The 115,231-nt window shown below is 33.3% G+C and overlaps 12 protein-coding genes across 12 annotated transcripts; 9 read left to right on the forward strand and 3 right to left on the reverse strand.

Annotated features, from left to right (window-relative positions):
• The first annotated feature begins 220 nt into the window (after positions 1-220).
• LOC108220138 (uncharacterized) lies at positions 221-10,937 on the forward strand. The gene is made up of 10 exons (XM_017393856.2): positions 221-354; positions 714-828; positions 1,314-1,381; positions 4,805-4,882; positions 5,739-5,803; positions 8,374-8,440; positions 8,530-8,712; positions 9,214-9,270; positions 9,394-9,489; positions 10,593-10,937. Exons 1-10 carry the CDS (start codon positions 331-333, stop codon positions 10,725-10,727), a joined length of 888 nt encoding a protein of 295 aa, XP_017249345.1. The 5' UTR covers positions 221-330; the 3' UTR covers positions 10,728-10,937.
• A 2,057-nt stretch (positions 10,938-12,994) lies between these two features.
• LOC108196759 (putative proline-rich receptor-like protein kinase PERK6) lies at positions 12,995-16,778 on the forward strand. The gene is made up of 9 exons (XM_017364196.2): positions 12,995-13,075; positions 13,323-13,775; positions 14,304-14,843; positions 14,955-15,041; positions 15,156-15,226; positions 15,334-15,410; positions 15,514-15,658; positions 15,735-15,896; positions 16,100-16,778. Exons 2-9 carry the CDS (start codon positions 13,394-13,396, stop codon positions 16,355-16,357), a joined length of 1,722 nt encoding a protein of 573 aa, XP_017219685.1. The 5' UTR covers positions 12,995-13,075; positions 13,323-13,393; the 3' UTR covers positions 16,358-16,778.
• A 1,611-nt stretch (positions 16,779-18,389) lies between these two features.
• Positions 18,390-24,981, forward strand: LOC108204071 (coatomer subunit gamma-2). The gene is made up of 18 exons (XM_017373362.2): positions 18,390-18,584; positions 18,712-18,809; positions 18,887-18,937; positions 19,124-19,237; positions 19,329-19,529; positions 19,617-19,718; positions 20,084-20,191; positions 20,272-20,505; positions 20,600-20,850; positions 20,968-21,139; positions 21,247-21,402; positions 21,488-21,538; positions 22,445-22,585; positions 22,671-22,850; positions 22,938-23,069; positions 23,145-23,318; positions 23,840-24,079; positions 24,422-24,981. Exons 1-18 carry the CDS (start codon positions 18,542-18,544, stop codon positions 24,614-24,616), a joined length of 2,643 nt encoding a protein of 880 aa, XP_017228851.1. The 5' UTR covers positions 18,390-18,541; the 3' UTR covers positions 24,617-24,981.
• Positions 24,982-25,378: 397 nt separating this feature from the next.
• Positions 25,379-26,339, reverse strand: LOC108204076 (transcription termination factor MTEF1, chloroplastic). Its single transcript, XM_017373370.2, has one exon. It carries the CDS (start codon positions 26,228-26,230, stop codon positions 25,391-25,393), a length of 840 nt encoding a protein of 279 aa, XP_017228859.1. The 5' UTR covers positions 26,231-26,339; the 3' UTR covers positions 25,379-25,390.
• Positions 26,340-28,792: 2,453 nt separating this feature from the next.
• On the forward strand, positions 28,793-36,726 carry LOC108193874 (ribosomal RNA small subunit methyltransferase). Its single transcript, XM_017360747.2, has 2 exons — positions 28,793-29,191; positions 35,894-36,726. The coding sequence occupies exons 1-2, from the start codon at positions 28,877-28,879 to the stop codon at positions 36,638-36,640; spliced, it is 1,062 nt and encodes a 353-aa protein (XP_017216236.1). The 5' UTR covers positions 28,793-28,876; the 3' UTR covers positions 36,641-36,726.
• An 813-nt stretch (positions 36,727-37,539) lies between these two features.
• On the forward strand, positions 37,540-45,633 carry LOC108227187 (protein DETOXIFICATION 46, chloroplastic). Its single transcript, XM_017402566.2, has 14 exons — positions 37,540-38,094; positions 38,186-38,280; positions 39,453-39,561; positions 39,697-39,752; positions 41,315-41,370; positions 41,697-41,835; positions 41,961-42,098; positions 42,179-42,247; positions 42,341-42,451; positions 42,692-42,820; positions 43,857-43,934; positions 44,398-44,469; positions 44,722-44,784; positions 45,317-45,633. The coding sequence occupies exons 1-14, from the start codon at positions 37,668-37,670 to the stop codon at positions 45,422-45,424; spliced, it is 1,650 nt and encodes a 549-aa protein (XP_017258055.1). The 5' UTR covers positions 37,540-37,667; the 3' UTR covers positions 45,425-45,633.
• A 2,185-nt stretch (positions 45,634-47,818) lies between these two features.
• On the reverse strand, positions 47,819-51,001 carry LOC108223403 (squalene synthase 8). The gene is made up of 12 exons (XM_017397657.1): positions 50,771-51,001; positions 50,595-50,637; positions 50,424-50,513; positions 50,252-50,327; positions 49,910-49,979; positions 49,676-49,828; positions 49,495-49,599; positions 48,781-48,927; positions 48,624-48,702; positions 48,448-48,536; positions 48,266-48,357; positions 47,819-47,891 (listed from the first exon to the last, which is right to left on the reverse strand). The coding sequence occupies exons 1-12, from the start codon at positions 50,999-51,001 to the stop codon at positions 47,819-47,821; spliced, it is 1,248 nt and encodes a 415-aa protein (XP_017253146.1).
• Positions 51,002-63,970: 12,969 nt separating this feature from the next.
• On the forward strand, positions 63,971-65,401 carry LOC108197882 (B-box zinc finger protein 20). Its single transcript, XM_017365624.2, has 3 exons — positions 63,971-64,261; positions 64,493-64,903; positions 65,000-65,401. The coding sequence occupies exons 1-3, from the start codon at positions 64,076-64,078 to the stop codon at positions 65,264-65,266; spliced, it is 864 nt and encodes a 287-aa protein (XP_017221113.1). The 5' UTR covers positions 63,971-64,075; the 3' UTR covers positions 65,267-65,401.
• Positions 65,402-66,104: 703 nt separating this feature from the next.
• Positions 66,105-78,101, reverse strand: LOC108204845 (kinesin-like protein KIN-7D, mitochondrial). Its single transcript, XM_017374486.2, has 24 exons — positions 77,699-78,101; positions 77,492-77,589; positions 77,018-77,107; positions 76,726-76,778; positions 76,379-76,444; positions 76,018-76,071; positions 75,516-75,575; positions 74,415-74,493; positions 74,232-74,299; positions 73,372-73,428; positions 73,176-73,280; positions 72,872-72,976; positions 72,520-72,627; positions 72,295-72,426; positions 71,917-72,093; positions 70,436-70,576; positions 70,022-70,141; positions 69,872-69,922; positions 69,620-69,667; positions 69,155-69,301; positions 67,380-68,117; positions 66,810-66,939; positions 66,608-66,720; positions 66,105-66,454 (listed from the first exon to the last, which is right to left on the reverse strand). Exons 1-23 carry the CDS (start codon positions 78,013-78,015, stop codon positions 66,635-66,637), a joined length of 3,030 nt encoding a protein of 1,009 aa, XP_017229975.1. The 5' UTR covers positions 78,016-78,101; the 3' UTR covers positions 66,105-66,454; positions 66,608-66,634.
• A 6,419-nt stretch (positions 78,102-84,520) lies between these two features.
• On the forward strand, positions 84,521-85,636 carry LOC108208088 (uncharacterized). The gene has a single exon (XM_017378573.2). The coding sequence runs from the start codon at positions 84,677-84,679 to the stop codon at positions 85,433-85,435; it is 759 nt and encodes a 252-aa protein (XP_017234062.1). The 5' UTR covers positions 84,521-84,676; the 3' UTR covers positions 85,436-85,636.
• A 15,055-nt stretch (positions 85,637-100,691) lies between these two features.
• On the forward strand, positions 100,692-102,091 carry LOC108198662 (protein SHI RELATED SEQUENCE 7). The gene is made up of 2 exons (XM_064086806.1): positions 100,692-101,345; positions 101,462-102,091. Exons 1-2 carry the CDS (start codon positions 100,972-100,974, stop codon positions 101,763-101,765), a joined length of 678 nt encoding a protein of 225 aa, XP_063942876.1. The 5' UTR covers positions 100,692-100,971; the 3' UTR covers positions 101,766-102,091.
• Positions 102,092-108,315: 6,224 nt separating this feature from the next.
• Positions 108,316-114,155, forward strand: LOC108204533 (DNA replication licensing factor MCM4). Its single transcript, XM_017374024.2, has 18 exons — positions 108,316-108,419; positions 108,503-109,153; positions 109,237-109,365; positions 109,461-109,542; positions 110,204-110,336; positions 110,449-110,520; positions 110,607-110,732; positions 110,815-110,928; positions 111,118-111,330; positions 111,417-111,515; positions 111,672-111,832; positions 112,124-112,220; positions 112,315-112,476; positions 112,867-112,947; positions 113,024-113,102; positions 113,465-113,601; positions 113,685-113,738; positions 113,824-114,155. The coding sequence occupies exons 1-18, from the start codon at positions 108,383-108,385 to the stop codon at positions 113,896-113,898; spliced, it is 2,502 nt and encodes an 833-aa protein (XP_017229513.1). The 5' UTR covers positions 108,316-108,382; the 3' UTR covers positions 113,899-114,155.
• Positions 114,156-115,231: the final 1,076 nt, after the last annotated feature.

Here is a 115,231-nt window from a genome sequence, read left to right on the forward strand (position 1 = left end):
AGATATAAACACATATCAGATCACCATTATATTGCAGACTAACACTATATTTTAATAATACTAAAAAAATAACATAGTGTTAATAATCAAATCCGAACCTAACGTTAGTGACAAAAAAAGGTCCGAACCTAACATTAGTGACAAAAAAGAAAAAAATTATAGTTCAGTGGTAGGTTTCTAAACAAATACTTAATAAGTTAGGTGGCAAAAAAATCTATTTTCCCGATATATATTCTTAAAAAATCTGCACAGGGAAGTAACTTTGGCAACGAGGTCATTTGACACCCAGCCAGATCAATATACAGTCAGTGACGGAGAAGGAAAAACTTGATGTCGGCGAGCGACGGAATGGAGGTTTGTTCTTTCATCACTCTTTCTTTCTATCTGCTTTTTGAAGATGCTACATAAACGTAGAATATATTTCTAATCGAAATTCACAGCTTGCATTTGCATTTGATATATTCATTTTGGCAACCCTAACTCAAACTCACACTAATTAATATCTATCGAATTTCGTGGTAAATTAATAGCTGAAGCTTCAATTCAATTTATTCACATAGGACCTCTCTGATTGACCTACTCAATACATATCTTTTGCTCTGTGTTTGATACCTGGGAATTTCATTTGCTTTGGATGTGAAGCACTGGGAATGTAATGTGCACTTTCCGTTCGTAATTCATCACCATTCTTGCTTTACTTATTGTCGTTTCAGGGCTCCGCCGAGGTGAAACGTAAAAATCCCAAGCCGAAGCGGACCTTTAAGTCAGAAAAGGAGTTCCTAGAGTTTACTTTAAAGTATCAGCAAGTTATTGCTGAAAGAGATTCCGGTACATCATTTTATCACCAACCATGGTGCCTTTTTTTTTAATCTTCCAGTCTCTTGGTATTAAACTAGTAATGTATAATTTGCACATCACTAGTGCTAATCTGTGTTTGTTGTTTTTTTAACTGTGGATGGTAATTGCAAAACATGGACGAACTGATTATATATAATATACATTTTGTTACTCGTTATAAGACTACCCATGCATCTATCAACAGGAACATGATGTTGATATATTAGAAGTCCACAACGTTTTTTCTTTGTTTACAGTTGAATCATTCCCTGTATATCATAGGTTATTAAATCGTACGTGTTATGTAGTTGAAGAGTACACAAGCTTCATGTTAGCACGTTCTAGACTTTAAGACAGGAATTGTATAATATGTTTAAGATATGAACTTTAAGTATTGACGAGTGTATGATAACAGGCATTTTGCTGTTAATTTGACAACATGAGAAATTTAACATACTTATGATTATTTTTTTCAGCTATATCAGTTCGAGATAAGCTTGAGTCATTGTGTCGGGAATTACAACGTCAAAACAAAATATTAATGGTAAGCATCTTCTTTGATCTATCTAAGAAATGTTACATATATAGACACTGATTCGGGTGAAAACAATTTAAATGTGAGAATAATGAAAACAATTGTTATGCACTTTCCAAAAACTGCAGAACAATTGTTTTACAGATATTTCACATTTTCAATGTTGTATTGTTCTATAACAGAACAAGTGTTATCAATGTTTTCACGCTAAAACGTGTTCACCATAGAGCGCGACCCTATATATATATATGTCAGTTTAGGTTTCTTCGTCATACTTTTAGTTGCTTGTATTATGCTCTTATAGCAATGGAACAACGCAAAACTAGTTATCATCATCTAGTATCCTCTATACTCTCTTATTGGTTCACCCAAGAAAGATGTTTTACAAATATATACAGATATCAGCTTAGGCTTCTTCTTACTACTTATAGTTGTATCAGTTGTGCTTGTATTGCAATGCGACTTTAGTCCTTTTTATCACTGTCACCCAACAAAAGGAATACATGTTGTTAATAGATTTGAAAATAAATATTCAAACAGCTATCAATATTGACCGTTACGATCATTTCTGCATCTGTCTTCCAACCAAAAGTATTTTCTGACAGCTCACCTGAAAATAATCAAAAGAAAACAACAAAGAAAAAAACAAGCCTCACAATTGTTGTATCTTTAAAAAATAATATTATATAAAATACAAGGTAAACTCTAAACAAAGGGGATTGTTACATTTGTCATTGTGTCCTTTGGGTTTTGTTACATCAGTATCGTTCTTCCTTTTTGTTTGTTGATCTTATGCGTATGATAACTCCATATCGGTTCAACATATTTGAATATATGTTTCTGTATATATCAATGTATGAACAGATATAGTAATAGGAATTCCATGACCGAATGAGCATTGACTCGCCACTATTTATGCTGCAGATTGTTTTTTTAGGATACAAGGGTCTCTAGCTTTAGACTGAAAACATGTTTACTACTACACACATTTCAAAAAAGTCATGTGTGAATATTTTTAAAATTAATTTGTGGAATTTCCTTACAATTGCATAGCCCAAGTTGATGGATGTTATCTACAGCCAACTGGATTCCTGAATTTGCATTGTTCACTTCACCACAACTCTTGTATTTGCAGCTAGAAAGATGAACAGACATAAATTACGAGAGGCTTATCTATATAGGACTCACTTGTGAGTTGTTATTCTTGTTTAAGTCGTCTCCTCTGTACTCTAGTAAGAGTTTTATATGCGTAAACCATCTATTATTTCATAATATTTTGCAAATTCTAGAATTTTGAAGCTTAGACAAACATTTTCCTATATTGATAGATGATTATATAGATGCAAAGACAATAGGAGGCGGTAAATATTTGACTAAGATTTATACTAAAACGAAGCTTTTTGATGGCATGCTTGCTAATTCAGATACCATGACACTATTTTCATGATGTTTAAAAGAAAAAGAATTTTATCAAAGACAATGATGTTCAGAATAAAGATGAGCTTGTTGGTGATCAAATTAAAGGCGACTACATCTTTAAGGGTGAATGTCACTGTTTTTAAGAGTGAATGTGGCTTCCAATCCCCACATATATTGAGTTCACTGTTTTTAACTTCATCAATAAAGTCAAGGATGCAAGTAATGTCTTTTGGTGGCCTCCAGATGCTCATAACTACCTTATCGGAGCCCTGTTTGGACTACTACTTTTTCTTTACTGAAAAACTTGCAGTTGAGTTTTTATAAATAAGGTTTATGATGCAGAAGCAGAATAAAGCTAGTCAAAAATTGCTAAATATTGTTTATAATAGCCATCAATTGTAATTATGTTATTAATATTAGTAAATTAAATATTCTAGACATAAAATATATAATAGTGGTTATCTTTTAGAAATCAAGATAATTGTAAAAATTTTTAATCCACAAGTTTTTTTAATTTACAACGAGGAGCTCACTTCTAAAAGCGTACTGTTTTTTTTCTATTTATAAATCAAAAAATTAATTGTTAACATTTAAACAAATAAGGTGTCTCAAAACAATAATACCAATATGAAAAAATTTAGCAAGACATAATTTTGTTTCTCTATATTTAAAATTTTCAAATAATCTTTATCATGCCCATGCGTAGCGGGCAACTATTACTAGTGTTAATAAAGTTAGGTTTCACTCCTGTCTGAGGAAATTTAATCGTTTAAATTTTAATTAAATCTTAATATATATGAATTGATAACCTTGATAAAAAATATGAACATTTATCGTGCTTCCACTGGTTCTCTGTTAATATAGATTCCATTCGTAGCTCTTTTTCATTTTACCCTTTATACTACATTAGTACTACTGATTCAGTACATGTTAGTATGTTACTGTCTAATCATGGATAAAGTTACTAAATCCTGTAGGCAGTATTGGGAGCTTGTTGCATTGTTTAAAATATTTCGTTCCTGGACTGCAGAAACCAGATAAAGCTTGTTTATTTCAAGTAAGAAGTGCATTTATGGAATTCTAAGGATGATAATTAAAGTTTAGTAACACGTGAGAAATAAAAAAACAAATATGCTGTCATGTCTTGCTGTTATCTCATGGCATTAATCATCCTATATAGCATCAGCATGTTTTTTACCTAATCGATAAGGATAATTGAATTGTTGTAAGATGTTTTGATGATCAGTCATGGTGGATATTACTAATCTAATTGGCATGGTGTTAATCTTATAAAACGTGATTCTATAGTTGCGTATTCCATATTGTTCTATCATCCAGCCCGTTTAAAGTTCCGTCTTGTGGTGACTGCTTACATATGTTCCAGCCCTAAAAGAACCCCTGTGCTCATTTTTAAATGATTTTTTTTAAAGAAATGCTATTATTTTTCATTATTTGCTAATAGGGGTCATGTTCAAGAGAGAACCATTAGAGAGAGAACCATAGAACCCTTACCTTATAAGGCAGGGTTCTGCAGCAGAACTTAAGTATTTTTATTTTTTTTTTGAACTGAGAACTTAAGTATTAGTTAGGGTTCTGCAGCAGAACTTCACATGCAAAAAATGTCAATGTCTTTGTATTATATTTTAAAATTATTTTTGAACACACACAATGATGAAAAAACATGAAAAAAACATGTATTGAGATTTAGATCCTAAAAATCTATTTAAAATTTAGGGTTCTGCAGCAGAACCTTAGTGGTTCTATGGTTCTATTTTAAGGATTGGTTCTCTCTTGAGCACAACCCTTGCTAATAGATATAGTATCTTTAATATAATTTTATCCAATTTTCTTATGACAAGAAACCATGGCGGACACTTAAAAAAATTATATTTTCTGCAATATGTCAACATCACGAAGATCCTAAAATTTTCCTGTACAATTAGAACGTGAAATGTTCAAGAGTGTTCTTATTGCATACCTGAAAATACTAATTTGTTGCTTACTAATTTGCAGGATGAATGCAAACGAGTGTCAACGGAAGGTCAAAGCTTAAGATTAGATATGTCAACCAAGTTTCAAGATGCAATTAAGGTTGGTGTAAAATTTTCTGTTTTCATAACAACCTACTTATGTCTACAATTCTTGTTAGATCATATGTTTAGTATATACTTTGATTTCATTTTCTAGAAGAAATTGTGAGTATGCATGAATACATGATTATCTGACATTATTTTGGATAGTATGATGCTCAAGTCTCATCATCTTCAGGTTGAAAATGGTCTTTTAGCATGGTGTTAGTTTTCACTTGTCACTGACGTAGTAGAATAGAGACTAGAGTTAGCTTTCATTACAGTCTTAAGATGCATCATATACACTTATATATGAAGGTAATAGATGACCTATTCCCAGCATTGTAGCCTTGTGAATACCCCCATTTTGTGGTAACAATAGTGGAGGGTTAGAACTTTGTTGAATGGAAGCTAATGAAGCCGAACTTATGTACTCAGAATCTATCCATATGTTTCTATTAATTATAGATGCACAGATAATGACCTAATGCTGTAAAGTTGTAGATACAATTGAATGTGAAATGATATGGACATTCCAATATAGTATACAATAATTTATCACTGATTCGCGGCTCGCCACTTTAAGGACTGCTACTTTACTTCTGATATACTTTTGCAAAAGATGATGTATGTTTCTTGTGATGAATTTACATGCTGAATTGACTAAATTTGAAAAATACAAGAATCATTTAACTATATTATATTCAAAACCTTTTCTGCAGAGTTTTTCAAAGGATGTTTCTTATATTTACTTACATTTGTTATGTACTTTCCCTGTCTATATTTGTATCTCCTTGCATCCAGAGATTTTTGTCAGCCTGCCTGTGGGACTTTGTGATTCCTTTAAAATGAAATTTATTCCCTAAATTTTGTGGCAGGAAATAGGCCATAAGCTGGAAGAGCAAAAAGATGAATCGCTGACTCAGCTCAAGGAAAATGAGATGTAAGTATAACATTTTCTAAATGTTTAGTCTTATGCATGCTGCAGTACTTGGAAGTTAGAAGTTTAAATCATAGATACTTTTTGATTAGAAGATTTCATGATATCTTAAGAATTTGGTCCAGTCTAAAACTCATTTCCAGTGACACTTAAGCTAAACAAACAAGGTAGAGGGGTCCACTGGAATCTTGTGCTACCATGACTTGTACTTCTTACTGGTTTCATTTGCATTCCTATTATCACTGCTGTAATCATTGCACACTTAGATGAATGGAATTGCACCACAGGTCAACAATCTTTTGTAATAGCTGTCTAGATAGAATGGCATTTGCTGTATAATTCTTGTTCTTTTGTATTCTAACAAGTGGACTAATCGGATGCGAAAGACTGACCCTTCCTTACCTTGTGAAAGCAATCTAGGTTATGTACAAATTAATGGTATAGGTATTGCAACATACACCCAAGAGTTTAGCACCTCTTTCTTCCACCTTTCCTCATGATAGTGTGGCCAAGATGGTTGGCGGAGAATCTGAGTTTTGCTGAAGGGTTGCTGCAGCTGAATATGTTTTCATTGATAATTTAGTGTTATATACGTGTAATGTCTGATTGCCTTTGTTGCCTTCCTGCTAAAGAAGATGAAGATATCAGAAATCATCAATATTCTCATATCTTTCAGTGGCCTTGCTCCATTACTTCCATTTTTGTATAAGAATGTATGAAGATCTAATATACTTTTTGAATGGCCTTAATTATGATTGGTAAATAAACTTCCAAGTGTGCTCATTGTTCGTATAAATCTTTACGTCAGAAACTTAAATGTGAAGCTTTCAGATCATTTTCTTCAGTCCCCCGAATTTATTATATGATATAGGAATGTAAAAAGCAAAAAAAAAAAACAGCTAATAATTTCTAATTGCTATGTTTTTTTCCGTGTCTTGTCTTTGCGAGAGAAGCATGATTCTTCTTGAAGACGTGTTTTTGTGATTCATGATAAGAGTTAGTGTCCTTTGAATATTGCATCAGAAATACAGAGTTTGACAAAATTGTATATACTTATTATAAGTAAAAATTTAGTTTACCATCCGTAAGTTGATCATGGTATATTGCATCCTGTACCTAATTTTCCATATTTAGATTCAAAATTTTAGACTTCAGTTGTGTCATATATGTATATATCCTGTAGAGATTTGTGGATCAGCTTTAAGTGCCTCTCTGCTAAAAGTTGCAAATATCATGTATTTTATTAAATATTTAAGTAATGATTATGTGGATCTTAATTCCAAGGACTGAGTAATAAATATACTTTGTGTATAAAGTGCCTGCATTTGTTTAGTTCTGTTTCATGCAAGATTATCCTTTGCTTTTGGCTTGATCTAATCTGACACCGGCTCTGTATAAACTTCTGCTTCTACTTCTTCATGAACTTAAATATGCCAGAGTTCTTTTATTAATATTAAGTAGCTTCTTACCAGTGCAAAGCACGGGCATGCTCTAGAGGTGTATAAAATATCGTTAATATAAGGAGTTCTTAATATGTTTGTATGTATTGATCATACGATATATACGTTAGCAAATATTTTAATATGCGCATGCCTTAGCCCTTAGGTGATAGGTCATTCCCAAGTAGATATGAACTTATTATTTGTGCTATTAATGACCTGTTGATTATTGACAGGTTATACTACTATTAATCATTTAAGATATATTTATTTAATACTTTTAGTTAATAATCTTAAAAACAAATTTAAATGCAGTTAGTTTTTTTCTTATCATCCCTCATGTGTAAAATGTGCATAGACATCTGGCGCTATGAAAGAGGTATTACTTTTTATTTGCACAACTTATAGGAAGCACATTTTCAAATAATTGATACAGACCTTTTGTATTAGTTACTTAATCTGGTATAATATTATGACATGTCAGGACATATACTTTTAACATTTATCAGTATAGTTTTATAAAGTAATTGTATTCTATAGTACACCGTAAAATTTGTATTGTAATTAGGTATTAGGTTATAAAATAAATATACACTAAAAAAATTTCAAAAATAATTATAAGATATTAATACATAATGTAATAATAAGGAAGAAGGTTAGATTGAATATACATTAACAAACATGACATAGGGTTTGGTCCCTAAGAAGCGATTGATGCAAACATCTTGTAGCAGTTTTTCATTGCTAGAACCCTAAATTTTTTATGTGAATGCAAGGGGTTACGTCATCTACCAGCGCGTTAATTACTTATTCTAGTGTTTTTGCCTTCTAAATAAAAAACCGCTAGAAGATCGTTACAAACAATTGATGGGTAGGGACCATCATCTGCCGTTTGACATATTAGTAATTAATAATTAAAGAGGAGGTTAAATTAATATGATGGGGTTCGATGGTCATTTAATATAAACAAATTTGCTCATCCAACCCCTTACTGTTGTATTACATATACACTAGATGAAATCAACCTACTATAAAACCTGTATTGATCTATAACAATTTTTGAGTTAAATGTGGTTATGTTTATAATCATTATAATTCTTTTGAATGATATGAGATATGTGCATAATCTTGCAGGTTAAAAGTCAAGTTGAAGCATCTTGCTGATCAGTATGCTCTTACTGAACAACAATATACACAGAAGGCAAGTTTCCTTGTTACTTAGGTTCCAAATTTCTCACTTCTGCTACAGGTCTTTGTTTCATTCTCATAGTCTGGCGCTTGACTGTTCAGTTGAAGCAAAAATCGTTAGAACTTCAGATTGCTGATATAAAAGTTCAGCAGCATGAAGGGAAACTGGTTCATGAACAATCTCAGATTAAATTGTATGCTGAGCAAGTGTCAGAATTATTGGCCACCGAAAAGAATTTGAGGTTGCAGTTGGCAGCTGATGGAGAAAAATTTCAGCAGTTCCAGGTTATAAATTCTGGCTACCCCTATTTTTCTCCTTACACGACATGTCAACGTCATGGTCCATGTGTTAATTTCTGTGTCAGAAATTTGAATGAAGTTAACTGTAGTGACCTACTTGTCTCTTGATATCATTAATTCATTTTAGTGAGTCAAGTGAGACCCTGTGGGGATCGATGACCTCCTTGATATTATTGAAAGATTTCAGTGTCAAGTATGATAATTTACCCGTTTTAAAAAAATGTGACATCACAACTTTGAATTAATTTTTACTCATCAAACTCAAAACTTCTTAGCAATAAAAATACTTACGTTGTCTGCCCCTATTTTCTTGCAAATAGTTCCAGTCATTACGCGTCGATTGTGTCAGTTTACACGGTCGTAGATTTTATGTAGTTGATGAAACAGTAAAATCATGACTGCTGACATAGCTTGGCAATAAAAATCTTCACGCCTTATACATACATCTCTTCTTATTGGATCTCATATACTACCTATACTTTACAGGAAGCTTTGACGAAAAGCAATGAGGTCTTTGAAACATTTAAGAAAGAGATTAAGAAGGTATATGACGTTCTTGCAAGGATTTGATACCTACTTTTTGTCCCAAGGGTTTTCCCATGTTTTAAAAATATTAATATGCTGAAGCTGAGCGACTAATTTTTCTTCTCTCTTGAATCTGGCTAGATGGAAAAAACCGTAAATGAGTTTAAAAAGGAAAATGCATTCCTGAAGAGCAAATGTGATAAGTCTGATGTTACACTTATAGAGCTGGTCGAAGAGGTAGTCTCTAGCATTTTGTACTGTCTCTGTATATGTATATATGTATTCTCAATCCCTGCTTACCTTGTTTACTATTTCTGAAATATCATTACCAGCATAGTCTGAACTCCACCAAGACTTTTGTCTCAAGAGCAATCTCATGCTTCTGATTTTGTAGACTGTTCTCCATAATATGGATTTTAGAACTTTTTAGGGTTCTCCCTACACCTGAATACCTGATAATCGCGTCGTCTGTACTTTAGCTTGGTATAAAGTCGTATTTCTTATGTCCAACACAAATTATAATTTTTTAGCATTAACACAAAATTTTGTTGTGAACACAATAAGACACGAAAGTTAGGAACCCGAACAAAGTTTTCATATCATCTTTTGTCGTGTAGAAAATTGGAGGGTCTAGTTCTGCTTTAATGTTTTGGTATTCCTAGTAAACCTTGAAGTCGAGAAGATAGATACTAAAGCTAATTAACTAATATGAAACATTAAAAATATTTATTGGGCTTCCAAAGCCTTTTAGAGTGTGCCCATGTGTTTTTTGGGCTACTTAATTGGCTTTCCTGATGGAGGACAAGAACAAAAATACAATAAAAGATAGGTAATATAGATTAACCAAAGAAAATTCACGCTTGATCCAACCGCAAAAGAAACAGTGACCCTAGGATTTCTTAACCGCAAAACAGAGCAATTTGCATGGATCCCAACCCGTAACAAGAGAGAACAATTCTCATTTTTCAATATCAAAGTCTTCTAAAATGATATATTACATCTCATTATATATAGAGGTAAGTACCTAAACTGAGGGACCAAGTAAATTCGTAATAAAAAAGGAAACAAACACCTAAACTCTGATGGTGTGGCCCACAAATTAATGGAAGCATACTGAACCATGTAATATGATTACAGTTTTTTGTGAACAAGGAAGCTTATAAACTTTCCAATTAGTATATGTTGTAATAATAATTCTCAGTGTGCAAGAGTCACCAGAAATGGTAACAGTAATTCTCTCTTATATTTTACAACTGATAAGAACATTTTTTTTTCATGCTTATCATATATGCCTTCAGAAGCAGATTACAATAAATTTTATTCACTTGTCATTTGAGCAGCGCGAGTACTTGAAGAAACAGTTAGAGAAAACCAAGAATCAGAAAGAGAAGCTTGAATCTTTATGTCGGTCTCTTCAAGCAGAAAGAAAGCAAACCCCGTCTGCAGAAAACAGCTTGGAGCCTGTTCAGGATTGATTATATTCCAGTTTGCATTTAGACAGATACAACTATGATGCTGTGAGTGATGGTAAAACAACTATCACGGATCTTACCTAGTGGGTGGGCGAAGTTGACAAGTAGTGTCTGTCTTCATATAACATAGTGAAAGGAATATTTTGACTCAGATTGTGTTGTAAGAATATAATTCAAATGTATCGATTTTAACTGTATGATTTTAATTGTGAAGTGTTGGACTTCTCTTAGAGCATCTCTAATAGGGTTGACTAAAATTGGTTGGAAAAATTGGAACTGTAGGATATTGTGTAAAATTTGTTGACCCTGCAAGACATTGTGCTTTGATGGTATTGACTATATTGGTTGACTATATTTTAAAAAATAGTACTCCCTCCGTCCCATATTACGTGACCTTGTTTGATTTTCACGCAGATTAAGAAAAAAGTAGCGAAAGAGAGTAAGTTTAGTTGAAAAGTGGATAAAGTGGTGGGACCTATCAATATTTTAATAGATAGTGGAGGAAAGTAGTGAGTGTAATAGTGTTTGTTTGATAAAAAAAGAGTATAAAATAGAGAGGTAATGGGTGTAATAGTGAAAAATAGTGTTCAAAAATAGTAAGCATGATAGGATCATTCTTTTTGGGACGTCCCAAAAGGAAATGAGATCACATAAAATGAGACAGAGAGAGTATGTTATTGATATTTTAGATGGTTACAAATAGAAAATATGACTTCAATATGGTAATAAATGATGTAAAATCTTCTTACAGATTTCATATTGGTAGAGGTTTGACAAATAGAATTAACATCAGGAGGTTGACTATATTTATAGACAAGGGAAATGTATCATTGGAGTTAAGTTTTTTTTTTTTTATACATAATTTCTATATTTTTTTATGTTGGAGAATGGAGATGCTTTTATAGTTTTTGGTTATTAAAATAGCAGATATGATTATAATATTATCAGTATTTCAGGTATGAGAATAGCCTCTCCACTCCTATGTGTAGATTTCCTTAAATAAAATTTGCAGTAAACTTTTCTCTGGTTGCAGCATTGAATGAATGACATTCTTGAAGTTTCTCAACACATTATAGACAAAAAGGTTGAATGCACAGTGATATGAGCAAAACTATAATGCTCACTGATATATACTAAATAGAATTGTAAGCAAATAAGCTGACCAGAAACTTGAATTTCTTTTAAAGAAAGCCGAGTCCAGCTTTCTTTCCTTTTTTTTTTTTCTTTCTATTTGCCAGCTTTCTAATAGAATGAGAATTTATGTTTAGAGCAACTCAAAACAGACAAGTTGAACATGAGCTTGTTTGAAAAAACAATTCCAGTCGAGATGTTTGTGAATATTCGAGCAGGGTTGGAGATGGCAGGCTTCTGGCTGTATCATATAATTTAAATGATATATAAATGTACCGGAAAGCTGGACCCTTCAGCATTTCTTTTCATACAAGTTAACCCTTCATTAGCTGGAGGAAATCTACATTCTATAAGTAGCTAGATTTCCTTCTGTGAAACACATCAAGTGGCAAGTAATATAGTTAGAGTTGTCATAAGAAAACTCCAAAACATGCAGTGAATATCAGCTAATTGTCTTGGTATGCGAATGAGTTGTCGCTTCATTTATCTTGTCATTGTGACTAATAATACTTTAGCATCTGTGCAGATTGCAAAAACTTCATACACAAGGCCTAGTACGGGAGGTTACTGGCATGTTCTGAGCGGAGAGGCAATGCCAATGTTTCAAGACCTTATAGGTACGAGGAATTCTGCTAATTACACTCTCTATACTAGAAAGAGTGAAGCAAACGTTGCTGAGGACATTGTGCATGAGATGAGAGTGATCCGATACCATATGTTACCATATACATTATACCCTGGTGATTATTATTTGAAAGGAAAGAACTCAAACGTTTGACGAGTCTGATTTTAAACCAGATACTAATATGGCATGGTGATTCCCAATTGAAAGGAAAGATATGTGAGATAAGAATGATATGGGTTTCCAGGTCTTTGTTTCTTTTGTCTTTACCTAGCTTCTTAGGAACAAGCTTGTATGATAAGAAAAAAAAGAATGAAATGGTGTAATTGTGTGGTTCTTTTTTTATTTTAATTAGCATAATTTTTTTTATATACTCCAACAAAAACAGGATCTGATAGGAGACCTTAATTCATCAGATTTGCTAAAAGTATAATTAGGAGGCTAAAAACAAACCTCAGTATGCTAAATATAGAATGTACAAAATTTAGGTCCCCTGTTTGTAGCTTTAGGTTTCTTTGTTGGAAACTATTCCCATGCACTATCATTTTTAATCTTCCTCCTTTGAGAGTCCTCCCTGTCCCTGCCCCTTCTCCTACAGGTATCCCCACCATCCTCGACGATTTTTGTTGTCTCTGTCCATCTTTTTTCTTGTTTATTCTACCTGACATGTATGTCGCGTGGCTTTTTTGGTTATTTGATTTGTTGATCGGAGGAAATATAATGATTGAGCTAATTATTTGTTTTTCAAATGGATGTGTTGATAATATGTGATATAGATATTCATGTGCATTCTTACAGATGATTTCTTTCTGCATTTGCTGATTATTTGTTATTGAATTTTTTAGCAGCAGGGGTCTTCGTTTGGAGGAGTGGCGGGGTCTGCTGAAACGTTTCAGTAGACCATATTGCTCTGAAAATGTCTTCAGGTTCTAGCTCGTCGGCTCCACCATCGAAAAAGGGCTCTTCATCATCATCGTCGCCTTCACCGCCAAAAGGAAGTAACAACAACGGGAATAAAAAGTCCCCATCAACACCTTCATCCTCCAACAGAAATTCATACAGTCCATCAGCTTCATCACGTTCAAATTCACCTTCAGGAAAATCCAATGCGAAAGCACTTGCACACAAGTCCAAATCATCTGGTGACAATGACACTGCAAAAAAAGCCATCATGGGAGGAGTTATTGGAGGAGCAGCATTGTTGCTCCTATTTACCATAGCATGCATTTGTTGTTGCTGTAGAAAGAAGAAGAAGAGAAAGGCTGATTACTACGGAGACAATTTCAATAGAAACCAAAGTAATACTTTAGGAAATTTGTTTTCGTGTGTGCCTGCTTTATTTCCATTCTTTTCATGCCATAGCAAAAAAAAGAAAACAGTCAAATAATTTATTTTGCTAATTACCAGAATAGTAAATTTAGAATTCCTAATCAAACCTGCTGCTCTTTCTAATCTTGTTCTTGAATCATATTGAAAATTGAATCATACGGGAAAGAGGAATCTATCTTCAGGCTTTCTTGGCCTTTTGTGATGTTTTTACAAATAGGATATAAAAGTTATGAGTTACTGTCTTCAGAAGGTTTAATACTTTAGATTGTCTGATCTACACTCTTATGTTTTTATCGTTGTTTGAAAATCCATGCAAGCTACAGCGTCAAAAAGTTTGAAGTTCTTAGCATAAGTTATCTTTGAAATGCAACTCAATTCTTGTTGTGTCAATGCTCTGCTCTATTCTGCTGCATAAAAATTGTTTTCTGGAGTGTTGCGTGTGTATTATGTTTGTTGTTTTTGCCATTCTATTAAACTTTTCACTCATACATGTGAAGGTAATGGCTACTACAACAGTGGTCCACCACCTGCAAACTGGACGAATCCTCAATCTTCTGAATATCATCTTAAAATGCCTCAGAGTGGTGCAGTTAGTTCTGAATATGGCTGGAGAGGTCCTCCTCCTCCACCACCTATGGGACACAGTAGTGATATGAGCTCAGCTGCTTACTCTGGTCCAATGCAGCCTCCCATGCGACCTCCCCACCCAGCAGTAGCCCTGGGATTCAACCAGAGCACATTTACATATGATGACCTAGCAGCTGCCACTAATGGATTTTCCCAGTCTAATATGATTGGACAGGGTGGTTTTGGTTATGTTCACAAAGGAGTATTACCAAATGGCAAGGAAGTTGCTGTAAAAAGTCTCAAAGCTAATAGTGGCCAAGGGGAAAATGAATTTCAAGCTGAGGTAGAAATTATTAGCCGTGTTCATCACAGGCACCTTGTCTCTTTGGTTGGCTATTGTATTGCAGGATCTCAGAGGATGTTGGTTTATGAATTTATTGCAAACAATACCCTTGAGCACCACCTTCATGGTACACTTTTTTTTGTGGAACTTAATTTGAAGTAGACACAAGTACTTAACTTTTTTGTAATTTGATTGTCTTTTTGATGGCTTATTCATAAGAATTCTGTCAAATATGCAGGGAAAGGCGTTCCGGTCATGGATTGGGCTTCAAGAATCCGAGTCGCTCTTGGATCAGCCAAAGGGTTTGCATATCTTCACGAAGATTGTGAGTCATAATTGTTCCTCACACTCTCTGCATATATCTTTTCCCATATATATGCTCTAAAATTATGATGCTGAACTGTTTGTTTTCAATGAATTATCTGCCTGCCATTTCCAGGTCATCCTCGCATTATCCACAGGGACATCAAAACTGCAAATATCCTACTTGATGAACATTATGAAGCCAAGGTTTTTCACCAGATTTTTTTATTTATTTTTAATCTTTGATATGGAAACCTGATTCGGTGTTCATATGCTTCAATGAGTTCTTAATGCGGAAAATGTGACTTTTGCAGGTAGCAGATTTTGGATTGGCCAAGCTTTCGAATGAAAACAATACACATGTCTCCACGCGTATCATGGGAACATTTGGGTATATATGAGTACCATCATTAGCAGCTCTTACATAAACTAAAAGTGCAAACTAACATTTATGAGTTTAAAGTGTTAACAGTAAGTATATGTGAATGGTGCAGATACTTGGCACCTGAATATGCATCAAGTGGCAAGCTCACCGACAAATCTGATGTCTATTCTTATGGTGTTATGCTCCTTGAACTGATAAGTGGAAAGCGCCCTGTCTTAATGGATGATGACGAAAATGATACCTTGATTGACTGGGTAAGGATTAACCTAGCTAGTATATTGTTTTCGACAGAACAAGAATAAATCAATTGATATTGTTGCGGATGTGCAGGCTAGGCCTATTCTACTGCGTGCAGTAGAAGGCGGGGATTATGAGGAGCTGGTGGATCCTCGCTTGGAGGACAACTACGACGCTGATGAGATGCTACGCATGGTGGCGTGTGCTGCTGCATGCATCAGGCATTCTGCTAGAAGACGTCCAAAAATGAGCCAGGTGAAGTTAATTGAAATCACGTTTTTTTATATGTTAGAATAGAATATGTATGATCCTGGTAAGCCCAACATCTTGAGGTTTTGGGAGGATCGGTCACTTAACATGGTATCAGAGTTTAGTCTCACAGGAGAATCAGGTTTGACAGTTGACACCCTTAACATTATACTCGGGTCTAATTTCATACTAATATAAAAAACGAACAGATCGTTCGTGCACTGGAAGGCGATGTCTCGCTGGAGGATCTGCATGAAGGAGTGAAAACAGGGCATGGTCCCCTGACTGGTTATTCAAGCTCTGAGTACGACGGATACAGTGTTGATATGAAGAAATTCAAGAAGGCAGGAGGGTCGAGTCAGGAATACACTAGCAGCGAGATCGGTGACACTGGTGAGTATGGCCATTCAAGTGGCAACCCGTCGCAAGAAATGCGTCCAAACCGGAGCCAGATGAATACCCCTTGAGCTTTTTGTTTGTCATCAAATTCCAAATAGGCAACTTGTTGAACCACAAAAATTTGGTCTTTCTGAGGAGTATAGCACAGGAAATCCCGGATCAAAATATTAGCAAAGGCATTCTCTGTGCACTTTGGTATTTATGTGCTCAAGACACTTGAATATTGAAGGTGAAGGCATCTGATTGCCATGGCGAATCATTGTACACAAGTGGACTCGTAAATTTGTGGGGTTTCATGATAACCTATGCGAATTTGTATAATTCAGTACTAATATGAGATATTGTACACGTAGGTTTTGTGTTTTGGATCAATGTTTACTCTTAAGTTTTCTTATGACCGTAACCACAAAATTTAGGGTCGGGTTTTGTGTATTTAACGAATTAATTAATATATTAATTTTAAAAGATCACTATATACGTAGATTGCATTATTGTTGAGTTAAAGTATTGTGGAGAGAATTTTAGAAACATAAATATACAATTAATTATAAAAAAAATTAAACAATTTTTGAAAATCATCAAATTTTAGTGGATTATAAACACCCGATTAAATTTCACCATAATTTTAGATAACAAAAGTAAGGAGTGTACATGCGCTTGCCTACTTTTTGTTATATAACATAGTGTACAATTTATTCATTTTGTGTCCCTCATTTTTCTAAATCTTGAAATATTGTGGATTCCCGTCAATTTTGTCATCAATGATGTTAAATATGAGGATTTGTCAGTAAATTATAACTGATGGATAAAAAGCGTCATAAACTTCACTTCTTTCGTAGCAGCATCCGTCATTATATCACTTCATTTTATAAATTTCGGTCATTTGTCATCTCCATATAGCTCATATTTTCAAAAATTTATTACATCTCTTGAATCAAATGAGTTGGTTTTTGAGATATTTTGCTGATCCATCTCTTTCTCTCACAAAGAATGTCTTAATTATCCTCATAAATTTCATTATTCAAAAGTCAAAACTCGAGCGATGGTATAAATATATACAATATCAATTCTGGATGATTCTCGTGAAGAAAAGATCTCATATATCACAATTTTCACAGTAATGTCCAAAATATCAAAGTTGGGAGAAATAACCCGAAATGTCACTTATTAATGCCGGATGATTCAACATTTTGATTTTTACAAGAAAACACTGCATTGTGTTGCGTTTAGATATGAAAATCCGTTTAAAACGTAACATAATCTGACCTTTTACTGTGGAAAGTTATGTGAAATGACGTTCAGAGATTCAAAACGCTAAACGATCTGATGTTATAAATTGAAAGATGGATGAACGTCGCGCGATCTAAGATTTTGGATTATAAAGTAATATTCAAAATTATCTTCTCTAGCAGGGATATTCGTGGTCTTATCTTTGAAAAATGATAGTTTTTGATGTAATGATGTTATTTTCATGTAATAGTTTATTATATACAGTTGGTTTATTTATTTTACATGTATAATTAGGTTTTACATGTATAATTAGGTGTATGTTTATCTTCTTGCTTTTTTTTTTTTGAAAATTCTAATCTATTTATAAGCAACATTTTGGTATAAATACTAAAAAGGATCTTCAGAATTAAGTTAATAATCGAGTAACATATGTCATTCTGGTGATGTTGAGAAGTTTAGTATTATGAAAATGTTTGAAAGTATCCCCAATGAAATTGATTATAATGATCAGCTAAATTGGTTGGTTATAATGATTTGCTAAACCGTACTTGCAAAAGTAATTCCAATCATGTAAAATCCTTGAAAAAATGAGTTAACATACCAAAAATAAAAATTATATCAAGTTGCATGAATGACTATATTTGTCGCGTGTTACAATTTCATTTAACTCAAAAATTGTCAAAAAAATTTTAGTTATATATTTTTATCTTCTTCTTATAACCTCTAATATTATATTTTTTAAATTTATTTTGTAATAATTTTAAAAAAATTATATTTAACTTAATTAATTTTTTTTGAAACCAACTTAATTAAATTTAAAATAAATTTTAATACGAGACGATAAAAACATGACTACCGCGCGGTTGCGATAAGCTTGTTTTGTACAGTACGAAAACATATTGAAAAGTAATAAATCTCCGATTTGATGTTGCGAAAAACAAAACACAGAGTGGTAAAGAGAAGATAGAGCAAGCGAGAGATCGCGCAATCGGTTCGGGATTTTCCGATAAAAAGTCCTCCGAATGGCTCAAATGGTGAAGAAAGACGACGATCGCGACGAGGAAGGTACGCTGGCATTTCATTCCGCGATTGCGAATCGCTTATGATCCAGATGTGCATTGTTATGATTTGTATTTCACACGGATTTATCATTATTCACACTCAATTACGTGGATTTGTGTTTGTCTCGCAGCTGACTACTCGCCGTTCGTCGGAATTGAGAAGGGAGCAGTTCTTCAAGAAGCTAGAGTCTTTAATGACCCTCAGCTTGATCCAAGGAGATGTTCTCAAGTACTCACTCACTTCAACCAAATTTTGTAAGTATATATTTTTTTCTCAATTTATTAACGCTTTTTTTGTTATTTCAGGTTATTACGAAACTTCTCTATCTGCTCAATCAGGGGGAGTCATTCACAAAGGTTTGAATTCTTTCTTAATTTCCGGTTTTCGAGTTTTTAGAAAGGGAGGAAAGCTCCCAATTCTGGAGTGGAAGTATTTGTATTCATTTTTACTTGCTTTCGGTTTTATTAGAAACTCGGGAGCACAATGTAACTTAGGAGTAGGGTGTAAGATTGACATGACTAATGTTATGATTCAATTTACAGTTTGAAGCAACGGATGTTTTCTTTGCTGTCACTAAACTATTCCAATCGAAAGATATTGGATTACGGAGAATGGTGTATTTGATGATAAAGGAGCTCTCTCCCTGTGCAGACGAGGTTATCTATGCTTTTGCGTTTTTTGTTTCTTTGTGTAAAGGAATTAGTAATTTGGAAAGGTTGACATCTTACATTTCGTTGTGTGATGTAGGTTATTATAGTTACAAGCTGTCTGATGAAGGACATGAACAGCAAGAGTGATATGTATAGAGCAAATGCTATCCGTGTTCTCTGTCGGATCATAGATGGTACTCTTCTGACACAGATAGAGAGATACTTGAAACAAGCTATTGTGGACAAAAATCCAGTAGTTGCAAGTGCGGCCCTTGTTAGTGGAATTCATTTGCTGCAGGTTCTCTTAACTTTTTAATACTGTATGTTAAGTTCTTGCTTTTTTTTCCGCCTTGTGCTGATCAGTTTTTGTATTCTTGTTTTTTAGACGAACCCAGATATTGTGAAAAGGTGGAGTAATGAGGTACAGGAAGCTGTTCAATCAAGGGCTGCGCTTGTACAGTTTCATGCACTCGCTTTGCTCCACAAGGTACAGAAATATTGTGGCGCTATACCTCAGAAATTATGAGGGCATGCTAGTCTGAATATTCACTTGTAAATCGAAATTAAGATTAGCCATAGAACCCAAACTGGGAGATTACGCGAGTCTATTGTAAATGGTCATAGTTCTTACTTCCTGGTATCTTCTGAAGAGACAACCACATTCTTTTAATCTGCAAAGTTTTATATTGCTTTTTATGATAAAGAAGCAGACATCTTTTCCTTTTTAAGCATGGATAATATGTTTTTTGATAATTTAAAGTGTCATAACTCGTAAGTGTATATGCATTGTTCACAAACTATGTAGAAGCTTTAACTTCTTATTTTTTAATTTTTATTTTTACTTCTATGTAGATCAGGCAAAATGATCGATTGGCCGTTAGTAAGCTAGTTACAAGCCTGACAAGGGGAACTGTACGCTCACCTTTGGCCCAATGCCTACTGATTCGCTATACTAGTCAGGTCTATATCTAGCATTTATGATCTGTTTCTATTGTTTTCTGATCTTTTTTCCAAGCAGTGAGGCAAAAATTTGTGTTTAGGTCATCAGAGAATCAAGTACTAGCAACCAAACTGGAGATCGACCATTTTATGATTATCTTGAAGGTTGTCTTCGTCACAAAGCAGAAATGGTTATTTTCGAAGCTGCTAGGGCTATAACAGAGTTGAATGGTGTGAGTAGTCGGGAATTGACTCCTGCAATTACTGTTCTACAACTCTTCCTAAGCTCTTCTAAGCCCGTACTGCGATTTGCTGCTGTCCGTACTTTAAACAAGGTGATTCGTCACTTCACTTATTCATTGGTAAATAATATTTAGCCATGCCATATATAAATTATCATAAATGCTTACTTTTAAATGTTTTATACAGGTGGCTATGACCCGTCCACTTGCTGTAACAAACTGTAATATAGATATGGAAAGCCTGATTGCTGACCAGAATAGAAGCATTGCTACACTTGCCATCACCACACTGCTAAAAACAGGCAATGAATCAAGTGTTGATCGTTTGATGAAACAAATAACCAACTTCATGTCTGATATTGCTGACGAGTTCAAGATAGTTGTGGTGGAAGCTATTAGATCTCTTTGCTTAAAGTTCCCTCTTAAATACAGATCTTTGTAAGCCTGCTTTCTTCTTTTTCTTTATCCTTTTCTCCTAAATGTGTAAGCATGCTTATATTCTTAATCAATTGGTGATAAAATGAGTAACTGTAATATTTTTTTTTCAAATGTAAGGATGAATTTCTTAAGCAATATACTGAGAGAAGAAGGTGGATTTGAATACAAAAAAGCAATTGTCGACTCTATTGTGATCCTCATAAGAGACATTCCTGATGCTAAAGAAAGTGGGTTGCTTCACCTGTGTGAATTTATTGAGGATTGTGAATTTACATATTTATCTACTCAGGTTCCAAGTTTCTCCTACATTGTTGTAATTTGTTCTTTTATTATTGCAAGAAATTAACATTAAATCTGCATGCTTACGAAAATATCATTATGTGCATCTACTGATAGATTCTACACTTCCTTGGAAATGAGGGCCCAAAAACCTCTGACCCTAGCAAATACATAAGGTATATCTACAACCGAGTCATTCTTGAAAATGCAACTGTTCGGGCCAGTGCTGTTTGCACATTGGCTAAATTTGGTGCTATGGTTGACTCTTTGAAGGTATAGTGGCTTCAAATTTTTATTAGCAGCACATCTCTAACATTACACTACAAACTTAAAAGAATAATTTTGTACCATGTTGCAGCCACGCATCTTTGTTTTGTTGAGACGCTGTCTCTATGACAGCGATGATGAGGTTAGTCTCTGTACTTTCATATTCACAGTTTTGGCTTGTGATCTTGATGTTTTTAGAAATTTTGACTCTTTTCTTCTTATCAATAGTTTGAAATGGAAAGTGTGCATTAGCTTGGCACAGGGAGTGCTAGTGTCTACTGAAATAAGTTTTGAGAAGTTCACTAACAATTTATTTATGTCGTTCATAGCTGCATTGTAACAATATTATTTACAATGCCCCGAGTCCTTATTTCTTGAGAAATAAGAGAAAAAAAAAAAAGAAGCTCTTATATAAGCATTCTCTAGGCATGTTCTAGGTTTTAGTGAGAGAACTGTAAAATATGGAAAAACGGTGAGAAAGGAAACTGATTAATTTTATCCAAAAGGAAATGAATTACAACTTTATAAGCTGTTTGAGTGGCCTAGTCACTCTCACTACCTATGAAAGGCATCTCAATTTCTGACCTTACTGCTTATTCTATGTAGCGTCTTTCCTATATTCTTCTTTCAACTTCTTTCTTTTCTTTTCTCCTTAAAACTCGGAAGATGCTGTTAAAATTGTTGCTACTGGGTCAGGCTGCATAAGTTCATCACATTGGTTATAATTTATATGTGAAGTGAGATGATACAATGATGCAATTGTTATTCTTATTATAGAAATTGCTATTGTAATTTGGAACTTTGAAGTAAAATAAAAATTGTTCATGTACAATGTACTTTTCATTGTACTTGGCCAGTAAGTAATAATTTTTTTTGTCAAACTGCCAAATGCTAATTAGATAAATTTCATGTTAGTATTGTTTTTGCTTCATCTAAAATGTGGTCCAAAAATGAGGATATTATATAATTGTTAGCATCTGTGCTACTTGTCATAGTGTAAATGATCTTTTTTTCATGTCATTTTTACATCTGGTTCACTTGTTATCAGGTTCGTGATAGAGCCACACTATATCTTAACACACTTGGAGGTGATGGTGCGGTTGTTGAAACTGATAAAGATGTGAAGGAATTTCTCTTTGGGTCACTTGATATCCCGCTGGTTAACTTGGAAACAAGTTTGAAGAACTATGTGCGTGTTCTTAATGCACTCTCACTTAAATTGTTTTTTTTATTTTTTTATTTTTATAAATAGCACAATTGTTTTGTGTTTACAGGAACCTTCTGAAGAACCTTTTGATGTCAAATCTGTACCCAAGGAGGTTAAATCTAAGCCAATTGCGGAGCCCACTGGTCTGCGTGCTCCTCCTGCTGCTGCTCCTGCACCCACAGTTGACACTTATGAAAGGCTGTTATCCTCTATCCCAGAATTCTCTAGCTTCGGAAAGCCTTTTAAGGTCATTTTACAACATATAATATACATTAACTTTCCATGTTAATTTTTAATTTGGTGATTCTTATTTACCTCTCATTATAATCTGTAGTCCTCAGCACCAGTGGAGCTGACAGAAGCGGAAACGGAATATGCAGTTAATGTAGTAAAGCACATCTTTGATGGGCATGTTGTGTTCCAATACAATTGCACAAATACAATCCCTGAGCAATTGCTGGAAAATGTAAATATCTGCCGTAATCATTTAGTCAAGTTGTGACCGATTTAACGATGCTAATGTGAAGGGGTGTGTTATCAGGTTTCAGTTATTGTGGATGCTTCAGAAGCGGAAGAATTTTCAGAAGTGGCAGTGACCCCTATAAAATCCCTTCCATATGGTTCACCAGGACAGACATTTGTGGCTTTTGAAAAACCCGGAGGTGTTACTGCTGTTGGGAAATTTTTAAATGTCTTGAGATTTATCGTGAAAGAGGTACCTAAAATTCTCATGTATTAATATATGTTTTTTTTATAATTGTGTTTTTGAGTATTTGAAGGCAGCTGTTTATAATTGGCAACAATTTTATAAATGCGTCTATTATGTTTTTCATCAAGTTAAACTTGTCTCATAAATGTCGAGATTCATTTTAAAATGACAGGATGCAACGAATATGTCTGGAATTTAATGGGAATGAATGTGGTATATATTGATATTGTAGCACTAATAGTTGTAATTGTATCCACATGTCTCTGGTCTTCGCAGTGTTCATTTTTTTTCTCTAGTAAAACTATAAATGGGGTTATTCCGGTTAATATACTTTTACTGGGTATGTTTAATAAGTATTTATAGATAAGATCCTAATACAGTATAGTGTGTGTATATATTAATCATTTGGCATTATCAGGCTGATCCTTCTTCTGGTGAAGCCGTCTCTCCCTCTCTCCCTTGCCCCCCCCCCCCCCCCCCCCCTTACCTATTTCCATGTATCACATATTAATGTCTGGCATTACCAGGTTGACCCTTCTTCTGGTGAAGCCGAGGATGTTGGTGTAGAAGATGAGTACCAGTTGGAAGACCTTGAAGTTGTTGCAGCAGATTACATACTAAAAGTGGGAGTTTCAAATTTTAGAAATGCCTGGGAAAGCATGGACCCAGATACCGAGCGAGTAGACGAATATGGTCTTGGTTCCAGAGAAAGCTTGGCAGAAGCTGTTGGTGTCGTAATTAACCTTCTTGGTCTACAGCCTTGTGAGGTATGTCAGTCTATTTAAAATGTTCATAGACATAGAATCGTTCATGGAATTGCTTCTGGGAAGCAGAACCTTATTTGTGCTGCGATATCCACTTCAATTATTTTGTTGTAATATCAATGAGCCAGCTCTAAGTTCTGTACTCACATCACCCTCAAATGCTTAGAAAAACATAGAAACTGATTTTTTCAAGAGCTGATCAAACCCCCCCCCCCCACCCCCCCCCCCCCCCCCCCCGCGACAAACCAATTATATGGTTATTATTGTATGCCTTGCTGCTTTTTTTTTAACCTTTTCTGGAAGATGACTTGTGCATAATATCTTCTCATCTTCTCTCCTTTGCAGGGTACTGAAGTTGTCCCAAACAATGCTAGATCACATACATGTTTGTTATCTGGAGTCTATATTGGCAACATGAAGGTACTAGTTAGGTTGTCATTTGGAATTGATAGCCGCAAAGAGGTGGCAATGAAGCTTGCTGTTAGATCTGATGATATATCTGTCAGTGATGCTATTCATGATATAGTAGCAAGCGGTTAGCTGTTCAGTCCCATGAACTCTGTTCTATATTTTCTATTCCTAAAATGTGTTGGAAGGAACAGGCTGCATATGGATCCTTGAAATAAACCAGTCAGTTGGATTAAAAGATTTGCTTGCTAAGCTCATCTTTGCTATATGATATGTATCCTTTATGTGAAAGCCACTTGGGAGGGTACTGCTGCGAGTGCCCCGAGTATTTTAGCTAGTTTATGAATGGCATATTATCTGAACTGAGATTTTAATCTCCCAAGGACAGATTTATATATCCTTTGAGCATAGAAAATATTGTGTTGTACAAGCTCGCTCCAGAGACTAAAAGTCTACTTATTCAGTTTAAAATGCTTAAAAATAATTTGTGTTTTGTATGTTTAGTGCACAAATGCCTACTGTTTCCTCTTTACTAAATCACCTTTTTTCACAAAATAAGTATTCGTAGATCTAACTTGTTTTGTTATGTTATAATCTGCCAACTTGCTACAAATATAAATTTAGCAAAAACAAAAGAGAAACTTGCTACAAATATAATATTTTGTATTATATTTAGTAGCCAAGAAGAAGACGGGAGACTTCGGAAAAAGAGTAACTTGTTATATTACAAATTTTAGGATTTTTTTAATTAACACTCTTTTCTCTCTCTCTATTTTCAGAATGGTTGTAGTGCTTTATCTCATGGTTTTTTTTTTGTGACAAAGTGCTTCATCTCATGTTTGAAATCAAGGCATGATCCTAAGAGGTAAAAAGTCATTTAGCAAGCAAGAGCCGAAAAGAAACGCTTCATTTGTACTTCGCATAAAATCTATTATCACTCCATAACAACATTCGATTCAACTTAATCTTAACATTCCTGTCCTTCAAATGAAAATGCCTTGGGGCTATTCTCCGACTCAAACTAAAACCAAAATACTGAGGAAAATCCTTCACTTCTTCAATACTCCTCTCCATCTCCCTCACCAAAAACTCAAGCTTAGGCCTCAAATTATGCTCAATGCTGTAACCGAATATAGCCGGCAATCTAGCACACACTCTAGCCGATTCCTCGTACGAAAAGCCAACACTTTGCAAGAACATAACCTTCTCCTCAAGCTTCTCAACTCGAGTGTTCAACAGATGAGCATTCAATGTAGTTGGAAGATTCAGCTTCTCCAGGCCTAAACTTTTGAGATAGACAAGTGTTGGGACTAGACAGAACTCGACATTGGATTCAAGAAGACCAGGGCACCGGAGGACTAATGAACATGATTCTTCCAGGGATGCGCCTACGTCTGAGTATAGGAATTCAAACACGGGCTCAACCTGAGCAGGATCAAAGGTGGCGGAGAAAAGCATGGGACAGAGGAAAGCAAGTCTAGGGAAATCAGGCTCTGAGAAGCCCCTGGATTTGAGGAAATTTACGGTAGAGAGGAGATGGGCTATGGTTTCTGGAGATGGGTTTTTGTGGGGGGTGGTTTCCGGGTTGATGATGCCGATGGTTTTCAGGTACCTGAGGTTTTGCATGTGAGATGTACGGAACTTGAGGTAGGTATGAGGGTTTTTGATGGAAGTGGATTGAGAGCCATGGTTTGGAGATGGTGAAAGTGAGCAAATTATTGAGATGTTATAAGAGTGAAGAAGCATTTTTCGCTTTAGTGGCAAGTGCAGCTAAGTCTAACATAATATCTGTGGCTGCACTGCACTCGTGATAAGAGAAGATAACTTCTTGGTGTTTGGGATCGCAAACAACGGAAGGCAGACTTGAGTAAACTAACCATGAAATAGCACAATAATATCAAAATATATTAATAGATAGATGATAAGAATATATATTATTTTTACTACACATTTATAATTTATAATTTATGAAAGTATTATTACAAAAGCTAAATATGTAAAAGAAAACATTATCAATTGATCAATTTCAATACATTATCATACTTTTTATATAAAAAGTGAATACTATAATATTAAAAATTATATTATAAATATAATATCTTGATATTTATATATTATCACCTGCATTACTCACGGATTTAAGACTAAAATACTATTAAAACCAACCTGTTTGATTATACAAATTTTTATATTTGATACACATATACACATAAATCAATTTAATTCGACATATTTATTAGGGATAGACAAGGAAATCAAGTATTCAACTAATTTTTTCTTAAGATGCGTAATTTTTCAAAAGGGCATAAAAAGTGACGGGATAATATTAGAATTGTATATATACTCTCTTTATTAAAGGGATAATATAAAATTTGTCGGTATTTGTACTATGAACCTTCTTAGTTTATAATATATTTTGATATTTTAATTCATTATTTCTTTGGACTCGTTTTTAATTAGCTAATTTTAGACTCTTAGCTATTAGGAATTTATTCAACTAGTTACCAATTAGTTAAGCAAGAATTTTTTCCAGAACCCTCCCATTAAATTGAAGAGTAAACCTCAGAAAACAAACAACAAAAAGAAGAATGATAATAAAAACATGTCAATGTTTGTTCTCCATCAACTCTAGTCTCTGTAGTGCTGTTGTCGATGCTGATGTAGAGAGGATTTCTGAATATTGTGGAGAAACTGCTGCCCAGACTTGTTGTGGTGATGGTTTGGAATTGATTGATGAGCCTAAAGTAGAGGAGTTATGTTATGGAAGTGATGTTGTTGAAACATTTGATGATGCGTGGATTAATAGTATTTTTGATGAGGAGAATGAATGGGAAACTATGAATTCGCTGTTAGAAAAGGAAGATATCGGGCAGGCGTCTCTGGATTAGTGTTGGCCAGCAAAACATGATAATGGTTATTAAATTTTTCCAAACAAGTCGGCCCACACATGACGAGCTGTTTAAGGGCTTTGCTATCAACATAAGAAAAATGAAACTTCAAGCTGAAACCTTGTACGCGGTGAGTAAGAGATTTTGCTGCTGATCATAGAATAATTGCACATATCGTGAATTGTGAATCTTAAGCAGTAGAATCTGTCTACATAGAACAGCAACAATTAGTGTTTTTATGAATTATTAGTTTATTTTACTGTCATACTCGTTATTTTTTATCTAGGTACTGAATTTGGTTGTTTATTGGCTTTCATGTCTGATTTGTAAAGGAAGTCGTATATAATATTATGTAATGATAATTAACCAGAATAAACACAAAAAAATTAAAATTAATATTATGTAATTCTTTACCGTTGCACAATATAAATAAGTCATGTTCACCTTGATTAGAATGGTGGATACCAAAATGATAACATAGAAAAAAAAATTAATGTTCATATTATGTGATTTTTTATGTAATTATATAAAATTATGGACAAAAATTTAAGTGGTCGATTGACCCCTTTTGCCCTTATCGGGATCTGAAATAATTATCCTACAATCATAGAGTAAGGACTTTCGTTTCCTACAGCTAGATCCAAAGACATATTCGCAGGTAATATTTGTTACTTTTTTGTTTCAATAAGAATATTTTCTAGATTTATACATCTTTTCCTCGACAATCTTCCGGGTTATCCTGCAAAATATACATATTCACATTTCAGAACCAGGAAAGTCATTCTCAATGGTTAAGTTTGAGTTCCGATTCAAGAAATAGACAATATGAGATGCTGGGGCTACTTGTATCAGTGGTTTCCCTTCAGAATTCCGAATCAAAGTTATATTTTACCTATGAGTTTGTCTAGTGTGTGCCCATGAGTACATGCTAAGCACCAAATTTTATAAGTTTGGTGAATTTTGATTAGTGTGATTGGTGAATTTGCTGAGGGGATCCACCATTATAAAGAAGTAGTAGCCAATCAAAATCACCCAAACTTATGAATTTTAGTGCTTAACATGTGTTCATGGGCACACGCTAGAAAAACCGTTTACCTTTAAGGATGCTGATATATGCGCACCTTAAAAATTAAACTTTGATCCATGGGTATAATATTAATTTCTCTCCATTTTTTCTCAAATAAAATAACTACATTTTTTCTCAAATAAAATAATATACATATATAAAAGTATGAAATAGTAATCTATTAAAGCCCATTTATTTCGCTAAGTGTTTTTCATCCTTTTTAAAATTCCGATTTTTCATAACACTGATTCAGAAAAATAATCACCGCAAACTACATAAAATAATCATGAATTGCTTTTATTTAAAAATTATAATAAAATTTCCGTTTGATAAACTTTTTCTTGTCAGGCGTTTAATACACTTTGTATCAAAACTGAAGAATCAAGTTACTAAAACCCCCAGCTAGAAACTCAAAACCCTAGCTTAGACCCCTAAACAATGGCAGGCGGCAAATTCAAGAAAGAGAAGGGGTCGTCTTCATCATCCAGAGCTCAGCCATATCAAGGGGGCATTCAATTCCACAAATCAAAGGGTCAGCATATATTAAAAAACCCACTTTTAATAGACTCAATTGTTCAAAAATCTGGTATTAAGCCTACAGATATCATTCTTGAAATTGGTCCTGGGACTGGTAATCTCACCAAGAAGCTTCTTGAAGCTGGCAAGTCTGTTATTGCTGTTGAGCTTGATTCTCGTATGGTTCTTGAGTTGCAGAGGAGGTTTCAAGGGACCCCTTTCTCTAATCGCTTAAAGGTATCGTTGTGAATTTTATGGGTTTTGTTGAATGGGTTTTTGGGTACTGAAATGATGATTTTGTTGTTGGAAAGATTGTAGCTTTAGTTCTGATTCATATGATATTGCCATATTGGTTATATATATGTATGATTTTTGTGAATTTGTGAGAATTTAGCGCTGCTAGTTGTGGATTGGAATTCCACGGGTATGGGTTGGTGGGGGTCGATTTTACAGCAGGAGAGAGAAATATGGTTATGGTCATTGGTTAATGTAGGATCTTGTACATGAATCTACTGAATAACAGATAAAGACCAAGACGAGATGGCTCTTCGACGTGGTTTAAGTCGGAAACATCCTGACATCCTGTGATATTATAGTCTGTATTCTGTATATGGATGCAGAGGGTTAAAGTTAGGGACTGTTAAAATAGAAGTTGGACGGTATTCTTACAAAGTTGGGTAGGATGGACTGACCTTTTCCCCCACGGTTACTACCTTTCTGGCATTTAAGTTAAACTGTTGTGTTCAAGTGTCAATTCTAGTTTAGAACAGTCTAAAGCTTCTGTCTTGTCCGCATACTCTGTCTTTAGTCCCTCGTGTGTTTTTCCTAATTATAGATGACATTACATTAATATTCTCGTGTGTACTCGGTAGTTTTTTATGGAGTTTATTGCGTTTTGCACCCCGCTGGTATTCCGAAAAGTCATTTAAGGCTCATACTTTGGATAATTGCAGTATGCACCCCACTAGTTTAAAAAGCGCGGCAATTCGAACCCTTCCGTCAATAAACCGTTAAGTCTGTAGAAGACCGTTAAGTGAGGGGCATTTGACCATTCCTGAAAACAATAAAAGGACCGTTACCCCTTTATGTGTTTACATATATACATATGTAAAATTTTATTTATTTACTCTTTATTTGTCTCTCTTCTTATCTCTTCTTATCTCTTCTCTGTTTTCTTCAGATCTATCCCCTCCTTTCTTTACCTCTTCATCGATAATGGCTGAAAGATGTTTATGTGGTAATTGGTTGGTAGCAAAAACGGCTTGGACTGAATTAAATGCCGGTCGCCGGTTTGTTTCTTGTGAAAGATGTCGATTTTTCCGTTGGTTGGATGAGCCGCTTTGTGACCGTGCAAGATCAATAATCCCTGGGCTGTTGAGGAAAATTAATAAGCTCGAAGCACAGCAAAAACAAGTTCAGTGCAAGAGAATTGGTTTTGGTTTGGAACAGATCGGAGGTCATATGGTATGTTCTGAGGCAGAGAGAAGTGGTCTGGGTGAAAGGGACATGGAGTACCTAAAAGGATCTAAAGAAGAGAAGTGCAGATGCAACGTTGCACTTACTTTGTTGATTGTGACATGGATTGCAATTTTTTTGTATAGTTTCTGCAAGATGCAAGATGATGTAGAGGAGTAGGTTGGTTGGTAGTTGTAGATGTCATTTTCATTGAATTGCACTGACTTTGTAATGTATTTGTTTGAAATGAATTCTAGTAAGTTATGGATTGCAAGTTATGTTTGTTTTGTGTTTGAGAGGTTGAGGACAGATGCTACCAAAAAACAGATGAGGACAGAAGTAAAACTAGAAAACAAATTAAATTAGAAAGCAAGTATAAATGCCAACCAATCTCAATGAATGACATAGATAAAAGTAGATGCATAGCATAAATGTTTAAGATCAGATACAACCAACCAAAAAAACTTCAAGTTTGAAGCGGCCAACTACAATAAGATTTGCTCAACAACAAGAAAACATAACATGTCTCAAAAGATGATGAAAAAGAGCAATTCTCAATAGACCTTAGTTGTATCTCAACCAAAACAAAAGTATGCATAGGCTGCACTAGACCATGGGACCTTTGTTCTTCCTCAATGCTGCCTGCAATTGCTTAAGAGTTGTGAAGTTTTGACCATCTCTTTCAAAGTATTCAACTCCTGACGGGCCTGTTTGTGCCGGAGCTTTGAAAGGCTTGACAATACCTCCATGAACCAGCAGCTGTTTGCCATCTTTGAGGGGGCTGGATCTGGGAGATTTTCCAGCAAGTATCTTGAATCTAGGTGGTTTCTTCATCTCCTCCAAATCTTGGCTGGCAAACATTTCATTTTGTGCCTTTTGGAGGTCATCTAGTTTTTGTTGCAGAGTTTCTCCATTTTCTTCATCTTCCTCCCTCTTTTTCTCACTATCAAGTTTCTACATGTTTTATGACATGAACAACCACACAACTTAGATCTCATGGAAACAGTCAATACACACTAAATTGGCACCAAAAAATGAAGTTAAATGTACCTTAGCAGTGCAAGATCTGGCATTGTGTCCAAGTTCCTTGCAGTAGTTGCATCTGGTTCTTCTTTCTCTCCATTTGAAGGCATCTCCTTCTTTGTTCCCAGCAGTTTTCTGTTAGTCAAAAAAACTCATATTAGGTGCAAGCAAGATGTATATGACCTAATATAGAGAGATATGTTATTATATACCTCTTTGGGACAGGTTCTGACATTGTGCTCCCACTCACCACAATTAGAGCACCTCAGAGTAGTTCCTGTTCTCTTCATCATGTGTGGGTTATTTTCTCTAGGCTGGACCACATCATTCTTTTTCTCCCTTTTTTTCTTGGGCCTTCCAGGAGCAACTTTCTTTATTGGTGGCAAAGGGGCCTCTTGCTCAGTGTGTTCCCAAAATTGCTCCCCACTAATGGGCTCCAAAATGTGACTGTAAACCTGCAAATACCTTTCTGTACTATAGCATTCATGAATAAAATCCAAGGGGTCCAATTTCTGGAACTGAATGCAAGCCACAGCATGGAAGCAAGGAATCCCAGTGAGCTGCCACTTCCTGCATGCACATTTTTTTTGCTTCAAGTCCACCACCACCTCATGGCCTCCAACTGACATTGTGACATGGTATTTATCTCCCCCATTCCAAACAGGGACTGCTTTTGAAGCTTCTTTGATTGCCCTACATAAAAGGTGAAAATTGTCAATAAATTTCTACTATAATGAGCATTATAGAACTACATAAATCCATGCAATAATTACTTACACATTCAATTTTTTCATTGTCTTTGGGCAGAATTTTGTTTTCACTTTCTCCATTTTAGTCTTCCTTTTCTGAATCCTCACCATGGCAGACTTGTGGATATTCTTGAACATGGTTATAATTCCATTATCTCTAAATTTGTTGATGGCATTGTTAAACACTTCACAGTTGTTGTTGACAAAGACATCTGACTTGCAGATTTCTCTAAAACCAGACCTAGACCATTGAGACCTAGGCTTGGCAGCCAACCAATCATAAGCCTTTTTATTTAGCTGTCAAAATTAAGAATTGCAACAATATGAGGAGAATTTCTAGAATTTAAGAGAATTCAGCACAAAATTAGTAGAATTTGTAGAATTTAGGAGTATTTCAACAATATCATTAATCACAAATTTTCAACAATTTAGGAGCATGAATCATGGGATTTTACCTTTTTCAAATTTTCCATGTTCATGTTGAAGAAGTAGTCTGTAGTTGACCGTGCAGCCAACCACATCTGTCTACAAACTCCAAGTCCCTTAAACTCTTTTTTCATGTTGCTGTATAAGTGCATGCAACAGAATCTAATTTCAGATTGTGGGAAATGTGTCTCAACTGCATTCACCAGGCCCTACAAATACATATAGTAGAAATGAGGATCACAACAAAATTATTGGATATAAATGTAAAAGAGATAAGTTTAGTGAATTTACCTTCTGCCTATCTGAGATAAATGTGTAAGTCCCACTATTTTCTATACTCAAGTCTGCCTTTATTAATCCCAAGAACCAATCCCAACTGCTGTTGTTCTCAGCTTCCACATGTGCCCAAGCAAGTGGGTACATTCCCTCATTGGGATCTGTAGCCACTGCAGTCAACAAAATACCCCCAAAAGGCCCTTTTAGATGGCATCCATCTAAGCCAATTAGGGGCCTACAACCTTCAAGAAAACCTTCTTTCAGAGGCCCCAACATTACATAAAACCTCTTGAATCTCCTAGCATCAATGCCATTACCAGCTGGTTCTGTCATCAACTTAATTGTGGAGGTTGGCATTACCTTTTTCACTTCATTGGCATACAAATATAGCTTGCTGAATTCTTCTTCATGCCTTCCTATAATTGCTTCTTTGGCCTTTCTCATAGCTCTATAGGCCATTGTCTCAGAAATATTGCATTTCAAATCATTCACTACCTTTGAGTGAAATGCTTGCAAAGGCCAGCTAGGGTTCATTCTAATCTCATGCTCATATGTCCTGGCCAACCAAGTGGAATTGATCTGTTTCTGAATCCATGCAGGGCTACATGTATGTGTGTTGCATATTGTCTTGATTTGAATATTAGTTGATCTCTGCTGCTTTATGCCATAACACTTCCATTCACACCCCTCTGAGCATACCCACTTGATTTTGTCCGAATGATTTTTCTTCAATCTTATGCCTCTTTGCTGTGTAATTGCATGCTGCCTCACTGCTTCCCTAAATACTTGTGCACTGCTAAAAACCATGCCCATCTCAAATTGAGGATTCTCCATATCGATATTCTCATGAAATTCTGGAAATGTCGTGTCGTCCTCATCACAAGAAGAGATGGCCATCCTCTCAACATTGCTGTCATATTCACTCACTGAGCTGTAGCTATCATTTTCCTCCTCATCCTTTGCAACATTTTCCCCAGCTGCTTCCTGATTCTCCAGTTCTTCTTGCTCTTTTTGCTCTGCCTTTTTGCTCTGCCTTAATCTTTGGCTCTGCCTCAACCCTCCTCCCATGTCCTTCTGGCTACCCTCTCTCTGGCTACCATTGTCTTCATTGCTCTTCTCCCTAAGTCTCTGACTCATTCTCTGGCTCACAGTCACCTCACCCCTCTTCTTCTTCTTGTTTTGACTCTGAGTTAAATTCTCTTCAACAACATTCTCTGCACCTACATTTCCCTGACTACTCACACTCTTTTGCCTTGTCTTTCTCTTCTCTTGACTCTGGATCAACCTCTCCTCAACAGCTTTCTCTGCACCAACAATTCCATCACTACTCACACTCTTTTGCCTTGTCTTTCTCTTCTCTTGACTCTGGATCAACCTCTCCTCAACAGCTTTCTCTGCACCAACAATTCCATCACTACTCACACTCTTTTGCCTTGTTTTTCTCTTCTCTTCACTCTGGCTCATACTGTTTTGCCTTGTTTTTCTTTGACTCTGACTCTGTTTGTCTTCAACAGGTTGTTTATTTTCTTCACTTCTCTGGTTGCTCTTTCCTGCACCTTTGTTCCTCTTCACATTTTTTGGTGTCATGTCATTACCAGCTTCATCTAGCACCACTGGTGTGTCTTCAGTATTCTTAAATAACCCCCTCAACATTGAATACCTACCTCTCTTTCTAGCTCTATATGGTGGATTAGGTGGAGGCACCCTCCTCTTCTTTTTAGGCTTAGGACAGTCACTCTGACTAGAGTCCATGTTCGAACTGTCACCGTGGAAACTTAATTTTTCCCCTCCTTCCTCATCTGCACCTTCCTCAGCCACTTCATTTGCAGTTTCTTCAACTTCAACTCTAATGTCCTCTATCCTCTCTATCCTCTGATCTATAGCCAACTGAGTCCATGAAATATCCCAATTTTCACCATCTAAACCAGGCCCATTAGGGGTGGTATACAACCTAACTAACTTGTAATTACTCTGTACCAAGGTCTTAATTAGATCAAGGTCTCTTTCAGTTTCAATAGGCATGATATTAGTTGCATTGAACTCTAATTCATTGAGCAAAAACCAGAGGTCCATACTCTCAGTACTACAACCAACCTCTCCAAGCATAGCATCAATTTAAAAAAAACAAAAACCTTCCACAGAACACATGTCAAAAAAGGCAATATCACCCCCAACATATTCGGAAAATTCAGTGTTAAAGTGACCACCATATTGGAGTTTTATCGAAAAGTATGGACTCATATCTGCATACAAAAAATATTTTTTCAAGCTTTAAACAACAAGGGGACCACACTACTTTAATTAATCGAGCATATTCACATCAATGGGACCACAAACATATATAAAAACAAAACCCTAATAGCCACGAAAATACAACATGCATGATAAATATTCAACTCACTATCAATGCCGTATAAACACAACTAAAAGCAATCATTTGTGAGAGACGAAGATGGTGCTTACCAGCATAAGCCGGGATTTCATCACCCCCCTTAAATACGGCTGAACCAGCATTGTCGCTTGATTTCACATCTCCTGCATCATTTACGCTTGAACCACTCCTTAATCGCCCTCTCATTGTCGATCGTTGTTGATTTCAGCTTTACGGGGTACTGCTTAGTGGGTGTGAGTAACGGGGTTTGAGTGTGTTGGTGTAATGAAGACGAAACGGTGTTAAAGGGGGATGGGGGAATTGGAGGGAATTAGGGATTTTACCTTGTTTTATTGATTTAAATTAATTAAACATAAACTAAAGGGTGAATGGTCAAGAGTACCCTTAAATTTAAACGTTAACGGGACAAGTTGAGTCAACTTTAACAGAAACGGGTGGGAAGGGTTCGAATTGCCGCGCTTTTTAAACAAGTGGGGTGCATACTGCAATTATCCAAAGTATGAGCCTTAAATGACTTTTCGGAATACCAGCGGGGTGCAAAACGCAATAAACTCTTTTTTATGTCTTTTTGCTAGTACCTACAGTATATTTCACTTTTAAAAATGCTTACACGTGCAGATTATTCAAGGTGATGTGCTTAAGGTTGAACTTCCCTACTTTGATATTTGTGTTGCAAACATTCCTTATCAGATCTCTGCTCCTCTGACTGATAAATTATTGAAGCACCGACCAGTTTTTCGATGTGCAGTCATAATGTTTCAGAGGGAGTTTGCCATGAGGTTAGTTGCTCAGCCAGGTGACGCACTCTATTGTCGTCTCTCTGTAAACACTCAGCTTTTTGCTCGTGTTTTTCATTTACTTAAGGTTGGGAAGAATAACTTTAGGCCCCCTCCTAAAGTGGAGTCATCGGTTGTTAGGATCGAACCAAGGAAACCACTTCCTCAAATGAATTTCAAGGAATGGGATGGATTAATCAGAATTTGTTTTAATAGAAAGAACAAGACTATTGGTTCTATATTTAAACAGAAAAGTGTGTTGTCCGTTTTAGAAAAGAACTACAAAACATTGCAGGCATTAAGATTATCAGAAAATGGATCATTAGAGGATACAGAAATGCCAGTAGATGTCCCAATTTTGGCAGAGACTGGTGAAGACCTAAGTATGGAGGTTGATGACGGAGAGGATGAAGATGATGAGGAGATGGAGGTTGGAGATGTGGATCAGAAGCGATCTGATTTTAAGGATAAAGTTATTGGTGTGCTGAAGCAAGGAGGGTATGAAGAGAAAAGATCTTCCAAGCTTGCGCAAGCAGATTTCATGCATCTTCTTTCTTTGTTTAACAAGGCAGGAATTCACTTTTCATGATTTCTAACTGATGATTCAATTTTGCTTTCCTGTCACATCTTTGTTGGAACAACTTATATTCCATATTTTACAATTTTTTGGTGCAACTTATATTCCATATTTTACATGACATGGTTTTTGCAGATCGGATTAGATTAGTTTATTATATAATTTCTTTCTCTAGGAATTAGATCACTGAACTCGAAAATGTTCAGTGTTGGGCCGATCTTGTTTAGTTGAACAATGAAAGAAACTGGTATCTGTTTCAATATTTCGATGAGTATCTTTCATTCAAAAAATTTATCATCTGACCGAAAGGCACGGAAATGTCTCCGCAAGTTTAGACAATAAAACTTAATGTTCGAAATAAAACGTTTTAAGCTCTAAATCCACACTACTTCCACCTCATACGTGAAAACATAAAAATAAGAACGTTCTATTAATAATTGAATATCACTAGTAATTATTAAAATCTCAACGTCAATATAACTTTACAAAATATAAAAAGATGAAATAATAAATAACATAAGAAGAAAAAAGAAAGAAAAATATCTAACCAAAGGAGAAAGCTTTGGTTAGATACTTAAAATACTTTAAGAGTATTTGAAATTATTGTTAAATAGAAGGATTTGCATTATTTACGGTTAAATTGGATCCGTAAAATATCAAGTAAGTATTATATTATCTTGTATAATTTGTGTGATTAAAATTATTGTTAAACAAAAGGACTATTTACGATTAAATTGGATACATTATGTAAGCATAGTTGGAGTGCGATATTTAAAAAAAATTATATATTATCTCTATTTTTGATATGCTCATTCAGTTTTCAAATAAAAAATTTTGATGGTTGAAGTTGATTAAAAAGAATAATAATTAAATCTCAAATTATATATGAACCGACAAAAGAAGTTGCGCTTGCAGATCTTTAGTTGGTACAGGACAGTCGCTTCTTATTAACCTTTGTCAAAAAAAAAAGCTTCTTATTAACCGGTCTTTACTCCCTCTTTCCGGCTGTTGATGTCTGAATCCAGTCACAACTCTAAACATGAACTGTAAAACCCTAAATATATTTCAAAACCCCAATTTCAAACAATTACACAAACCTCTTTTTTGCAAACAATCATTTCACCTTAAAACAAGTGTCCCAGTTATTAGTCTAAGAAATAAAGTAGTTACAGCTTGCATAAGTCCAGGCCAAGAAATATTAGTCAGTCAAGGTTTTGAAGTTTTGAGTAAAAATGATGTGAATTTGGATTCAATTTCGCTGGTCAATGAAGAAAAACAAGAACCCACAAGAATTAATCAAGCAGAGACACAAGGGTTTGGTGAAAATGAGAGCATTTGGAAACAAATGGTGGAAATTGTCAAGTTTTCTGGGCCTGCAACTGGGCTCTGGTTGTGTGGGCCGTTGATGAGTTTGATTGATACCGTTGTCATTGGTCAGTCCAGTTCTGTCGAGCTTGCTGCTTTAGGTGATTCACTATATTTATCTTTACATTCTTCAATGGATATGAATATGATCATAATAATGTGTTGTTGATCTATATTTGTTTTGGTTATCAGGTCCTGGGACTGTACTTTGTGATTATATGAGTTACTTGTTCATGTTTCTTTCGGTGGCTACTTCCAATTTTGTTGCCACGGCTCTTGCTAAAAAGGTTTGTTCTCTTTAGGCATGTCACAAGCATATATATTTTTTCTTAGTAAAGTCGAAAGGATTCTAAGTGGTGTAATTTCAAGTCTCGTGAACTTTTATAAAACAAAAGAACGATAGTAGTTTTTAGTAGTTAGCCACCTCATAGGGTGTCTTTATTGGGTTCGTTCGCTAAAATTTGAAAAAAACTGTAGCTTCCGAATCTTGTTTGAGATGGTAAAAGTGGTTTAAAGAACAGTTTAGTTTTAGCTCAAGTAGATCCTTTGGAAATTTAGTGATGAGAGCAGTAGTGGGCTTATCAAGTCACCAGGACATTCATTACTTTTTAATAAAGGATAGAAATAGTAAAGAAAAAAAATAGATGTTCTTGATATTTTTCTCTAAAAATTAATTTGGTTCCCCCTCAACCAAATTCTTGGATCCACAAATGTTTGAGAGCAATGAAATTGATTGGATAGACGTCTGGTAAGAGAAGTCATGAATGCGGCTTGGTGTGCATTATCCTTTTTCATTTTAAGCTTTTTGTTTGCTATTGGCTTATGCTGACCTATGATCAAACTATATTAACTTAGACTGCCAAGTTTTCACTTTCAGTTGATCATTCAGTTGGTCCGATTATTTGCACATATATGTAATGATTATCATATATAGACAGTGATTAAGTGAGAACAATATATATATGTGAGAACAGTGAGAACAGTGAGAACAATTTTCCCACACTTTTAAGAAAGTGCAGAACAACTGTTTTGCAGATATTTCACATTTTCAATGTTGTATTGTTCTGCAACAAAACAATAGTGTTCTCAGTGTTCCCACGCTAAAACGTGTTCTCCATAGAGTGCGACCCATCACACACACACACACACTTTTTTTTTATTGTAAGTCTTGATGCTGAGTGCTTTTCATGTTATTCAATGGACTTATGGTAGTTTATTTAATCACAGTTTTCTAATTAAGTATATATTGTATGAGTAATATCTTGTCGGTCTTGAAGATGTCCAAGACTGCCCACGTTTCCACTTGTGCTAGTACAATGAAGCATGCTGGAATTTGTCGATAAATTTCCATTTCTAGTTGCTTTGGCTATAGTTCAGTGACTAGATGTTGTAGTCTTAAAATAGATCTTCATTATTTTTCTTAAATTGCTGATTGCTTAACTAACCAAGATCAGTGCAGGAAAAAGATGAAGTGCGGCATCAGATATCTATCTTGCTTTTTCTTGGGTTGGCTTGTGGTGTATTTATGTTTTTCTTCACAAGAATCTTGGGAGAAAGGGCATTAACTGGTACGAAGACTTCTGTAGTAATTATGGATCGGTGGAGTCTCACACCTAATGGATATCTTTGATGACACATCATCTTTTACATGTCTAATTAGCAGATACTGGCATGTGACTTACACATGTATACACATTCTGCAGCTTTCACTGGTGCAAAAAATGTGGATATCATATCTGCAGCAAACACATATGTTCAGGTTTTTGTTAAATCATAAAAAATTCTGTTATGTTCCTCTCTGGTCTTACTTCTATGGTTTCCCAGCGCTAGAAGCAGGTCGATTTTTTTTTTATATAGGGTTTACTGTAAATTATTTTTGAATTATTGACATCTAAGAAACACATAAACTCCAATAAAGCCAACTTGTCTCGACATGTATAGACTGCCCACGCATGTGCCAGTGTTTTCTGCTGATACAAGACATGTCTGTTCTTATAAACTTCACAGTTCACTTGTTTCCCGCAATAAGTATATTATTTTTCAATATGTTCTAATAAAATACATTTTGATGTAGCAAAAATTTATTTATTACTAGTGGCTCACTGGCCTCTTTGTTACAGAAATTTTCTGTCTAATGTGTCAATTTAATGATTTTGTAATCTCCCGTTTCTGTTTTGTGATTCATTTATGCCCTACAAGAAAAATTCTTATTCTCCCGTGTTATATTTATATATTCCACTTCCACTACTGTACTACTGAAAGCATGACACAGTTACACAGGAACATGCTACTCCCTCCGTCCCACTCATTTCTATACGTTTTTTTGTCCCTGCTCAGCACACACTTTAATGCTCTTATAAAATATAGTTCTATAACTTATTTTTAAAGTTTTCTTTTTTTGAATAGAAATTTAAAATAATTTTTTATTCAGAAAAAGAAAATCTTAAAAATAAGTTATAGAACTATACTTTACAGGAGCATTAAAGTGTGTGCCACGTCCCCATCCCCCAATATATACAATTCAGGGGGACTGAGGGAGTATATTGATAAAATCGTTTATTATCATTTTGACAAATATTTAGTTATAAGTTGTATTATATATTCCACTTCCACTACTCCTGTACTCCTGAAAGCATGACGCAATCACACTGGAACATGCTATATCAATAAACTTGCCTATTATTATTTTTACAAATATTTAGTTAATATCTTTATATTATATATTCCACTTCCACCACTCCTGTACTACTGAAAGCATGACACAGTCGAACAGGAACATGCTATATCAATAAACTTGTCTATGACTATTTCCACAAATATTTGATTTATAAGTTGCATCTGCAAGAACTGCGCGTTATAATATGCAATCGGGAAGACCGATGAGATTGTAAAATCTTTTTAAGTAATAACAAGATTTTATCAGGTAGTTAATGACTTCCAACATTCCCCCTGATTGGCCCACTCCCATGAGTAAACAAGCCGACAAACAAACAAATTAATTTAAAAAATTGGATGTGGGAGGATTCAAACCGAGACCCATGGTACCATGCTAATTAACCAGCTCTCGCCAAAATCTTAAGATGTTGTGTGGCCGTAATTGGATCATATAGTATATTCGAGAGATTCAAAATAAGAAACTTATCCAACATTTATGGAGATCATAGATAAAACACGCAGAAATACAGTGAGCTAGGTGTTAGAGTTTGGAGGAGATATTAATCAATCAGTTTTTACAAATCTTTATCGATTTCTTCCTTTTGCTATCTTTACTTGCTTCTAAATACAGTTCTACTTTTTTTTTTTTTGAAATTGTGTTCATAGATTCGAGGTTTAGCTTGGCCAGCTGTGCTCATTGGATGTGTTGCTCAGAGTGCAAGGTCTAAACTCATACCTCTGTTTCAGTGATATCATTATTGTGGTAGAAAATGTGCGCAATAAAGTATTTAATGTTGTATTATTTCATTGCAAGCTGTTATGTGGGACTGTATGTGTTGTTGATTTGAGCACATGAGATCCGTTAAGATAGTATTAATATAATTTACTGCAAACATTTAAAAGAATAATTACAATTCTCATAAAAATAATTAATCTCATCTGAAATAAGGTTATACCAGTGTCCTTTTTTAAATTTATAGCTTTCAGATATTGAAATATATGCAGAATCAAGGTCGGTACATTTACGTTATCATATATTTTGGTTCAGTCTTGGCATGAAAGATTCTTGGGGACCTTTAAAGGCTTTGTCAGTTGCCAGTGCTGTAAATGGGATTGGTGATGTGGTCCTATGTACATTTCTAGGCTATGGCATCGCAGGAGCAGCATGGGCAACATTGGCATCACAAGTACAGTGATAAAGCATTATATCTCAGATTTACAGTCTTTTACAATTGATGTCGACACATTCACACTTTAGACACTTCACTGCAATATTTCTCTCCTCTGATGTATTTACTTGAATATGCTTCAGGTTATTGCAGCTTTTATGATGGTTGATGCACTTAACAAGAAGGGATATAATGGTTATCTTCTCTCCATTCCATCATTCAATGATTTGAAACATATATACAGCATCGCTGCGCCGGTATTTGTCACAATGATATCAAAGGTTTGTAACAGTATTGCTTGTTCTCTTTCTGTGTCTAATAACTATGAAAGTATGAATCTAATACAGATTGAATTTCTTAGGTGACATTTTACTCGATTCTGGCGTATTCTGCTACTTCTCTGGGTATACAAACAATTGCTGCACATCAGGTCAGTTACTGTTCTGCTGTGTTTCTGTGACCTGCTTCTGCATTTTATTTGTAAGGAGTTCAAGCACACTTGACAGATTGCAAATCTTTCTAGGTCATGATCCAAATATTCTGCATGTGTGCAGTATGGGCAGAACCTCTATCTCAAACTGCTCAATCATTCATGCCTGAGCTGATATATGGAGCTAACCGGAATTTGTCAAGGGTTGGTATTATTTGCATTTTGTAAAGTCCACTTAAGTTTTCCAGGGACCAGGGTTATATGTCACAGGTGATTTACGGAGGTCAATGGAATCGGTGGTAGTGATAGTAGCAGCAGCTTTACAGCTGCTGCTGATGAGGATAATTATGCTTGCCAGTCCCATAAGGAAAATTGTTAGTCACAAAACACTTGTTGCTTAATATTTTCTTCTGTGAATTCTGATAAAATGAAGGTACCAAACAGGCACGCATGCTGTTGAAGTCTCTTTTTATTATTGGAGCACTAAGTGGAACAATATTAGGATCTGTAGGAACATCTGTTCCCTTGTTGTTTCCTAAAGCATTTTCGCCTGATGCTGAAGTGATAATGGAGGTCAGTTCATTTGCATTTCTCAGTTTTGGTAACACTTTTTATGAGGTTTGTAATTTTTTCCTGATTACCATTTTATAGTAAACTGTGTGACTGTGGCACACATGAAAATCATTAGGTTGAAGAGATATTAAACACTTAGCTAACATTATCCGACACTTGCCACTTCGCCTTCTGTCCAGAGAAAAACCCTCCGAGGTTAGGTCATCTTAGTAGGACCTACAAATTTATATAGAATAGTGTTCTGTTTCATTGACTACGTATTGTGCTCAGATAATGATCATTTTGTTGTTCAGTATATTATAAGGTTAACTGTTGAAGTCATCACTGATTTCGTTTGATAATATCAAGTAGATCACTATTCTCCACGTGGTCTCACTCGACTCACTGAAATAAATTAAGGATATCAAACAAGTCACCACCATTGACTTCCTTAAGTTTTCTTTATAGAAACCGTAATGGAGCTGATGTAGCATTGACAATGCATGTGATTTGGGCAATATGTGGCGCTGAGGTGGATATTAACCAATAAAGACAGAAAACATAAATTGTTTTGTCCATATACACGCACTTTTCTATCAAAATAAGCTACGGAAGGAGGTTTTTTTTTTTTTTTTGATATAAATTAGTGCCTTTATATGAGCTAAATGATTTTGTTTTCCGTCTTTATTGGGTCAATATGCACTATAGTGCTACGTATTGCCGACATCACACACATTATTAGTGCGATGTCAGCTCCGTTACGGTTTCTGTCAAAAAATCTGAAGGAGTCAATGGTGGTGAGATCTTAGTGAGTCGAGTGAGATCTTTTGGAGATCACTGACTCTACCTGATATTATTAAACTACTTTAGCGATGAGTTTGATAATTTATCCGTTTCTTATGTAAGTATTAATTGTTACATTATTATTTATTACTCTCTTTAGAAAATGCAGATACAAGTGACATCTTTTTTTAATATGAACTATGAAGTAGATGAACTAATAAACCTGCAAATTATTAGTCTCCTTCACCCCATTTTCATTTTTGTCTTTATGCAGATGCATAAAGTGCTTATTCCATTCTTTATTGCACTGTGTGTCACTCCTTGTACTTCTAGCCTTGAAGGGACACTATTGGTAAGTCATTCTACTTCAGAATCATCTATTTTCTACTTGATTCTTTGTTTAAGTTATTTTCTTCTGACCGATTCCGAAGCTACGAGTGCTAAATGTTTTCAAAAAAATAATCTTTTCCAGTATCCCAGGTATAATGGTTTTCTCTGACGTCATGCTTACAGAATATGTTTGTGAATCATTATTAATATATAAGTGAAACTGTAGATTTACGTTAATTCCATGTTTTTTAAACCTTAAAGTTCAAAGCATTATAATGAGCAGAAAGAAAAAGGTCAAAAGAATTTATATAGCAAAAGAAAACAGGTTCCAAGAATAGTGATTCAAATAACTCCAAGCGCAGTTTTACGTCAATACCATTCTGGTCTTTCTATTGTATGACAAAGTAGATTACCTTTAACTTTGCAAAATAGTATAGAATCCTGATAATATTTGTTCAAGCATTAGTATTGTTCTGTGTCTGCAGGCTGGGCGAGATGTGAACTATATTAGTTTGTCAATGGGTGTGATCCTTGTAGTTGCTACCATCCTTTTAATGGTATGATTTCTTTTATAATTTCTTTGCATTATGGTTATTTATTATTCTTTATTAATGTCAATTTATTCTTTTGCTGATCTATCTAAACATCATTATAAGCTTTAGCAGTGGGTAATTATAGTGATAAACGATCCTCCCACAGCCATAAAATCTTCAGAAGTCATCAATAATGCTTCCTCTCTTCTTTGTAACTATAAATACTCTAGTAAACAAAAAAAGCAAAAAACCCTAATGCCCTTGCACTGTTTGCAGGTCTTAAGTGGTAGAGGAACTGGTTTGTCAGGTTGCTGGTGGGCACTAGCAGCATTTCAATGGGTAATTTATCTTGGGTTATATATTTAAGTGCCAACCGTTCTCGCCAAAAACTATTGAGTGATTACCCGATCTCTACGAGGACTCATTTTAGCCACTAGAATCATTATATATATATCTGTGTGTGTGTGTGTGTGTGTGTGTGTGTGTGTATCACTATGTTAAAAAATAATTAACAGAAAACTTAATGGAATCTAATCGGCAGATGATGTGTGCGCCACACGGATTACAAACAAGAATTATAACCGAAGATTACAAAGAAATATAAAAGATTGTAGCAAACACATTATCTATTTGTTAACTTTTTTCATTTATATTTTTTTAAGATTTAACAGAGTGATATCTATAGTGATTATAGTGTCTTAAATGAGTCCCCGTAGAGATCAGGCAGTCACTTGATGGTTTTTGATGAGAATGGTCGACACTTTGATACAATACCCAATTCATCTTTCATCAAAATAATTCAATTACATTTTTACTTGTTAGTTCTATGAATTAACTCAATAATGTTCATTTCACTTCCATTACTTTTCAGTGCCGATTTAGTAGTGCACTAAAACGCCTCACCTCACCCAGCGGAATACTTTACGCAGACGATTTGATGCCTCGTGAATCACTTAAGCATGAAATTGCGCAGTGTTAGATCTAAATTCCAGTATCCTTGATCGGCTCATTGTGACTGAAGCATTGAAGTATAGTGTTATACTTTTGCCTTGAACCTATTACAGATTGTATAAGGTTCACCACTCTGCATCATGTAGCTTCAGCAAAGCTTATGTAGTTATGGATACAGTTGTAAAAAAAAAATTGCTCTGAAATATATATATTTCTGTGTTTTGGCATTGCTATAAACTTGGCTTCTAATTCATCTTCGACAGGAAAAAAAAAATAATCCAAGTTTCAACATTCACATTTGATAAATTTTAATCAGTTAGCCTCATTTAAATATGTGGCAGGAGACCGACAGAGTCCTAGTCAGCACTAAAGCAGGCCAGGACGACCTGATGAAATGTAGATAAGCCAAACTCTCAGTCGCTGGCATGGTTCATGGTAATGCTACGTTAAATCTTGTCCCAAATTTTTTTCCTAAATGATGCCGCAAACAAATGATTGATTTTAATTGGATAATTTATGATTTTAATTGGATAATTTATGTGCATGAGGGGTCCAAAATTGGGAACAATTATTGGGTACCTTTCCCCTATACATTGTTCCGATTATAAGTCCAGGTTTTCATTTTGAAAGACAAGACAAAACCTTGATCTTCTTTGGGTTTACTTTAAACTCTTGTTATAACTGTGGATGCTACTTTAAATTATGGATGTCGTCCACTGCATCCATAATTCCTCTTAGCGAAAAAATGCTTTAAAGCATCATGGTTGCTACAGAGAGACCGAGCCAGTTATGCCACTGAATGGGCACTCAGAGGATAGAATATTTTAGGGGCACACTTTTAATGGAGAAAGATATATGCTTTTAAATGTTGATTAGGAAGGACTTGTCAATGAATTTGCCAGCTGCTAGAAGAGCAAAGCTGCATTGAAGCATAGAGATGCACTCGACATACGCTGAATTCTCTCATATTCTGGCAAAAGTTTATAAGCAATCTTGTCGAGAACCTTTCTTTTCTTTGGATTTCTGATGAGTAAAGGATATAGATGTGTTCATTGGTAGCTCAACATGTGTTTAAAGTTTATTATGAAAACTTTCTACATGAGCTTTATCTCTATTTCAAGTACTAAACACACCAACACTGTCTAAAATATAAACAATCGGGAGTTCTTGGACGACTTGTGTTGAAGTCTTGGAGGTCCTAGACGGCTTATGTTAAAAGTCTTCGTAATCAAGATGGTCGGCACTCGGCGGTGTGTCCGTAAGTAGAGTAGCAACGGATGAATGAGTCACAGGAAAACAACTCTATTGATATGGTAAAACCGGCACAAATTTATTTTTGACACCTCCAAAGGACCACATATTAATGGTATGAGGTTGTTTTGGTTGCTTATATTCAAAACAAATCTTCTACTTCTAACATGAGAAACTTATAATAAATTTCTACTTCTGAGATCCAAAACTATTAATATGTCCATTATTGAATTCTCTGTCAACGCCAAACCAAATTAATTTCAGCTTTATAATTAGATCAAGGGTTAATTTTCAAATTAGAGCAGTTGACTCTATAGATATACAATAACAAAGCTATGTAACAAGCTTAACTCACAAATGCTCAGAAATCATAATCCCTCAGTTAGCAAATTTCCCGTTCTCATCAAATCCAAATTGACTCAAAGAAGTAGTGACACAGACACACATAGCGAGTCAGTAACATAGATACACTGATACACACAAAAATTCGAACATATAGCTGCAAAACCACAAACTCGATTCAAACCTAGACACACTCGACACAAAACTGAATCGAGTTTTTTTTTTATTGTATACCTCAATGTTTGAGTTTAAGACTTGAGATTCGCTTAGAAGCTGAGAATCAAGTGATTGACTGATGAACTTGGGAGAATCAGAGTTGACTCGATTGAAAATCTTGATAGACAATAGTTTTTTGATTGAATAATATTCATACTCATTAGGTTACAGACTTGAATGCATATAATATTTATATTATCAACAAAGTACAATATATAGAAATTCGGCTAGTCATTCGATTTTCGATTATCGATTAACCTCGATTAAATAAAAATTGAAAAATATAAGTTTGGCTATGGAAACGGGACCAAAATATAAATATTGATTAACGGAATCGAAATTATTTTGGTTACTCACAAACATTTGTAATTATCATGCGTATATTACTGATGCAAGCAACTCGAATAATTATCATATGAACTTATGAACTTGAATATCCAAGTGAATAAAAATAGAGGAAATTGAGTGAAGGCATGAAATATGAAATGTGTCCTTGATAATATTAATCAAATATAGTTTCTATGATAAGCATATTATCTTGACAAAAATTCTTGCACCAATGAAAATCTCGAACTACATCATATAGTTGGTTCGGTCAATATAGTTGGCAAACTTATTGAACTCCAGACTTGCTTGTGGTGAGGAACATTCTCATGGTCATGGCAAGACCTTTGCGATACATAATCCTGCAAGAGAATACATCATATCAATAGGTCAATACTTTGCCCCCCAATAACTCAAACATTAACTTATTCTCTTGTTAATCAATTATTATAAGAACTATAATTTACACAACAGTATTTATGATTATGTAATTAATCAATATCATATAGATATCAAAGTTTTAAAGAAATTGATTAGACAAATCATATTAACTTAAGCAATTTATGTATACTCACAGTACAAAGAGTTATATGATATCTTGAATGTTCTCGAAGATAACAGAGTTCCTGCAAAATTAAGTTAAATTGGTCAGCCATTTATAAATAATCTTGTTTTAATAAAAGTGGAAGGAAGATAACATTCATTTTTTAAAAAATATGTATATCTGGAAATTAACCTTGCTGCTAAAGTTCCAGAGCTCATGCATTTGTGCTTAATTGCTTCAAGCTTGCTTAAAATTTCTCCAGCACGGGGGTCATCGTTGTTCACCTAATATTATCATCTCAGTCGTATAAGTTGAGCACACGAATGTATATAAAAGGCAAAACTATATACGATTTGAATTTTAGAGTTATTTACCTTAGTTTCCATGAGACAAGAAACATCATAAAAAGCACCATAAACATCCCTCATTGTTTTTGTCCGATTAAATATTCTTGCTTTAAGATCTGTAAATTCATAGCAGAAAAACATCTTACAAAAATAATAAATATCAATATTTTCGATCAAAAAATTAATAACTATAATATCCTTACCAGAATTCTTTGGTTTAACGGTTTTTGTGAAGATTTGAGGGTTGTTATAACACAAAGCTAGTTCTCCAATAGAATCAAGCTGCATAATATATATAATTAATATATTAATAAATTGCTCGACCAGCATTTTTAAGTCATTTACATAGAACACACTTACTCGCGGAACTGCGTAGAACCGGAAGAACATAGGATCTTGAATTTTACGCATGAAATCAAGGCAGTCTTCTGCATGGGACAATGCGTTTAAGATCATTTCATTCAGGAATTGCACTGCCATCACTGAGTTCTCCTCTTCTTGAAAGTCCTAAAGATATAGTTTGCATAAAGGTCGTGATCAGTTACCAATACTACAAGAAACTGGACCAGGTTTGGCTAGTGTGTGTTTATGAACACATGCTAAACGGTAAATTTGATGTATTTAGTTTGTTTTGATTGGTGGTTCTTTTGTATATGCAAGGGGTTCACCATTATTAATAAGTAATGGGTTTGTCTAGTGTGTGCCCATGGGCACACACTAAGCACCAAAATCTATAATTTTGGTGGATTTTGATTGGTGTGGTTGGTGAATTTGCAGGGGGGTCCACCATTATAAAGAAGCATGAGCCAATCAAAATCCACCAAATTTATAAAATTTGGTGCTTAGTGTGTGCCCATGGGCACACACTAGAAAAACCGATAAGTAATAGCCAATCAAAATGAGTCAGATGCATAAAATTTGGTGCTTAGCATGTGCGCACGGGCACACCATAGAAAAACCGAAACTTAATTATTTATTAATGTTATGAAAAACAAATGCATAGGCACTAATTAGACAACGAATATAATTTTGGGATTAACTGAAGATATACACATGTTTTTGCACAGAACAAACCTCAATTTTGTCCACATATTTACTCCAAATCTCTCTAGCCCAGTACATCTTTCTCCTGGGGAGTTCAGTCACGTCCTCGTGATAGCTGTAAATAGTGTGCCTCTTCTGTAATAAGAACATAATAAACATAATTAATGTTACAAAATCAGAAACACAATCTCATGTAAATTCAGACAGTGACCTGATGGAGGCAAGCCATGGAATGGGAAAGAAATGTTAGTGAATCTTCATCCATATCTTCACCGATCAATGCATGAGCGAGCCTCAACGTCCCCGATATAAAAAGTCCATGCACGTATTCAGTATATTCTTCATAATCGCTCATTGTTTCAATCTGCGTACGTAACATAAATATATATCTCATTACTAATACGCATACTACTACTAGTACTAGAAGATATCTATAAATGATTACCTCCTTAGGTATAAATCTTGCCATTGCTTGGCTCATTCTCTTGGCCACTTCATATATTATCTCTTGTGAACTGCATGCAAGTTGAACAGGAATAAATACTTGCATTGTACGTGCAGGGTATACCGTATATACACAATCCCCACTAAATTTTGTTTGATTGTTTTTTTATCAGGTAATATTTGAATCAATAATATTGTTCCTCAAAGACCTTGGAGGATTATACATCAACTTATCATAAATCTTGATTATCTCATTAATATCTAGAAATTATTTTATACGTCTGCACTCGCTATGTGCTCAGCTTTACAATAGATCATAGAAAGGAAAACCCCTGGTTTATACCTGCTCTCAAGTTCCATCAAAGCGGCTTGAATGTGATGATGCCCTTTGGTGAGTTCTCGGTCTGCATTCGTACCACCTTCACGCAAAATATGAAATAATTTGAATGGTTATCTCTTCCTGCCTATAAATTGAACATTTAATTCTATATAATGTGGAAATTAACAAAACTTACATATAAATTTCCAATCATTGTCAGAAAAACAATGATGGTAATTATGCAAAGTGGGTATTTTGACCTCGTCTGGTATCCCCATATCATCCTCTGCAAAAGGGTGAAAAAGGGGTTCAAGTTTATGTGCAGGAATACCTAGATATCTCCATAAACGTGTGTGTTAGTACGTACCAATTGTGTCCAGGTTGCGGAGAAGCAGATACATAGCGCAAATCTGCACCAAAAAAACAAATTTATTGTTAGCGGTTGATGTGATAATTAACAAGCACAAAACCCTCAAACACAAACACTAAAATTAACATAAAATTAATCTGTAAAAAATTTACAAAAGTTTAAATTTTACATACCGAATCACGGAGTTTAGGTTGATTGAGTTGAAGAACCAGCTTTCCAAAACTCTTGGACACTTGTGGAAGCATTTCATGACAGTAATTCCAGTGCTCATCGCTTCTCGAAAGAGGCTTCACAGAATGTTGTGTTAATGCAGCCACCGCAGTCATGTCACGTCTCACCGGAGAATAATACAGCCTCATATGCGCAGCTGCAGGATAGTTGGTCATGATGCTCAAGCTTACCATCTTGTGTTTTGTATATGGGGTTCGCTCGAATGGAATGAGGATACTAATGCTTCTCTGCAGAGTTGTTTATATGCAGTCTGCGTGCTTGCGTTTCATTTGGTAACAGCTAATTACGAATTTTTGATACTATAGTTTTGTGCAAAACGTCTAACTATATTCTTTTGGTAAAATATTTTATAACGTTAAGGTAAATTGTACTTTAAAACCAAATCTTCGCATTTCTTTTCCGGCACAGATTTCTATTATTGGTTTTGTAGAAATTTTCCAATTTTGTTTAGTAGCAGACTCTGAGAGCATCTCCAACGGCGTTGGCTATAATCGTTGGCTAAATTGGACCTGTAAGACATTATGTAAAATTTGCTGAACCTGTAAGAAATTTTGCTTCAATGGTACTGGCTATATTAGTTGGCTATAATTTAAAAATAGTATGTTATTAATATTATAAATTGTTAAAATAGAATATATCAGTTTAATATGGTAATAAATGATGTACAATCTTCCTACATATTTTCTTACAGACCTGTAGAGGTTCGACAAATTTAGCCATCCATAGGAGGTTGGCTAAATTTATAGACAACAGGTGAGGATGGTTGGAGTTGAGTTTTTGGAGCTGTTGGCTAAATTTTTTTATTTTAGGTATGTCAGCTCATCTTTTAGCCAAGGGTTTTAGATGGTTGGAGATGCTCTTATGTGCTTTTTCACACCCGTTTCGATTAATATTCTTTTTTGATAATTTATGTTTCCTTTTCCGTATTTAGTACATTTCTTTTTAGAAATTTTTTATTCCACGGGTATTGATGATTCGAATAACACATTCTCCTCGCGCAATATTATACTCATATTTTTGATCATATAGAGTACTGGAATATATTATTCGATATAGATTATAAGAGATAATAAGAGAGATATATGTATTGTTACACTGTAAATCAATTCGAATTTTGTATGAAATTGACCCTGCTTGTGTGTACCTCCTTGAAATAAGACGAAACGCTAATTTTACGCACACATATGAATTAAGTTTTTGATATTTGTTAGGAATTTATTGAATATATGATTTGTTGTGCGAGAAATTTATTGTTCGAATATGCAGAGGAATGTAAACACAGGGAGATGCTCATACACAAATCACTCTTAGTCTAAAAAATTTAAAAACTAGTTTATTATCAAATATTTCTTTATACTTTCTAAACCTAACAATATACACTCTTAATTTGTCATTTTTTCAAAACTTATATTTTCTATCCAAATGTCACGTTGGTAATGGGACCCCACCCAAACGCCACGTCAGCATTGGGCTCCACCCAAACCGTCACGTCAGCTGCCACGTAAGCACCGGGGCCCGCCTAGATTAATGTCACGTCATCTGCCACGTCAACAAGTGTTGGCGTGGCACTTGCCGCGTCGGCAGCCCCACCACGCCAATGATGGGGCTGCTGCCACGTCGGCAGTGGGTCCCCCAGAAATTAAAAAAAATAATAAAAAAATGAAATGGAGTGCGGTTAGCAATTATGGAGTGCTCATAGCAAAAATTGAGAGGGTACTCAGTAGCTTTTAGATTTTAAGATTAATTTAATTTGTATTCGTTATATTTAACTATGGCCAAATATTTTGTTACGCGATCAAGCATGCCGGATCCCGAGCTTCAACCTATTGTCTAAAAATTTCACAACCCAAATTCTTCAGAGGAGTGGAACCCTGAATATGTGACATCATGAATACGTGATACGTCAATATTTAAGTGTTTGAGACCTATCACCATTTAACTATCTTTAAAAACTCGCATATAAGCACTTGTTGGATTAAGAATGACACACTCCATCTTGGGCATAGTTAGAGTCCGTGACTCCGTGGGACTGGAGGCTAATTTTAATATATAAATTGGTAGTTTGAAATATATATTTGAAGATTTTTGACTTATTAATAATTTGTGAGTCATTAAAAACGTAATAATAAAAATAAAAATAATTTATAAGTAGTTATGATTTTTGAATAACCTTAATAAACAAATTTAAAAATTTCCCACCCTTGATTTTAAGTTGGTTTTGATTTATTTTTGATTTTCAATCAGTTTTTAGCTTATCATACAAATAATTATTTTCCAGTTTAAAATTATAAACAACTTTAAGTCACAGTAAACGACACAGAAAAAGATTTATCTGACCGAACCTTCTCATTAATTAGTTTATTTGGACGCAATTAACACAACTGAGTGAATCTTAAATCTGCTGAACCTATCACATATATAACGACAACATTCAAGGTCATTTTGATACTTCAAAAACTAGTCCTAATTAGTTTATACATCCATTATTTTTTTAAAATACATCTACTTAGTCAAGTGAAACGATAAATGAAAAAAAATTCTCAAAGATTAATAACAATATATGTAATTTTTATTTATCAAAAAAATATAATAGCTGCACTTTTTAAAGTTGTATCAAGAACTGAAACGTCACTTCTGCTCTTCTTCAAGAATCAGTCGTATATACAAACACACAACATCTCATATTTGCACAAAAATATTTCTCAGTCTCGTGGCTTCATAAAATAACTCACAAAGACTAGAAAATCAAAAATCTTCAAATTTTGATGAAAGACCTTGGTAGAACCATGTCCCTATACTTCAAAAAGCACCTCACTTGCAATTATTGTTAAAGAAAAATTGTTGGAAGCTATTCAAAGGTTAAAGCTCATGTATTGAAACTCTCAAATTATGGAGTTAAAACTTATCCTAACATAACACCAGAGATGCATGCTTCAATCAAACGAGAAGATGAAACTGCAGAAATTAGAAGACAACAAAAGATACTACAAATGAAGCAAAAAATGCAGATGTATCTCTTACTCAAGTATAAAATTTGGCATACCAAAAAAACGCAAAGGTAATCCCATTGTTGAAGATTTTAATGTTGTTGAAAGGGATGCATTGTAGAAGGCCTTTGCTCGAGTATTTTATGCAAGTGCTTTATCATTTAATTTGAATTTTAGAAAAGTTTTATGATGCTTTTTAATAATAATGTCCCTCGATATGTCTTTTCCAGATATGAAAGATTATGCACCACATTATTAATTGACACAAGAAAAAAAATCACATCTCTCAATTATTAAAATCTATTAAAGACAGGTGGAGAAAAAAATGTGTTTTTATTTGCTCGAATGGTTGGATTGACCTTCAGAAAAAACCTCTAATCAATATCATGATTGCTACTTCAGCAGGTACTATATTTTTTTAAATCAATAGACATAAATAGTATCTGAGAAAATCAAAATTTGTTGCATCGATTTTCTTCGATGCTGATAGTTGCATATTTTTACATATTTTAAATTTTTTATTATTGCTTGTTCTCGCATTTTTGTTATTTATTTGTTGCATTTTCAGAAATTTGTAGATAAACAAAGAAATCAAAAAATCAAGAGAAAAAAGAACAAAAAAGTGCAAGAAGGGCAAAAGAGGCAATGGAAGGAACTGGGGTGCAGAATGTGGTTCAGATTGTTACTAACAAAATGCTGTTAATTATAAGGCTGTTGGAGAGATTATTGAAAGTAAATATCCGCACATCTTCTGGGCTCCTTGTGTAATTTACATTATCAATTTGGATTAAAAAATAAATGCGAGCCACTGGAGAGATCAAACCACTGTCAATATGTAAGTGGATATTAGGTATTCTTAACGATATTTGAGATATTTGGAGTTTTGTCGTTAATCACAACTTGACATTAAATATATTCAATATCCATTGATTTAACATTGCTGAACCACATTTTGCCTCACACTTTATTATGGTTGGTCGACTTAGAAAGATACGCACTACACTAGAAAAAATGATCATGGATGATAAGTGGCAGTAAATATATAGAGAAGAAAGAAATAATATTATTGACAACAAAGTGAGAGGAGTAAAAAGATGCATTGTGGATGACTTTTGGTGGATCGGTTGAACTACATTTTGGTTATTAACGAACTCATTATGAAAATGCTTAAGAGAAGATGAGAAACACAATATTATTTTACATCTTATATATGACATGTGGGATATAATGATTGAGGACGTAAAAAAGGTTGTTTATGCATATGAAGGAAATGATTTTCTTACTAGAAATTTAGAAAAATTTTAAATTATTCGAAATATATTGGTGATTAGGTGGAATAAGAGCAACACAACGTTACATTGTCTATTTGTCTAGCCATTCCCTGGTACAAAAATGCTAGTGCGAAGCTTGGCTTCGAGGGTGAAATAATGATATTATGCGAATATCTTCGCAGGACCAAGAAGTATCACCTAATAGAAATGAATGCTTTAGAAGGTTGTTCACAAACCCCACTGACTTGTAAAATGTTTTTTCTGAATTCGGAGCTTTCTCAACAGGAAGTGGATACTTTAACCAAACCCATATCATCGAAGGGAGGTTGACAGAAAACTCCATTTCCTGGTGGGCTAAATATAATACAAGAATACCATTGTTACAAGTTCTAGTTTTTAAATAACTTGAACAACCAGGTTCTTCACAATGTACCGAGCGATGCTAAAGCACATATTCGCTTATTCACATGGTGAAGAGAAACAGATTGACAACTTCGACGATCGAAGATTGACAGTCCTAACATATAAAACGAGAAAAAAAAAGAGACCGATGGAGTACCCATTTTCATTACTTGTAACAACTGTTTTGTTTGCTAATTGCTATAATATATATATATATATATATATATATATATATATATATATATATATATATATATATATATATAGAGTGAGGTTCCAGAGAAAACTCTACTATCAAGAAAACCAAGGAACCCTCTTAGATGCCGTTGATTATTAAAATAATATATACATATTATCTTTTTTAATTTCAATCAAATGATATCCAAATCTAACGTCAACAAGGGTAATCTTGGACAAAATCTTTTTCTTGACATAATTTTAAGATCAGACAAGAGCAATCAAATCTTTTAAATAAGGTAATCAACTAAAGCTGTTATATGTATATGATACAATGAATTATTTACATCTCAATAGATGCAATCAACAATCTGAGATCAAAAAATCGATTGATTATAGACAAGATTCTGAGTTGTGTTCCTTATACCGAGCTTTGAAATTCTAGTGATGGTCGGACATGCTTCTTTGTCGTTTACGTTCCTGAGTCTTTTATTCTAAAGAGGTTTGTTTTTGTTTATGTATCATTTCTTTGAAGATGTGGCGTTTTGATCATCATAATATCTAATGGTTTTTTTATGCTTTAATTATTTATCAATGTTATATGAATATACTCATAGATCATTTTATATCTTGATTCATGATTTTAATATTACTGGTGGTTCTTTTTTGGAATGCTTTATTGGGTCGCAACTTGAGATTTACATGGAGATGTATTCTGGAAACAAAATCTACCATACAATGGGTGTTAGAAAAAACGTTGCCTCAGAGATTGCTATCAGTGTTCTAAAAGATTTTTGGCTCAGAGATGATACTAACCTCTTGTGTTATCCTCATGCCAACTAAGAGACTACTAGAGTGGCTAACCTAATGATATCAGGTAGGAAGGGATGATGGGTTTGTGGCTTGATATTGAGATGGAAGGGTGATTATAATTTTCTTGCAGCAAACCAAGATAACCTCATGTCGCGAGATGGTTGTTACAGAGGAGGCATTAAGGTCACTCAAAGATCACAATTGGAATCATGTCATTTTCGCCTCTTTACTTTTCTTGCTTTGGATTATTATCTCAGCTTTATTAACATAATAACTATGTTTCCCCATGACCACATGTTATTGCAAAAGGGTCATGTATGGGAGTAAGTTGAGCGAGGATGCGAGCTTGATGAACTTATAACTTATGTAATGAAATGCACTTAAACTAATTTTCTCAGTACAAACATTTTTTCTCATGCCAATGCTATTCTCGAGCTTCACATAGAATGTCAATTTTTTATTAGAATCTTGATATTTATATGAACACCTATTGGAATCTTGTTGTTATACATTTTTGTGACTGCTGAATGTTGAAATTTTGTGTAATCTCTTAAGTATATTAAAAAAATACACTTGATATTGAAACAAAAATTCGAAATAGAATACTAGGATGAACACACAATAGATATATTGAAATTCTACTAACTACGCAATGTATTTTTTAAATACGATTCAACGAAAAATTCTGTTAAATGTTATATTAAAAAAGATACATTTGATAATGTAACACAAATTTAATAAATAGAAGGAATACACATAAAGATTTTAAAAAATACTTTCAAAAAAAAATGATGAAATAAAATTTTAATCGTAAAATACTTAATAGAATCCAATAAATATAGAGAAAGATCTCTTATTTTTGAAATAAATCATTTAAGCAATCATATTAAAAAATTGCGAAGACATATGTAGACAAAACCCTGATAAAATTCAAAAAAAGACAAAGATAAAACTCAACTTATTTTTAACAACAAGAATATTTTTAAAAAAATGGACAAAAACATTTAAAAGAATCCAGTCATGTATTTTCTTTTGAAAAATACATGTGAATCTTTTGAAATTTAAAATTTAAAATTCAAATTTAATATACACTAAATGCTCTGTCTGATTGATTGAGATATGAATGAATATAGAAAAGGAAATTAATAAATTGCATATATTATTATTTATGTTAATTAATTAATGTGCATATTTTGTAAGATGTTAATAAGAATGTTTAATAAGAATATTTTAATAGTATTCTTCGTCAAAAAAATTTATTAGATTTTACGAACATTTGGTAGGATAATAAATATTTTCTATTTAATATTTTAATTAATGTTTTACTATTTAATAAAAAAACATGATGTATTATATTTTTATTAAGATTCTATTAATCAATTCACCAAGGATGTTAGAATGTTTACGGTGAAATGTAGTATAAAACGTCAAGGTTTTGTAGAAAAATATATTGATAAGAGTTCGAGAATAATATTAAGATACTATTAACCAATTCACTAATGATGTTAAAATGTTTAGGGTGAATTTTTTAAAGAATTTCAAAATTTTATCATATTTATAGATTTCTCAAATCAAATTTGTAATTAAGTATTTCAAAGAATCTTCAATAAAACGTAATAAAATCTTTCATTAAAGGTAATAAAATTCAAAGAGTATGACAGAAAAAATGAATAATATTAATCATGGAGATTCAAGATTCTTGAAATTATCCTTTATTGTAATCTTTACATCAACTCTTTCAATCACATGTGAAACTATTCTTTGTGTCACCTTTGGATTCCTATTACAGTTCCTTAAAAATGTTTTAAAAAATATTTTATCAAAAATACAAGGTTTTGATAAATGTTATATAAGATTATAAAAAAAATTGTAAATTATATCAGATGTAATTTTTTAATGATTTATTTTTGCTAAATTTAATAATCTAAGATTCTCTAAGGCATTTTTAAAAGTGATTTTAGAATATATAAATAAAAATTAAGAGCTTAAACACTGAATAACTTATGTCAAAAATATTTAAAATATTTATGATGGATTCTTTTAGCATTAAAATTATATATTTTGAAAGAAAGATTCGTCCAAATAGTATACATAAATCTTTTTATCACATTAATCATTTACAAATTTATATAATTATAATAAGTCTCGTGTGTTATGGATATAAAATATTTTATAGAATCTCACATTAGTCATATACATAAAGAATCACAGAAAATCTTAAGAGAATCCTAAAAACATATTCAATTTAAGTTAGTGAAACAGTTAAAAGAATTTCATAAAATCTTAAATATATTTAAATGAATAAAACCCTTGAAAGAAACTTAGGAAAAAAATTATTTTAAATTAATAGAACACTTAAGAGAATCTTAGAAAATTTTAAATAATTTTAAATTAGCAAAACACTTAAGAGAATTTTGGAAAATTTTAAATATTTTTGAATTTGTAAAACACCTAAGAGAATCTTAAACAAAATTCAATTTAAATTAGTAAAGCACTTAAAAGAATCTACCAAAATCTTAGGAAAAAATTTATTTTAAATTATTAGAGCACTTAAGAGAAACCTAGAAAATCTTAAATAATTTTAAATCAGTAAAACACTTAAGAGAATCTTGGAAAATCTTAAATATTTTAAATTAGTAAAACACTTATAAAAATCTAAAAAATATTCAATTTAAATTAGTAAAACACTTAAAAGAATCTTAGTAAAATCTTAAATAGATTTAAATGAGTAAAACACTTGGAAGAATCTTAGAAAAAACTTGTTTTAAATATTCAATTTAAATTTGTAAAACACTTAAAAAAAATCTCATAAAATCTTAAATATATTTAAATGAGTAAAACACTTGAAGGAATCCTAGAAAAAATTTATTTTAAATTAATAGAGCACTTACGGGAATCTTAGGAAAATATTAAATTTATCAGTTAAAACACTTAAAAGATCGTAATAAACAAAATTATTAGATGATCCGTTATAACAATGGTAAGAGATTCGTTATCATACACAAGATAAGGCAAAATATATAAACAAGATTGTCTAAGATATTCGTTCATTTTTTTAGCAAGGTGAATTTTTTGAAATTTCAAATTCAAATTTAATACTGATTGATTGATTAAGATATGGATACTATAGAAAAGGAAATCAATTAATTACATATCTTATTAAATATACTGATTGAATGCATTAAATATATGTACTAATTGAATGCATTAAATATATGTAGAAGATTACTATAATATCCCTTATGAAGTAGATTTAATTGATTTTTTGATAAATCATAATTTATATTATGATTATAAAATCAACGGTGATTAAGTGGGTTTCTCGGTTTTCTTGATAAGCTGAGTTTTCTTAGGATCTTCCTCCTATATATATATATATATATATATATATATATAAAAGAAATATAACTCATTTTTCTTATTACAAATCATTATAATGGACATCAGTGTTGTTTAAGTGCAGTCATTATAACTAATTTAGTTTAAGCACTCCTCTGCACTGCACCCATGGAAAGACACTTATACTCTTAAATCTTGTCAAAAAAATATTTTATATACAATTAAATTTTTGAAGATTATAGCCTCTTCTCCATTCAAATGGGAAGACATAGATGGAATGCAAACTCATATCTCTACTTTCTAGTACATGGCGATGACCCATGAGCTGCACTTTTGATCCCACATTGAAGCCATACCCATGTGAGATGCAGCTAGCCTAGCATTGGAACTTAACTTTGTATAAAATGAAATCGAGTACTAAAATTCATATATTCCTTTCTTATCTTTTCATATCAATCCCGACAACTTGTGTATTATTAAACTACCAACTACCTTTCTTTCTGTACCAAGAGATCACCCGTATCTATTACATTGTCAAAAGTGCCATTTTTATATTAGATTGCCAAAAAGTGCTCTTTGTCATCTAGTGCTTCATAAGCCCACCCACCCTCTCCTAACAAGTGGTGCCATTTATTTTTTTTCAACTTTCTTGTTTTCCCATGACATAGCAACGTGCTTTGTTCGATGTGCAGCTTTAGCTTGCATTGCGCCTTTGGGGCTTATCTTACCCTCCTTGCTTCTTGTATATCTCCTTTCGGACCTTTCCTATATATTTGCCTTTTAAAATTTTAAGATGATTAGATTGCATATTTTAAACAAATAAGTAGAATATTATTAATCTCAACTTCTAATTAATACAAGAATTATAAAAGCCTGGTATCTTTCGAATCATCTTAACATTTTGCATGTAGTTTAGTTTGTACGATATAATTCTATAATTTTATTTTTAATAAACACAGAAATTATAAAATTTTATTTAGAAAAAAAAAACTTCATAAATATAAGTGTAAGTATCTTTCGAATCACATTAAATTACGTGAAAAATCAAAATGACGGTAAAAAAAGACGAAAAAATAATTTTAAATATTTTGTCAAAACTATAACAAATATACAATATATTAATTATAGTTTTGACAATATATTAAATTCTAAAATTACTCAATCATTTGCCTAATTTTTATCATTTTTCTTAAAATATTTAAACATAAATAACAAATTGAATATACACACAAGGTTGCGCTCAAGATAGAACCAATGCTTAAAATATAACCATATAACCACTAAGGTTTTGCTGAAAAACCCTATATTTTTCATAAATTTTCAGGGTTTAAATTTAAATACATGTTTTTTTACATATCGTTGTGTGTGTTCACAAGTAATTTCAAAATATAATACATAAATGAGACATTATTTTTTTCGTTCTGCTGCAGAACCCTAACTAATACTAGAAATAAGAATTTTTTATATGTGTTTCGTAAATTAAATTGTTCGAGTTTCAAAAAAGAAAATAAATAATTTTATTAAAAAAATTTAATTTTGTTGGTGGGAAAATCGTTACATTATAAAAGTTTAGTCCATTTGGAAGTCAAATAGAATTTTTAGGTAAATAACTTCAATTGAAAACTAATTTATTATCAATTTTTTTACAATATGATACCGGATTCAAGACTACAACTATTTTAAATGCTCATTAATCTTTCTATCCTTTACTTAATCTCCCTCTCAAAATTATCTTTTCTAAGGTTGTCTTTCTCTGAACATGACCCTATACACACAAGTGTTCTATATAAACAAATTATAATTTTGAAAGTAAAAAGTTGTATAGCATAATAAATAAAGCTAATTCTGCTGTGTGAGTTCAAAAGGTTCCAAATCATGTATTATTCCATTTTCAACAGTAATAAAAAGTTGATGACATTTTTATCATTACGCAGGAGAAAATATATCGCACCTAATAATAATTTATATCACAATTTTATGAACACAGACATATATATTAAAAAAAACTCTTATAAATAATTATTTTAAATATTTTCTTTCTTCTTAACCAAAATATAATATTTAATCTTTTATTTATAAAATAGTTAAAAAATAATTAATTATGAAACTATAACCATGTTAGAGAAGTAAATAACATGTAGAGGGGGAGGAGTGTGTTGCGTTTGTCAGAGAATTTTATAAGAAATCGAAATAAATGCAAATCAATCTCAGACTTCAGATCGAGGATCGAAATATTAAACTCGATCCATACCTATCGAAAATTCTACTAGGGATCAACTTCAATGTATCATATAGCTCCAAATAAAATTATAGGGCAGGACAGTGCACTTGGCGTGAAAGCAACAAGCTCTGGTCGCCCATAAACTGACACACTCATCTGTCCATATCTGTATTTTACTTTCTGTGTCCACCATTCTTTGATCTTTACTTAGCTTCAAGCTCTCGTCTCTATTTCCCTCAAACTAATTACCAGAAAGGTGCATTCTTACTGCAGTGATATATCCTGATGTCCGAGACTCTCGCATATTCAACATCATTATTTTTAAGATGGGTAAGGGATATTCAAATAAAATATCATTAATGACAACAATGCAGTGCAAAAAATAAAAAATATCTGACTAATCACAAAAAGTTAAGGCTTGTGTCCACTATTAAAAGATACCCTAATATTTAGGGTCGCGTTTGTAGATTTTGAGAGTAAAAAAGTGTAGATGTAGAGAAGAAGATTAAAGGGTTGTGTACATGATGCCATGCAGCTATGCCCTGAGTTGAAAGCCACAAGTAGAGGTGTAATTAAATAGCAGAGTACTCGACAAGAAAAAGAAATTAAGAGGCAAGTTGCAAGGTCAAGGCAAGTTGTTGATGCCCCCACTTTCCTTGTCATTACATTCAAAGATAGAAAGAGAAAGTCATGAATTGTTTCCAGAGCATTCTTTTCTGGGTATATATATTATTATGGGTATGTTTGGCCTCCCGTTTTAGATGAAAATAAGTCTTATTTAGAAAAAAAATATATATGTTTATATAATATTTCTTAGATAATGATTTAAATGATAATAATTTAGTGATGAAATTAATAAAAATAGGTGTTCTTTATTTATCAAAAAGTGCAGACGGTTTGTTTCACAGTTATTTTAACTTTTTTTTAATTTTATAAGCAGAATAATATTATTTATTATCAGTGTTCTCATGCTAAAACATGGTCGCTGTCTGGCTTAGTCTAAAAGAAATAGTGAGTTATTGCTTAAAATAAATAAGAAGATTATGGGGTGTTTGTTTCCGGCTTGAAAGCCGGGTTAGAAGCACTTATTTGTACTGTTTGTGTAAAAAGTAAAGAAGCACTTATATAAAAAGTTAGGAATGCTAGCTTTTGTTTCAGGTTTCTGCTTATTTCCCAAACACTTTAATCACTTATACGCCTTAACTTGCTTCTGACTTTTACTCCACTTTTTTATTTTAAGCAATAAGCACTTATTTTAAACTCACCCGCCCCTATATGTGATAAATGAACTTAATTTATAAGTTACTAAAAGTGTTTGGATAACTTTACATATAAGTCAATTGAGTGTTTGCTAATGTAAATTTATAAATTAAAAAATTCAGATTATTAATATACAAGAAACTTTATTAGTAATAAATAACCTTTCCGACATATTAAAATTTTAAAAAGTCAATAATAAAATGTAAATCACTAAAAAAATCAAAAAGAAGTTGGCATTACCGCAGTTTATTATGACTTAAAAAATCCAAAAAAAACACTTGTTTAGGTTTAAAAGAAGTCGATAAGCACTTAAAAAGAAGTGTTGCCAAATAGCCCCATATTTCAGAGAGCGCGATCCATATTTTTTATAATATAAATATTTAATAAATACTTAATATTTGTTATTTATAAGAATAATTTTATTTATAATTTTTTGTGATTTATTCATAGAAGAATAAGATAAGATATAAAGTAGTGTACACGAGATCTTAAATACCCTTTCATATCTTAGCTGTGATTTCCCACCTATATGCCCATATTATTTCGTCTCTTTGCCAATTCACTCCTACCAACTACTCCTATATATTTATAATTTTACATATATCAATATAAATATTTAGCTCACAGACAAAGCTAACTCACGAAGCGTGTGTGTTTCTGTGTATATATATATAGCACTACTTGAACGAGAAGTTACACAGTTGAAGTAGTTGGTAACTAATTAAAGGGAGAGAGTTGAAAAGAAAGGAGTGCTAATCCAGAGAGATATTTTATAGAATGAAGATTCAGTGTGATGTATGTGAGAAACAAGAGGCTTCTGTCTTCTGTTGTGCCGATGAAGCCGCTTTATGTGGGCCCTGTGACCGCCAAGTTCACCATGCCAACAAGCTCGCCGGAAAACATCCCCGCTTCTCGCTCATTCATCCTTCTCCCCAAGATATTCCTGTTTGCGACATCTGTCAGGTATATATACACCTTAAACATATATTTTTAGTTACGGTTCAAAATGTTAGAATACTATACGATCATGCTAAGTAACGTAGCATGGTATCAGAGTTCAGACTCACGGTAGACTCCAGTGGTTTTAGATGTTAGAATATTATACAATCCTGACAAATAAGTCATGATCATTTAACATGTCATCAGAGTTCAGACTACAGGAGTTCGGTACGAATAATCTTTATTTTTGTGCAGGAGAGGCGTGCCATGGTATTTTGCCGAGAAGATAGAGCAATCCTATGCAGAGAATGTGACGACACAATTCACAAAGCAAATGAACATACAGAAAGACACAACAGATTTCTTCTCTCCGGAGTCAAGCTTTCACCTCTGGAACCTTCATTCACATGCCAGACCTCAACTTCCTCTAACGGCTCCAGCTACAACAATATCAATGCCGCCACAAGCGAATCCATAACCGAAATCAACACGACTCCCATTTATGATGATAATTATCACATGCAAAACCATTTCCAGAGCCAAGACTATGGAATAACATCGGGTTCAACCAGCAGCATTTCTGAGTATCTGATGGAAACATTACCCGGCTGGCACATCGACGAGTTTCTCGACCCTTTATCTTCTCAATATGGTTTTTGTGATAAGGTTTGCCGGATGATCACAAATTAGACAAATGCTTGTTTTATTTGATAAGTTATAATTACTTAAAAATAAAAATATGTTTTTGTTTTATAATTGCAGGGGACTAATAATTATATGTCACCATACATTGATGATAGCCTTCAAGGGCTTCTGGGGCCAATATCGTCACAAGATGTGGTGCCTCAAGCTCCACCACTATCTGATCAAGCCCATTTTTATGAGACCCAAGAGTTCAACCTCGGCCCAGTGAAGGTTAAATCTGAAAATGAGAAGAATTCGAAGAAAGGTGGTAAAAAGTGGAGTAGAGACGGTTCGGCAGTTATTGATAAGTCTGCATCTACCAAGAAATCAAAACGTTTTTGGTAGATTCTTACAAGTTTATTCTCGTTTGACTTTGTATGTACTTTGCATGTGCTTGGGCATTTGGTTTTTTTAAGAGTTGTGAGAATCATCTGAGACGTGAAGGTCTTGTATATAGTTGACTATGGGCGGAAAGAACCATAGGAGGAGTCGGAAACAGATGCACGGCCTTTTTAACCGAATGTAAGAGCTAATGTTGCTTCGTCTTGACGTTTGTAACGCTTTGTAAGATAATTCACGAATCATGGCTTCAGTGATATATGATCACCCATTGTAATTACTGTAATTAAGATGTTAATATAATTCTAAAGTCGTCGGACAAAATTATGACTACCCATTGTAATTAAGAGGTCGGTATATTTTTAATATCGTCGGGTAAAAATGATCTGGGTGTTCTCATAATGACGCGATAAGTACGAGTCACTTTAATCAAAAATAAGTCGGGTGAATAAAAATCAGTGGAAAACGAAAATTTACGTGTTTGTCTAATTAAACGAAATGTGATTTTTATATCAGAAGCACATTCCTTCCGCGGGTTAAAAAAACAAAGCTCTTTTCCAGATATTGATCAATTTTTTAGACTACGAGATTGCTCATTGCTGGGCTGATGGGGGCTGTAAGACGTGGACTGAAATTATAAGAAAAATCACTATAAGCATATTGATAATTTTGTGAATAGCCGTGGACTTTAAATTTATACCTGAAAATTACTTTTTCTCTTGAATTTTCGATGATAATATTAGATGACAATATGACATGGTCCCTTAAATTTACCTTCCAATTTTATCAAATAAAATTATCAGAAACCATTACGTCTGTGTTCCACTAATTTGTTACTGCAAAATTTGTAAACATGGAACAGAGATATGCATCCTTTAATTACATTGTTCAACAACAAAATCCTGTACAGCAATCAAAATTGGGAAACTATAGTTACTTCACATTTCTTATAGTTTATTTCTCTTTTTTCTCCTTTTCAATAATTCTAATTCTTCCACAAGCTGCTCAATGGCTTTTATAAACAAGGTAGCTTGTTTCAACTTCCGTTCCTTTCCAACTATTTACAGTCCATTGAGAGGAAATAAAGACAGGTCTCTGTTTACCATTAAATGGTAAGATACAGGTTCAACAATAAAAGAATAGCACCCACTCCAACGCGAAGATACAACAAGCAGTTGAGAAACGAAAAAAGTCCTGCAAGGTAATGTTATTGAATATTGAGTGATAAGGAAGATGTTATCTTTGGTCTGATTCAAGTGACGAGATTATTATATATACTAAAATTCTGCAAAAACATCATCATGATCTGTAAAAGAGAAACAAAAACTAAACGTGCGTGGTGCGTACCTTCATATGAGTTTGTTTAGTACACTATCATGAAGTAAAAGCAAAAATCCTATCTGAAATCTTTGTGCGACAAAGTGGACACTCGGAACATGCGAGGGAACATGTTTTACACACTGGTCAATGCTAGCAATAGTCAATACCAAGAAATTGATGCACCAATTCACAGAGGTTATTAAATCAAAGGGATGAAGGTAGAGCTTACAACAAAAATGGCGGCAAGGAAGAAGCATAGCTGCTGTTGTCGATTCAAAACATACTTTGCACACATGAGAATTTGCATCTCCATTAGGTAGGTGCATGAGCTCTTTTTCCTTCATCTCTTGCATTCGAGCCTAAGCAAAATACATAGTAAAATGCATAGACAGTCACAAAATCTCCTTCAAAAATATTATTTTAAATCCACTCAAAAAAATGACTGATTTTATAACCAAAGAATACTTGGTATAAGTTATACTGTTGACGAACAATTCTTGTTTTGAGAGAATTATCAAGGACTAAAAAAGATTTTGTACATCCCAGGTCCTTTAGATCTGTGACATGGTAAAAGGAAATGCTAGTACTTCCTAACAAAAACATGTATAATCATTGAATCTTTAATCTATAGATCATTAGTTTTAAAAGGGTTAAATATGATTTAGCAACAAAAACAAGTTGGAATGTGAATTGCCGTATATAGGTAACAAGACGAATTTCCCAAAAGATATTTGATTTTAAAATTGGTAAAAGAAAGAGCAACATAAATGGATATTATCAACTAAGATAAGCATCTTACTTTTAAACGAGCTACAAGTGGTTCTTCCTTCGGAATGTCTTGAACTCGATTGCTATTCAAAACTTGACTCCCTTTTAGGACTAAGTTGTCACTGTCACCATCATCAAATCTGTGGCCAGCATGTTCCAATCCATTTGTGTGCTTTTCATTATTATTCAAGTCATGGATGGGCCCCCTTTCTTTCTTTAACTGAGCTACTAGGACCCACATGTTCGCTAAATCGTTTTCTAAGGACGTCTCCCTTTTTCTGGCCTCTTCAACTTTTTTTCTATATTCATCTTCAACAACTTCCTTTTCAGCCAGAGCTGCTTCAAGGGAGGCCTCCCTTTGTTTTCTGGCATGCAATTCCATTTTCAAATCATCTAGGTCAAGATTCCACGAGCCAAAGTCATCATTAAACATTCCTGAAATTTCATTTGTTGGGCCAGAAAGCCGCCCACGACGACCTGGTTTTGTGCCATCGTTATACTTGCGGTTACCACCATTTCCCGCCTGTAAACCTGGGCCTCTGGAACTTATCAAATCTCGAGCACTCAACAATTCCTTTTCCAGTTTTGCATTCAGTAATGAAAGCTTGGTGACTTCACCAGCCAAATTCTTTAGTTCAACGGCAGCAGCAGAGGCCAGTTCTTTGGCATAAGAAGCTTCTTCAGATAGCTTTTGGTTCTGCACACGTAGTCCACTGTTTTCTTCTGATGTCCGAACATGTTCTACCTTCAATTTCTCATTCTCGATCTCCTGAAAAGAGAATAATTCAAATTAATTGATGGGCAAAACTACCACATCTGCCACATTATCACTGTTTCATTATAATAAATGCATATATACTATGATAAAAATAGAAAACAAAAACTGAAAGGCAAAAATGTAATGTACTGAATTGATGGTAAACTTTCCACCCAAAAAAGATTAATATCCATTAATTACAAGAACAGGAAAATTCTTAAGAGACTATTACAGACTCTAAAAATACGCCATATTCAGAAATAAAAATGTTAATCACAACATCTTTTATAGGTGATAAATTTATGTGACTAAAGATTGCTTGATCAGTTATGGTATCAGATAAGAGCCAGGATGAGCTAAGCAATTTCTAGGCATCACACACACATATATATATAGCAGAACCTTAGTGGTTCTATGGTTCTATTTTAAGGACTGGTTCTCTCTGCGCGACCCATATATATACATACATACATGCATGCATACATACATATACATACATACATATACATATATATATATATATATATATATATATATACATATATATATATATATATATATATATATATATATATATATATATATATATATATATATATATACGAGTCAAGTTCTATGGAGTACAAAAGAAATTGGAGTATTGGAGTACAAGATTCATAAAATATAATCTAGTCATTTGAATCTTAATTTTTTTTGTTCTACAATATTTGTAAACATCCTACAACCTGCAGATTATGTTTTACAACATAAACATTGTAATCAAAAGATTGAACAGTTACTTTTATAAATCGTAGGACATTATGTTCTGCAATATTGGTAGCATCGTAACAATATTACAAGACTACATTCGTCTCCAATTTATAGTAGATCATTGATCTGATAAATATGAACAGGTCAATTTATCCATCAGCATTAAAACTTATTCTTTTGCAGTATTCATAGAAAACAAACCCTAGTCACCTTGAAAAGCATCAGTAGCCAAAACACACAATACAAAAGGTGCGGAAAAACAATAAATAAGCAAACTTTGAATATCTCTATTAATTGACCTTGAATTTGATTTTCTTCCTTAAATCATCAGCATATTCTTCAGAGCCACGCTGCTCGAAAGATAGAAATGATTTGTCATTAGCACGTGCAGACAGCTTTTGTTGCAATAGACTTATTGTTTCCTTCAGTTCCTTGTTCTCTGCACACTGGACATTACAGAAAGAATTGCAAAAATAAAAAACTATATGCAGAATACATATTATGCTCCCTCATTCCACACAAAAATAGTGCTGTATCAACTATTATTAAAGAATATTATTTAATTCATTATTGAATATATCATTGAACTAAATTTAATGGCATCATTCGGCTTCAAGAGTATAAAGGGCCTGCTGCAGAACAGAGGGGTAGAAAGTCAAGATTGATTGATTACTGCTCTGAAAGAGCAAGCAATCTTTCAGCAGTTTTTACAGATCAAATAAGTTCTGGGTTTTAATATTTCTCAATGATAATTGGGTAGTTACCTTGTTCTCCAGCTGTTCTTGGAGAATACGATTGTCTGCTGACTTTATCTGTATACCAAGACAAGAGAGACTATAAGCATCTGATAAATAGAAAACAGTTTGAGTAGACAAAGTCACTTAATTATTCAGTTTATGTTTTAAAAGTTAAAAACGTCCAAGGAAAGTTAACCCAGAATAAAGATCATAGATGCCATAAAGAAATGGGCTTATAAGAATAAACAAAAATGGAGAAAATAAGTATATGTCAGTTACCTCAAGCTCAAACCCCTTTTCATTGCACTGGGCCAATAATCTAGTCACTGTCTGTTCAAACAGAAGGTATTATATTAATGTAAAGAAGTATAATCAGATAAATTTAAGGAATCCCAAATTTGAGAACGAAGACTTAGCAATTTAATTTACCTGCTGCATATCAACCAACGATGCATTTGTACCTGAAGATTCACCACTCTCCAACATCCGTCTTTCAAACACTCTCATTTGCCTAGTTTTTTCTTTAATTTCACGTTCTAACTCTTGAATCTGGAAAGGGAAGTAGTAATAGAAAGTAAGTCCAGTATTAACATGAAAAATGAAGCAAAGGCTCCCAGAGTCCAGAGAGACCAGCACACTGTTGGCAATACATCCAGATATTGGAAGGACTAAAAGGAAAATAGGCATCAAAAAGATAATATAGCTGATACATTAATCCTGAAAGTATTTGCTGTATACTTACATTCGTGTATCAACAATATCAAACACAAATTAATCCTCGCCATAAGGTTAGAACTTACTCTACAGATATATTTATAGTTGAGCTATATAGAGAAAATTTACTTGAGGTATTGAGTTCTCCGGATCATTTGCACATTGCTCTTTCAAACGCTTCAAGGTACTAGTGCTGAATGCAATTTCGCCAGCAAGCATTTTAGCTTGCTCAACAAGTAGGTCCATCTGATCTGACATTGTCATGCCACCCTATTAACATCACAATATGCAAAGAGTGTCAGATATAAATCAGAAATTACATCACCCAAAGAAGAGTGTCAAAATTCAGTACTAAAGCACAAGATAAAAAAAAACATTTTGGTCAGGGAGCAGCTGCAATAAAATGGTCAGATGAGTGCAAATTAACTCACTAACTGACCGCCAAGAGAAAATTTCCTAGGATACATTCGACATTGGCTTTCCTGTTCAGTCTTTTAAAAAGTACGATAGGATACAAATCAAAATTAAAGTGTCATGTAAATTCTATAAGACACTCTATAACAATGAGTACAAGACTGGCTAGCTTCCTATAGGATACCTTATTCTCAAGTACAACAGTTTGGGTAATAAACAGATTTGGAATAGAGAAATATCATAAGTTCACCTACTTTACTTTACACGGTCATTTTCTAGCCTACGGGAGACAGATCATTATTCCGCTTGCCTGAAAAACTTCAGTGTTTAATTTACCAGGGTTGTTCCCAAAGGGAAAGAATGGAGAATTGTTCTCATTCTCACCAACTATGAGCGAAGAATCATCAGGTAGAGTGTCCAATTTATGGACAGAATAACAATTAAGAGTAATAAGAAACCTAAAACAGTTCCAGCTTCTAGCATAAAGGAAGAATGTAATCCCAATATTAAATATCATATAGAGAGCTTCACAATAGTGATAGTGAGTGGGGATGACTTTTGCAGGATATTAGTCAATAAAAATGCTAATGTGGTTTTGGTGTTTAAGATAATATTATTATGATTAGCTTAATTAGCGAATTTATTGTTGTGAGCTATGAACGCTCGTAAAGATATTACACGTTATAGGTAATATATTATTAATTCTCTTATAAATTTTAACCACCTTTTTGGTGTGGGTGCTTTCCATCTATGTGATTCAAAAGTGCAAAACAACTGTTTTGCAGATATTTTATTATTTAAATGTTGTATTGTTCTGCAGCAGAAGTATAGTGTTCTCAGCGTTCCCTCACTAAACCCTGTTCTCCATAGAGCGCGACCCTAGACACACACACACACACACACATATAGAAAATGAAGGGACACCACTAAAGCCAAATGATGTATGTTTACTATTTAACAACAGGCAATTGTTAGCCTTTTCTCTGTAATTCCAATCCTGTGAGAAGATTCTTTTCATATTTAGCAAAAAAAAAAAAAAGATTCTTTTCATCTTATATTTGAAGATGAAATATATGTTCTGAGACACTATCACTATTCATAAAGTACAACTATTATAGTAGCTTGATAACAAAATGCAACAGCCAACAGCTATTCCCAAAAAAAAAAAGTCAACGTCAAAAGAAAACACAGCTTACATTGTCCTCAACAGATATACTCCTCTGATCACTGGATGTATCAGCCAAATCAGGAATTGCATTTTTTGAAGAAACAAGTATAAGCTTTGTTAGCCTTTGAATTCGGCTCATCAAAGCAGCCTTAGCTTCTTCCTCCTCTTCCAATCTTGACTGCATATTCACTTGTCCTTCCTCCAACTATAAAGCAAATGATGAACATAGCATCAGAAGCAAAACTCAGGAACAAGCCTTAAGAAAAGGCAAATTTAACAATGTAGCTGGAGAAATAAACTTTAATATATATGAACCAGCTGATTTGCATAGCAACATACCATGCCAAAACCACTAGCGTCATTCCAACCAAAAAGAAAAAGGAAATAAAGAATCGAAAAAGGAAACCTTTTGTTTTAGTGTCATAATTTCCTCTGGATGGATAACACCAAGCATTCCCTTCCTAAATTGATCCAATTCTTCTTTAAGGACAGATATCTCTTTTTGGTACTTCTTGATCAAAGATTTTTCATCAATTATCTAAAGAAAAAAAAAAGTTTCAGTGAAATAGCGGGGAGAAACCATTGTACTTTATTGGTATTTGACATAACAGATGTCAGTGCGGCTGCAAACCTTATTCCGCGAGGCATTGATTTCCACACGCTTCGCCCTGCTCGCAAATTTTAATGTATTATGAGTTTCCTCCGAATTGCTTGATGCAGGAGTAATAGTGCATATAAGCTGTAAATAAAGGTCGCGTGAGACACATATACAATTTTCCCTGTCCAGATTTTGCTTCATATGAAGGGCATAAAAGGAAAGGAAATGAAGTTGAATTTAAATATCGACTAACAGACTCTGCTGAATATAAAACATAACTATAAGTATTTACAAATATATATATATATATATATATATATATAATCAAAAGCATATTATTTTAAAGTGTTATTAGCAATTAATAGTATATTCTTCTTAAACATACCGAAACATGCCCATGCCCACCAAGTGAAGATTGAAGCAAGCGAGTAAGCTTAGAATCACGATATGGAACATGAGATGCCTTTCCCTCACTCAGTTTCCCAATCACCTTCAATTTGAATTTAAATTTGATGTTAAATATACAACTGAGACAATGTTACACTGTAGCAAAATCATTCAATGCATGATACAAACTGACATGACAGAATAATTTGCAAATATTTCAACACCAGGTCTAAAACACATGTAGAAGCTCACAATAAGAGTTCGCATACAAATTCAACCAACTATAATCTTTTAAAGCTTACAGTTCCAAGAGTCAAAAGACTTTTGTTTATGTAGGAACCCTCCTTTCTCCTGAGTCCAGTGGTTTCTGTTTTTGAGCTCTCCGAACCAGCAAGATCTATCAAATTCTAAAACAAATAGATGAGAAAGATGTTAACATACAAGATAATTGAGATAATCTATTCTACTAATGGAAGAGAATAAAGACTTTAAACTTACAAGTTGAGAAAATATCACACCATCATATTCATCACCATGGGCGCTGCTCTCAATCATCTACAGAACAGGCTGAGAATTAGAGTCTGTATAAAGAATTAAGGTACAAAGAATTTGTTTTACTATAGATGATTTTGTATGCATAAAATTTAAAAAATAATCTGCATCTAATAAAAAAAAGTATACAACTGAAATTAGAGGGGTGTATTCGATTGGGATTTTAATGGATTGTTTTTAATCTATGGATTTTAATGGATTATATGTTATTTTGATTTTAAAGCATAATTTAAAATCCTAATTGAATGCCACCAGATTTTGTAGCATAATTTAAAATCCCAATTGAATACCTCAAGATTTTAACGGATTTCAAACAATCCCAATCGAATACCCTCGGATTTCATAAATGAAAAAAAAAATCCTTTAAAATCCTAATCCAATACACCCCAATAAATTAGAAATACAGATTTCTAGGTAGGCGTAAATGTTACACAATCAACAGAAGAGCTGTAACACTTACCGAGGTTTAGAATACATTTTTTGCAAGGAAAGATAAGAGGTATAATCCAAAGCAACTATCTTGTGATAAATCTTAACTTCAAGAATTTCGAAAGTCCTAAAAAAGTTGTGGTCTACATGCAGGTTCTTCATTCTTATCGATATACTAATCCATTAAGTTTAGAATGAAAAAGCACGTGTAATTATTCTCAAGGTAATATAACATAATCACCCAAAAAATTCATATAAATGTAAAAACCTAACTGTAAAGATATTTTTAAAGTCCGCACATGTAAGAACACAGTATATATTAGTACAAATTTACAATGTAATTATAAGTATATAAAATCAGAATGAGAACTGCATACCAGAGTAAATATCGTGTGACTGCGGCTACTAAATAGATTAAAATTGTTTGAGCCAACATGTCGGTGCTCTGCCATTGAATCAAATCGGGTTGAATTAGTGTATCTAGACAAAGATAAAGTACAAAAACACTTCTTTCTGAAATATATGTATCATATATGTATATAGGCAAACTCTTTTGTTACCTTCTCCAGCAGCAAGAAAAGAAAGTGCATGCCCAGGCGACAATACAACTTCTTCCTTTATACCCTCAACATAAGTACCCTATTGACATATCACACTAACACCATATTAACGACCATAGTAAACGTGAAGTCATAAATTCAAGTTAAATAGCAAAACTTCTGCAAATGGAGAATGTTGGTCATAATATAGGTCGTTTGGTTCGAGCTTTTCAGGTATCAAGTATGGGTTTTCTTCATACCCATACCTGATGTTTGGTTGATAAAAAAGTATTTTGAAACCCATAACTGAAACCCACAAGTTATGAGTTTTCAATACCCAAGTGGAGAGGTGGGTTTCATGCATGGGTATGAGGAATCAAAGTTTAATCTTTTTATTTCATCTTTATTTATACAATTACATATAATTTTTATACAAAAGTAAATCAACAGCTCAAAGATATATAAACATCTTAATTAAAATACTATTTAAAATTAATTATTTAAAAATCTTTCTAAACAAACATATTCATTCCACCACTCCACCAAACACATGATATCAAAAATGATACCTCAACCCCAAACCATACTAATTCGATTCCTGATTCCAACCCATACCACCTCTCAAACCATACAACCATAAAAAGGGAATCATGTGTGAAAAGATTACAGTACAAGCTGATTGCATGACTTGTTAACTGCAGATTTTGGTTTACAAAAAGAAATTGCGGAGTCTTTATGATTTGTGTGCGGATATACATATAACATACTGAATAGAATTTGATTGCATAGAGTCCTCTAGGTTATATCAGTTCTCCTTTTCTTCCTCTTATTGAATACTAATCATTAACACGAAAACTTACTTTATTCATATATATGGACTCATAATCCACGATGTGATGTTAACCTTGCAAAACAGTAAATACTATCTTCTATATTGTAGTGGCATGGATACCCTTTAAAGAATAAAGTTTCGTGCTTCAAAATCGGTGTATAAACATAATTGCCCAATACAATAAATGTGAGGGAAGGCTGAGAAGAAATATATGTATATAAAGAAAATTGAAGGAACATGTAAATTAATTGAATCAAAGATCAGAACTAGCAGTGGGTGATTATAAGGACCTGTGCATCTTCGCGGACACGCAAGTTTTGCCCAGTTGGATCAAGCAAGTCATTTATCACCTGAAATTTAAACAATAAGTAGGAAAACTGAATCAATACAATTATGTCAGGATGAAGACCAAAGTTTATATAGTGGATAAGCGACCCATTATTATTTATATAAGTATAATACCATGTACTTGGCACAGGCTCTATGAGATGCTTGCATGCTTATAGATGCATTTAAACTTAACCAACTATGTGAAGTGGGCTGTTTATGGGCTCAGATAAACCCGAACCGACACATAATGGTTCATAATGGGTTTTCAATTTCAGGTTTGGTTGTTATTAAAGCAGAACTGCGCCGACAAATTATCATTTCTATATGCCAAGTAGAATTCAGGTTTAGCCAAGCCACTCTTCTACAATACTTCATTGGTATTTGCTTCACGGGGCTCACATTGCAAAAAAATTAAATATGAACTTTCCACAATTATAAAATTAGAGAAATGGGACAACTGACCTCATTATAGATTTCAAGATATGATACACGAAGTAAGAACTCCCGTCCTGGTGTCTGGAGAAATAACAAAATTAGCAATCCTTGTAATTTGCAGTTAACTACAAATGAGTTATCTTATATGTGACTGAAATTGTTTTAACAAAAATAAAATGAAAAAGAGTGCTTCCACATCCATACAACATACTTATATCCACAAAATATTAATTTACTTCAACATATTTCGTACCGAATTTCAGAAACTTCAAACTTTTTTTCTAATCTAAATGATGTGTGCTTGAGTAGTACCCATGAATACTATCCACAAAAACATGCACCAAAAAGATACATATGTAGCGTGGTCTTATTTTTCAAGTATACTTACATCTTGAATCATAGTGAAGACATCCTTAATTGCCAAAGGTACTATACCTGGAGAATTCTGGTCTCCCTGTAAAGAAAAACGATATCAAAGATTAAATTTACAAATATATGTACAAAATGTGATGACAAATCATGAGTCTATCGCATTATCATAAATAACTTTTGTGTTATAGCAGTTACTTAGTCTTGCCTATATAAATTATGCTTATGTGTCAAAATAATATGAATCTTGTACCCGGAAAAAGGTCGAACCAGGAAGTAAATGCTATAAAGCTGTTTTCTATGTATCCTGTAATATTCTGTTCTTTAAGAAAAGACAATGTATCGCAGGCAAAGAATATTCCTTACATGCATCGTGTGGGTCTTCCCACTGCTTGTGACACCATAAGCAAATACAGTTCCTGTACAATCAAACATATATTACACCAAAAAACTGACATGTATATATACTTTTTAATTTATTCAGAGAAAGCTATTGTAACAAAATTAACTACATTTCCAGCTATAAACTAATGAATGAATACAGCAATAAATCGAACATATCCACAGTCACTGGTATTCTACTAGTACTTGTAGTTGATGTTTTATTCCATATTGCAACATATAAAACAAAAAGCTCGGTATAGTGTAAAGTGCTTACCATTGATACCTTCCATAGCATTTTTAATTACAGCTTTTGCGGCTACATCGTAAACATCCTGAGTAGCAGTGTTGGGTCCAAAAACTCTATCTGCCATGGCATAAATAATTATACTAATATAGAATTATGAATTCCATGTTTTGTCGAGGCTTAATGCTCTCATTATCTAAAGCTAAAACAGTATTGACATTAAAGCATCTTTCCCTAGTCTCATCATTAGTAACAGAAACTCGTCAAACTACGTATAAATATACAATAACCCATTGTTTGACAACCATAACAGGAATACACAAAAAGGAAGATTTAGGATAATTAATTATACAATGCAGCGTTGCGACTTCCACTTAGAATAACCAAAAAACTAAATTTATAATGCACGCATTAATAAATTTAATCTGAAACATTGATTAGATTAAACCTGTTTCCATCTAGCCTCATTATTAGCAAAGTAGATTAAATAGTTGAGTATTGTACCAAATGCATAAGAAGTCATCGGATTATACTCATTCCGAACAAGCTTATCGCCATCAGGATACCAGGCAATATCATCGCCTTTCTGATACTCCCGATCACTACAACCAAAAATTCAACATTCAAGCCCCGAAACATAAATCTAGGTCAGATTACACAAAAATTCAAATTTAAAAAAAAAAACAATTGAATCACAGAAATCACCAATACCTCAACGGCCGAAACCTAATCGTAACTGATATACTATCACCACCAGATCTCTCCGAATCGACTGGCTCTACGAACTCATCACTCGCCGGAAAATCAACCGGCGCATAGATTCCGAATCCTTTAGAGTAAGCAGCTGAAGTGACAGATCTGGAAGCATTATCGGAGTTATAAAACGACGTCGTTGATGAAGAAGATGAGCGCGGCATCAGCTTTCCGTTAATGAAGGAGGAGGAAGTAGACGGCGACGGCGACGACGGCTTGCGGTGGGTAAACGGCGAGCTGCTTCGTCCTCTTGATGATGAAGAAGAAGCTGCCATTAAATTTCTGTATATAATGTGAGCTAATCACATGGACTCAAGAAGATGCTAGTGTGTGTATTTTCCGGCTGTATTTGAATTTTAGTCAACATTTGTGTTTCTTGTTGAATTTTACCTCGAGTAAAAACTGCTTAATTTACCGCGGGATTTTTGAAATGCTGAGATTTGTTTAAGGTAAGGTTACATGCCGCTGTTCAAAGAGCCGTCTATTTTCCGGTCGGATCCGAGAATAAAAAATTTGTCATCTGTCCTACTAGAAAAAAAAATTATGGGCAGGCAAATCTTATTCAATAATTTTTTTTATTTGAACCAGAACTCCTTTCTACTAACTTTTCTGTGTTGATAAAATAAGCAAACGATCAGAAAATATAAGAAATTTAAGAAATTATTAATTGTTTAATATAATGTGTGAGCAAGATCTAACTAGATGTACATATTATTACAGGATCTATGTCCAATGCAAATGTTTACAAATCCGGAGATGCGGTTAACAAATTATTTGACCCTAGAAAATGGTTTTTAAGCGCGTATGAGTCTGTAAGAAAAAAATACTGCGTAGACAAAATATGTCGGGTGGTTTCATGACGTAATTGAGTAAATAGAATTTAGTTGAGTTGTTGAGTTTGCAATCCTTATAAGTACGGATTTATGTGCCGAATGATAAGTAGATGTGACTTTTGTTAAAGTGGATACTTCAATTACGTGACGGAGAGAAATTGGGATCGACACGCAATTGACTTGGTCAGTTATAATTTGTCTACTTTAATCACATAATTCGTAATTTTTTGTACACAACTCTTTGCACATTTTTATTGATAAGTCTTCAACATTTCTTAGAATAAGAGACGTTAAACTATGATTTATTAGAAAAGATTGTCGAGGATGAAAAGTGATGAGCCTTGTAATGTGGATGAGAAGTTTAAATTATATGCTGAATTGATGCATTTTTTATATAAAAAAAATGTTTAGTTTTGTTATTGAGTGATGATGAGTTAGTGCATGCTAGTTAATAATGATCTTGTGTTTGTGTAATCATTTATTACTTATGTCCTCCTTAGTAAATATTTACATGCGACCCAAACTCTTTTCCAGTTATATATAATGTGCTTTTGGGTATAATTAAAATAAATCTTACAACTTCTTAAATATGAGAGTCGTTATAAATTAAATAAGGTAAGTTAAACACTAAATAATTATCAGAGAAGATAATATTAGTGGATTAGAAAGTAAAAGTATCACTTTTCTACTTTCATTTTGTTGCACATCAAATATTCTGAAAAAAAAATTTATTAATATATAATTTATGTGCACCAACATATGATCGTCCAAAGTAAGAATTTGACATATACCGGACATCGATATATCCAATATCCGTAATTTTGAATTATTTAATAAAAATAATCCAATATCAATTGTATCATTAAAATATCTTAATATAAGCTTGATTTCATATCAATGTCTTTTAGTTGGACAATAGTGGATCATGTCAACAAGTTCCTAAGAAATTCATAATTAATTCATGTAGTATTTGCAAAATACACGAGAGCATCACATGAGATCGATAAATGCACTATACTATCGTATAGCTTTTAAACATTTGGGATTAAATAGTTGGAATTAAGTAGTGATTATAAGTATAAGCATTCTATTAATAAGCTATCTATTATAAGTAATTTTTTTGGTATTTTCAATAATGTTATTTATATAAAGGTCTGTATATATGGAGTTTCGTAGTATATCATTATGTTATAACCCTGATTTTAATGATGATGAATGTGTCCGAGACTATAACTAGAAGATAATGATTTTGTAACTAATGAATATAATCTATTCATTTGTTCCAAGAGTAAAACTAAATGAATAAGTATCACTTCGTTTCTAATCCTTATCTACAATCATGCTGAGTATTACTTCATTTCTAATCCTTATCTACAAGCATGTTGTCTTAACATTAACAAAATTTTTACAATCCTTATCTAAATCAAATATAAGTTGTTATCTTGCTAACGTTTTAATTTAAATTTCTAAACAAACTAGTTTTCTATCTGGACTAGAATTTGAGTTTCTAGCAAACTTATTCAAATAATTGTTGTTATCATTCTCACCATTTTATTCGTATTTTCAACAAATATATTTCTACAAGTGATATAAATACTTAACTTGATTCAACAGAAACTCAAGTTGGCAATTCACTCTACAATTCATCTTCTACACGGTCATATTTATTCAATTAGAAGATTCATTCTTGGAGTTGTAAAAACTTATCCTTTTAATTACTTGTGTCGGGTTGTGACAATTAGACAGGATTACAAATCATAAGCCAAGGTAGTCAGTGGGCTGAATAGCAGGTTCCTAAGAGACAGTCGTATCGGGGGAAGGCTCTTCCAGGTGACTTTAAATTTGTTATCGCAAAAACAGTAAACTTTATATTATTGTGATAATAATATAATATATGTGCTAGTTGGCATAAGGACTTGGATGTAGGTCATATACAAGAAATAAGGGCCTAACCAAGTGAAAATTCTTGGGTTCTCGTATATACAAATTCTATTATTTTCATCTTACCTAGGATTCTCTCGAAAGCAAAGGAATTCGAAATAGAACTAAAATGATAATTTTAGTTTATAATTCGATTTTTTGATAAATGAATATATCCGAATTATCAGAATTTTTTTTTTAAATTTTTTGTCTTTACATTTCTGCTAATTATTCACTGTTAGTAAATTGAGACAGCACAACACACAAAAGAGCCCGTCTCATTGTTGACTGAGATAGACTCATGTATATGATAGATTAGTTATTGTGCATAGTTAAATTTCACATTATAAATTTTGTCATAGATTGCATATAAAGCGTGATTCTAATATAAAATACTGTGTGATATATATATTATGAATAATCTAACAATTAAACTTTGAACAAAAAAGTTGATTTTCGGAACAGCTACTACAGTGGAATAATTCTGAATAATCATCATTTAGTTATAAAATCATGTTGGAATATTACATAATTTTCAATGATTTTTAAACTGAAATATTGTATAATTTTGTTTTTTATTTACTAATTGAAATTTATAATATACTTTATAAAAAATATATAATATATATATAATGTATATATTTAGAGTGGCGTACTAAGATATATTATGAAGTGTTATGTGTGTGTGTGTAATAACGAAAATAATGATTATATTTATGTATAACTTTAAAGTGAAAAACAAAAAAGGCGGTAGTTTTGCCGCTACTACATTTTCATCTGGCTTTGTGCCAATCTTAAGCTCTGTATATATTTTCATTTTAGTATATTCTTATTTTAATTATTCATTTTAAATTTTATAAAAAATTCTTAATATTTATAAAATTAAAATAATCAATTAATTGATACACTTTATTGATAATAATTTAATATTAATAATCATATTATTATAATTAATATCATCAATAATATAAGATATAATGTTATACAAGATACATTTGAAAATATTACTTTGAAAGTACATCTGTATAGTTGGATCATCAAAAATAATTAAAAAAATATTTTATTAATCGGATAAGAATCTCATTTTCAATATTAGCATTTTTACTAAATTTATTTTAAAAAACCATGCAAGATAAATTTAAATTATTTTTATTTTTAGGATGACAAGATTTTTTACCGCTCACCCAATATATATGATGCTCTTTTTTTAGTCGGTCTAATATTTTGTTCCTTTTTCAAATACTTTAAAATTTAAAAACTTATAACCGAGCCCTCATATTAAAATGGGGGGAATTAATAGTATTTTTATTTTCTACTATTTTTTTAGGAGGAGTTTTTACTATCTTTAAAATTTCTTTTTTTAATTTTTTACTTTTAACTATTCCAAAATTAAAATTCTAAATTTTATTATATAAAATTCATATACCATCATATATATTATTTAATCAATTTGTTAAGCACCTTAAGTTCTTGTAAAATTAATTTACATTAATATTAAGTCTTCAAAATTTATTATATTTATATTTTAATTATTTTTATCTTTATAATTTAATATTTTTTGGGGGTTTGTTTTTTGGGTATTTGTTTTGATACCGTGTCACGGGAAAAAAAAAAGTCCTCCTAATTTTTGGTTTCAATTGACAAAAATGTTGCATACTACGGTAACGTTTGATAAAAGTGTTACAATTGGCATCAAGTTTTTTAAATCTCTTACAAATCTACCAAGCGGGCAACACTTTTCACTTTTATGTAACATTTTCAAAAAGTATTACAAAAGGTAGCTGTTTTTTGGCCTATAGCAACATTTTTTGCAACATTATTGACTTTTGCCGTTGCAATAGGCCAAATATGGTGTAGTGGAAGGTTCTTCCAGGTGGCTTTAAATTTGTTATCGCAAAAACAGTAAACTTTATATTATTGTGATAATAATATAATATATGTGCTAGTTGGCATAAGGACTTGGATGTAGGTCATATACAAGAAATAGGGGCCTAACCAAGTGAAAATTCTTGGGTTCTCGTATATACAAATTCTCTTGTTTTCATCTTACCTAGGATTCTCTCGAAAGCAAAGGAATTCGAAATAGAACTAAAATGATAATTTTAGTTTATAATTCGATTTTTTGATAAATGAATATATCCGGATTATCAGAATTTTTTTTTAAAATTTTTTGTCTTTACATTTCTGCTAATTATTCACTGTTAGTAAATTGAGACATCACAACACACAAAAGAGCCCGTCTCATTGTTGACTGAGATAGACTCATGTATATGATAGATTAGTTATTGTGCATAGTTAAATTTCACATTATAAATTTTGTCATAGATTGCATATAAAGCGTGATTCTAATATAAAATACTATGTGATATATATATTATGAATAATCTAACAATTAAACTTTGAACAAAAAAGTTGATTTTCGGAACAGCTACTACAATGGAATAATTCTGCATAATCATCATTTAGTTATAAAATCATGTTGGAATATTACATAATTTTCAATGATTTTTAAACTAAAAAATTGTATAATTTTATTTTTGATTTACTAATTGAAATTTATAATATACTTTATAAAAAAATATATAATATATATAATGTATATATTTAGAGTGGCGTACTAAGATATATTACGAAGTGTTATGTGTGTGTGTGTAATAACGAAAATAATGATTATATTTATGTAAACATGACTCATCATCAAGCATGGGAGTATTGGCATGTAAAATGTTTTGTTCAGAGCATTACGTAGAGCCTCGTGGTATCTAGAAACAGTCGAAGGTAACGTTATGTTTACAACAATCCGAATTGCAATTGTAAAACAATATATGTAAGTGGATGTTTTTTGGAATCCAATTGTATGGTGCTCATTAATCGTCTCTGCAGCGGTACAAATTATTGAGATTTTAGAGTTTTTTAGGTGATATGTAATCCACAAGTAAAGATCTTAAATGTATCATGTGGTCTCATGTTGAAAGAGATGGTAATTTAGTTGCTCATTATCTTGCAAAAATTGGGGCTCTATATTAAATTTTCAATGATTCGCTTTTAAATTTCTGATCAATAGTTGGTTGTTTGATTATTTTGATGATGGATAATTGGATATGGACAGTATATGGTCTGAGATTCAATTTGATTACTCATACTTAAAGATTGGACGTCACTAGGACTGAGCATTCGGTCGGTTCGGTCCATAACCAGACTGAAGCGTAAGAACCGAAAACTGAATTTCTAAATTTTTCCGGACCGAAATTATCATATGGACCGAACTGGAACGGAACCGAATTATTTCGGTTCGGTTCTTTCCTTTGGGACCGAAATTTTTTTATCAAAAAAATGAAAAAACTAATAAAGCCAAAATCACAAACATATTCTTGCTAATCGCATCCAGGCATAGGCTTTAGCATGGTATTGTTTCAAACTTAAGCTCAAATATGAAGTAAACTCAGGCTACAGTGGTTGACTCAGAGAGATCTAGAGAGAGAGTGAAACATAGTGAGATTTGTAAAAAAGAGAAGGTCGGGTTGGTGTTGTTGTGAGCTGCCACTGGGAATAATTGTCGGCATTATTTGTGAATCTGATAGCAAAACTAGAGTTTAGGAAAGGGGGCGGGTGAATGCGTCTGACCATGTGGGAGTCGAAAGATATTATTATGACATTATAGAAAAGATAAGATGTAAATAACAATAATTTAAAAAAAAATGTAAATAACAATAAATAACAAACTAATATATATTATATTTAAATAAATTAATATAAATAGTTCGGTCTATTCGGTCCGGAACCGAATTTTTTTTAAAAAACCGGACCGAACCGAAATTTAATTCGCTAAATAATCGCGATTTTTAAAACAGATGTTCAGAGTTTTTAAACCGGACCTATGGTTGTGGAGCGAAGGGAATCAAAACTATTAATTAAAGCGATAAATAAGAAAGTAATTGGGGACCGCATATTCTCCGAGCATTTCGCGTGGAGAAGATCTCTTTGGGAGCAAGTAAAGCAAGCCACGTCTTTCACCCAATAGAATCGCTGGAAACGGACATGTCAGCCATCTCATTTCTTCTCCAAGTAAAAATCAACCACTACTAATAATCCTCTCGCAACACGCTCATTAACTTATCCATTTTCCTAAAATTCATCCAACTGTTATCATTTGAGCGAAACGAAAAACCAAAACTATTCAAAAATGGCGAATAAATCTGCTGTGAGTTATGTGATCAGTGATGAACAAGATGGATTTGTAGCCGTTGATTTCGACTTGTTCGACGGTCACGATGACGAGATTCGCGACTGGGAGATCGTAGATGATTGCTCTTCGATCGCTGAGAAGAGTGATGACGATGTGGCTTTTACTGGTTCCGGACGGTCTGACGTGGCGTCGGAGTGTTCGTCCGATGAAATTACTGTTCAAGATTTGAAGTCGCTCCCGGAGTATTCGCCGGAGATGTTCGCCAGTCAACGTCAGTCAATCACCGGTGATGGTGACGTCGTCGAGTATGTACCAGGCGGTGAAGTGGAAGAAGAAGAAGAAGACGATAATTTGTGTGAAAACGGGGAAGATTTACACGAGTTATTCGCCAGCGAAGATTCGAAGCCTGTGGCGGATATCATCGTCGGTGATCGAGATTTGGACTCCGTCGAGTCGATTCAGGAGATGATCATCCGTGAACGTCGGTTGAATTATGAATTGCCTTTGATCCAACCGTACCGTGATTATGATTACGAGTATGATTACGAGAGGCAGGAAGAAGAAGTTGATTATGATCTGGATGATGAATTGGTCCCGTACAGTGCTAAAGTCAAATTAGGGCGTGAAAGAATGAGGAAATTGGGGAAAAGGTCATGTAGCAAGTTAGTGAAGTCGAAAAGGTTGACTTATAATTACAACAAGGCTGGCTGTCTCCGGGGAAAGCATGGGCTCGGATTGAAGCACAGTTTGATTTGAAGGAAGGTTCTGCATTAATGTGGTTCGCTTTCTCGACATGGTGATCTTGTTTAGTTTATGTATCTAGTAGTTTAGAGTAACTAATTTCTGAATTATGCGTCATTGTTGGTTTCAATTTCAGCGTACATATCATTGTTGGTTTCAATTTCAGCGTACATATGAATCACTGATGTTTGTCTAATGCATTTCTATTTCGGTGTACATATGGATCACTCATGGTTGTCTAATGCATTTCGGTTTTAAGTCCAGTTGGTACTTACTTAATAAATTTGCCGAGGGCAAAAACAGGAACTACTTATTGTGTAGATTTAACGGAGTGTTAATTATGTTATCTTTTTTTTTGAAGATCATTAGGGCACCATGGTCAAATATATCTATAGAGTAAAATAACCCTTTCTCATACCTGCGGCTGCGATACATGTTGAACCTATACTTTGTCACTCTAGTCTAGTCACAGAGCTTTATATGAGAAGGGATTATCATGAGTTAATTTCAGGTTTCTTGTTTCACTATGACTTACTCTTAGTGCTGTATACATTTTATTTATGGCATTGGATGTTGGAAGTTAGAAAATAGTCATGTATTATCATGTTTCAGATTTTGATTCGAGTCCAGTGAACAGTTTCAAACGAGAGTGTATTTCATTTAAGGGTGAAGACCATCATCTCTTTTTCCCTGTAACCCCAAGAAGCATTTGTAACTTGTGTGATCTGTCTGGTAGTGGCTCTGTGAACTGTTTGGTAGTGGTCTCAGACGTGTTCTTAATTCTGTAATGATTTGTTTTGCCCTCTTTGTGCAAATAGATTAAATTGGTTTCAGTTTTTTGCTTATTGACCTCGAGCCTTATCTTATTAAAACTAGTTGATAATTTTCTGTTTAAACTGTAGCTCATTACGTATTGATACGAGTTGATTTAAACTAAGAGTCGATTTCCAAAGAAACTGTATCAAATATGTTCTGTACTTGCTCGTTCCCAATGAAATTGGTCTCAATCAGACCCAATTACAAACCGAGTTCCTACAAATTCCAACTTGGTTGGGTCAAGATATATAGCTTCATCTTACTGAACTTATGCCGTTCTGAATTAAGATAATTAAAATTTAAATCAATCTTGAACTTTAATTGTTTGCAAAAACTTGGATTGTTTGGAACCTAGCCCCTGCAAAATGTTCATTCTGTGCAAACAATCTTATGATGATGACAGTGAGGCTGGTTGTTTCCGTGGAACGCATGGACTCAGAATGAAAACACAATTTGGTGTTGAAAAGGCTGCCCGGTCTTTGGTTTCTGGACTTGATATAGTTTTTAGTATTAGTTTATGAATTCCTTATTAATTGATGGCTCGAGTAGGTTAGTCTAAAATAGGGTTAATAATCAAGTGAGTCATTCAAGTGGACTCAATGTATCAAGTTGGTCACTAAAATGAAAACGATATCTAACAGGTCATTGAAGTCGGTAATATGTACATTTGAATAATTTTACCAAACACGATTTAACAACAGCTGATGACTTATCTATTATAATCTGACGTGGCACACATCATTAATATATCTTTTGCCATGTATATATATTTCAGCAAAGAAAAATCTTAATCTTAATATATAATAAAATCACACCCATGAATGGCAGACCTAAACAAAGAAGATATATGCTACTTAATTTTAGGGCCTCATCAATATATGACTAAATAAACTGGCATACATGATACTAACATGCATCATGATTAAATGGCCACTTAAAGCCTGCAAAATCTTAACTTCTCGCTTAACATCCTCAACAGCAACAGGTTGGACCATTTGCCAGAAAATGAAAGATAGTCTTTATATGTGATGGTATTAGTTTTTTCTGCTATTTTCTATGCACGACGAAGTTGTTTTTTGCAGGAAAAAGCCAAATCCATTCCAGTAATTTACAAGTTACTGGTCTATATATGCAAACTAACCTATTTGAATCTTTTTACGACTAGCTAAGCAACATGTACAGTCAGGACCCGAGAGAAGAATTTTCTTACCCCAGGGCCTATTGAACAGATCCAAAGTTCCTGACTACTTGACATGAGAAGTTCCTAGAGAGTAATTGCGGAACTGAAGCTGTTTGGTTCAAAGTAATCCACCACTTTTATTACAATATGCATGGCTCTAAAATCATACAAAAGCCTAGACTGAGCTTTACAAGTCATTTGTCCTAGGTTTTTTCAGAACCTCTGTTCTAATAGAGGCATTACTCAATTTCTTCTTCAAAAGCCTAGACTGAGCTTTACAAGTCATTTCTTCCTCATCACTAATAGGAAAATCAGAGTTATCAAATAATATCTCAGTTGAGTCTGTCTCCGTCTCAATTTTATAGTCTGAATCTTCATCACTATCTTCTACTTCATCATCTATTACTGGTGATTTTTGAGAAATCTCAGTTTGATTAAGATTTTTTTCAAAATCAATACCTCCAATAAGATGATCAACGTAAAGCTGTATTCTACCATATGGCACACATACATCAATTAACTTCCTAACAGATGCATCATCATACACAATCGAAGCTCCATCAGTGAGATCACGACCATTTGTTTTAAAATAAACAATAGAGGTTTCAATATCATACTTAAAATCCTTAGCAAAATCTTCTAAATCTCTAAATGATAATTCATCAATATCAAGTTCAACCATATTTGTTACCCCACCATTATACATGAGTTTAGAAGTATCAAAATTACCATGAGGTTGAATATATACACTAACCCTACTCGACATGGTTGATATGCACCAAAAACTTTCAACGTACCTGATATAGAAGGAGATATACGCGATAAACTCCAAGTGAAACACATGTGATTTAGGGTATATATGAATTTTTTATCACTATTATTTATCATCAAGGTTAACTTAATTAATGTTAAATAATATTAACGCCACATCAGATTATTATAGACACGTCATCAGTTGTTGTTAAGTCGCGTTTGGCAAAATTATTCAGATGTACTTATTACCGACTTGAATGACCTGTTTGATATCGTTTTCACTTTGGTGACCAATTTGATACATTGAGTCCACTTGAATGACTCACTTGATTATTAACCCGTCTAAAATATATTTACTAGTAGTATATATTAGTCTTCCTTTTTTGTTTGTTTAAAATGAGCCTCCTTCCTTCCTTTTGGAATTTGGATTGTTTTCATTTAATACTTGGTGACTCTGTTCTAAAAGTCGATGATTAATCACGATTAATCACCGATTAATCCCTGGTCCGTAGCTCGCCGAACTGATTAAATTTCCGATTAATCACCTATCAATCCGATTAATCCCCGATCAATTCAATTAATCTCCGATTAATCCTTGTTCGGTGACTTCACCGATTAAGTCCGATTCCCGCTTTTTACAACACGTTGGTGAGTGTTGCTTTTGATATTTATCATGGTCTTAATTGACAATTTGGTTGTCAAATACTCGTTTGGTTCCAAAAAAAATGCAATAACTTTTTCGTATTTCAATATATTTGTAAAAGTATTTGTAAGTATTATTATTCAATTTTTTAATTTCTTTTAAAAATATGAAATGTACATCCTCACATAAAATAAAAAATTAAAAAAATATTACTTACAAATATTTTTACTGAATATATTGAGATGCGTGAAAAACAGTGACTCGTTCCTTACTGACGAAATGTGTTTTGTAATCAATAATCAGAAAGAAAGAAAAAAAAAAAAAGTTACCATGATGGGCTTAAGTCTTGACTAGATACCTTATTACTCTCCAAAGGGCCAAGCCCTGCCCTTCTCTCTCCGTGCAAGCGAGCTTCTGTTTTCTCTCCTAATATGATGACAGTAGGACATATGCATAAAAATTTAATTTATTATTCAAAAATATTTTAAAAAGTGTGTGTCTATGTATACAGAGAGATAATCAAATACAAATCAATATTAATCTAAAAATTTAAAAACTAGTTTTAAAATGATTAATGATTTTCTTATTATTTTTTAAAACTTACAATATGTACCTCCTAGTTGGTACATCAAATTTTCAAAACTTACGCTTTCTACTCAAATGTCACGTCAGCAAAAATTAAGAGACCCATCCAGACGCAATGTCGACCGTCAAGTCAGCAATGCGATCCACTCAGATCGCCATGTCACATGCCACGTCAGCACTTAAAGCCATCTAGACTGCCACATCAGCACTTAGGGCCGCCTAGACTGTCATCTCAGCATGACGCACTGCCACGTCAAGAGTGGGCCTCCAAGATATTGAAAAATTAAAAATTAAATAAAAATGAAGTCATGTAGTTACCAATCATGGAGTGAGTATAGTAAACAGGGTGTCCTAGATGTTTGGACAGTGACGCTTAATACTTGCTCCTTGGAGGTCATGAGTTATTGAGTTCGATTCTCTGGTATTCTGGTTCGATTCCCTACGTACTCCAAAAATAAGTGGGCTACCATGCTGGAGTATGAGTGTTCTAATAGCCTAACTGGATTGGTTGAGGTGTGCGCACGAGTTCGATTCCCTAGGTACTCCATAAGTAAGTGGGCTATCATGTTTGGCTATGAGTCCCGGACACCGGTTTAACCAAAAAAAATATGGGAGTGTTACTTGCGGTTTTTAGTTTGTAAGCTAATTTGATTTGTATTGGAATAAGATCTTTCTCTTACACACACATATATGTGTTAATGATCAAATACACATCAACTCTTGATGCACGAATGAAAACTATGGTTGTTACTAGCAAGCATTCGGCGTACAGATTTTGAGCTGCTCACTTAGGTCATGCAGCATTATCCTCCTATGATCGAGTCCCGTTGAGCTTTCCTCAATATGGCGGGATGGAGCCGGAGGAAGCGGGGGCAGAGGGTAGTTTGAATTATTAAAGGAATCAGTACTTGATAGTATTTTATTTAGAAATTAGTAATATTCAACCTGGGTCTGTAAGTGATGGACATAAAACTTTGCAGTAAAATAAAACTATATATATAATAAGTTTTTATTCTACTTATTTTTTCATATAAGAGTTGTTAATAGGCAAACACCACCGCAATAATCACTTGACAACAAACACCACCACAATAATCACGTGTTCATATTATCGAAGCAATGATTACTATATTCATGTCATTATTGTTTTTTTTTAGAATCTTCATGTCATTATTGTTGTTTTGACATTTCAATACGAAGTTAAAAATAAATCAAAATTCAAACACAGACTTAGAGCATCTCCAAAAAACTCTTAAATGAGCTTCTAAATTGAAATTTCAGAAGGGAGAAAGAATTTCTTAACTCCAAAAGACTCTCAATAGCTCTTCAAATCACTAAGAGCCTCTTATTTCTCTCTTTGCTCTCCTCAAAGGTAAGAGTCATTACATAGCTCTTAACTTATTTTTTACAATAAAATATTCATTCCCTCTAATTGCATTTGAATTTTTGTCATATATAAGTCCAAATAAGAATAAAATATAAAAGAGGGGTAATACTCTCCTTTCCATCATCTCCCTCCTCTGCCACTCTCGACGCCGCCGAGAGTCTCAGTCGCCGACACGAGCTCCGGCCGTCCTCCATTCCCCACTCACTATCAATTTTCACAGTCTCATCAAAACCCCTTCCACATGTGAGCCCAATTGTACAGTAGTGTGCAAACTCCCCAAATCCATTTAATTACAACCCTGGCCTTGGTTTGATTTTTTATTATTTATTTATATATTGTTTTTGATAGAGACGAAGACTTTGCTCACAGAAAGCCTTGTATTCTGATTTCTCTGTTAATCTAAAATAGCCAGATTTGAACCATTTCATCCTCACCTACGATTTGAATCACAAAATCGATTAAAAACTCGAGGATTCCTAATCCCTCTTTCAGAAATCTCGTGGCTGCGTGTTTGCTTTGTGTGTTTTTTTGTTTTTTTCAAGGATATATAAAAACTAAAGAAAGCTACCGACGAGACTCGGCTAATGACTCCACGATCTCGTACGGGAGAGACAGGACAGTGGTGGTAGCCGAATAGGATGGTGGTGACGACGGCAGTTCCGAATATGAATGAGATCCGTGTCGGTTTCAGAAAAGATGCATTAATTATGCCTTAATTGCGGCGTTAATGTTTTGTTAATTGTGCCTTAATTGAACGCTTAATTGTCTCTTTTATGAGTTATGTTTGTGGAATATTTTGACCACATTAAGTGTCATTTATTGACGTGTTTTTATTTTTAATTAATTACTACTTAATGTTGGTGTATTTGAATTGTTTCCATACTATTTTATCTTTAGTGTTCGCTAACTATTTTTATTTAATGTTTATAATATCTTGCAGGTTCAATGTTAAATATTGCACTTTACAGAATTTTAGAGGTAGCAGATGGAAAAGGACATAAGTGTACAAATCATTTTAGCATCGGAGGATACGAGTTTTATCTTGTAATTTCTTTGTAAAGGATGTATATTTGCTTTGTAGGGTACTCTTTTTTCCCCTTGAGTTTTTTTCCCCATAGGGTTTTTACTCTTGCGGGGTTTTAACGAGGCCCAATTGGTGGGTTTTCTTTTCGAACATTAAAGGCCATATCGTCTAAGCGTCCGGGAGTACTAGATTACTCTTCGGTTAGATAGTATACTTTTGTGGATGAAAGAAACTCTTTTCCGTCGGACATTGTATCTTTGATATCTGGTATCAATGGAAATTTATTTTCCTTTTCAAAAAAAAAAAGAATAAAATATAAACAAAAGAACAAGTATACTGAATATTGTTGGAGTTGAGACTTTTTAATTTATATTAACTTACTAGGACTTTAGGAGTCTAAGGCCCTCCTCCTGAGTGTTTTTTAGGAGAGAAAGTAAGTGAATGTAAGTGAAAGCAAATGTGTTTTCACTTTATCCCATTTTTGAATTGAAACTATGTTATAATTGCATTCATTATTACTTATTTTCGTCCTTTTAAAAAGGTTCGGAAAATTAAATAAGAATGAAGATTATATAACTTTTTTTACTATTCACTTGCTTTACTCTCTGTATATAATTTGAGAGCAATGTTTAAGAGGCCGGTGGAAATGCTTGGGTATCTCGTGCCGCGTCTGATACTAATATTAATGTCGATTTCGCAAATTTCGTAAATGACACGTTCTCAGCCCTCACAATGTTCAAATTTAACACTGTTCACTGTTCACCTTTGTAAATATTAATCTTTTTTCTTAATTTTCACAAATACTATATTAAAAAATCTTTAATCACACGATACTATGTCACGGTCACGACTCACGACTACTCCCGATTCACGAGCAGGTGCAATGTGCATCAAGCTCGAGAGTTAAATTCCATGCTTATATCACTGATATTAAACACTATGTTTTAATTAAAATTCAAATAATTAAAGAGCCTGTTTAGCAGAAAAAAATAGTGAAATATAAAGATTAATGTTTTCCCAAGTATGTACATATATAAGTATTTACGCAATGCTAGGCATTTATTATGCGCTGTAAAAGTAAAAAAATTTATTTTCAGCGAAAATGAAAAATTAGATACCTTCTTAAAAAGTCATATAGATATTCCTGCCCGATAAAGTATTTTGGTTATACAAGGCATCGCAGGCAAGCACACTGTCAATAGATCATAATCGGATCGAGTTATAAATATGTACAGTAAATTATATATGTCACTTTATACGAAAACTCGAAGTTATATGAGCAGAGAGTAGAAGCACAGCAGCTAGACGCTACAAGTTGCCGTGCCGAACATATCATAATTCGCAATTCAATATCTTTAAACGAAAGTTTCCATATAAACAATTGATAACGAATCAGTTTGTTAGACAGTGGGGGGGTCAAAGACTCAAAGTCGAATGTACTTCTGACCAAGTTTCTCCTTCCAAGCTCGCCAGAAACTGCGAAGTTGATTACTGTAGCAGATAAAGTCATGTGAATCTTAAAAACCGATCTTGGCTTTGGATAATTGTTGCTATTAATTAATGGGAGATTTTATCAGATCTTTAGGATATTTAATCATGATTTTGAGATATTCTGGGATGTAGAAATATACACATATTTAAAAAAAATTATCTTGAGATAACATTATTAAATAAGAGATTCATACTTATAGTTTAAGATATCTAGAACCGAAATAAATTTTGGATTCTCATGATAACTAATTGATATGATATGAAGTATTAAAAACTAATTAATTTTATGAAAAATTAAATTTTATGAAAAAAAATTAAATTTTCGTATAATGAACAAGACATGCATCAATATAAAAGATCCACATGCATCTTAATTATATGGTCGTTCAACTTTCAAAATAAAATTTAAACTTAAAAAAGATCTACATGCATCTTAATTATATGGTGGTTCAACTTGTACAAATATTTAGATGCCAAGTTTATCACGCGTCACGATGTTGGTTATCTGATAACGTCTTAGTAGATAAGTCATTAATATCAAATTGCTGATATCATAACTCACACATCATCCATTAACTCCGCATTCAGGAGAATCCACATCACACAATTACAGAATCAAATTTAATAACATCAGAATGATCAATTATAAGTCTATCGTCTCAACTACTATTTGTGGAACCGCGCATCACACATTAACTTCACATTTATATAATATGGTCCGCTAAGAGTCTATAAGGATTTGTTTTTGAACTTCTCTCAAAATTTCTCATGGAACAATATTCTTTTGATTATTTATAATCAGGACAAATTTCTTAATCATTCCGCCGTGAAATTTGGATCATCTACTCAACACATATTCCAGATAATGTCATGTTTCATTTACAGAGTTTGAAATAAAGAGTTTGTGATCTAATATATGTGTAACATCAAATACAAATGAGACATGAAATGTGAAATATATCTGAAGGCCTTTGCTTGATGATGCTGCTTATCATTCACCCCTCTATTTCGACATAATTAAGTACCTCAACTAACCGTTAAAACAAGTAATTGAAGCATAAAAGTGTTTTGTAACGCAAATTCCAATATTTTATCTCCAACGCTTAAAAAAAAAAGAGAAGCTTTTGATCTATCTCACTTGTAGTTTTACGTTCGCCATTGAATTTTTTTATATTTAAAATTCCCATTTTTTTCTTACTTTCACCAAGTATACTACTTGGATGAACCGCTCAACCATATTTATTAATATTTACTTTCATATTAAGGAAGTCTCCCACGACAAAGTCACCATGTGTGCGTATAGACATATATATTGCTTGCATAATCATAATTCATAATCTTGTCCTATAATTTTTTTAAACTTACATCAAATTTAATAATTATAAAAACGTTGACAAACTTGAGAGTTGAACAAGATGTCTTTGTCACATGAACAAAACCAAAAAATCTTTCCATAATCATTTCACATTTGTTATCCGCGTATCATAGAACAACTGACCATTTGCTCTTTTTTTTTTTTACACATCAAATACATTATCACCAATTTCTTAAGAAATAATTCTTAAAAAACACTCTCAGATATACTTCATTACAATATCAACTCTCGACAAATATTTTTGTCTACGGCAAGCTCCAAATGGCTTATCGCAAAGTCTTATTTTGCAAACAGAAGAAAATTGCAGCGTGAGAATTTAAGATCATATATGTAAACTCCAATAAGTCTGCGTAAAGATGAAAACGTTGACATGTCGCGAAAGTATGTTCTAATGTGACTTAACACTATGTCACGAATATAACCCGTTGACAAGCGAAAAACAAGCTGCTAGAGAAGTGTTACGATATAAACGATTCGTGAAAATTTATTTAAAATATTCATGGAGACAAAATATTTGTTTGATTATGAAATCATAATTTTCTATAATGGTAAAGCCTGCAATATTAGCTTAATGAGCACATAATGCATAAATGATTAAAAGGTAGAATGAATGAGACTAGCTAAGGCTCAGTTCATTTTGATAAGGAGGAAGAATGAAATGAAATTTATGCTTTAAATTGGGGAATAAATTGGAGGTGATGGGAGAAATTATATAAAAATTTTATTTTCATTTTTTTAATCATTCAATATCAGCTATTTGAAAGAAAAATCTAACTCACATGTTTTGAAAGTATGTAATGTTTTGGAAGGTATGTAGGCTTATTCCACTTCTTGGTTCTCTAATCTTCAACCTAAGAAATTTAGAGTCACTCATATCTACTCATTATAGTTGTCATGCATATAATTTCTTCTTTTTTCATATTTTTCATTTTATTTTTTATTATATTCTATCTAAATGAGCGCATTTAAAAAAATGACCGTCCATTTTTGTAGGTTTGCAAATCAAGTAAAAAGTAAGTTGGGTTGTGCCTTACATTAGAGCTGTAATATTAAAGTATTGTGCTAGTACATTGTAAAACCATTCTCTCAGGTCTCAGCTGCTCGGGTTAGTTAAATATTTGTATTGTAATTTTCAAGAAACACCATTAATATACACTTCTACTAGCCAGAGGAACTCCGAATACAAATCTCGCATAGTGAGTTGCAACATTTCAAACTTAATTATATTTATATTTTGTGTTCTTTACCTTTCTCATATGCATTTATAAACTAAATTAAATTACATTCGTATTGATTTTAGAAAAACTACATTTAGAGGCCGTTTGGCTGGGCTTAAAAGAAGTGACTTATTGCTTAAAATAAAAAAGTGGATTAAAAGTGATAAGTTGGTTTGGACTTATAAGCTACCAGAAATGTTTGGATAACGTGGCTTATAAGTTACCAGAAGTTTTTTAAGTGTTTGGATAACTTAACTTATAAGTTGGTATTAGTTTGGTTTTGTAATATCAATAATTTGTTTCTTTTAAAAAATTAATTGTAACTATAAAATATCTTTTATTGTTAATACATGAAATATTTTACAAGTACAAAAATTTAAACGCTGCATTAAAAGAAAAAATTAATAACAGCAAAAAGTTCATCATGTATTAGATCAGGGCCAGGATAAATGATAAACTTTTTAATTTATTTAGTTAAGTGGCTAGGAAATGCAGACACTGGGACAAAGAGTGTAGAGCAGAACCACCCGCCCCTTTGGCAAAACTGGATAATCCCAAAATTATGAGTTCTCCTGCTATTTAGGGATTATTAACGAAAGAAACGGAAGTCAGGCTTGAAAAACAAGTTAGCTATTGGAGCTTCTTTCCTCTTAAGTGAGTGCTTTTTTATTCTTGCCAAACGCACCAACAAAAAGCTGAAGTGGGCTTCTTAGGCTTTTAAGCCGAGAAGCCACACAGCCAAACACCCACTTAATATAAGGACATTTTGGAGTAACTTAAGAAAACTGCTTATTATTTATAAGTGATTAGTTATTAATAAGTGAAAAATATTTTTTTAATCTATATATTTGGATAAATAATTTGATATTTGTAACATATATCGTGTATAAATTATTACTATAATAATAAAATAATATAAAATATCTTTTAAAGCGAGAGAGCAAAATATATATATATATATATATATATATATATATATATAGAGAGAGAGAGAGAGAGAGAGTTAAGTTCAATGAAGACCACATTTTTTCTGTAGACCTGAAGACCACATATGTTCTGCAAATAAAATATTTCATAAAAACATTGCAAAACGTATAATTTTACAAATCATGTTCTACGAAATCATTATTTCATTTAAAATTTTGAATATCATATACGTTTTACATGTGGAACATTACAAAATGTTTTGTTTAATGAAATATGTTTAATTTGCAAAACATTTGTTCAACTTGCAGAATATACATTATCTACTTATTAAACATAGATGATCTTCAACAATTTTAATGAATACATGACATTTGTAGAACATATTTTACAAAATAATGTATATTATAGTGTTTTGATTGCAGAACATACGTGGTCTCCGAGGTCTCCGATAAAATAGCGGTCTCCATTGAACTTTCCTCTATATATATATATATATCACGAAAGGGCGTATGAATACTATACATTTATGTCAATTTTATTTCAAATAAGTTAGTAGCCTAAATGTAAAAAAAGACAATAGTAAATTAGTAATTGATATATATTTATATGTTTGAAAGGGACGAAGCCAATTTTTCGACAATGACCATCCCAAAAGCAAATCTAGGGTTAAGTAATTATAGATAATAAAAATTATCTCACATTGTACAACTTCCAAATGCCGACAAGCTTGCCAAAAACCTACATCCCTACCATTGTATAGCTGATAGGGCACGACAGGGCTAACTTGAGCTGCTTTTAACATGGTGGACCGATCGGTCAAATGTTTAGTCCAACTTATAGTAATCTTCCACATTATAATCATGAGTGAATTTTTTTATTTAATTATTGTCCGGAAACTGTTTGTATGTTTGGCTTTTCTAAGGACGAGAAGATTTTAAATTCTTGCAACCATTTTCAGTTTAGCAGTTTACTTTTAACTTTTTTATAGTTAAATTGTTTAATTTTTTTTTAATAAAAATATAATGTATTCTTTAAATTACTTTAAGATATTTATTATTTTTTTAAAATTTTTTATTTTAATAATATTTTTTGATTACAAAGTTTATGTAAATTTAGTCAGAATTTGATGAATATGATTCTAGAAAAAAGTATCAAGATGGATTATTAATTTAAAATGACAAAAATAATACACACACACTATTCTTTTCCAAATGAGGTGTTTTGATTCGGTAAATCATACATCAATATTTTTTAATGTATTCATCCAAAATTATTATATGTACTCGCAAGTGAGAAATATATGCAGACTGTGCAGTACATAAATGCCATCTCATGTTAAAAATTTCTAATTTACATTCACTTCTCTCTGATATGATTGACCAGGTACATTAACAAAGTTCATTTATTATTTCCCTTGTACAGCTTTTTGTCAATTTTTCCTCTTCTTTTTTCTTTTCTATGTTAAAATTATCGGGTGAATTAACTTAAATACGGCGCCGTTGATCCTGAACTTGTGAACTTGTTAGATTGTACATGTATACTCTGCCAAAAAAAATTAAACAAATACGACGTGATCGAATAGTTGGAAATCTTTTGTGCAGATTACTCATTTTGCCAAACACTGTATATATATGATGAACGAGTACATGAAGGAACTGTTGGTTTCCTCGTCGGTCTTCTTTTCCCCTCTTTATACCTGATTTTCCGGCTTGAATAAGCAGTAAATGTATACATTATGCAAAAGCAGGTGTCAGAACCAAATAGCTACTCTAATATATAGAGTGTAGACATTGTTAAGCTAATCAACTCACCATAATTAACCTACTATTTGAATTTTATCAGTCTCAGCTTCTTCAGTTAATGTTATCAACTTAAGCACCTGTCAAGCAAACCCTAACAGTACAACCCAGTAGCTTTAATTATCCTCTGTCGACATATATAATGCCGTCAGTGGTTCAATAAATTATGCCCCTATAACTTGAAAGCCTACTTTTAAACCCTAATTACTCCCTCCGTTTCTTTTTTCTTTTCCTGTTTGTAATGTCGGTACTGTTCATAACATGAGACAAATTACTAATTTACATCTAATCTATAAAACTAAATATAGTCATGAGTTATCTTGTTACATTCGTATTCACGAGTACTTTAATACGGTGAAGTTTTTATATTTAATGCTACTACGAAATGAAAGATATGAACGATCAAAAGTGTGTGTTGGCAAACGTGAAAAGTACAAACAAGAAAAGTATTTAGAGACGGAGGGAGTAACATTTTTCTACCCAACTGTGGTTTCTGCCCGACCCTTTCAATTTTGAAGTCAATTTTATGGGCATGTTTGCGAATGGCTTCTTTTGCCGGCTCCTGACTCAAGTTAGAATGAGCTTATTAGTATCAAGCGGAATTGAATAGTTGAAAATTCTAATTTATTTTAATGACTTTTATTTTTCAAAACCAACTTTACCCATTTTAGAAGATGATTTATACAATGATATTTTATTAATACATTAATAATTTTTATATCAAATAAATATAAAAAAATTATTACTTTTCACTTATATGTAACCTCTCACTTATAATCAAAAAGTGCTTCTTTTGATTTAGCGTAAAAGAAAAAAAAATTGTTTATTACTAATAACTGAGAGATTATTTATAAGTGAATTGAAAACTAACTTTTAATTTATATGATCACAATACAGACATGTGAGTGCCGTGGGCGGGTTCATACAGACATGTCAGTGCCACGAGTATATATGGGACCATCCCAACATTACGTGTCACGTGTGTGGGGGTCTCAACCACGAAGCAGATAAAATCGTTTTCAATTTTATGAGAATTGTGATCACCTCAACGACCAACTAGTCGTTCGTTATCAGATTGGCCAAATGTGGTAGTCATTATTGTTTCAGAGTTTACAAGGTTCGACTGGCCAATTACAATCGAAGTTTTATGAAGAACATCGTAAGTGGATCGGTCGAAGCTACTTTTGTAGATGGATTTATGGATTATATGATGTATGGATATATGAATTTGATTAGGTGTTGTTTTGCAATTTGATTATTTGATCATTACATGTTGGTTTGCGATTCGAAACTTGAATCGTAATAAGAAATTGAAAAATTTTAGCACAAAAATGATCGCCTTGCAAAAATAACAACTATAGTTTGTCAAAAAAATAAATAACCACCGTGGTTGACCATATGGAAAAATAGCGACCGGATTCATCATACTTCGCTCGAAATTAGTGATCGTTGTTCGAGTGGAAAATAGAGTGGGCTAATAATGATCGAAAGTATCGCTTGACTTTACAAAATTGTGTCACTAAAAAGCAATCGAAAGATCAGTCGCAAAATCGATCAAATCTGCATGGCCTCAAGGCCAAATTTTTTTTCAACAAAGTGTGTCCCATTTTGACCATTGATTTAATAATGACCGATATTTTATAACCCCAAGCTTTTGTTAATTTAAAAACTCGAGTTATTTAAATAGCGACCAAATATATTGGTCGTAACTCCGATCATAATTTATCTAGCATGACAATAGATTATTCTTTTCTCAAGCAGAGTGGTCCCATCTTAACCATCGATCATAATAATTGGTTGGTATTAACAAAATATCAATGAAAATTAGCATCCAGTCATAATTTGATTATATATTGCGAATCTATATCTTTTTCCGTCAAAATTAAGATCGGGTGTCGTTAGCAAAAACCATATTTTTTGTAGTGCTATATATGGTTAATTAAAAGAAAATGAATGGGCTGATTTTGAAAAAGGAAACAAGAAAAGATGATGTACTTGCATATTTTGACTAGTAGGCTAGGCTGTAAATAGACACTCCACATGTGGTAGCTAGTGAAGAAAGCAATCAGTAGAGTACATGTTGGTCCGTACAGATGAAAGCTCTTTCTGGGTTCCTAATAATTGTCTAGGCTTATACAGAAAAGTGGTCCATATAATGAAGTACCCTGAAATAATATACAGCTAGTTTCAATCACCAACAAGCCCTGTGAAGAAGCTAAATACACAAATACTGCACATATGTTTGTGTACTAAGTACTAACTACATATTTCGGGAGAAGTAGATGATGAAAAGTTGGGAGGAAATAGCCAGTGTGTAATTAGTACTCCATTGAGAAAGAAAGCTAGGTAGGCAAATGAAGAGGTGCGAAGAATGTGGAAATCAGGCAAAAAAAGATTGTACATACATGAGATGCAGGAGTTGCTGTAGAAACCGAGGTTTCGAGTGCCAGACTCATGTGAAGAGCACTTGGGTCCCTGTCTCCACAAGGCGTCCAAGGCCACTGCTTCATCCCCTCATCTCCACTTGTACTAGTGCTACTGCTCACCACCACCCTTTTCAAAACCCTAAAAGACTTAGACACCATCATGCTTCTTCTTCATCTCATCATCCTCTAGGTACATCTTCCCATAACATATACTCCCTCCGTCTCATTCAATTAAAATCCGTGCGGCGTCCCCTTCCCCCCAATGTGTATACTATTGGTCGGGACGGAGGGAGTGGCACACACACATACATATTGGCCTAGCTAGCTAGGTTTATACTAATTTGGTTGTCAACTTACTAAACCCTAGAATCTTATTGTCAATAAATCTTGATTATTGTGGACACAACTAACTAACTAGATATATGTACTTGTTGTGTGATGTGATTTTAGGGTATGAAGGGGGAGATTTTCCAGCTGAGGTGAGTATTCCGGCAACTTTTCGATGCGTTCGAGTGAGCTGTGATGAGAATGCAGTGGATGAGTATGCATACCAGACATCAGTGAACATTCAAGGCCATGTCTTCAAAGGCATTCTCTATGACCAAGGCCCAGCTGCTCAGGAGACCTCCACTTCATCATTTCAACACCCTAATCTCTTCACTACTACTTCTACTTATCCATTTAATGTTGGTACACAATTCTTCCCCTACCCAAAATCTTAGGATCAGAAACAATTGAATAATAACATGAAATTTCCTCTCTAGCTAGTTTCTTTCTTTTGTGCTCTCTCTTGTGATTCATGTAACATCATTTCAAGTGAAATTGAACTCGAAAGCAAGAGAAAGTAGGGTGAAAGTAAGAGAGCGAGAGCACTAATTAGTTGTTTTAATCACACTTTAACGAAGAATGATCTGAGTTTGTCTGTGATTTTAAATTGTTTTGTGTGGCAAGTTTTGTCTTGTAGCTCCCAACTTTATTCATGTTATCAGCTTTTAACTTGACATAATGTTGTTGTTTACTGCTTGTTATCATGTTATCAGCTCCATAAACAGCTTTATCCTCATAATCCGCGTATGTGTTGCCTATTAACTTCAATCTGCTTTTAACATGTTTCATTTAATCTCCTATTACTCTGTCTCTCTCTTTGTGGCTGTTTGGCCGGGTTTTTAAGCCATACTTCTGGAGTTATAAGCTAAAAGCACTTATTCGTAACGTTTGTGTGAAAAGTTAAGAAGTACTTATAAAAAAATTGTGGTGTTTGGAAACAAAAAAGAATCACTTTTTTTTAAAAAAGTTGCTTTTATTTTTCTTAACCCGTTTGTGTAAAAAGTCAGAAACACTTAAAAGGATACGAGAATGTTAGCTTTTGTTTCAGGACTTCTACTTTTTTTCCAAACACCTTAATCACTTATAAGTCTTAACTTATTTCTCACTTCTAATCCACTTCTTTACGTTAAGAGGAAAACACTTTTTTTAACCTAACCCAAACGGTCTTATTGTTTCATGAATTCTGCTTTTTTCCCAAACAATTTAATCAATTATAAATCTTAACTTATTTATCTAACTTCTGTTTCACTTTTTTACTTTAAGAAAGAATCACTTATATTAAGGTTACTCAAACGGACCCTATATCTCACCCAACTCCTTTAAATGTACTCCATCATAACTTAATATACTAGCATCCGTCTATTTTGTATATATATATATATATATATATATATATATATATATATATATATATATACATATATATATACACATATATATGTATGTATGTATGTATGTATGTATGTATGTGTGTATATTTACATATCAAAATTAACGCAACCATTTTATTTAAACAAGAGATATTTGATGTTCTTCTTTCTGATTTAAAAATCATTAATTTTCCATTGTCTTTACAGTAATTAATAAGGTCCGTCTGTTAAAAACTGGTTAGAGCATATCTAACCATAGAAATCTCACAACTAAAATGTGAGTTGGCATACTCACACTCCAACCATATCTATCGATTGTTTGTAATTTTAGCCATAGTTTGCGCATCATTTATTATCATATTGAATTGATATATTCTATTTTAATAAATTAAAATATTAATAACATACTATTATTAAATTATAGCCAACCAATATATTCAATACCATTGAAGCACAATGTCTTATCGGTTCAACAAATTTTATTGTTGATCCAGTTTAGACAATGATTATAGCAAACCAATTGAAGATACTCCGATATAAAAACTGTTTGATAAATTTAAAAATACTGTTATGTACGTATGTAATTTCTTAAACTAACACTTTTTTTTATCACGAGTATTTTTAGTAGCACAACAGTTTGAACACTACTTTCAAACATACTTAAGTCAAAGAAATTCTTGTGCATAAGTGTTACAAGTGGCGCGCAGTTTGTAATACACACTACCACACTGTTCATTTTATCATAAATTGATAAACTTGTCCCGGAATTTACAGTACTATGTACATATGACCTATATATCTAGCTATGCATACACAAATAGCTAGCCAGATAGATAGTCATGAGATGCATCTCTATCTTTGGAGCAGATATGCACGACCATCAAATTACAAGCTGGAACATTAGTACATACTTGCCAAGAAGCTGACCAAGAGAGAACAAAGCTAAGAACGTGCAATATATATTAATTAATTATAACATTGCTACTTATATTAGAACTAATTAACTCACTTTTAGTGTGCTAGGGCTTCATATATTTTATAGGGTTGGGTGGGCATCTTGTGATTTTAGATGATATGCCAAAGGAGCCCTTTTGTCTAAAGGGACACTAAACAAAGGAAGGTTAAAATGATGCCCCTCAAAAGCACCCCCCCGAATATTTCTCAAGAACTAGACTATTTTATACATAGTATTGCAAAAGTAGTAATTAGGCAAAGGTTCTAGAAATAATTAGTTTTTTAATCCGAATTTGCAAACGAGAATCACCAAGTTTACTAAAGCGCAGCTGGGAGTACTGGTGAGCTAGCTCTTAAATATTCTCACTCACCGGCCACAAGCCCTATAGTGAACGCCTTTTTCATTTTTGTCAATGAAAATAAAAGCCCTCCTTCAGGAATGAACTGCACATAATTAAAGAACGATATCTTAATTAAGGATGCCTACTTTTGGGGAAGGATTTAGATGCATGGGTGAAATTCCATTAATCTAACTTTATCACGCATAGACGGCATATATATAGCGGATGAGTAGTGCTAGGTGCACATAATTATGTACAGAAAATTTGTACATAATGACGTGGCAAGTGATGTGGTGAGTTTTAATTGGGGTGGTTGGTGTAAATGCGGGGGGCCATCCAATTAAAATCCACCACATGTCATTATGTACATGTTTTTGTAAACAATTATGTGCACTAAGCATTTTCCATAGCGGATATACAGAACTTGTTTCCTTACAAATAAGTATGTATAACCCATAAGAGCATGGCGGACGGTGATATTGTTAGAATATGTATATTTATTGCTATATTTTAGCACTAAAAAATGACTTTAATATTAAAATAAAACCGGTACCTAAATATTGAATAAATTTAAAATATCACGAAATAATCTATATTTAGCTATTATTTTAGTTAAAATGAAACAAAAGTACCAAACTTGCTATTTCTCTCCATTTTCACACTTGTATCAGTTGTATGCTTATGTGGCAATTATATATGGAAGCATTCATACTTGGTTCTAGAGTTAGGATCAAGTACATCATTTTGCTATTTTGAAACCAATTAAGTTTAGCATCCTAGTGTGTGCTTTTTTTTGTGTGTGCTTCATTTTTAATACCTCCACTGGACTTGCCCGAACGAGAACGACTTACTTTTAAACTCAAGTCCATCCGATATATATGGAAATTACGATTCCATGTCTTTCTCATTCGCTCTTATTAAATGTCTGCACATTATGAGTTGCCTGGGCTGGGTGATCTATTGGCTAATTTACACTAGTACTGCTTATATCTTGATGATACACTGACTCAGATATTAACTGAAAATAGCCTGAAATATTTACATATATATACACTAATATTACAACTAGCAATTGGTCCTGCAGATGAAGCGGGAGGTTGAGACTCCCTAAATTCATCAAAGAGTATTATAACCGGGTGACCTTTTGCGAAGACCTTTGCAGTTTGATGTCCAGAAGCAACGTCAAGTACACAAACTAAATATTCTTAGTGTATATATAGAATTATTATAGTATCTGCCGACTAGAAGCAAATTATGAAATACTTGTTATAATCTCGAGTTGTGGTCCTATAGGGGGTTATGAGGATGATGTGGCCGTGGGTATATAGTAAGATTATCAAAAAATTTCATATTTGTTGGGACGCTTGGTGTGTTTGTAGTACCCCTTATTACTTATAAAGATTTCTGCACCTTCCTTTTCTTCTAAATCGAAAAATAATGATTTTTAAGTTTTTAGAGAAATTAATTATCACAATGAAAATAGTAAGATTCTGCTACCTAACTTCCTTTGCAAAATCCATATATAGTAATTGAGAATATTTATATTATTATATGGTTTTGTGTTGTGTTTATAGATTTGGATACGGTTTGTAGTTTTGAATATGTATATAGTTTCAATATTGTTTGGGTCTTGCTAGCATGTCTGTGTTGCAGATCTGTGAAGTTGTTAATGAATGACATGAATGGTTGTTTGCTTATTGATTAAATTTTTCATAGTTTTCTTATGCCCAGTTTGAGTACACTTCGATTGCAGTTTTTTTACCTTTATTAACTTGCTATTGGTTGATTATTTGCTGTTAAATTACATGCATGCTCATTGTCCTCCTATTTTCTGGTTATAGCTTTGGATTCTTTAATTTCAAAACTTTAGATTCATTTTGATAACATAGCTCTTTGTTTGTTTGTTCAGCAAACTTCAGATCGATATTAACATAGATAGAATTATATTAAGATAAAATCAAGTCCTCTATAATTTTACGAGTTATTTCTTATTTTTTAACAATCACTAATTATCTCTTATTTCATACTCCCTCCGCCGGTTATAGTCGGTCCAGTTATAATTAACAATATTTATATTTGGAGGCTTGTATAAAGTATAATTATATAAGAGAAATTTTCTAGTGTATCGTTGTAATTTTGACTCTTTCAATTGATATCATTTTCATATAGTATCGAAACTTTTTCAAGTGAGATCAGCGATATAATTAAGTGAGAATCCTCTAATTGTAAATTATCATAGGAGAAATTATAGTACTGAAAAAATACGTTTACATAAAAAAAGTAAAAAAGAAATGATTAAAGATAAATATATTAAAATGATTGTTGATTAAAAAAAAAAGAATATGAGACTAAATTTGTCTTGATCATTATTGTGATATGTTGGTACAAAATGGTACCATAAAAAAAGTCGAAATTATCATGATCGGTACCCTGATCTTATTTCCAGTATTAGTTAGAGTTCAGAAACAGAAGCAAAAAATGTCAAAATCTATGTATTATATTTTAAAATTATTTTTGAATACACAAAACGATGAAAAAACATGTATTTAGATTAAGATCTTAAAAATTTATTTAAAATTTAGAGTTTCACAGCAGAATCTTAGTGGTTCTATGATTCTGTTTTAATTAAGGACCGGTCGCGACCCATTAACAATATCTTATACTGATAAGTCATAATCATCTTCTGCGTTTTCTACACTCCCATTCTCTTCTCAAAATTTAATTTATCCTATAAGAACTGTTATTGGTATTTCTATACGAAATCTTGTCCAAAATCATTAGGATTTTCATTTTTTAATACTAATTTTAGAAAAAAGTTATAACACGTTATTGGATTTTCTCTTTGAGAAGATTATGGGGCCGTTTGAGTTAGCTTAAAAGAAGTGATTTCTTGCTTATAGTAAAGAAGTGAAGCAGAAGTGAGAAGTAAATAAGTTGATAAAGTGTTTGGAAAAGAAGCAGAAGCTGTGAGAGAGAAGCTAGCATTCTCAGCTTCTTATAAGTGCTTCTGCTTCTTTACACAAACGGGTCAGGAAAAGCAGAAGTCAGAAGCAGTTTCTGATTCCATAAAACAAACAGGCCCTATATTATCATATTAGTTTTCCTTATTATTTGTTCTTTATATGCTATAAAAATAGTTTACATTTTCTTAACGCTCTAGAATATAAGTTATAGACGAAAGTGAAAAAGAGATTAACAAAGGAGAGAGAAAAGAAATATGAAATTGAGAATGAACTAAGAGAAAATTCGGATAAAAATCTATACAATACTATAATAAGCCAACATGGGTATAATTTGTAATCCAAAGTTTTAGTTATATTTTTTGGTTTAGTACTCTCCTTTTGGTAATACAAGTATACAAATGTGGAGTCTATTAGTATTATATTGTTAAACAGTTTCAAATACTAAAAACACTCATAACAATTCATTATCATATAATATTTCATTAAAAAATTATAATAATGTTATAAATAAAATTATAAATATATAATTTTAAATATCTTGTTTTAACAAGACCGTTCATATAACTCTTTTTTAACTTTAACGTGTTATATTTCAATATAAACACGAATCATTACATAACTCTTTCTAATTCTAATCTAAAAGTTTTTGTTGTCAAACAAACCAAGATTACAAAATTACGTTGAAATTCGATTGATTAGATCACCGAATCTTTCAAAGGTATTACACGATCGGCTATGTTTGGGAAAGATTTAATTTTTGTGATATTTTTTATTTTTAAATCTACGTGTACTAAATTCGGATTAAATGTACTAAAATCCTGACACACACGCACATATATTTATTAGGGTTTGTCCATTTTCAAGTAATCGGGAGAAAATATAGTCAGTTGAATAATATAATTTAATTAAAATTCAATCCATTAATACTAAAATACTAATAAAATGATGTTAAAATTTAAATTATAAATAATAAATTACGAACTATATATCCGCCCGTGCTTCACACGGGTTAAAGGCTAGTATAAAATAAAATCACAAATTTTATAAAATAAACATTAGCTCTCCTCCTCAAATACACAAATAACACAATCACCGAAAAGAATGGAGTAGCCCAGCAAAACGGAGCTGGATGATTTATAAACCAAAGTAATAAAATAAGTGATGGCCGGAAGCCCAATCTTAAAACCCAATTCATCCTACACAATTCACAAAACAGCCCAAAAGCCGAAGCCCAACCACCAGTGCGATTGGCGCCAAACCAAGAATCATTTCCCGCCACATTCAACCATTACACACCCAGTTTCACCTTCCTGCTTTACACACTCAAATCTCTCTCTCTCTCTCTCTCCCCCCCCCCCCTCCCTCTCTCTCCCAACTCTAACCCATGGCTTCCGATTCTTCCCCGGCCAACAATCACGACGGTAATTATTCATTTCTTCACACACATATATTCAATCCTCTCTTTGTATGTGTTTGCTAATAATAATCAGATCTAATCCATCAGGTCCATCATCCCCCGATGACGACTCCATGTCCAGTCCAATCGGCAACACATTCTCCTCCCCCGGAAACCCCCGCCGCCGCGGCCGCCGCTCCTCCGTCGCCACTCCCCCCTCTCGCCGCAGCTCCCGCTTCGCTACCCCCGAACCAACCCCCACTCCAGTTACTCGCACTAATCGCCGCAGACGCCGCAGCCCCGACCCCGTTACCACCCCAATCGCCGCCACTCCTTCCTCAGCCGACGAAGCGCCGCCCTCTTCCGATGGCGGCGAGTTTGGGCACCCCGATGAGGCCCCGCCGATGTTTGTTTGGGGGACTAATATTAGTGTTCAGGATGTCAATGCTGCTATTTTGCGATTTCTTCGGAATTTTCGAGGCAGGGATGATGCTAGTGTTGAGGGGAAGTATATGATGGCCATTCATCATGTGATTGAAATTCAAGGGGATTCGCTTGAGGTCGATGCCCACCATGTGTTTGATTATGATAATGATTTGTATAACAAGATGGTTAGGTATCCTTTGGAGGTTCTTGCCATTTTTGATATTGTGTTGATGGATATGGTTAGTCGGATTAATCCGTTGTTCGAGAAGCATATTCAAGCTCGGATTTTTAATCTCAAGACGTCGACTACAATGAGGAATTTGAACCCTTCTGGTTTGTTTTGTTTGTGTTTTAACAAGCCCTTTATTTGTGTTTGAGGTTAATTTGTAGTTTTAATTTGTTTTCATTTTGTTTAGATATTGAGAAGATGGTGTCATTGAAAGGAATGATAATTCGGTGTAGTTCGATAATACCTGAAATCAGGGAAGCCATGTTCAGATGTCTTGTGTGTGGATATTTCTCTGAACCCATTGTTGTGGATAGAGGTTAAATTTTTTTTTTTTTTGAATTTCTGTGATTGTTGTTAAAGCTGGCATTAAGTTGTGTATCTTAAGCGGATAGTGTTTATGGATATTACCAGGAAGAATTAGTGAACCAACAACGTGCGGGAAGCAAGAATGTCTTGCAAAGAACTCCATGACATTGGTGCACAATAGATGCAGGTAATGATATTTACTGTAATGTTGTCATTACATGTCCTTTAGACCAATTTTATGTATCAATCTACACCATAAAGTTTAAGCATTACAATACGCCCTTTCTGTTGTGAAAAATATGTGCAGTAACTGTACTCTTTGGTTATATTTAGGTGTATTGTACTTCATAAATCATAACCATATTATCTCACGACTTATGATTCACGTGTTGGTTTTGTTAGTTCAAGCTCTACAGTGTTGATATTAGTTTTTTAAATCTGCCCTTTTCTGCTTGTTCCTGATATTTAAGGATGTGACTTTTCTTGTTTTGGTTTTAATTCTATTATTTCTTAACATTTTCTGTGAAGTCTAATCTGTATGTGCAAGTTAATATACCATAGTAGTCAAAATATATCGATATTCCCTTTCTGATGGTCATTCTTCATCTGAATTTTGGGGGGAAATGTTTTTCAAGCATGTGTGGAAGAAGAGATCTAAAGTTGATGAATAAACAGGGGGATGTCTATGTTAATTTATATATACAGGGTGTACTCTAAGAAGAGAAAAACTCTGAAATTAGATCATATAAGATAACAAAGTTCAATATTGATACAAGAAGCTTGGCAGATGATCCTTTACACTTTTGCTGCTAGTTTTTGATTGAAACTTATCTACCTGTCTTTGACAGGTTCGCTGACAAACAAGTTGTGAGACTACAGGAGACACCAGATGAGATTCCTGATGGAGGAACGCCCCACACAGTCAGCTTGTTGATGCATGACAAATTGGTGGATGCCGGCAAACCAGGTGACAGGGTTGAGGTAAGCACTGGCATGCTAGATTGAGTAACCATAGCATGCTTAAAAAAAATGAATGAACAATTTCTACAAATAATATGAAAATAAAATGATGAGTATAATTTGTTCTGCTCAGGTTACAGGGATCTACAGGGCTATGACTGTCCGAATTGGGTCATCACAAAGGACAGTAAAATCTTTATTCAAGGTTAAGTTTCACAAATTATTGTGTTGCCATCAACAGGTTGATTAGTTTTTTTGTTTGAAAATTAATACTTTGTTTACCAAGTGCAGACTTACATTGATTGTCTTCATCTAAAGAAGACTGACAAGTCAAGAATGAATGCAGAGGACCCAATGGAAGTTGAAAACGGAGCTAGTACCAATGACGAAGATATTACTCATGATTATGAAGACAAGGCAATTATACTACTTTATCTATCTTCTCAACCATGCATCTTTATGAAATATTCAACCTCAGAAATCGTGCTTAAAATTCTAGGTTGAGAAATTGAAAGAGCTATCAAGAAAGCCTGATATATACGAGAGGTTAACTAAGTCTTTGGCACCAAATATATGGGAGCTTGATGATGTGAAGAAGGGACTCCTTTGTCAGGTACCACAGTGTTCTAAAATATATTGACTATAGTGATATCCCATCTTATCTAATGCTATTTTTTGTGCTGATACTGAACATAATGAATTTTCTGTTTTATCTTTCTTCATTTTAGTTGGCAGAGACCTAATGCTACCTTAATAACATTCATACCTTGTTCTAAATTTGGGTTGATCAATTTCATTGCAGCTTTTTGGTGGGAGTGCATTGACATTGCAATCTGGGGCTAGCTTTCGAGGAGATATCAATATCCTTCTTGTTGGCGATCCTGGAACCAGTAAGTCACAGCTTCTCACTTACATACATAAGCTATCCCCTCGTGGAATTTATACAAGTGGACGAGGGAGCTCTGCTGTTGGATTGACTGCCTATGTAGCCAAAGATCCCGAGTCTGGTGAAACTGTATGTTTCCAAGTTTTTTTGTTACATCCAGTTTGACCATCAAATCTGTTAGTTAAATGTTCTGTAATTCTATGTACTTTATGCAGGTTCTAGAGAGTGGAGCCTTAGTTTTAAGTGATAAAGGCATTTGCTGTATTGATGAATTTGACAAGATGTCAGAAAATGCAAGGAGCATGTTACATGAGGTACACTTATCTATCTGTTTACACATTTAACTGACTTTATGATTTATGCATAGTCATGAATTTGTATACAAGTAAAACAGTACTCATCAGTATAATTTCCTAGACCATCACTTCTAGATATATACTATTTGTAATATTCGGGGTTCAACTTCCTAGGTGATGGAACAACAAACAGTGTCAATAGCGAAGGCGGGGATCATTGCTTCCCTCAATGCAAGAACTTCAGTATTAGCCTGTGCAAATCCAAGTGGCTCGAGATATAATCCTCGCTTATCTGTCATTGACAATATACACCTTCCTCCTACATTGTTGTCCAGGTAAAGAATGTTCTGTACATATTGTGTCACAATAGCGTCGATGTTGCTAGGTGGAAACTGGTGTATCTAATAGCTTTCTATTGCTATTCTAAGACTATTAACTCTGCTTGACTATATTCATCTTTATGACTTATTTCTCCTATTTTATGTAATAACAAGTGCATAATTTTGTTAAGGTTTAGTGTAACACAGTTTTAACTTAGTCCTGAAGGGAGACACATAAGAATGTAATGCTATAAAGAATGTGGAGAACAGCATTGCTTGTACTCAAACTTATTAATCTTTTTCCAGGTTTGATTTGATATATCTAATTCTGGACAAGGCTGATGAGCAAACTGACAGGCGACTTGCTAAGCACATTGTTGGGTTACACTTTGAAGATACTGAGGTCTTAAAGTTCTACTTCAATTTTTCCTGCCTCTTCCTGGCCGAGTATCTCAAATTTCTGTTTGTTAAACTTAATCCTTTTGGTCTGCCTGCAGAACTCAGAGCAGGATGTCATCGACCTTCCAACGCTAACAGCTTATGTGAGCTATGCCCGGAAAAACATACATCCAGAATTGTCAGATGAAGCTGCTGAAGAGTTGACACGAGGCTATGTTGAGATGAGAAGAAGAGGAAATTTCCCAGGCAGTAGCAAAAAGGTATTGTCAAGTAACTTCTTACTGTTTTTTTTTTTTTTTGATTTCGTGATGCAAACATTTCTGGTACAACCCAGCAATTTACTGTAAAACACTACTGTAAAATGTCAAAAGAGTTCATAATTTATGCACTGAAGACGGGGAAACTGATCCAAAATTTTTACAATCTCCACCTGGACATAAAATAATGTTTGCAGTTCTCTCATGATAATATTACTAGTGTAATATAGACCCTGTTTTAGTTGCAGAAGGCATGTCTTAAATTCGACTACTCTCTTGGCTCCTAGGTTTAGCATAAGCTCTAGTACTTACTTTAATGAATATATTTACTGGCAGACAGTGCAAAGATCATATAAAGTTATGTAAACCTTTACTGCCATTTATTTTTATCAGGTTATAACAGCAACACCTAGACAAATTGAAAGTTTGATACGGCTCAGTGAGGCCCTGGCTCGGATTCGTTTCTCCGAATTGGTAAGGTTTTTCTGGCTGGGGAAAGATTAAGATGTTTTGATATAAACCGTTTAACTAATGCGTCCTATGCATGTAGGTTGAGAAAAAAGATGTAGTGGAGGCTTTTCGGCTTCTTGAAGTTGCTATGCAGCAGTCTGCCACAGACCACGCTACAGGTGATTGTGAACTTTTTTCTTCAGATTTCAATAGTATATTTAACTATATTTGATAGTCACTAGATATATTTCCTTGCTCTGGGTCATCTATCTTTCCATATAAAAATATATAGATCGTACTAAATGGCTATTGGAAATTGAAATATTATGCTTAAGAACCTGAGTCTTTAATAGCTATTGGTTCTTACTGACCTTTTTCTGGTGGAGCTTGTTATACATTACCTCAGTACATCGGAATATTACAACTGCTGATGATAGTAGTCTCCAACACGTCGATTATTTACTCCTTTTGAATGATCGACTTGTCCCATATTTAAGATTTTATTATACTGCTGATGATATCTATTTGGGTTCTCAACCAGGGACCATCGATATGGATCTCATCACGACTGGGGTTTCTGCAAGCGAAAGGATGAGAAGGGAGAGTTTGGTATCACTTACACGCAGCATTATAATGGAGAAAATGCAAATAGGAGGACCCTCCATTCGCCCGTTGGAGGTGTGTGAGCTTGACTTTTACCTGGATCACCATTTCAAAGTACATTAACTTATAAACTTACTGTTGGTATAATTGCTTTGTAGTTATTGGAAGAATTGAAGAAACAAAGTTCAGGTGCTGAATACCATCTTAGTGATGTAAGTCTCCAACTCTCTTTCTCTTTCAATGTGTTTGTGTGCGTGTGTGATGACAACTGATCTGATCAAGTCACCTGGATATCAGCTACGGAACGCTCTTTCTACTCTTGCAAGCGAGGGATTTGTTGTGATTCATGGTGACAGTGTAAAGAGAGTATGAAACCAGCAAGAAGGTGCAAGGACAGGTGTAACCTTCGGTACAACCAAAGGAGTCTAATCACAGCTTTCATAACTTGGAAACTTTCCTCATCGTCTGTTCTTTGGTTGGTAAACATATGTGTAGTTGAAAGGCATTATTATTGTGATTGAGTTTGATTTATCCTTATAGTGTAGGAGTATCATATGAAGACTTGTATTAAAGATTGGAAGTTGTAATCTACTTTACATTAGTGCATTCGGTGATTCAACTTTGAAAAAGATGAGCACAGCGAGCAAAATGTGTTCCTTTGAGAAACTTTGCAGCAAGCGGCAACTTTGTAGATTTGGTTTTTAGGACTCTTGCTGCCATTGAGGTTGTGAATTTCGCAAATAGATGATCGTTGATAAAATTTTAGCATTTAGGTTTTGTTAGCACAGTACAGAAGCAAATTGTTCATACTAGCAATAGAGTGGATCTGTTGCATATGAAAAAGATACCCGTTTGTTGTTACTTAACACAATATTCTAAAAATCCCCGATTTAACCGATTAATCCCGATTAATCTCCTGCAAGGTCAGCCACCGATCCGATTTTTGAAATTCGATTAATCCTTATATATATTTCTTAATTGAAGTATATATGATAAATTATTAAAATTAAAATACTATATTATTTTAAATATGAGTAATTATAAAGTTTATGAATATAGTAAATATATTAGTTACTAAATAGCTAATATAATAATAATTAAATATTAAATAATATTTTAATATTAAAATAAATCCGATTTTCATACCGATTAATCCTTCTGATTAATCCCCGATTTTCGATTAATCCTTGAATCGATACTCAACCGATTAGGTCCGATTCCCGATTTTTGTAACACTGCTTAATGATACTGATAGATTGATAGCAAGGGCGTAAGGCTATGGTCTCTCGGGCAACATCTTACTTTTTAAAAAAAATTATTTTTTTTATAAATGTTTTAGCTATAAATGTTAAAGATATGTTTCATATTTATTTTCTGATAAAAATATAAAAAATTATTTTAGAAATTATATTATTGTATATATATCTTTTTTGAAAACAAATGCTTCTAAAAAATAAAGTTAACCAAATAAATATCTTTTCTTTTCTTTTGCCCTGCACCCGGTCTATTTTGCCCACACGATATTTATATTGTACCCATGCCATTCATTACACCCACCATCACTTGACAACTTTTCTAAGTCGACTGTCACGGAAATTACGTGACAATTTCGTTAAGTATTGTAAGAAGAGTTGAATGATTATGTGTTCAGCGCGAATCCTTTTATTTATATATGGACCTCCTGTGTTTGCTTACCCAACTTCCT

This window comes from Daucus carota, chromosome 1 (genome assembly GCF_001625215.2).
Source record: "Daucus carota subsp. sativus chromosome 1, DH1 v3.0, whole genome shotgun sequence".
NCBI classification, from domain to species: domain Eukaryota; kingdom Viridiplantae; phylum Streptophyta; class Magnoliopsida; order Apiales; family Apiaceae; genus Daucus; species Daucus carota.

What these genes read in the sequence shown, in the direction of transcription:
- LOC108204076 (XM_017373370.2), bottom strand. Translation starts at nt 26,230, where the DNA reads ATGCTTCTTCACTCTTATAACATCTCAATAATTTGCTCACTTTCACCA.
- LOC108197882 (XM_017365624.2), top strand. Translation starts at nt 64,076, where the DNA reads ATGAAGATTCAGTGTGATGTATGTGAGAAACAAGAGGCTTCTGTCTTC. An exon ending in CTGTTTGCGACATCTGTCAG is followed by an intron (nt 64,262 to 64,492) that starts GTATATATACAC and finishes ATTTTTGTGCAG; the next exon opens with GAGAGGCGTGCCATGGTATT. An exon ending in AATATGGTTTTTGTGATAAG is followed by an intron (nt 64,904 to 64,999) that starts GTTTGCCGGATG and finishes TTATAATTGCAG; the next exon opens with GGGACTAATAATTATATGTC.
- LOC108220138 (XM_017393856.2), top strand. Translation starts at nt 331, where the DNA reads ATGTCGGCGAGCGACGGAATGGAG. An exon ending in TATTGCTGAAAGAGATTCCG is followed by an intron (nt 829 to 1,313) that starts GTACATCATTTT and finishes TATTTTTTTCAG; the next exon opens with CTATATCAGTTCGAGATAAG. An exon ending in TTAAGAAAGAGATTAAGAAG is followed by an intron (nt 9,271 to 9,393) that starts GTATATGACGTT and finishes GAATCTGGCTAG; the next exon opens with ATGGAAAAAACCGTAAATGA.
- LOC108204845 (XM_017374486.2), bottom strand. Translation starts at nt 78,015, where the DNA reads ATGGCAGCTTCTTCTTCATCATCAAGAGGACGAAGCAGCTCGCCGTTT. An exon ending in GGAAGACCCACACGATGCAT is followed by an intron (nt 76,445 to 76,725) that starts GTAAGGAATATT and finishes TTTTCTTTACAG; the next exon opens with GGAGACCAGAATTCTCCAGG. An exon ending in CGTTGGTTGATATGCAGCAG is followed by an intron (nt 69,923 to 70,021) that starts GTAAATTAAATT and finishes CTGTTTGAACAG; the next exon opens with ACAGTGACTAGATTATTGGC.
- LOC108193874 (XM_017360747.2), top strand. Translation starts at nt 28,877, where the DNA reads ATGGCAGGCGGCAAATTCAAGAAAGAGAAGGGGTCGTCTTCATCATCC. An exon ending in CTTTCTCTAATCGCTTAAAG is followed by an intron (nt 29,192 to 35,893) that starts GTATCGTTGTGA and finishes TTACACGTGCAG; the next exon opens with ATTATTCAAGGTGATGTGCT.
- LOC108208088 (XM_017378573.2), top strand. Translation starts at nt 84,677, where the DNA reads ATGGCGAATAAATCTGCTGTGAGTTATGTGATCAGTGATGAACAAGAT.
- LOC108227187 (XM_017402566.2), top strand. Translation starts at nt 37,668, where the DNA reads ATGAACTGTAAAACCCTAAATATATTTCAAAACCCCAATTTCAAACAA. An exon ending in AAACAATTGCTGCACATCAG is followed by an intron (nt 42,248 to 42,340) that starts GTCAGTTACTGT and finishes AAATCTTTCTAG; the next exon opens with GTCATGATCCAAATATTCTG. An exon ending in CTAACCGGAATTTGTCAAGG is followed by an intron (nt 42,452 to 42,691) that starts GTTGGTATTATT and finishes GGTACCAAACAG; the next exon opens with GCACGCATGCTGTTGAAGTC.
- LOC108198662 (XM_064086806.1), top strand. Translation starts at nt 100,972, where the DNA reads ATGAAGAGGTGCGAAGAATGTGGAAATCAGGCAAAAAAAGATTGTACA. An exon ending in GACGGAGGGAGTGGCACACA is followed by an intron (nt 101,346 to 101,461) that starts CACATACATATT and finishes CTAACTAACTAG; the next exon opens with ATATATGTACTTGTTGTGTG.
- LOC108223403 (XM_017397657.1), bottom strand. Translation starts at nt 51,001, where the DNA reads ATGGTAAGCTTGAGCATCATGACCAACTATCCTGCAGCTGCGCATATG. An exon ending in CAAGATTTATACCTAAGGAG is followed by an intron (nt 49,829 to 49,909) that starts GTAATCATTTAT and finishes TTACGTACGCAG; the next exon opens with ATTGAAACAATGAGCGATTA. An exon ending in CTTGTCTCATGGAAACTAAG is followed by an intron (nt 48,358 to 48,447) that starts GTAAATAACTCT and finishes TGATAATATTAG; the next exon opens with GTGAACAACGATGACCCCCG.
- LOC108204533 (XM_017374024.2), top strand. Translation starts at nt 108,383, where the DNA reads ATGGCTTCCGATTCTTCCCCGGCCAACAATCACGACG. An exon ending in TCCCAGGCAGTAGCAAAAAG is followed by an intron (nt 112,477 to 112,866) that starts GTATTGTCAAGT and finishes TATTTTTATCAG; the next exon opens with GTTATAACAGCAACACCTAG. An exon ending in TGCCACAGACCACGCTACAG is followed by an intron (nt 113,103 to 113,464) that starts GTGATTGTGAAC and finishes GTTCTCAACCAG; the next exon opens with GGACCATCGATATGGATCTC.
- LOC108196759 (XM_017364196.2), top strand. Translation starts at nt 13,394, where the DNA reads ATGTCTTCAGGTTCTAGCTCGTCGGCTCCACCATCGAAAAAGGGCTCT. An exon ending in CCTTGAGCACCACCTTCATG is followed by an intron (nt 14,844 to 14,954) that starts GTACACTTTTTT and finishes TCAAATATGCAG; the next exon opens with GGAAAGGCGTTCCGGTCATG. An exon ending in CGTATCATGGGAACATTTGG is followed by an intron (nt 15,411 to 15,513) that starts GTATATATGAGT and finishes TGAATGGTGCAG; the next exon opens with ATACTTGGCACCTGAATATG.
- LOC108204071 (XM_017373362.2), top strand. Translation starts at nt 18,542, where the DNA reads ATGGCTCAAATGGTGAAGAAAGACGACGATCGCGACGAGGAAG. An exon ending in CGACGATCGCGACGAGGAAG is followed by an intron (nt 18,585 to 18,711) that starts GTACGCTGGCAT and finishes TTTGTCTCGCAG; the next exon opens with CTGACTACTCGCCGTTCGTC. An exon ending in TTGGTCTACAGCCTTGTGAG is followed by an intron (nt 24,080 to 24,421) that starts GTATGTCAGTCT and finishes TCTCCTTTGCAG; the next exon opens with GGTACTGAAGTTGTCCCAAA.